At 47.9% G+C, this 116,601-nt stretch overlaps 6 protein-coding genes and 1 long non-coding RNA gene across 20 annotated transcripts; 5 read left to right on the top strand and 2 right to left on the bottom strand.

The window, feature by feature from the left end:
- Window positions 1-6,012: 6,012 nt before the first annotated feature.
- On the top strand, window positions 6,013-11,254 carry LOC115648475 (ecto-ADP-ribosyltransferase 5-like). Of its 3 annotated transcripts, XM_030556166.1 has the most exons (5): window positions 6,013-6,282; window positions 6,795-6,863; window positions 8,474-8,720; window positions 9,063-9,197; window positions 10,713-11,254. In XM_030556166.1, exons 2-5 carry the CDS (start codon window positions 6,801-6,803, stop codon window positions 10,736-10,738), a joined length of 471 nt encoding a protein of 156 aa, XP_030412026.1. In that variant the 5' UTR covers window positions 6,013-6,282; window positions 6,795-6,800; the 3' UTR covers window positions 10,739-11,254. The 3 variants fall into 3 exon arrangements, with proteins under 3 accessions (XP_030412026.1, XP_030412017.1, XP_030412010.1); XM_030556157.1 differs by having other exon boundaries at window positions 8,474-9,197; XM_030556150.1 differs by lacking the exon at window positions 6,013-6,282 and having other exon boundaries at window positions 6,702-6,863; window positions 8,474-9,197.
- A 10,925-nt stretch (window positions 11,255-22,179) lies between these two features.
- LOC115648410 (ecto-ADP-ribosyltransferase 5-like) lies at window positions 22,180-39,941 on the top strand. Of its 2 annotated transcripts, XM_030556008.1 has the most exons (8): window positions 22,181-22,302; window positions 26,469-26,586; window positions 28,199-28,424; window positions 30,993-31,164; window positions 31,872-31,958; window positions 36,803-37,499; window positions 38,201-38,233; window positions 39,548-39,941. In XM_030556008.1, exons 4-8 carry the CDS (start codon window positions 31,159-31,161, stop codon window positions 39,688-39,690), a joined length of 966 nt encoding a protein of 321 aa, XP_030411868.1. In that variant the 5' UTR covers window positions 22,181-22,302; window positions 26,469-26,586; window positions 28,199-28,424; window positions 30,993-31,158; the 3' UTR covers window positions 39,691-39,941. The 2 variants fall into 2 exon arrangements, with proteins under 2 accessions (XP_030411858.1, XP_030411868.1); XM_030555998.1 differs by lacking the exon at window positions 39,548-39,941 and having other exon boundaries at window positions 22,180-22,302; window positions 38,201-39,087.
- On the bottom strand, window positions 31,965-47,921 carry LOC115648470. 2 transcript variants are annotated; one of them, XR_003999565.1, is made up of 3 exons: window positions 47,735-47,921; window positions 41,647-42,250; window positions 31,965-33,352 (listed from the first exon to the last, which is right to left on the bottom strand). It is a non-coding gene; the product is annotated as an uncharacterized LOC115648470 (long non-coding RNA). The 2 variants fall into 2 exon arrangements; XR_003999563.1 differs by lacking the exon at window positions 47,735-47,921 and adding an exon at window positions 45,637-45,827.
- LOC115648395 (ecto-ADP-ribosyltransferase 5-like) lies at window positions 39,739-59,282 on the top strand. 4 transcript variants are annotated; one of them, XM_030555961.1, is made up of 8 exons: window positions 39,739-39,821; window positions 42,010-42,090; window positions 44,311-44,375; window positions 47,928-48,015; window positions 49,059-49,261; window positions 49,738-50,452; window positions 52,997-53,029; window positions 57,466-59,282. In XM_030555961.1, the coding sequence occupies exons 2-8, from the start codon at window positions 42,039-42,041 to the stop codon at window positions 57,660-57,662; spliced, it is 1,353 nt and encodes a 450-aa protein (XP_030411821.1). In that variant the 5' UTR covers window positions 39,739-39,821; window positions 42,010-42,038; the 3' UTR covers window positions 57,663-59,282. The 4 variants fall into 4 exon arrangements, with proteins under 4 accessions (XP_030411821.1, XP_030411839.1, XP_030411848.1 ...); XM_030555979.1 differs by lacking the exons at window positions 42,010-42,090; window positions 44,311-44,375; window positions 49,059-49,261 and having other exon boundaries at window positions 39,750-39,821; XM_030555988.1 differs by lacking the exons at window positions 39,739-39,821; window positions 44,311-44,375; window positions 49,059-49,261 and having other exon boundaries at window positions 42,021-42,090.
- LOC115648454 (ecto-ADP-ribosyltransferase 5-like) lies at window positions 52,413-94,562 on the bottom strand. 2 transcript variants are annotated; one of them, XM_030556107.1, is made up of 5 exons: window positions 94,424-94,562; window positions 84,689-84,776; window positions 81,934-82,630; window positions 79,096-79,128; window positions 52,413-52,990 (listed from the first exon to the last, which is right to left on the bottom strand). In XM_030556107.1, the coding sequence occupies exons 2-5, from the start codon at window positions 84,752-84,754 to the stop codon at window positions 52,866-52,868; spliced, it is 921 nt and encodes a 306-aa protein (XP_030411967.1). In that variant the 5' UTR covers window positions 84,755-84,776; window positions 94,424-94,562; the 3' UTR covers window positions 52,413-52,865. The 2 variants fall into 2 exon arrangements, with proteins under 2 accessions (XP_030411967.1, XP_030411978.1); XM_030556118.1 differs by lacking the exon at window positions 52,413-52,990 and adding an exon at window positions 77,570-78,006 and having other exon boundaries at window positions 94,424-94,553.
- On the top strand, window positions 53,572-54,964 carry LOC115648463 (ecto-ADP-ribosyltransferase 3-like). The gene is given in 1 exon segment (XM_030556129.1): window positions 53,572-54,964. A coding segment is annotated over 1 exon segment (840 nt). The 5' UTR covers window positions 53,572-53,596; the 3' UTR covers window positions 54,437-54,964.
- Window positions 94,563-105,689: 11,127 nt separating the features above from the next.
- On the top strand, window positions 105,690-113,802 carry LOC115648433 (ecto-ADP-ribosyltransferase 5-like). Of its 6 annotated transcripts, none has more exons than XM_030556083.1 (5): window positions 105,690-106,680; window positions 107,928-108,030; window positions 108,575-109,298; window positions 112,712-112,744; window positions 113,627-113,802. In XM_030556083.1, exons 3-5 carry the CDS (start codon window positions 108,605-108,607, stop codon window positions 113,746-113,748), a joined length of 849 nt encoding a protein of 282 aa, XP_030411943.1. In that variant the 5' UTR covers window positions 105,690-106,680; window positions 107,928-108,030; window positions 108,575-108,604; the 3' UTR covers window positions 113,749-113,802. The 6 variants fall into 6 exon arrangements, with proteins under 6 accessions (XP_030411943.1, XP_030411919.1, XP_030411954.1 ...); XM_030556059.1 differs by lacking the exon at window positions 107,928-108,030 and adding an exon at window positions 107,774-107,865; XM_030556067.1 differs by lacking the exons at window positions 105,690-106,680; window positions 107,928-108,030 and adding exons at window positions 106,687-107,266; window positions 107,774-107,865.
- The last annotated feature ends 2,799 nt before the right edge of the window (window positions 113,803-116,601 follow it).

Here is a 116,601-nt window from a genome sequence, read left to right as displayed (position 1 = left end):
GTTTAGCATCCCTGGCACGTAAATACTTGCAACACTAGCTACAACAGTGCCATGCAAATGCCTGTTCTCACTTTCAGGCGCCAGTGTAAATAAGAAGCAGACAGGATTATTTCCTGTAAATATAAACAAATTTGTTGTCTTAGCAACTGGCTGACCAAGGAGTAGGACTGAGTGGACTTGTATGAGGTGAACTGAAAACTACTCTTTCTTTTGTTTATCTTTTTTACAGTGTGATTAATTGTGACTTTGGGGGGAGGGATAGCTCAGTGGTTTGAGCATTGGCCTGCTAAACCCAGGGTTGTGAGCTTAATCCTAGAGGGGGCCGTTTAAGGATCTGGGGCAGAAATCTGGCTGGGGATTGGTCCTGCTTTGAGCAGGGGGTTGAACTAGATGAGGTCCCTTCCAGCTCTGATATTCTATGACTATTCTTTTTAATCTAGTTAATTTGTTTTGCATTAATCGCATGCATTAACTGTGATTAATTTACAGGACTAATAAGAACTAAGTATAACTACAACAACTGGCACAATACTCCAAGCCCATTTGAATAAAGCCCTGAGTTACATAGGAAGAAAGATTAAATCCAATCCAGCTGAACTCTTCATAGAACTGTAGGACTGGAAGGGACCTTGAGAGGTCTTCTAGTCCAGTTGCCTGCACTCAAGGCAGGACCAAGCATTATCTAGACCGGAGTGATTGGAAGCTCCCTAAAAGTGGGGGGAGCACCAGTGCCTGATCCGTGGCCCTGCCCCTGTCCTTCCTCTTCTCCCCAAGACCTCACCCCCTTGCTCCTCTCTGCCCCCTTCCCCTTGTTGCTCGCCCTTACAGCAACCTAAACCACCACTGCTTCTTGTCCTGTCCTCGACCGTTAAGGAGAACAATTCTTCTCCCTCCTCCTTGTAACAACCTTTTATGTACTTGAAAACTGTTATCATGTCCCATCTCAGTCTTCTCTTCTCCACACTAAACAAACTCAGTTTTTTCAATCTTCCCTCATACGTCATATTTTCTAGACCTTGAATCATTTTTGTTGCTCTTCTCTGGACTTTCTCCAGTTTGTTCACATCTTTCCTGAAATGTGGTGCCCAGAACTGGACGCAATACTCCAACTAAGGACTTATCAGTGTGGAGTAAGCGGAAGAATTACTTCTCGTGTCTTGCTTGCAACACTCCTGCTAATACGTCCCAGAATGATGTTTCCTTTTTTGGCAAGTGTGACACTGTTGACTCATGTTTAACTCGTGATCCACTATGACCCCCAGATCCCTTTCCACAGTACTCCTTCCTAGGCAGTCATTTCCCATTTTGTATGTGTGCAACTGATTGTTCCTTCCTAACTTGAGTACTTTCCATTATTCCTTATTGAATTTCATCCTATTTACTTCAGACCATTTCTCCAGTTTGTCCAGGTCATTTTGAATTTTAATCCTATCTTCCAAAGCACTTGCAACCCCTCCCAGCTTGGTATCATCCACAAACTTTATAAGTGTCCTCTCTATGCCATTATCTAAATCAGGTAGGCAACCTATGGCATGAGTGCTGAAGGTGGCACGCGAGCTGATTTTCAGTGGCACTCACACTGGCCACCAGTCCGGGGGGGCTCTGCATTTTCATTCAAGCTTTTTAAACATTTAAAAAACCTCATTTACTTTACATACAATAGTTTAGTTATATATTATAGACTTACAGAAAGAGACCTTCTACAAATGTTAAAATGTATTACTGGCGCGCGGAACCTTAAATTAGCATGAATAAATGAAGATTCGGCACACCACTTCTGAAAAGTTGCTGACCCCCAATCTAAATAATTGATGAAGCCATTGAACAGAACTGGACCCAGAACTGATCCCTTCAGGACCCCACTCATGCTCTTCCAGCATGACTGTGAACCACAGATAACTACTCTCTGGGAACGTTTTTCCAACCAGTTATGCCCCCACCTTATGGTAGCTCCATCTAGGTTGTATTTCCCTAGTTTGATTATGAGAAGGTCACGCGAGATAATATAAAAAGCCTTACTCAAGTCATGGTATACCACATCTACACTTCCCCCCTATCCACAAGGTTTGTTACCCTGTCAAAGAAAGCTGTCAGGTTGGTTTGACATGATTTGTTTTGGACGAATCCATGCTGACTGTTACTTATCGCTTTATTATCTTCTAGGTATTCGCAAATTGGTTGCTTAATTATCCTACTGATCAGGGAAGGCTGAGTGTGCAGAGCAATAGACCAACCCCAGCGTCCATCTCCAGCAACAACTAACAATAAGTTAAGGGCAGAGCATTTAAGTTCCACATGAGAGCCAGGGAGCAGCAGGGGTCTGGTAGAGATTGAGCTCCACATTATTCCTATGTAAAAAAACAAACAAGGGAATTCCCAGAGAAAAAAAACTTTGGCCCAGACCCTCAAAAGTATTTCTAAAGTCTCTTAAATGTTTTAAACTAATGGACCCCAGCTGAGTGTCGGTGTCACTGCCTTGTGAGCAGCAGCTGGCTTCGCAGGTTAGCTCCTCCCGGAGGTCTGAGGCTAACACTGCCTTGTCACCCCACTTTGATCGTTCTTATTTCCACTGCATTGAGAAGGATGTGGCTACTTGGGGGCATGTAGGAGGGTGGGGGCTACTGGTTTCACACCTCCCTGAAGATGAGAGGGGTGGGCAGGAACTGAGTTCACACCTTTGCTGCTGCTGTTGAGTGTAAGATGACTTGCAAAGGGGGACACAAATTGTGTTTGTATTTTGTTTGTCTTTTGCGTCTTTAAGATGGACAAAGGAGACCTGAATCTTTTAAAATTCTGCTTGGTTCTTTTTGTACTTGAGAAATGTGGAGAATATGAAGACTTTTTCTTGTTGTTGTTGCTAGAGAACTCCTTGGAGGAGGGGAGAACTAGAGTAGGAGTATTTTCATCCCTCAGTGAAAGGGCATCAGGATTTTCACACAGAGTTTTTCTCCCAAGTGTCCGTCAGGCATTTGAGTTAAGTTGGTTGTCATAAACATATAGCTAAGGGTTACATAAAATCCCTCCTTTGCTTGTAAAGGGTTAATCCCTCCTTTACCTGTAAAGGATTAAGAAGCTCAGATGACCTAGTTGGCATCTGCCCAAAAGGACCAATTAGGGGAGAAGATACTTTCAAATCTGTGGGGGAAGGTTGTTTGTTTTTGTCCTTTGTGTGTTCTCTCCAGGTCAATGAGGAACTAGAGCAGTGAAAATACATCTCCCTAAGCCATATCTGAACTAAGCATCCAATATTACAGAAATAGTAAGTAATAGCAAGGAAATGCGTTAGGTTATCTTTTGTTTTAGCTTGTGAATTTTCCCTGTGCTAAGAGGGAGGTTTATCCCTGTTTTTGTAACTTTAAAGTTTTGCCTAGAGGGGAAATCCTCTGTGTTTTGAATCTGATTTCCCTGTAAATTACCTTCCATCCTGATTTTACAGAGGTGCTTCTTTTACTTTTTCTTTATAATAAAGTTCTGTTTTTTAAGAATCTGATTGGGTTTTTAGTGTCCTAAAAACCCAAGGGTCTGGTCTGTGCTCACCTTGGTTACTCTTAAGCCTCCCCAGGAAAGGGGGTGAAGGGGCTTGAGGGGATATTTTGGGGAAACAGGAACTCCAAGTGGTTCTTTTCCTGAATCTTTGTCTAACTCACTTGGTGGTGGCAGCAGTACTTATACAAGGACAAGGAAGGATTTGTGCCTTGGGGAAGTTTTTAACCTATGCTGGTAGAAATAAGCATAGGGGGTCTTTCATGTGGGTCCCCACATATGTACCCCAGAGTTCAGAGTGGGGAGGGAACGCTGAAATAGGTGTAGAAAAATCAGGCCTTTGGGCTTTTATATTAAGTCCCCCAATGACTTCAGATGGAGTTGGGGGCACCCAGCTCAAAAATTAGACTAAAGGAGTTTTTAAACCATCTCTATCATATTTCACTTCCTTAGTTCTTGTGTTGTCAGAAATCTCCCAATTCTCCTGTGGCCAAGACCTGAATTTCCAACGTAAAACTAAAATAGGAAAAAACTTTGCCAAGGAGGGGGTGAAGGATAACTCCCTTTTTTCCCTCCATGATAAAGGGTTTCTTCTGCTCCTTATTTTCCTTTTGAGAGTCACTTTCAAAGTTTATTGGAATGGTTTTTTTTCTCCCTTCCACACTCCAAATTTGATCAATGTTTTCATAAAGACAACCCATCAAACTACCAGATTTAATCTAGCAGACAAAGGTGCGATGAGATCCACTGGCTGGAAGCTGAAGTTAGCAAAGGTCCAACAGAAAAGAAGACACATTTTAGTAGGGAGAGCAATTAACCTTTGGACCAGTTTGCCACAGGCCATGGCAGATTCTCCATTTAAATGGAGCCTGGATGTTTCTCTAAAAGACATGTTGTAGCTCAAGGAGAGGTGATTGGCCTCAATGCAGGAATCATCAAGTGAGACTCTGTATGTAGTTTCACAGGTCAGAGTCTGATCAAATGCTCCTTTCTGGCCTTCAAATCTGTGAAGGTATCTGTGAGCTAGAGCAGCAGATGGAGAAGAGACAGAGCCTCCCTGAAAGCCACTAGGGACTTCACTGTTACCTCACTTTTATGAGCAATGCGCTCACGTGATGAGCAGCAGGAGGAGACCTTACAATCGATAGAATCTGGCCCTGTCATTCTGAGTGAGCTCTGTTGCATTGATAACAGGGGGCTGACATGTGTTTCGATACTTGGGCTTAGAAATTTACCTAGATTGTGAGCTCAACTGTGAGAAAGGTCAAGAAGCAAAAGAACAATTGAGAGCAACAAATGTTAATGGGAAAAGGTGCCAAAGGGGCACGCACCGAATTAGTCTAAACAAAAAGGTGTCCTGATATAATTCAGATGCCGTGTGAAGATCGTGCCTGGTAAACAAGAAAAGTGGGACTGGACACGGATGAACCAGCATTGGTGTGTTGTAAATTAGGCTTAGTTCATGGACCAGGCAATGAGGGATGGGCTATTCCACCTGCCAGTTCTCTTTTGGGGCCTGCCACAAGAGACTGTGGGGGCTACTGTGACACTGGCCTACTGAAAGAAAGGGCTGGAACGAACTTCACCATCACAGCTGCCACTCCTATGATATCCTGGGATCCTGTGCGCCTCTTTAAATTTAAACCTTGCAGGCAAGGCACGGCCATCTAGGGGGCAGATGTAGGACTTGTAAATATTGAAACTGTTATACTGAAAGATGTGCATGGCTGCCATCAACTGGGTCTAGGAACACAGACAACCATGGACCTTGTTAAAGCCAATGGGTGCTGAGCTCACCCACGCTGACAGCAAGAGCAGGCAGACCTCTTTAGGGAGGAGAAACAGCTGAGGGTGGCGGGGGAACCGCCCAAGGCATGAAGCTGTGTGGCAGGTGGCAGCAAACCCATATGGACTGAGGGAGTCTCCCTGCCTGCCAATGCAAGGACTAGGAGACCTGGGGTCAGCTGTGTTTTCAGGAGGCAGGAGGGCAAGAAACAGAGCAGACAAGAAGACTGGAGAGAGGGAAAGTCTAAAGGAGCAGCTGAAAGCCCGGTAGCAGACCCTGGTAGAAACCTGAAGAGAGGATTTTGGGTCCTGGGTATGGGCTGCAAGGAGCATTTTTGGTGCTGTGAGCAAAATAAATTATTTCATGCTGTTTGATTCCTTGTGTGTTCGCAGACACAGGACTTGCGACAGTCTTTGTAAATCAACAGACCTGCAGCCACGGAATACCTGACTGCTAGCAGTTGCTGCTCCCAGCTGGAATGCCCTGGGGGCCCCCAAACTTGGACTAGCCCCAAACGTTGTACTGTAGGGGGCTCCCCTGGGGTGGTCTCTGGCGAGAACTGCTCTCAGAACGGCTCAGCTGTGTCCTCCACTGCTGGGAAGGGCAGGAGAGTCCCCTGGGAAATAGTCACTTTAGGGAGGTGGGGGAACCCCCCATCCGTTGAAATGGCTCAGCCTGTGCATTTGGAGCCCCATCCAGGGCCTCTGTTTAAATCAATGGGAAGGCTCCCAGGGGCTGCAAAGGGTGTCTGTATGATCCGCCCCAGACACTGGCATGTCCTGGGCAGCGCTGGCTGGGCTTCCGGGTGTAATCTGGGCAATGTGGTCTCTCGCTCCTGCGACAAACAGAAGACTGTGAAAGGCAGCGAGGTGGTTTCCTGTCTGAGGGTGGGGAAGGAGTTAGTAGACTCACAGGAACAGTCTCTGCAGGTTCAGCACAGTATAAGAGAGTGAGTTCCTTGGTCTGAGTTTCACTCTGAGCTTCCCAGGGCCATCCAGCCTTTGGACCTGCAGGTACAGTCACATCTTTAACTCTTTGGGTCAAGTCCATCCCTGGGGTAAGCCCCCTGGGGGGAAGCATGGCGACAGGTCAACCTTGTCTCTTCACTCAGATCTAGGGTTTTAAGAGTGGCTCGTGATTTGAGGGCCACGATTTTTGGAGACCCGACTGAAAAGAACTGAAAGGGGTCAGCTCTTCAGGGGTGGGAGGCTCTAAAGGTGTCTCAAGTTACACTGCTAAAAATCACTCCTGACTTCTCAAAATTTAGTCCTAAGGAAATGAAACACGTCTGTATTTTAACTTCAAAAAGAAACAAAGAGAAGTTTTTGCCCAACTCTTTCCCCAGCCTGTAAAGGTCTTTGCTTGTTTACAAGAGTTCCTCCTCTCTGGATACCCATCCCTCTCCTGAGGTGGCTCAGGGGAGTCTCCATAAATGACCCCAATCACCTTGGAACAAGGGAGCCAGGGCAGACATTTCTCTTGGTTGGTGTTGAGATTCTTGTGGAATTTTCTTCCTGTCCCCCAGGTGAAGATGACATTTTTGCTGATCACCGTGACTTACCTTTGCGCTCACACATTGATGGACATCCCTCAGGTAACTCAATCTATGCTGTAATGTTGGTGAGACCTAATGCTGTCTAGTTATGTATCTTTGTGCTGACCCTAGTACCTGACAACTTTCCATTTAAAAGGATTTGGCAATTGTGAGGTTCCTTGGGGGACTTCCTGGAGTCTCTGGCTCCTCTCTCTTCTGGGGTTATAGAAAACTCTGTTTGGATCAGGGTTTTCTCTTGGTTTATTTGTGGGAGGAGCACTGGAGGAGGTAGAATGGGCTGGCTGATGCTGGGAATGTTGTCCTGGGTTTGGTGGAGAAGTTCTGTCCAAGAGGAAGGTATGTCTGTGTTTCCTAATGGTGGTCAGACCTGGATTAGTCTAGCCTCCTCTGGAACCTCACTGCAGAGCAGATGCCCTCACCTGGGAAATGCTTTGTACCAGGAATTAAATTTAGCTGGGGCTGTCGGGGCTGGAGCTGTGGTCAATATTTTCAAACCCGTAGGAGCCTTGGCATGCCCCGTGGAGCTGAAACGCTGAGCCCCAGTGTCCCAGCACCCCCACCACCACAGGGCTGAAGCCTCAAACCCCAGTGACCCCCCCACACTGTGGGGCTAAAGTCCCAGAGCCCCACCACCACATGGCTTAAGCCTTGAGTCCTGGCGCCCCCCTGTAGGACCCTGAGACTCCCCACCCCGCAGCTGAAGCCCGGAGTCCCAGATGGGGGTAGGGCATGGGGGGCTCCAGGAAAGTCTCTGAGAATTTAAGCTTTTCTTTGTGCCCGGATCTCATGCACTTTGTATTCTGCTGCGACTAATGAATCTCTCAACAGAAATACTATGTGTGTGGCGGGGGTGGGGAGGTTAAGGGGGACACACTTTCTCTCTCACACTCTTGAGCCTTGTATTTTCAGAATTTCCCAAGTATAAACAAGGCTAATGAGTAGGGCCCTACCAAATTCACAGTCCGTTTTGGTCAATTTCACGGTCCTAGAATTTAAAAAGTCGTAAATTTCATGATATCAGCTATTTAAATCTGAAATTTCATGGTGTTGTAATTGTTGGGGTCCTGACCCATAAAGGAGTTTTGGGGGGTTTGCAAGGTTATTATAGGGGGTGTTGCGGTGCTGCTACCCTTACTTCTGTGCTGCTGCTGGTGGCGGTGCTGCCTTCAGAACTGGGCATTTGGAGAGCAGTGGCTGCTGGCCGGGAGTCCAGCTCTGAAGGCAGCAGAGAAGTAAGGGTGGCAATATTGCGCCCCCCCTAAAATAACCTTGTGACCGCTGGCAACTCCCTTTTGGGTCAGGACCCCCAGTTTGAGAAAACTAGTCTCCCCTGTGAAATCTGTATGGTATAGGGTAAAAGCACAAAAAAGATCAGATTTCATGGGGAGAGACCAGATTTCACAGTCCGTGACCCTTTTTTCATGGCTATGAAGTTGGTAGGGCCCTGCTTATGAGTTTGTTCGATAAGGGTCTCTCTCTCTCTCTCTCTCTCTCTCTCTCTCTCTCTCTCTCTCTCGCCTTGTTTATACCAGGGAAATTCAGAAAAAATGTCTCATGGTGCCTGGCCCAGCCCAGTTCCACTGGTGCTAGCCATGCTGGGAGCCTGGCAGCCATCCACCCCCAGTGTTTGATATGCTGTGTCATTCCAGGTGAATTGCCAGCCGGTGCTGGACATGGCATACGATGCTTTTGATGACCAGTATATCGGCTGCACAGAAGTAATGGAAAATATAATCAAGTCTAAACTGCTGCGGCAAGAGAAATCAACGCACAAGGTGTTTAGCAAAAGCTGGGAAGCTGCGAAAAAACAATGGAATAATAAGAAGAAAAATCTCTCTCTGCCTATAGGATTTAAGGATGAGAATGGAATAGCAGTCCTGGCCTATACCAGCGGAGGTAAGATACCTTTGTACCAGGAATTCAACAAAGCTGTGAGAGAGGCTGGTAAATCCCGAGCTTATTATCTCAAACATTTCCCATTCAAAGCCCTTCATTTTTATTTGACCAGAGCGTTGCAGCTCCTGAAGGGAGACTGTGCTAAGATGTACGAGCTGGAGGTGTACCGGGGAGTCCATTCTCTCCACTACAAACCCAATGACATAGGTGACATGGTCCGATTTGGGACATTTACTTCGTCATCTTCAGACTGGGACGTAGCTCAGAGATTTGGCTCGGCCACATTCTTCACCATCCGGACGTGCTTCGGGGTCCCCATCACAAACATCTCTTATATCCCAGATGAGGAAGAAGTGCTGATTCCAGTCTATGAGAGATTTAGGGTGTCCCACTTCATCCAGGACAAGAACAGCAACATGTTTGTCCTCCACAGCACAAACCGGACCTTCAGCCTTTACAACTGCGCCTACATAGAAGGTCAGTAGGAGACTTTGGGTCCAATTCTCCCCACCCTGGGTTGTCACTTCAGTGGTGTCATCTCTTGGGGTATTTTTATCACAAGTCTCATGCTAGTTGGGTTTCTTCTTAAAGCCCTTGCTCCTGGAATCAGGTTATTCTGGGACAATCTCAGGTGGTGCAAAAGGTGGCGGCCAGCAGAGAATTTCTCTTGCTGGTGTAAGGGCAGTATTAGATGCTCCTGTGTCAGCTACTCCCACCCCACATCTGCTGGGTGGGTGAGGTTTCTGAGGGCAGTGAGGGGGCAGGGCAGAGAAGAACAAGCATGGGGGGGTGATGAATGTCCCTCAGCCATCACTAAGCCATCTCCCATTCTGGTGCTAGGCAAGCTGGGAGACAGGCTGGACATGTTTTAGAATTGACTGGGCAATTCATGAAGAGGCCTTTCTAACTCCTGGAGCCAGGCTGGGAAGAGATTTGTTACTGCCTGGGCAAGAAGAAGAAAGTTATGATCTGTATTCTAGTAGTGCATAGTGTGAGACCAGGCCTGGTTGTGCTATAAAACACAGAGCCTTGCCCTGAACATCTCTGTCTAAATGGACAAAACAGACAACAGGTGGGAGAAAGGAAGGATCCTTGCTCCTCTGTTACCAATGGGAAATGGAAGCACCAGCTAGATGAAGTGACCTAGCCATGATCACCCAGGGAGTCCGCTGCAGGGCCAGGGACTGAACCCAGATCTCCTGAGCACCCACCCATAGTCTTAGCCACACGCCCATTTTTCTGTTCGTCTGCTGGGCTAATGGAGCGTGTCGATGCTGCAGCACGTGGTGACATCTCTCCGACGGGGTTAGACAGGAAACCCCTGTGTGGCTTTTTCTGCTCTCTCAAAGGGCATTGCGGTTCTCCTCATATACACAGCAGCAGTAATCCACTGCTCTCCTACCACACCTTCCTTGCAAGGATTCAGCGCATCCCGGCAGCATCCCAGGGATGTAGGCAGAACCCGCATTGCACAGGTGTGGGAACTGCAGGTCGCTAATCAATGGCAGAGATGGTGACTCCCAGCCTCATGCCTTCACCACAAACAATAACCCTTTCTCAGCGGTTGAGCTGTTCCTTATATCCCTGAAAAAAGACATGGGCACTTCCGGTATCTTCAGCATGCTGCTCTCCAATGTCCGGCTTGTTCTAGCTCTCACTTACCGAGTGAACCTCAGTTACCATTTTACTGTGAATGCAACCCGTCAGGTTGGCAGGGGAGCTGCTGTCTCTGGGGCGTTCTGTCCCAAGGGGTTTCCCAATGAGGTCACTAAGCAGGCTGAGTCTATGGCCACCCAGAGGATTCAGGGGGCGGGGGCAAAGCAATTTCGGGGACCCCTTCCATAAGAAAAAGTTGCAATACTATAGAATACTATATTCTCATGGGGTTCCCTGCAGGGCCCGGGGCCTGGGGCAAATTGTCCCATTTTCCCCCCACGGATGACCCTGGCTGAGTCAGACTGCAATTAACACAGGCCTCTCTTTGCGTTCCAGGAAAGAAAGGGCGACGGTGGGCCTAGTGCTGCGAAGGATTTCAGGCAGAATCTGACATCCGGAGCACTTCGGCCTGGATATGCTGAAGCAGAAACCATGTGAAATGTTGCTTTGCTCTTTTTCGGTCCCTTGTGCAGCCCACTTATGTTCCAATATGCTATTAAACAGCCAGGGCTTGATGGGTAGTAAGCTGACCTTCCCCAGCTTGGGAACTTGCAGCCTGCCAATGATTTGTCAACACATCACCACTAGAGGGCATGGGAAATCTTCCGCTGGATTTGCTTTCTGCATTTACAGACAAAGCCTCCTACTTGGTGGTATTTACTATGCGTCCATCTCATGTTATAGTTCACTCTGAACCCCCGCTTTGTGTCATCTGGGCTGCAGACATGAGCAGCTGCTGTGCTGAGCTGATGTTTGATGCCACTTATTTAATAAATTTGCTGTAATTAATGACACCCTTGTCATTAACAGATAGCTAAGGGTTAATGTCTCTTTCACCTATAAAAGGGTTAACAAGCAGTGACCTAAAACACCTGACCAGAGGACCAATCAGAAAACAAGATTTTTTTCAAATCTGGGTGGAGGGAAGGTTTGGGTGTGAGTTCTTTGTTATTTGTTGTGTGTCTGTTCCCTCTCTCGGCTCTGAGAGTGATCTCTCTCTATCTCCAGCTTTCTAATCTTCTGTTTCCAGGTTGTAAGTACAAGAATAGTAAGACAATAGGTTTATATTGTTTTTTTGTATTTACATGTGTGTAGTTGCTGGAATGTTTAAATTGTATTATTTTTGGATAAGGCTGTTTATTCATTTTTTTCTTTTAAGCAAATGACCCTGTATTTGTCACCTTAATACAGAGAGACCATTTTTATGTCCTTTTCTTTCTTTTTATATAAACCTTTCTTTTTAAGACCTGTTGGAGTTTTTCTTTAGTGGGGACTCCAGGGAATTGAGTCTGCAGCTCACCAGGGAATTGGTGGGAGGAAGAAGTCAGGGGGAAAATCTCTTTGTGTTAGATTTACTAAGCCTGACTTGCATACCCTCTGGGGGAGGGGGGAAGAGAGATTAGCTCTCTCGGTACTTGTGTTTCCAGGACTGGAAACAGGGAGGGTGGAGTCCCTCTGTTTAGATTCACGGAGCTTGCTTCTATATATCTCTCCAGGAACCCAGGGAGGGAACACCTGGAGGGGAGGAAGGGGAAGGGAAATGGTTTATTCCCCTTTGTTGTGAGACTCAAGGAATCTGAGTCTTGGGGTCCCCCAGGGAAGGTTTTGGGGAGACCACAGTGAGCTAGGCACTGTATAAATCCCTGGCTGGTGGCAGTGTTATCAGGTCCAAGCTGGTAACTAAGCTTAGAGGTTTTCATGCTAACACTCATATTTTGGATGCTAAGAACTTGCAGCCTGCCAATGATTTGTCAACACATCACCACTAGAGGGCATGGGAAATCTTCTGCTGGATTTGCTTTCTGCATTTACAGACAAAGCCTCCTACTTGGTGGTATTTACTATGTGTCCATCCCATGTTATAGTTCACTCTGAACCCCCACTTTGTGTCATCTGGGCTGCAGACGTGAGCAGCTGCTGTGCTGAGCTGATGTTTGATGCCACTTATTTAATAAATTTGCTGTAATTAATGACACCCTATTTTTTAACAAGTTCTAACTAGACTGCTATGTAGGTAGCCAGCCTCCCCCCACAGTCTCTTGGGGCAGGCCCACAAAGGGGACCGGTGGGTGAAATAGCCCATCCATCATTGCCTGGTCCATGAACTAAGCCTAATTTACAGCACACCGATTCTGGTTCATCCACGTCCAGTCCTACGCTTTCCTTGTTTACTAGGCACGATCTTCACACGGCCCTTGAATTACATTAGGAGATCTTTTTGTCTGGACTAATTTGGCGCGTGCCCCTTTGACAGCTTTTCCCATTAACATTTGTTGATCTCAATTGTTCTTACATCTCTTGACCTTTCTCACAGTCGAGCTCACAATCTAGGTAAATTTCTAAGCCCAAGTATTGAAACACGTGTCAGCCTCCTGTTATCAATGCAACAGAGCTCACTCAGAATGACAGGGCCAGAATCTATTGATGGTAAGGTCTCCTCCTGCTGCTCATCACGTGAGCGCATCGCTCATAAAAGTGAGGTAACAGTGAAGTCCCCTAGTGGCTTTCATGGAGGCTCTGTCTCTTCTCCATCTACTGCTCTAGCTCACAGATACCTTCACAGATTTGAAGGCCAAAAGGGAGCATTATGATCAGACTCTGACCTGTGACACTACATACAGAGTCTCACTTGGTGATTCCTGCACTGAGGCCAATCACCTCTCTCTGAGCTACAACATGTCTTTTAGAGAAACATCCAGGCTCCATTTAAATGGAGAATCTGCCATGGCCTGTGGCAAACTGGTCCAAAGGTTAATTGCTCTCCCTGTAAAAATGTGTCTTCTTTTCTGTTGGACCTTTGCTAACTTCAGCTTCTAACCAGTGGATCTCATCGCACCTTTGTCTGCTAGATTAAATCCAGTAGTTTGATGGGTAGTGTTTATGAAAACATTGATCAAATTTGGAGCATGGAAGGGAGAAAAAAAACCATCCAGAATAAACTTTGAAGGTGACTTTCAAAAGGAAAATAAGCAGCAGAACAAACCCTTTGTCATGGAGAAAGAAGGGGGGTGTTATCCTTCACCCCTTCATTGGCAAAGGTTTTTTCTGCTTTAGTTTTATGTTGGAAATTCAGGTCCTGGCCACAGGAGAATTGGAAGATCTTTGAGCTGGGTGCCTCCAACTCCATCTGAAGTCATTGGGGGATGTAATAAAAAAGCCCAAAGGCCTGATTTTTTTACACCTATTTAACTCAAATGTCTGACAGACACTTGGGAGAAAAACTCTCTGTGTGAGAACCCTGATGCCCTTTCACTGAGGGATGAAAATACTCCCACTCTAGTTCTCTCCTCCTCCAAGGAGTTCTCTAGCAACAACAAAAACAACAACAAAAAGGCTTGATATTCTCCACATTTCTGAAGTACAAAATGAACCAACCAGAATTTTAAAAGATTCAGGTCCCCTTTGTCTATCTTAAAGATGTGAGAGACAAACAAAATACAAACACAGTTTGTTTCCCCCTTTGCAAGTTACCTTAAACCCAATAGCAGCAGCAAAGGTGTGAACTCAGTTTCTGCCCATCCCTCTCATCTTCAGGGAGGTGTGAAGCCAGTAGCCCTCAGCCCCTAGTAGCCACATCTTTCTCAATTCAGTGGAAATGAAAACTATCAGAGTGGGGTGACAAAGCAGCGTTAGCCACAGACCTCTTGGAAGAGCTATCCTCTGAGGCCAGCAGTGGCAGTGCTGCTGCTCACAAGACAGTGACACAGACACACAGCTGGGGTCTATTACTTTTAAACGTTTAAGAGACGTTAGCTCTGCCATCACTTGGTAACAAAGACCCAGAGCCTCAAACTTATTTAGGCTCCTAACTTCCACTGGAATCTGTGGAAATTAGGAATCGAAATACTTTTGAGGCATAGAAAGTACGCTTATTAAGTTTGCGGATGATACCAAACTGGGAGGGATTGCAACTGCTTTGGAGGACAGGGTCAAAATTCAAAATGATCTGGACAAATTGGAGAAATGGTCTGAGGTAAACAGGATGAAGTTCAATAAAGATAAATGCAAAGTGCTCCACTTAGGAAGGAACAATCAGTTTCACACATACAGAATGGGAGGAGACTGTCTAGGAAGGAGTATGGCAGAAAGAGATCTAGGGGTCATAGTGGACCACAAGCTTAATATGAGTCAACAGTGTGATACTGTTGCAAAAAAAGCAAATGTGATTCTGGGATGCATTAACAGGTGTGTTGTAAACAAGACACGAGAAGTCATTCTTCCGCTTTACTCTGCACTGGTTAGGCCTCAACTGGAGTATTGTGTCCAGTTCTGGGCACCGCATTTCAAGAAAGATGTGGAGAAACTGGAGAGGGTCCAGAGAAGAGCAACGAGAATGATTAAAGGTCTTGAGAACATGACCTATGAAGGAAGGCTGAAGGAATTGGGTTTGTTTAGTTTGGAAAAGAGAAGACTGACAGGGGACATGATAGCAGTTTTCAGGTATCTAAAAGGGTGTCATCAGGAGGAGGGAGAAAACTTGTTCATCTTAGCCTCCAATGATAGAACAAGAAGCAATGGGCTTAAACTGCAGCAAGGGAGATTTAGGTTGGACATTAGGAAAAAGTTCCTAACTGTCAGGGTAGTTAAACACTGGAATAGATTGCCTAGGGAAGTTGTGGAATCTCCATCTCTGGAGATATTTAAGAGTAGGTTAGATAAATGTCTATTAGGGATGGTCTAGACAGTATTTGGTCCTGCCATGAGGGCAGGGGACTGGACTCGATGACCTCTCGAGGTCCCTTCCAGTCCTAGAGTCTATGAGTCTATGAGTCTGGACCAAAGTTTTTTTTTCTTTGGGAATTCCCTTGTTTTTTTTTTTAACACACCCTGGGCCTCCACACAAACAGGAATGGGTATGGAGGGTGGGACAGAAGCCTAAAATGTGTCATGGAAACCTGTCAAAAATACATGGTGATGAATACTATCAAGGTATATACTATTACCCTGCCTCTGAGTTTGTGAGGAACCAGCAGCCTCCTCACATAAGGTACTGTTCAATACATTTACAAGGTATCACCTTAAATAAATAACATATAGAAAAACATCTGCAGTATTATGTGTTAAGTGCTGTTGAATGTCATTGCTGCGGTAACACTGTCTAGGCTGCTAAGTTATTACAGCTGCTCAGTGCTGCTGTCCATGTAGGTAGGGACAAAGTAAAGTCCAAGGCACAAAACAAGTTTAAACTAGCTAGAGACATAAAAGGTAAAAACAAAACTGTCTATGAATATATTAGAAGCCAGGGAAAGAACAATGCCAGCGTAGGCCTGTTACTCAATGAGTGGGGTGAACAATAACAGAAAATGTGGAAATGGAAGATATGTTAAATGACTTTTTTGTTTCAGTTTTCACCAAAAAGGTGAGTAGCAATTGAACATCTAACATAGTGAATGCACATGAAAAAGAAGTGGGATCTGAGGCTAAAATAGGGAAAGAACAACTTAAAATTACTTAGACAAGTTAGATGTCTTCAAGTCACCAGGACCTGATGAAATGCATCCTAGAATACTCAAGGAGCCGACTATGGAGATATCTGAACCACTAGCAATTATTTCCAAAAAGTAATGGAAGGCGAGAGAGATTCCAGAGGACTGGAAAAGGGCAAATATAGTGCCCATCTATAAAAAGGGGAATAAGGACAATCCAGGGAATTACAGACCAGTCGGCTTATCTTCAGTACCCGGAAAGATAATGGAACAGCTAATTAAGCAATTGATTTGCAAACACTTACAAGATAAGAATGTGATAAGTAACAGTCAGCATGGATATGTCAAGAACAAATTGTGTCAAATGAACCTAATCTATTTCCTAGAAAGAGATAAGAACATAAAAATGGCCATACTGGGTCTTATGTAGTAGCAGGAGTGTTGTAAGCAACACACAAGAAATAATTCTTCCTATCCTTTCTGTGCTGATAAAGCTTCAACTGGAGTATTGTGTCCTGTTTTGGGTGCTACATTTCAGGAAAGATGTGGACGAATTCGAGAAAGTCCAGAGAAGAGCAACAAAAACAATTAAAGGTCTAGAAAACATGACCTATGAGGGAAGATCGAAAAAATTGGGTTTGTTTAGTCTGGAGAAGAGAAGACTGAGAGGGGCATGATAACAGTTTTCAAGTACATAAAAGGTTGTTACAAGGAGGAGAGGAAAAATTGTTCTTTTTAACCTCTGAGGATAGGACAAGAGGCAATGGGATTAAATTGCAGAAATGGCAGTTTAGGTTGAACATTAGGAAAAACTTCCTAACTATTATGGTACTTAAACATTGAAATAAATTGCCTAGGGAGATTGTGGAATCTCCATCATTGGAGATTTTTAAGAGCAGGTTAGACAAACACCTGTCAGGGATGGTCTAGATAATACTCAGCCCTGCCATGCAGAGGCCTGGACTAGAAGATCTCTCAAGTACCTTTCCAGTCCTAAAATTCTATGATTCTTGGAGCTTCAGTGTTACATGCATAAGCAAAGAGCACAGCTTGCTGATTCAGCAGGCCTCAATGTAACTCATAAGGAAAGACCAGAGGCTTGGTTTGGTGGCGAAAGTGCTCGGCCAGGTTTATTGTCAACAAAACACGGCCCTAGAGCCCCTTAGGCGCTGCAGGAACACTAACATATATATGCCTGCAACAATGGACCAGCTCAGTCAGTGCACTGGGACACTGCCCCCTCAACTGGACAAAGGTGCCCCTCCTATGGCTTCTCCTTATATACATGAATATAGATGTATTGCACTCCAGATGTGGTTGGTTACTGGCCTTATCCTGGTACCTGCTAGTTCCACCAAAACATCCCCATCCACTCTCCTATCATCCCATCCTTATCTTACTCAGGATCGGCGTGTCCCTGTACCATCTCCTAGGAATGTGTTCACAGCGATACTTGAGAACTCTGGGAGTCCTGTACCATCATCTCCAGTCAGGAAGGTGCTTACTTGGTGTTCGCCAGTACCTGGTGTGTTGCTATATTGGCCAGGCCAGGCCTACTCTGGTTCATGGCCTTTGATTCACACTGTTAGCTAGGCCTAGGACTCCAGCAAGGCCTACATTATGCTTCTATACTGAGAGAAGTCTACATTAGGGAGAAGAAAATCCTGTAATAGAATGAAAATTTATCCACATTTTAGTGATATATCATAGAATTTCTAGGGGCAGGGACTGGGAAAATCGACATTATCCTCCCATCAGCCCTAGAGAAGATGTCTGAAACGTAACACAATCTGGAATTGTATTAAGTATTTTGCAGAACCTTCAACTCTACTGCAAACCCCAGGCAAAGTTGTAGCCAACGGAGTCTTTGGAGAGCAACTCCATTACTGGTGCTACAGCAAGATGGCTGGGACAGAGAGAGGAAATGTGTAAAAAATCAGTCTGAGGTTTGGAAAAGGGTACAGATGTGGGGTTTTACAGTGGGAAGGCGATGTTCTCTCCTTGAGAATCAGGCATTTATTTGTACTTACATTAAAAAAGGAGACCCAGTCCTTAAAAAAGAAAATGTGAACCGCTGAGAATGTGGCTGTATCCCCCAAAATGTATCAAAGTTCAGATATTTTTGGCAATGTCAAACTACTGTGGGAGAGCCATTTCAAACAAAGGAGCATCACCCGGTCCTTTGTTTTTAATAGAAATATGAAATGTATTTAGATTCATTTTCCACCCTGTCAGGGTTCCCTCCCCACTCTGAACTCTGGGGTACAGATGTGGGGACCTGCATGAAAGACCCCTAAGCTTATTTCTACCAGCTTAGGTTAAAAACTCCCCAAAGCACAAATTCTCCCTTGTACCTTGGATTAGGTAACGCTGCCACCACCAAGTGATTAGACAAAACTCAGGGAAAGGACCATTTGGAGTTCCTACTCCCCCATAATATCCCCCCAAGCCCTATACATCCTTTTCTGGGGAGGCTTGAGAATAAACAAGATGAGCACAGACCAACCTTGGGTTTTTTTAGGACACTAAAAAACCCAATCAGATTCTAAAAAACCCCAGAACTTTATTAGAAAGAAAAAAGTCAAAAGAAGCACCTCTGTAAAATTAGAATGGAAGATAATCTCACAGGGCAATCAGATTCAAAACACAGAGGATTTCCCTCTGGGCAAAACTTTAAAGTTACAAAAAGAAAACCAGGAATACACCTCCTTCTCAACACAGAGAAAATCACAAGCCAAAATAAAAGCAAGCTAACGCATTCCCTTGCTAGTACTAACTAATCCTAATGGACATGGATTGCTTGCTTTCTTGATCTGGCTCTGGCAAGCACACAGAACAGACAGACAAAGAACAGACAAAACAAAGCCTCCTCCATCCCCCGATTTGAAAGTATCATGTCCCCTTATTGGTCCTTTGGGTCAGGTGCCAGTCAGGCATTTGGGCTTCTTAACCCTTTAGAAGTAAGAAGATTTGGTGCCTCAGGCCAGGAGGGATTTTATAGTATTGTATACAGGAAGGTTACCCTTCCCTTTATGACACACCCACCCGTTCAGTACACACATCACACCCCTACATTTCATATCCATTCACTCTGTGCGCACATCCATCCCATCACCCCATGTACAGTCACCCACACCAAGCCAACCCCTCAGCTACACCATGGGGGGGAGAGCACCAGCCCCCACCCTCCCCTTTACGGGCAAAGGCCAGGGGAGTGACGGCATTTCCATGTGTGCAGTGGAAGTCTCTGTTACTCCCCATTCCTGACTCTATCCCTGCTTTCCCTGAGCAAGACACTGCCACGCCCTAGTGCCCATGTCACTGGTTCTCCTCCAGGATCCAAATTCCTATGCCTGGCTCCCTTTCCCTGGCCAGAAAAATCTGCCCCCAAAGACCCAACTCCCCAGCAGACCCTCTAAACAAGGGATCAGCTCAGCAAGTGAACAGGAGAGGCAAGCAGGGGAGTTTTGCAGGGTGTAGCTGTGGATCTGGTGCATGGAGGTAAAGGGACTTGGGGAGTTGAGTGTTGTTCCATTTGCTGTTTGTCTCCATGTGGGTCGTGTGGCTGGGGTTTGGGTCCCTGACCGGGCCAGGTGACAGAGGTCTGGGTGTTTGTGTCTCTACGAGGGTTGTATTGCTCTGACCCTTGGGCCTACGATCAGTCCTGGTGTTTGACGTCTTGAGTTGTCGATCACCCCGTTAGCCATGGGGCAGAACTAAGCAGGGAGATGCAGAGTGTATAGGGTAGTTGCTGAGCAAACACTTGACCAGGCACTTGGGTGAGGCACTGAACTGTTCAGTTATATCATTATTTTAGCCCCATTCTCTTGGGGGCTCACCCTGCCGGGTCTGTCGGGTTCTGTGTATTGTGCAGCAGCAGTTTCAAGTAAACACAGCAGCATTAGGTACAGTATTTCCACCCCCTACAATCCTTTAGGAAGTGAAAGCAGGATTTCCTCACAACTACTCCCCACCCCTGCGGCTGAGAACTGTATTTCAGGGTCAAACTCACCTCTGTTATGGCTGGGCTGCCATCCATGAGATTAGCAATTCCTGCCTGGGAAATCCCAGTTACTGAATGTGGAACAATGGATCACAGTGAAACAATCGGGAGAATGTTTGGTTTGATGTGTTCTTTCCCCCCCAAATCTCCACTTATGTTCGTGATGGATTCTCCTGCAGCTGCACCGGGAAAGTTGGAATAATGCTGAGGCCTCTGCTGATCCCCTTGACATACTTCTGTCTTCAAACCTGGCTGGGAATCCCTCAGGTAAACTCTAGAGCTTTGCCAGTGAAGCACTTTGTGTTTTCTTGTGTTTCTGCTCTAGGCTATGCAGGCAGCCATACTGCCTTAGACCGATAGACTTGTAGGACTGGAAGGGACCTCAAGAGGTCATCCGGTGCAGCCTTATGTGCTGAGTCTGGACCAAGAGCACCGAGACCACGTCAGACAGGTGTTTGTCTAATCAGAGCCCCACATCCCCTTCCGCAGACCCCAGCCCTCCCACTAAACGGTTCCAGTCCAGGGATCTTCTGACCGGCAGCAAAGCTCTGCTCCATCAGACTCCTTGCTGGTGCCTCCATGGATATCTTCCTACCACAGCCTCTTTCCAGTCCGCACAGCCTCTCCTGGCTCATGCTTCTTTCAGGGCTAGACTCTCAGGGCTCCCCCATGGAATCACCCAACAGGATCCCAAACAAAAAGAACAAAATTAAACCAATTTCTGCCTTGCTTGGGCTTCCTCCTCACCCTGTAGGAGCCTTCCTGTTCCCCTCAGGTCTCTCCACTCTTTACTGTCAGGAGGGGGACTGCCGAGGTCTTCCCCCTCTACCTGCACCCCCTCAAACTCCAAACGTCCCCTAGGCTTTACTAACACTGCCACTGGCTTCCTCCTCATCTGAGGCAACTCACCTCTGGCCGCAGGCTTCACTGCCCCCAGCCTCTCAGGCCTCCTCCTGACTCTGAGCCCTCCAGTTCTGGCTCTAGGCCTCTCTCTGCCTTTAGCCCTGATTAGCCTTTAGCCTTGGGTTAATTTAATTTTAGCACTCTGTGTCCATTCACATGCATGTGCTATTTTGAGCATTTCAGTTTTCACAATATAGGCTCATCCCAGATTCTGGAACAAGCTCAAATGCTCAGTTCGTGGAATATGTATATAAGCTGTACTAAAGACAAACCCGCAGTAACTGTCTCCAGTTTGTGAGGGACCCCATGGAGCCAGTCTCTAGGAAACAGATACATTCATGGAGGTTAAGTCCACTAATGGCTATTAGCCAAGATGGGTAAGGAATGGTGCCCTTAGCCTCTGTTTGTCCGAGGGTGGAGATGGATGGCAGGAGAGCGATCACTTGATCATTACCTGTTAGGTTCACTCCCTCTGGGGCACTTGGCATTGGCCACTGTCACTAGACAGGATACTAGGCTGGATGGACATTTGGTCTGACCCAGTATGGCCATTCTTTTGTTCTAAGCTAAATGAACCCAAAGTTATGGAGACAGATATGAGTCAAGAAAGCCAGCAGAGTATCAGAAACCTGGAAAAATCTCTGACTGGATGGGCTCAGGCATTTGGTCACAAGCTGAGGTGGTTCAAAAGTTTTGGATTTCTGTTTAAGCAGAATTTTTTTTTATTGTTTCTTTAAACAAACACAGCAAGCAGCAAATATTTGGCCACACACTTCTGAAACCCCAAACCATGTTCAGGTTTTGGCCGACTAATTTCAGCTTTTCAATTAAAAAAAACACAACACATTTTGAAGGAAAGCAGACATTGTCCATGATGCAGAAGGCTTTTAAATGTTTATTTTTCCCAGGGCTTCCCGGGGTGGGGAGGGGCAAGTGGGGCAATTTGTATTTGATAGTATTCTATAGTATTGCAACTTTTTTTTTTTATGGAAGGGGCCCCTGAAATTGCTTTGTCCCAGGCCCTCTGAATCCTCTGGGCAGTCCTGCTTTAGTTGACAATTTGTTATTGTTCCAGGATCCGTCTTGCAAAAGACCAAAGTTCCTGACAGCTTTGCCGATTATACTAGTGAGTTCAGCATCATTATCTACATTGCCATAACAGTAGAGCCAAGGTAGCAAAATTGGTTAGCTTTAACAGCTAGACAGGGAGGTAAAGAACCCTAGAACAGGAAGCACAGAGGATAAAACGGGGGTAGTTTTGTGGATTTGTTTGGAAACAGGTGTTATTGGGAATACTCAGGAGCCCTGGCCCTAGCTCACAGTAACGTTTTTACTCTGAACAGGCCTGATCCAAAGCCCATTGAAATCAATGAGAGTCTTTCCATTGAGGTCAGTGGGATTTAGCTCAGGCCCTTATTTCCTAAAAAAAGCAAACGCTGTCAGTTTCGAAAGTGAAAGTCTGCACGGAGGTTTGTTAGCTAAAGTCAAACCATTTCCTGTGTCATGAACAGTGCAGATTAAGTTCTACAACTGCAGCCAGCTCTTGCTCGGGTCAGCAGCCTGCCAGGGACTCAGACACACTTGGGAAAGTCAGGTATTGTAACATCATTCAATTCTTACTCTTCACTATCCTAATTACAGACACTTCTGCTCAATTCATCTCTAGACAACAGGTTGCACAGTGGTTTAGACAATGATACAAATCTGTCTGCAGTTACATCTGTCCAGTACCTATGGACCTGAAGGGGAGGGTGGGCCCGTGCACAAGGCAGCTGGCTGGGAGTGAGGAGACCAAGGCTTTCATCCCAGCTGTGCCCCTGGCCTGCTGTGTGTGACAATGGGCAAGTCACTCTACCTGTCTTTCTTCTACCAACCTTTGTTTGCCCTAGATTGTAAGCTTTGGGGATTGGCACAGCCCCTAGCACAATAGGACCACATTCTGGCTTGGGAGCTCTAGGCACTTTTGTTATGCAAATTGTAATATCAGAGGCTAGAATCTGGGGGTGCACAGAATGAAAAGTCTAATATTTCCTGTTGATTTGATTTCAGAGCTTTAATTTGTTATAAAATTATAAAAGCTTTTGGGACAGGGAAACTACGGAAATATTTAAAAACCCTATGTAGTGAAAACAAAAAAATTCTGCTTATTTTGCTCACATCTACATCATAAAATACATTGACCACAACTACTTCCATAAGGTACAAACGTCACTATTGTTCATTGTAAAGATCCATCCTTTACTGACACAACTACGCAGACGATTCATTCATAACATCAGGCGAGCCTCCCAGGCAGAAAGCTGTTCATCTCTTCCCAGAGATTGCCAGGACAGATGATATCTATCCATACATACTGTCACTTTAGGCACCTCAATCCCAGAATCAGACCCCAACCCCGGATTCACAGAGCCCCTGTTCAGCAGCCCATGAACGCTGCAGGCCAATAAACTCACTCAGCACCTAAATTTCTGCAGTAACCAATTCCCCAGGCTCCTGTTTCTGCCTTTGAGCATGTGCACTGCAGCCCCATGCCAGCCTCAGAGCACTTCATGAATCGGGGAAACAGGTATTCCTGCACCTAACTCGCCTGTGGGACCCAATCTGACAAGCGTGCTTGGACCTTGCTTACCATATCAACATCTATAGAGAAACTTACACAAAAAGCTGATTGGAGACATAAGAATATAAGAACGGCCGTATTGGGTCAGACCAAAGGTCCATCCAGCACAGTATCCTGTCCACTGAAAGTGACCAATGCCAGGTGCCCCAGAGGGAGTGAACCTAAAAGGTAAAGATGAAGTGATCTCTCTCCTGCCATCCATCTCCACCCTCTGCTCTGCTCTGGATCTCCTTTGGCGGAGTCAGCTCTGGAACTCCTCTGCTTGCTCTGGAGCTCCTTTTTCCTTTGTTCTCCCAATTTTGCAATGGCATTTAGTGTTGTTACATTTGTTACCACTGTGGTTGGAAAGATAGGAAGACTCAATCCTGAAGGTTTTGAATTAGAAATTGATTTTTTTCCTCCTTTACAGTTAGATGTGGGATTTCCTTTGCCTCTTTTTTCAAAGGAACCAGTGTCTCCTGTATTTGGGCAGCTTCTACAGTGAACAATTTAGGTGGGGAGTTTTGCTTTAACCTTTTATACTGTTTTTTGATTGGGACAGGTGCCTGCACCTTCTGATGGTCGGGTATTGGCAGGTTTCTGTAAACAGGGCCGTCCTTAGGCATAGGCAACATAGGCAGCTGCGTAGGGCACCTGAAAATTTGGGGCACCACTGGGTCTTAGTGTCCACCCTCTTGTTTTCCTATCCCTGTTTTGACCCTTCCTGCAGGCTCCCACAGACGGCTGCTTTAGCCTGGTGAGTCTTCCTTGGGAGGGAATCTAGTAGTTAAAAGTGAAAAAACCTCCAGCCTGCCAGACCTATTAGCACAACATTGAAACTGTTAAAGAGACATTCAAGGGGTAATAAAGCCATTTAACAGGCATTTGCCAACCCCAAGGTATATACTGACAGGTTTCAGAGTGGTAGTCCTGTTAGTCTGTATCAGCAAAAACAAGGACGAGTCCTTGTGTCACCTCAAAGACTAACAAATTATTTGGGCATAAGCTTTTGTGGACTAGAACCCATTTCATCAGATGTCCACGAAAGCTTATGCCCAAATAAATTTTTATACTGTCAGTTTCTGACTTTACTGACAAAAACAGTTGTGCATTAATGTAATATTTACACAGAACATGTCAGTCTACAGGACCTTAGTTTAAAATTTGCTTTAAAAATATTTCATTACTGAGCTGATGAAGATTATAAAATCACATTTCTAAAAAATGCTTGCATAGAGTTTTAGATGCACAATCATCTTTAGCCTTAAATGTGTGGATCTTCACACATAGTTTTTTAAATAAATCCTTCAAAAGACCTCCCTTATCTAAAATACACATTTTAATTACTATAGTTAAAAAAAAAGTGCTTCCAAGTCTTCCTGTCCTTTCTGTCCATCCCTTCACCACCTCTCCCCCCACTCCCCACTGAAGAGAGCCCTTAAAGGGACAACAGCCCTTCCCTTCCAGATAGCTGGACAAAGAGTTCCCTTTCTTTACTTCTGACTATCCAACAAACTAGTTTTAAAAGAACCCTCCAGCAAAATCAGTACCTTAGTAAGACAAAATCCTTGTTATACCTAAAATCTTTGGAAACATATTTTTTTAAAGTTGGTGAAATTTCATAACCATGTCTCTTGTTATGGAGATCACACAAAGTAAATTACTGTTCCCTTTTTCTAAAAGCAATGAACATTGTTATGAACACACTAAATCTCTCTGATTAATTTAAAAGAATGTCTTTGTTTCAGTGAGTTAAATATGTAGTAATCTGGAATGCTGGCTTAAGATTTGAGTACATTTAAAATATAAATTCAACTTAGAAATACCGATGAAGAAAATGTAAAACAGAGAAGAGCTGCATCATGTATTCCATTATATGTAATGTTGTATTCAGCAGGACAGCTGACTCACCCTTACTATGAAGTTTTTGCAAATAAATCTCTGACAAACTTCAGGGCATATCAAAAAACCTGTGACTGACATTTTTTAATCCCAAATTTTAGTGCTTTTAATTAGGTACTTTCTTCATGTCCATTCTGCATGAGGGAGAGTGCATGGAAGTCTCTGCAGGGAACTGTGACTCTCTGCCACCACGAGGCAGGCTGGGCATCTCATTATCCTTTGCTGTCAAGTCCCTCTTCCCCCTCCCCCACCAGGCTGTGAGCTTGGGCTGCCATCCGGCATGGGGCACCAGTTTAATAATACTGCCTAGGGCCCCATAAATCCTAAGGACGGCCCTGTCTGTAGAGATTTCTTCTCAAATGCAAAGTGCTCCACTTAGGAAGGAACAATCAGTTTCACACATACAGAATGGGAAGAGACTGTCTAGGAAGGAGTATGGCAGAAAGAGATCTAGGGGTCATAGTGGACCACAAGCTTAATATGAGTCAACAGTGTGATACTGTTGCAAAAAAAGCAAACGTGATTCTGGGATGCATTAACAGGTGTGTTGTAAACAAGACACGAGAAGTCATTCTTCCGCTTTACTCTGCACTGGTCAGGCCTCAGCTGGAGTATTGTGTCCAGTTCTGGGTACCGCATTTCAAGAAAGATGTGGAGAAACTGGAGAGGGTCCAGAGAAGAGCAGCAAGAATGATTAAAGGTCTTGAGAACATGACCTATGAAGGAAGGCTGAAGGAACTGGGTTTGTTTAGTTTGGAAAAGAAAAGACTGAGAGGGACATGATAGCAGTTTTCAGGTATCTAAAAGGGTGTCATCAGGAGGAGGGAGAAAACTTGTTCACCTTAGCCTCCAATGATAGAACAAGAAGCAATGGGCTTAAACTGCAGCAAGGGAGATTTAGGTTGGACATTAGGAAAAAGTTCCTAACTGTCAGGGTAGTTAAACACTGGAATAGATTGCCTAGGGAAGTTGTGGAATCTCCATCTCTGGAGATATTTAAGAGTAGGTTAGATAAATGTCTATTAGGGATGGTCTAGACAATATTTGGTCCTGCCATGAGGGCAGGGGACTGGACTCGATGACCTCTCGAGGTCCCTTCCAGTCCTGGAGTCTATGAGTCTATGAGATTCTGGTTTTGGCTCTAAAGTGGCTTGGGGTATAATGGGCGTATCAGCTTCAAAATTAATTATGCCACTTGTTTATTATTCCTTCTGACTCAATTGACTTAAAGGTATCAAAATTACTTGCTGGTATTTCAGGTTGCAAAGACTTTCACCTTTCCGGAGAGGTCCTGTTCTCTAGAGTTGCCTCCTTACAGCCCTTCACAGCAACAGCTACACTTCCCTGAGTTTCTTGTAATAAGTGGCCCAACTGCGGGTAGGTTTGTGACATGTCTGGTTTACTTACTCTTTGTCTTAACTTCTCACTAATCCCTTTCTCCTGGGATAAGGCTCATTGTGCCTGAGCCAACTGTTCTATTTTCCTTCTCAATTTTCTTTCTAAAGTGTTACCTACAATAGATACATTGTTCCTTTCCTCCACCCTCTGAGGTTTTCTCTTTAATTTTTCTTTCTCAAAAATGGAACTCCTTAAGTTCCATGGATCCGGGTGATCTCTGTGGATCTGATCTCTGCGGGTGATCTCTGCGAGCCACCTGCACCCGGATTCCCACCCCACAAGCCCCAGCCAGCTGCACCTGGATCCCCCCCCACTGAGCCCTCTCACAGCCAGAGTAAGAGCTGGCTCACTATGGAGCAAAATCACTGAGAGCCTCCCCACATCTTTTTACTGGGACAGTTTTGTATCTGTTATTTTCCTCTGTAATGGGTTCTGCAGTTTTTAGGCTGATGTAGCTGGGCAAGGTCACCACTGCGTCCCCTCCCCCACACTCATGGCTGACCGTAACCCCACTGAAATTAGGACTTCAAAACTCCTGTCTAGACACATCCATGTGTGTAAGTGTAAGTGGGGGAATAGTCCTGCTATTGTAGGGAACTTTCCTGGCTTCTGCACTACCCCTGGAATTGGCTAGCAAAAGGATAATCCTCGCCTCCTTATCTTACTCAGGATCAGCCTGTCCCTGCACCCAGGGCCGGTGCAAGGAAGTTTTGCACCCTAGGTGAAACTTCCACCTTGCACCCCCCCAGCTAACCCTGCCCCCCAACGGCAGCTAACTCAGCCCCACACCCGGGAAGCCCCCCCTGCAGCAGCTATCTCCCCCTCCACAGCGACAGCTAACCCCTTTCCCCTCCCATCCCCCCATGGCAGCTAACCCTGCCTGGGGAGATTTCCCCCCTTCCCCCCCCGGCAGCTAACCCTGCCTGGGGAGACCTCCTGCAGAAACTAAGCCTGCCTGAGTAGCCCGCCCCAGCTCACCTCGGCTCCGCCTCCTCCACTGAGCACGCCAGCGCTGCTCTAATTCTCCTCCCCGCCCAGGCTTGCGGCGCTGATTGGAGGAGACTTAGAGCTGGGCTGTGTGCTTGGTGGAGGAGGCAGAGCGGAGGTGAGCTGGGGTGGGGAGCTGTTCCCCTGTGTGCCCCGCCCCTCGTTATTGCAGGCAACCCTCTCCATGCACCCACCCACCCAGCTCACCTCCACCTCCTCACCTGAGGGGGCTTTTAGGCGCCCCCAACCACGAGGCGCCTTAGGCAGCCACCTAGTTTGCCTAAATAGTTGCACCGGCCCTGCCTGCACCATCTTCTAGGAATATGTTCATGCTGTTACTTGAGAACTCTGGGTGTCCTGTACCATTATCTCCAGTCAGGACCATGCTAATTTGGTGTTATCCAGAACCTGGTGTTTTGCTATATTGCCCAGGTCAGGCCTACTCTGGTTCACAGCCTTTGATTCACACTGTTAGCTGGGCCTAGGGCTCCAGCAAGGCCTACATCATGCTTCCATGCTGAGGCAAGACTATATTAGGGGGAAGAAAATCTTGTAACAGAATGAAAATTATCCACATTTTATTGATATTTTACTGAATTTCTAGGGGCTGGGGCTGGTGAAATCCACAGTCTTCCCATCAGCCCTAGAGAAGATGTCTGAAAACGTAACACAGTCTGGGACTGTATTAAGTATTTTGCAGAGCCTTCAACTCTACTACAAACCCCAGGCGAAGTTATAGTCAATGGAGTCTTTGGAGAGCAACTCCATTACTGGTGCTACAGCAAGATGGCTGAGACAGACAGAGGAAGTGTGTAAAAAATCAGTCTGAGGTTTGGAAAAGGACACAAATGTGGGGTTTTACAGTGGGAAGGCGGTGTTCTCTCCTTGAGAATCAGGCATTTATTTGGATTTACATTCAAAAGGGGATCCTGCCTTAAAAAAGAAAAGATGAAGCACTGAGAGTGTGGCTGTATCCCCCAAAATATGTCAAAGCTCAGATATATTCTGGTGTATCCCTTCTGCCAGGCAAAGCCAGCAGCAGCCAGGGCCCAGTTCAGTATCTAGGGGTTCCTTTCCATTGATACAACAGAGAACTGGCTCAAGCCCCCACCCAGTAACATGGGAACATTATACACCACCCCGGGTGCCTCTGAGAGGCAAAACTTCCCCACTCACGAGCACAGAGCCTGAGCATAGAAAAGAAACTTTTTAAAGAGGGAAGTAACTTGGTGTTAATTTGGGAAAATGCTGCAAAGAGAGTTTCTAAAGATAAACCATAAGGAACAGACCCACCCCCAAGTAAGCTTGGCAGTATCTTTTCCCCTCAGCTTCTTAAGTCCAGCAAGTCAAAGGCCCCTATCACATGCCCGACCCTTCTCTGCTCCCCACTCACAGTTACTGTCCTTGGTCAGTGCAGACCCAGAGTTCAGAGGTGCATCTGCAGAGTTCACCTGCCACCCTGGGTGGAGGGGGGATAGAGGCACCTTACTGGCTCCGCTGCTCGGGCACTCACTTGCTAACCCTCTCTGCCAGCCACCCTGCTGGCTGCTTGCTCTGCTCACTGCCTCACCAGCCACTTGGTCACAAGCTGACTGTCAGTCACCTTGTGCTACCACTAGTCTCTCTGCTGTGACCTCTGCACCTCAGTATCTTAGTGATTTTCAGCTGTTTGCAGGCTGGGCAGAGACACTGCCCCATATCAAGTGATTTCAGCTCTTAGTGATGTTTAGCTCCCAGCAGGCTGGGCAGAAACACAGTCCTACTACAACTGCTTTCTGCTCTGATTGAGCATTTAAAATAACAATAGAGGCTCCTAAAGAAGCCTATTTAGCTCTTTTTTTGAACCGTGGGGAGCAACAGGTCAAACCAGTCTGGGGACTTCTAAGGAGAGTCTGCACACCTCCTAGCTGAGACAGCTGTCCCTACCCCTTTTACTTTCCCAAGGCTCTGGCATTTGAGCCCCTGGCTTAAGGAGTTTCTTTCATCTGAAGGTGACTCCCTCATTTGGGACAGGTTAAGCACAGTCCTGCTTCCCTGCATTACAATAATACCACCAATATTAGTAACAGCATTTCACCACCCCTGCATTCAGTTTTAAATTTTTTTATTAAAGCTAATGTTAAAAAATTATATAATTCACAGGTTAAGAAAAGAGTGTCTGTACATTTGGCTTAGATTATCCATAAATACAAAGTTTGTTTTTAAAGTTGTAGGATACATATAGTGCATAATCAGCAATAACCCAAATGTAGGTGAACAAATGTAAGAATACAGTTTAGATATTACTATCCAAGTATCCAGGTACATCACTCATTAAAAGTTATACAGAGAGTTGGTTGTGGAAAGCAAATATACAATGAGAGAACATTGTCCCTCAGTCATTTAGAATTTAGGGTAGGTTGTCCATTTAGAAAATACAATCCATGTATTTCAGTTACTTTCCCCACTGATCTGTAACCCAACCCCAGCCAAAGTTGATAATTTTGAGCAACAGCGTTCTGTCTGCTGGATATCTAAGCAGAGCAGGTGTGTTTATGTAAATAGAGTTTGCTCCGGAAGTCTCTCCCCATCCCAGCTACCTGTCAGGGAAGAATTCAGCAGTCCCTGCTTACACTAGCAATGTCAAACTAACGTGGAAGATCCATTTCAAACAAAGAAGTATTACCCAGCTCATTGTTCTTAAAAGAAATATGAAATGTGTTCAGATTCATTTTCCACCCATCTGTTCAGTACACACATCACACCCCTACATTTCATACTCATTCACTCTGTGCTGACATCCATTCAATCACCCCAGGTACAGCTCAGCAGTCACCTACACCAAGCCAACCCCTAAGCTACACCATGCTAGGGAGAGCACCGCCACACACCTTCTCCTTTACGGGCAAAGGGCAGGGGAGGGATGGCATTTCCAAGTGTTAGGTGAACACAAGAACGGCCGTACTGGGTCAGACCAAAAGTCCATCCAGCCCAGTATCCTGTCTGCCAGCAGTGGCCAATGCCAGGTGCCCCAGAGGGAGTGAACCTAACAGGTAATGATCAAGTGATCTCTCTCCTGCTGTCCATCACCACCCTCTGACAAACAGAGGCTAGGGACACCATTCCTTACCCATCCTGGCTAATAGCCATTAATGGACTTATCCTCCATGAATTTATCCAGTTCTCTTTTAAACCCTGTGATAGTCTTAGCCTTCACAACCTCCTCAGGCAAGGAGTTCCATAGGTTAACTGTGCGCTGCGTGAAGAAGAACTTCCTTTTATTTGTTTTAAATCTGCTGCCCATTAAACTTCCCAGGAAACACTCCAAGCCTGTTGCTTCTCACTCCTGGCCCTAATTCTGCTTTCCCTGAGCAAGACACTGCTACCCCCTAATCTCCATGTCACTGGTTCTCCCCCAGGATCCAGTCTCCAAATTCCAATGCCCATCTCCCTTTCCCTGGCCAGAAAAATCAACCCCCACTGACCCAACTCTACAACGTATCCTCTAAACAAGGGATCAGCTCAGCAGGCGAACAGAAGAGGCAAGCAGGGAAGTGTTGCAGGGTGTAGCTGTGGATCTGGTGCATGGAGGTAAAGGAACTTGGTGAGCTGTGTGCTGGTCTCTTTGCTGTTTGTCTCCATGTGGCTGGGGTTTGGGTCCCTGACCTGGCCAGGTGACTGAGACCTGTTTGTTTGTGTCTCTGACAGGGCCGTGTGGCTCTGACCATTGGACCTAGGATCAGCCTTGGTGTTTGACATCGGAGTCGTTGATCACCCTGTTAGCCACGGGGCAGAACTAAGCAGCGAGGTGCAGAGTGTATAAGGTAGTTAGTTGCCGAACAAACACTTGACCAGGCACTTGGGTGAGGCACTAAAATATTGAGCTATGTCGTTATTTTAGCCCCATTCCCTAGGAGCTGATTGACAGGCTTGCCTGGCCGCTGGTTTCACTGTATTGTGCTGTGTAACGGCACTTTCGAGCCAACACAGCAGCACTATGGATCATATTTCTACCCCCTGACAAAGTCTTTTAGGGAAATGTGATCACCATGAAGTGAAAGCAGGATTTCCCCACAACTATTCTCCACCCCTCCAGCTGAGAACTGTATTTCAGGGTCAAACCCACCTCCATTATGGCTGGGCTGCTGTCCCTGAGAGAGCAATTCCTGCCTGGGAAATCCCAGTTAGTTACTGAATGTGGAACAACGGATCACAGTGAAACAATCGGGAGGATGTTTGGTTTGATGTGTTCTTTCCCCCCAAATCTCCACTTACGTTCCTGATGGATTCTCCTGCAGTTGCACAGGGATGTTGGAACCATGATGAAGCCTCTGCTGATCCCCTTGACATACTTCTGTCTTCAAACCTGGCTGGGAATCCCTCAGGTAAACTCTTGAGCTTTGCCAGTGAAACACTATGTTTTCTTGTGTTTCTGCTCAAGACTATGCAGGCAGCCATAGACCTGTAGGGCTGGAAGGGACATGAGAGGTCATCTTGTACAGCCTTGTGTTGAGGCTGGACCAAGAGCACCGAGACCACCCCAGACAGGTGTTTGTCTAATCAGGCACCTTCTGCAGTGGCTGGTAGGAAACCCAAACCCTCCCCCTAAACTGGGTTCCAGTCCAGGGATCCTCTGAGCAGCAGCCAAGGTCTGTTCCATCAGACTCCTTACTGCCGTCTTCATTGATATCCTCCTATCACAGCCTTTTTCCAGTCCGCACAGCCTCTCCTGGCTCATCCTTCATTCAGGTCCAGGCTCGCAGGGCTCCCCCGTGGAATCCCCCAGCTCAATCCTAAACCAAAAGAACAAAATTAAACCAATTTCCTCTTTACCCTGCAGGAGCCTTCCTGTTCCCCTTAGGTCTCGACACTCTTTACTGCCAGGAGAGGGACTGCCGAGGTCTTCCCCCTCTCCCTGCAGCCCCTCAAACTCCAGTCCAAACACCCCCTAGGCTTTACCAACACTGTCTCTGGCTTCCTCCTGGCCTGAGGCAACTCACCTCTGGCCGCAGGCTTCACTGCCCCCAGTCTCCCAGGCCTCCTCCTGGCTCTGGGCCCTCCAGTGCTGGCTCCAGGCCTCTCTTTGCCTTTGGCCCAAGAGGGGAAGTCCCTAGCTGGGTCTGATCACCAGTGGTGCATAACACCCTCCAGGTGCCACCTCACAGCCTAAAGGGGCTCGGGCTCCTGTTAGCCCCTGGTTATCCAGTGTGGGGTTAATACAACCCATCACAACGGCGTTGTGTTGCCGTTCTCCATGTGCATTTGGGGGTTGGATGGAACCTTCCCATGGGCACCGCCAGCCCTGGAGCATGCAGTGCATGGCTGGCATACGGAGATGGCAACCCACTGACTCCCACTGAGATAAATGGGGGTGGTTTCTAGATATTCCCGTGGGAGTGGATTGGGATCTCAGTCCCTCCTAGCTCCCTCCCTTCTATGTCCCTTGTTCCCCCTGCTTTGTCTTCCCTATTAATGTATCACTTCCTGCCTTTCTTCCTAACCCTCATCTGCGCACAATATATCTGTTACACTAACATAGACCCCAGTAAATTAAAAACACCTCTGTCCCGGGTACGTGGCTCGCTGGTCTCTGAGTGCAGCCTTTCGGGTGTCAGTCCTTGTGCTTTTACCCTCCTCGGCAGGAATCCTGTGAATCTCCCACTCTCAGACAGGGCCCCGGGCTGCGGTACCTGTGTGTCCATCGTGCTTACCCAGCAGCTCTGGCTGAGTTCAGGTCCCTGCTGTTTGTCACTTCAGGAATTGGGACCCAGTGGGGTATCTGCTGACACCAGACAAAGTGTTGTTCAGTTTACTGTAAGAACAAAGTGTTTAGAAAAACTGACTTTTAAAACAACCCACAGTCCACACTCACATCGGTCTTACCTAAAGGGCTACCATCCCCTGGGGATGATGTAGGCAGGTTCTCAGGACCTGCACCCAGGGGTGAAAGTAACTTACAGGACTTAGCGGTACTACCGGAGTCCTGAGGGGCGCGTGGCCTCATCTAGAAGAGGCGTGGCCTCTCAAGATTTAAAGGCCCTGGGGCACCAGCTGTGGCTGGGAGACCCAGAGCCTTTAAATCAACCAGGGGCTCCCAGCTGCAGAGGTGGCTGGGAGCCCTCCGGGGCTCAGGGGCAAATTAAAGGGCCCGGTGCTCTGGCCGCCAGGGGGAACCCTGAGCTTTGAGGGACTGGAGCAGGGATTTAAAGGGCCCAGAGCTCCTGCCACTGAGGAAAGCCCAAAGCCCTTTAAATCCTGGCCCCACCCGGCTGCCAGAGCTGTGGCCGGAATTCAAAGGGCTCTTGGCTGCCCACAGCTGCGGGGAGCTCTGAGCCCTTTAAATCCTGGCCCCAGCCTGGCTGCCGGAGCCACAGCCGGGATTTAAAGGGCTCTGGGCTGCCCGCAGCCGCGGGCAGCCCAGATCTCTTTCAATCCCTGCCGTGGAAGTTGATGTGGTCCAGCACGGCATACTGGCTCTTGCCGGTACGCCGTACCGGACTGCACCGGCTTACTTTCACCTCTGGAGCAGTAGAAATACTGTCTCCCGTGTCCCCCCACCCCTCAAAAGGGCACTGGCGCCCTCCCCATGGGATAGAAATACACACTGTATGTATGTGTATGTGTATGAATGTGTCACAAACAATGCAGCTGCAGCCTGCCACCAACCAGCAGCAACCCCAGCAACCGACCCCTGTGGGCTGCTGCCTGCAGAGAGCCAGCAGGTGCCGCTGGGCTGGGTCTGCCAACGAGTAAGTAACCAAGGCAAAAACCACAGCCAGCCAGCCAGGGAGGGAGCCAGGGGGGAGGGGAAGTCAGGGGTGAATGAAGGACAACTGGAATAGCCTTCATGAAATATACAAGATATTTAGAGAAAGTTTTGTCAATTTCAGCCTCTGCACTCTGCAGGCAGGACAAAACAAAAAGAGATCTGAGATTGCACCCAATGTCCTAAGGACATTTCAGGTGTTTAAATCAATGTATCAAGAGGGTGGATTGGTATGAAAACTACTATTTTTTTCAAAGGAGGTTCAACAATTTCCCTGAATATTCAGTTTTCCCCTCCAGTCCCTTTGTGGTTTTGTCTATGGAGGCTATTTGCTTTCCCTGTGAATCTTTAGTTGCTTTAACAAAATTGCTTTGCCCAAAATAAATCCTAACCATCATGACACATCTTTCCACCATGTTCTTTGTGTTGTTTTTTTTAAACAGTAACATTTCCAAGAGGATCTGCAAGCAGTTTGGACATCGCAACCATGATCCTCTGCTGGGGAGGGAATGGGATAGATTTGAACTTGGAAATGGTTCCTGATTTTGATTTTGTTTAGGAGATCCCCTCATCCCGGGGGCAGAAAAGAACTGCCCCTGCCATGGTCACACACACCCAACAACTGGGAGTGAAATTAACAAGGATGCCAGAAATGGCTCCTAACTCTGGGCACTGAACTGCACAGGGAACAGCTGAGTTTAAACTGTTCTTTTGCAGGCAGCAGCAGCAGGCATCTCAGCCAGTGTCCCTACTGCAAGCTAGAGCCTAGAGGAGAACCCCTGCGGCGGGGAGGGGGGAGGAATGCAGAGCCTTGTCTGCAGCCTGACTGGAGGAGGGGGAGGGAAGAGCCGAGAAACCAATGTGACAGTGAGTTTTCCCCTTCCACCTGCTTTTATTAGCTCTGGATTTAAACTATGCAGTCAAATGCTTGTATTTGTTGTGTATATTAGTTTTGGAGAGATCCTCTCATCCCGGGGGCAGAAAAGGACTGCCCCTGCCATGGTCAAACACACCCTCCCCTCGACCCCCTCCCCCCAGCTACTGTGAGTGAAATTAACAAGGGTGCCAGAAACCTAGCCCTGGGGGCTGAACCATCAGGGAACAGCTGAGTTTAAACTATTCTTATGCAGGGAGCAGGCTTCTCTCTCTCTCCCTCAGTCAGTCTCCTTTTCTCACCGGTCCTCCGTACCGGCCCGTACTGGCTTACTTTCACCTCTGCCTGCACCTCAGCCTGGCTCCCCTGAACAACGTCCTCTCCCCTCTTCACAAAGGCCTTGGCTACACTTGAGAGTTACAGCGCAATAAAGCTGCCCACAGCGCTGTAACTCACTCCCCGTCCACACTGGCAAGGCTCATACAGCGCTGTATCTCTGTGGCGACAGCGCTGCAGATACTCTGCCTCCCCGAGAGGAATAACAGCTGCTGCAGAGTGGCTGAGAACTGGTGCTCCAGTGTAAACGGGGTGATTGACCTCCAGAAACTCCCCATAATCCTTTTAAGTGAAGGTTCCTCTCCTTGTTTTATTGTGAACTCTGGGCTCCGGGAGCTGCTTATCAAAAAAACAAACCCAGCTACTGTTTGCTGTGAATGAGCAGCGGCAGGGGGGGCGCTCCATTTGGAACGCCCACAACTAATGTTTGCTTGAAGAGAGAGGCGGGGTGGGGAAGGAACGGGCGGGGGGGATCCTTTTTGGCGAGCGGCTGCTTATCTGGTCTGTGAGAAAAAACCAAACAGTTCCTGTTTGCTTTCTGTGAGTGAGAGGGGGTGGAGGAGGGAGGGGGGTTGGAACTTGCAAGGCAGGGTGCTGATACAGTGTTGGCTCCAAAAACCCACTCTCTCTCCCCCCATGCTCCCTGTCACACTCCACTCCCCATTTTTGAAAAGCATGTTGCAGCACTTGAATGCTGGGATGGCTACCTATCATGCACCGCTCCCAATGCCACTGCAAATGTGGCCACGCCCGTGCGCTGGCAGCTGTCACTGTGGCCAGACTCCAGTGCTTTCCCTACTCAGCTGTACAGTGCTGGACAGCTGCAAGTGTAGCTGTACCCTGAGTGTTCCTTGTTAAATCTGACACAGATCTTCTGATCACCTGCATTCCCAGACCTCTTTTATCCACCCCTGCTTCTTTTCCCCAGGAACCAGGGCAACAGACAGTATTAATCAATTATTACAGGGCAGCTACAAATCCATAACACTCATCCTACTCCTCCCTCCCAAAACTGAGGGGCCAATGTTACATTTGCCAAGCAACACCCTGAGGATTCTGCTTGTGTGTTCCATCCCTTTCTCCCACCTTTCCTCTGTCTTGTCTGTTTAGCGGTAAGCTTCTAGGGGCAGAGGCCATCTCCTAGTGTGTTTGTACAGGGCCGAGCACAATGGGGTCCTGATCCTGGGTGTGACCTCTAGATGCTATTGTAACACAAATGCTAATGTGACCGAATGTTTCCTTTATTCTCTCAGGCAAAATGCCAGGTGGAGCTGAGCATGATGGATGATGCTTTTGATGACCAGTATATAGGATGTGCTGAAGAAATGGATGGAATTGCACCTGAACTGCTAGAGAAAGAAAAGTCCATGTCCTCACTGTTTAGCAGGGTGTGGGAAAACTCAGGAAAAAAATGGGAACTTGTAAAGAAAAAGATTTCTCTGCCCAGAGGCTTTAAAGATGAGCATGGAAGAGCCATAATAGCCTATACCGATAATGACTTTCACAGTGAGTTGAATGCAGCAGTGAGAGGGGCTGGGACATCTCGAGCTCATTACATGGCCAGTTTCCAGTTCAAAGCCTTTCATTATTACTTGACAAGAGCTTCACAGCTCTTACGACGGAGATGTGATGTGATGTACAAAAGGACAGTGTACCGGGGGGTTTCTGTCAGTTTTCAGTACATGGGATCAGGTCACATCAGGTTTGGATACTTTGCCTCTTCATCTTTTGATATAGGAGTAGCTAAGAGATTTGGCATGGACACATTGTTCACCATCCACACATGCTTTGGTGTTGAGATCAGGGCCTTCTCATGCATTCAGGAGGAGGAAGAAGTGTTAATCCCAGTCCATGAGATATTCAACATGTCCCGAGGACAAAGGAGTAACCGCTTTGTCCTCCGGAGCACAAACCGGACCTGCAGCCATTTTAACTGCGCGTACCTGGGTGGTGAGTACTGGGCTGAACACAAGAAATATTCGGGTGGGACTATTTGCTGTGGTGACTTTGAAAACCCCACTTCAGGGAGAGCTGATGAGAGGGATGCTGACATGGGGACTTGCCACCAGGGCTGGGGGAGACAGCCTGCCACGACTCTTGCTGCTAGAGAGGGCTTGGGCTGGGGTGGGTGGACACTGGGTCCTACTCGCTCACTGAGGAAAGAGAAGGTGCGTAGACACCCACGACAGCAGGTGTCCTGCTTTGTGCAGGGGGCTGGACTAGATGACCTCCTGAGGTCTCTTCCGACCCTGATATTCTATGATTCTATGACACCCTGGCGATGGGAGCACTAGAAAGATAGGTGAAGGCCCCAAATCACTGTGAGTCTTCAACACACACATGCGCCGTACAGAGCCCTGGTAGAGCAGCTGTGGCTCCTCAAACACAGCATAGCAAATCCATAGGCTGTGGGAAAGGGAGCAGTCAGTGGCCTAGTGTGCAGATGTGTAGGTAATTCCACTCCGGGGTTTCTTGCAGCTTCTCCTAATGCAGCTGGGCCTGACCTCAGTCAGGGACAGGACACTAGGCTAAGTGGAGTCTGTTGGTGGGATCCGGTCTGACAATTACTATGTTTCTTTGGAAATAGTAGAATGGAGTTGAAAATTCCACCTAAGGTCACATTTCATTGACTCTCTCTGTTTCTACCGTAGGAGAGAAGAACCAAATATGTGTTGACAACTCTGGTAAGAAAGAAACATTTTGTTTTCATTGTTTTGACAATAACTTGCCCTCTGTATTAAAATGCAGAGCAGAGAGCAACCCCACCAGGCAAACATGTCATATGCAGGGAAACAACTTGAGAAAAAAGTGGGATGAACTGCACGTTCTGTCTATTTATCCATGTTCTCGTAGGGAGCTCATGACTAGTATCTGAGAACCTTCACGTCTGACTCAATGCCAGGCACAGTTGATTTCAGAAAAGAAAATTTAAGGAGAATAACCCCTTAGAGCACTAAAGGTTCATATTCAGTGTTCTGAACTATAACTGAACACACATCCCCTATCCTAGCACCACAAGTGTGTCTCCATCTCCCTCCTCTCATAACTAGACCCATTCTATTCGCAGTGGACAATATCCTCTCAAAGGACTAAACAGGACTATTTTACCAGAGCAGGTCGGAAAAATCTCAACAAAACATTTTCTCCTTGAAATTTGACAATTTGTCAAACTCTAAACCTTTTGCAGAGGTGATTTGATTTTGACACTGTTCTGTCAGAACGCTGCCTGAGTTCTGGCCAGCTCACTTGCCTGGCTGCTTGGCAGCTTGACTGGTGGTCTGCCTAGGAGTCATAGATCCAGGACTTCCAGTGCCCCTGACCCTGGGACAGCCTGCTTGATGGAGTGCCCCAGAACCGACACTCTGTTCCGTTGTGTGGAAAAATTCAAAAGTTGGGTTTTTTTTAAATTCCAAGTCAGAACAAAACCGAATTTTGAAATATCAAAATCCTCCACAAAATAGAATGGGCCTTCTCTGCCCTGCTCCACATTTCCCCTAAAGCCAATAACCCCCCACCCAAAAAAAACCCCCAAAAACAAAAAAACAGAAATAGTGTTACTGGTGTCAGTGTTCCACGGACTCATGTCTTTATTATTCATAACTGGTCTGGAAAACACTTATGTGGCATCAACAAGTGTCCAAATCAGAGTCTCTGGGACTGGGTTGGTGAAACGTGCTCACTAATGATTGATACCAAAGGAACAAGCAGGCTGAGGAGGGAGGAAGCAAGTGAAATCTCACCAGTGAGATGAATGTCCCAGGCTGGAGTGTCCTGCTGAGGGGAAATGGATTAATGAATCTCTGCAATAAGCAGGTATCAGAGGGGTAGCCGTGTTAGTCTGGATCTGTAAAAGCAGCAAAGAATCCTGTGGCACCTTATAGACTAACAGACGCAGGTTCCAGTAGCTGTTGGGAAGGAAACCAGTATCCAGCTTTAAGGATCTCTCAGTGTGAAATAATTTCCTATGAATTGTTTGATCTACATCTTCCTATTAACAGCTACCAGAGGCGGCCTGGCCTTCCCCGGTGTTTTGAGCCATTTACTGTTTGGAGGATCCATCATCCTGGTCCATGTTGCTGCTATGAAGCTGTTTGCTGGTTTCTCAATTGTCCTATTCGTGTTACTCACTTTTTCTCTCTAACACAAATCACGGTGTCACGGTGCCAGCGTTCCAAAGAGAAACCAGGAACATGAAGGGAGTGTCGCTGGGCAAGCTTTGATTATACATTATCGATGAGTAGATCGAATTGAAAGCTCATACTTCTATTCCAGGTGGGATTTGTTAAATTGGTGTCTGTTATATAAATAATTACTTGTATTCCTGTCATGCTAGCTCTTTTGTACCAACTTTTGATGACTTCAGTATAAGACTTTTCAGAAATGAACTAAGTCGGAGTATTTTCATGAATACATGTGACGGATTTAATCGGCCAGGTGAATCTGTAACAGGACAGTTTGTGGGGTCCCATATCTATATCGCTCAGTCACTTTCATATCAAATTTGCTCAGAAGATGATATTTCTAACCAGTGAGCTCAAAGGCCCAGTTCTGGGCTAGTTTACCCACCTGCATGCCCACTGACTGTCCTGGGATTGCATGCTCAGAATTTCCATGCATGTGCAAGCAGAGTCAGAATGACCTCTACCCTGACATCTGGTGGTGAGTTATGGCGAGTGTGGAAAAGTATTTCAGGGGCTGATCTTGTTTGCATAGGCACACCCACCCTGGCTAGCATGAGTCCATGGCAGCCCCAAATGGTCACTTTGACAGTTGTGGGATCCCCAATTTCTCTGTTATTGGTGCAGGAGGAATAAAGTGTTGTTACCCTGATTATGTGAATGAAGGACTATGAAACTGTTTTATGACAGAGGGTCTCACCATCAACTAAATAGCACTTGCTAGACAAGGGCCATGTATTCCAAAACCAAGTGACTTGAGAGAGGTTGTGGGACTAGTATGTGTATCTGATGGTCTAGACCCTTTTTGAGGCCTGGAACACTAGTTGCTGCTCCTTCTTCTCTCTCTCTCTCTCTCTCTCTCTCTCCCCACAGTTGAAAAGTAGAGCTAATTTTGATTCTATTAGGAGTCTAGCTTGAGGCTGCTGAGCTGAATTCACTTTGGGCCAATGGTGCATCATCACTGGTGCTCCCCTACAACAAGCTGAAATCACTAAAAGAGCTAAGCTTACTGAGCTGAGTGCTGTGTTAACTAATGGGGGAGCCTGAAGATCTATTGCTAAGCGGCTGGCAGAGGAGAGGAGTTTGCAGAGCAGTTGGAGTGGCCCGCAGAGCTGAGCAATTTGTGGGATGGTTGGAGTGGCTCACAGAACAGTGAGCAGAGTGGTTTGTGGGATCGTTGGAGCGTCCCACAGAACAGTGGAGTGGAGCTGAATGGTTTGTGGGATGGTTGGAGCGGCCCACGGAACAGCGAGAGGAGCGGAGCAGTTTGCGTGGACAGCTGGAGCGGCTCACGGGTTGGCTGGAGGAGCGGAGTGGTTGGTGGAGTGGAGCTGTTTGTGGTGTAGGCTGCAGCAGAACTCCACGGAGAGGCGGGGCGGTCAGCCTCAGACCACGTAAGGTGCCCCTTAACACCCCATCTGCCCCCCCATTTCCACCCAGGCTGGTGGGGTAAAACTCTGCAGATAAACTTTTGAACTCTGAGGCGGCACTGACCAGGGACAGAGACTTTTGGGTTGTTGGAATTTGGGGTGATTGGACTTAGGACCCTCAGGGGAAAAGGACACTGCCAAAACTTACTGGGTGGGTCTTTTGATCATGGTTTATGTTATGAATCCTGTTTGTGGTGTTTCCCCAATATGATGCCACATTGTTTCCCTTCTTTATTAAAAGGATTTTGCTACACTCAGACTCTGTGCTTGTGAGAGGGGAAATATTGCCTCCTAGAGGTGCCTGGGGGGTGGTATATAATTGTCCCTGGTCACTGGGTGGGGGCTCGAGCTGGTTTTGCATTGCATTATTGAAACAGAACCCCTGGATACTGAACCCGGCCCTTGTTGCTGCCAAGTCAGAGGGGCAGAAGGGTTACACATGAGAACGATGCTTCACAAATCAATTAACTCCAACAAATAGGTTCTTACCAGACCCTACAGCGATCTTGTTGGGTCCTCTTGGCTGAAACACAAGCACAATGTTTCAGGTAACTGCAATTGGGTGAGATGTTCAGCCTCATTCTGAGCTCTCCAGGGACAAACTCTGGTGAGCCTGGCCATGGCAGCTCACCCTGTCTAGACACGGCACTGCAAGTTAATGGGTTTATAATCAAGGAATATTAGAATTAGCACAATCTAGTTGATGGGCCAGACTTTAAAAAAAGAGCCAGATTCTTGGAGAGAAATGCCAAGTGCTTCCAGCCAATGAATGACGAACTGCATTGGATGCTGACATTGCACTTAAAGGTCTCTTGGCGTTTTCATGATAAACCGTTGGCTTCTCTCCCGCAGGAATTCTCAGCAGTGTGCCACCTGATGGAATGTTCCATTCTCTGAGGGCAGGGGTGGGAATCACTGACCTCCAAGAAAAAGGTTAAAGACAAGTGCTTAGGGCAACATTTCCAAAAGCAGCTTCTGCTTTCGTGTCACTTGATGGTGTGCTCCCAGCTCCCACTGACTTCAGCTGGGGTTGTGGGCTCCAGCCCTCTGACAGTCAGACCCCAGGTGTCTCAGGTCTGGCACCAGAAAGGTCCTAAAGGAACATTTTAAAAGCTGGGTTAATTGACAATCAGTTAACAACTCCAGTTACAGTAGGACGTCAAAACTCTATGCAAGGGGACTGTTGGCCCCTTACTAAAACTCAGTGGGGGGGTTTGGTTGCTAGCTCCCAGTACTAAAAGAAAGGGGAGGGGTTGATGGGAAATCAGGACCATGAGACTGACAGTCCCCAGGAACAATGGGGAGAGGCCAAGGCTCCAGGTCAGCCTGATTGACAGGGCGGGCAGGCTAATCAGAGAGTCAGCAGGCCAGGGGGGGTCCCGTCCTTTGGTGTGAGCTGGAATTGCCTGGGTCAGATAGAGTGCAGCTGAGCTAAGGGAGAGGAGGGACCCAAGCTGAGCTGGGGAGTGGAGCTGTGCCAGCCAGAGAGGTCAGAGAAGCAGCCCAGGAAGCAGGTCAGTGCTGGGAGCAGAGTCACAGCAGCAGCCCAGAGTGCAGACCTGTGCTGGGAGCAGAGCTGTAGCAACCAGAGCCAGAGAGGCCAGAGAAGCAGTCCAGGGAGCTGGAGGCAGAGCAGCAGTTGTGCTGAGGCAGCAGAGTGGAGCAGGAGCTGAGGCTTGGGGCTGGAATAGGAGCTTTGGCTGAAGCAGTCCGGGGCCAGGTGCGGTGAGCAGCTGGGGAAAGCTAGGGGGACCTTGGGCAGTGGGCCCAGTGCAGGGAGATGCCCCCAGCCAAGAGGCTTTGCAGGCCAGACTTGGAGGGGGATCGTAACCCCGACGGGGCAGGGGCTGATGCTGGGAAGCAGGGTCCTGCCACCTAGAGCTTGAGGGCGTGTGGCCACCGCCAGAGCAAGTGTCCAACCTGCAGCATCCCTGCAGCATAGCCAGGGCCCGGGACTTTTGAGGAACAGACTGAACTGCCCTGACATCCCAGAGACACTGATTGTGATGTCCCCGTGCCACAGAGCAGGGTGATGGGTTTTACTTTCACCTTTCTCATTTTTTCTTAATTTTTTTCAATTGATTACTGTTTAATAAATTTTATTTGCTTTGAGCTGCATGTAATGATCAGTGAGTCAGGGAAGTGTCCAGTGTGGAGAGAGCACCCCGGAGTGGGGACAACCTAGCCCTGGTCCTAAGTGACCGTGCCAAGACTGGTGTTTGAGCCTCCCAGGAATCCTGGGCCCAGCCTTGTCAGGGTTATGAGGACTCTGCCCCACAGGAAGGGTGGAAGGGGCGTCCTCAAGGTCAGGGAGGCCTCTGGGTAAAGGGAGTGGGAGTGAAGACTCAGATCCTTTCTCTAGCCCACTTCACCAGGGCAGTGTATAAGCCAGGAAAGTTCCCCACAATAGCAGAACCATTCCCCCACTTAAATGTTGTTTTCCTTGGTTTTTAAGTAACCTGTTGCCCCTAAAATACCAGAGTGTTTGGAGTCTTTACTTGGCTTTAACATCTGGCTCAGGGAGATAAAGAATCCTTGAACAGGATTCACAGGATAAAGGGGATAGTTTTGTGGATACGTTTGGAAACAGGTGATATTGGGAATACTCAGGAGCCCTTGCCCTAGCTCAGGGGTCAGCAACCTTTCAGAAGTGCTGTGCCGAGTCTTCATTTATTCACTCTAATTTAAGGTTTCGTGTGCCAGTCATGCATTTTAATGTTTTTAGAAGGTCTTTTTCTCTAAGTCTATAATATATAACTAAACTATTGTTGTATGTAAAGTAAATAAGGTTTTTAAAATGTTTAAGAAGCTTCATTTAAGATTAAATTAAAATGCAGAGCCGACTGGACCAGTAGCCAGGACCCGGGCAGTGTGAGTGCCACTGAAAATCAGCTTGCGCGCTGCCTTTGGCACACATGCCATAGGTTGCCTACCTCTGGTCTAGCTCATAGTAACCTTTCGAGTCTGTGTAGGCCTGATCCAAAGCCCATTGAAATCAATGAGAGTCTTTCCACTGGCTTCAGTGGGATTTAGCTCAACCCCTTATTGCTAAAACAATTCCATTAATTCTGAAAGTGAAAGGCAACAGGGAGCTTTCTTAGCTAAAGGCAGGCGGTTTCCTGTGGTATAAACATTTGCAGCTGTAGTATTTAGTTTGCAGCCATCTCTTGCTTGGGTCAGCAGCCTGCCAGGGAATCGCAGCCACTCGGGGAAGTCAGGTATAGTAACAGCTTTAAATTCTTACTCCTCAGTAACCTCATTGCAGACGCTTGTGCTGCATTCATCTCTAGACAGCAGGTTGGACTGTGGTTTAGCCAGTGTTACAAATCTGCTTTGGTCGCTGCAGGGCTGGATTAACTTTTTATGGGCCCGGTGCCAAGCATATTTGTGGGCCCCCATTGGGGAAATAGGGCATGTGATGGGAGGCGGTCAGCAGAGTGAGAGGCCGGTTGGGAGCAATGAGATGCAGCGCAGCAGGAGTGGCCCCACTCAGCCCAGCACAAGGGCACTGTTTACAAACCCCACACTGGTAGACGCACACTGGTCCGCCCAGCCCTGTGCTGCCAGCATGCCCCTTCCACACTGCCCCCAGGCCCAGTGCCCTGCCCTTATACCAGTGTCCCCTCACCCAGAGACTTCCCCCACAGATCCCTATATCCAGACCCCCCTGCCTAGAGACCCCTCCTGCTGACATAACACAGCACCCTGCACACCATACCCCCTGCCCAGCTCCCCCATCCACAGATCTCCTACAGTCCAGCACCCCCTTCACAGTCCCACCATCACAGCTGTACAGTGCCCCATATTCCTGAGGGAATTCTGCAACAAATTCTGTGCATAATATTTTAGAATTCTGATTTTCTTTAAATAATAAATAAATGTGGAAGCTCCACCATGGCAGTGGGGAGCACAGGCCACTGAGATGGGAGAATACCCTGCAGCTTCCCCCACCCCCCTGGGACGGGGACTTGCCAGTGAAACTGAACCTGACCCCGCAACAGAAACACCCTGGGGCTCTGTCCCTTTTGCTCCAGGCACACCAGATGTGGACAGGGAGGCTTAGCCCGGCAGCAGGATCCAAGTGCAGAGGGACTTAGTGTCGGGGTATCCAGATGGGAGTAAAAGGGTTCTGTGTGTGGGGTAAGAGGGTTCTGTGGGGGGAAGTCTGGGTGCAGGCAGCTCAGTGGGGGATCTGGATGCACAGGGAGGTGTCAGGTGCAGGGGCAATGGGAGTCTGAAGGGGGGACCAAGTGAAAGTGGTTGGAGCTCAGCGGGGGGTGGGGAAGAGTCTAGGTGCAGGGGAGGTGGGGTTCTTGTACTTAAAGTACTGCACAGCATCTTTTCAGGGGGAATAAGGCAAACGCCACATTCATTGGTAATACATGCATCAATCAACACTGTATCATATGCATATGATCTATATTTCACTCCTGCACTCACATACACACGCACAAAAACACTCTGTCTTGTTGTTGTTACCAACTAGTTGCTCCCTTTAACTTCACTGGCCAGATGAGTTAGATAGGGGAGAGGTGGAGCTGGGCTTCTGCCTGTCTGGATCAATGCTCCGATGCTGACAAGACCCAGGGTCCTCTGCAAGACACTTCACATTTATAGCAGCTTCCCTCTCATGCAAATCTATACCAGATTCAAAATCTGTGTCTGTTGGGCCTTTGTGCTCAGGGCCGGCTCTAACATTTTTGCCGCCCCAAGCGAAAACAAAGAGCGCCGCCCCCCCAAGAGTCGCGTCGCCCAAGTCCCCACCCCACGAGCGTTGCTTCGCGCCGCCCAAGTCCCCCGCCCTTCCCGAGCACCACACTGCGCCACCCAAGTCCCCGCCTCCCCGAGCGCTGTGCCGCTGAAGCCCGCCCCAGCTGAGTGCCGTGCCGCCCAAGTCCCTGCCCCCCCAGCATGGTACCACGCCTCCCAAGCCCCGCCTCCCCCCAGCGCCGCCCGGCCGAACCAAAAAAAAACAAAAACAAACCCCAAGTGCCGCCCCGTCCCAAGATGCCGTCCCAAGCATGTGCTTGATAGGCTGGTATCTGGATCCAGCCCTGTTTGTGCCGCTTCCTTCTGGGTGTTGTCTGAATACTATTCAAAGAGATTGTTTCCAAAAGAAGGTTCTGTTCAAAGAGGGCGTTTCCAAAAGAAGGTGCTTGAATCTAACCCCCCCATCCCTCCCCGAGGCCGTCAATATGTCTGCTCTTCTTTAGTGAGCCCACTTAACAAGTTTGATTGTCCTTGGGTCTGGCTTCCATCCCCTCCCCAACTAGCTGTCTGGAGGTGCTTGCCTTCCACACCTTGCTCATGCATACCTCATTCATTCAACAGGGCAACTGATTAAGGGGCAGGGGGAAGAGATCTTATTCTACTCCAAGCAAAAAGATATTTTTCTTCTACTTTAACTATCCTTAGGGGCTATAACATTATACCAGTTCTTAACACAAAGTTTTCTACATAGGGATCTGATACAAAGTTCCTATATCAAAGGACTTGATACAAAGTTGTATCAAAATAGCTTAATACAGGGTTATATGAAGAGGCATAATACAAAGTCATATGAAAGTTAGAGGTTATATATGGATAGGCTTAATACAAGGTTAAATAGAGAGGTATAATAGAAAATCATATGAAAGTTATGTGAAGATGCTTAATACAGAGATTTATCTACAGGGTTCATTTGGGTGGGGATCTAGGTGTAGGCGGTTGGGGATCAGTGGGAAGGGTGTCTGGGGGGGCTCATCAGAGTGGTACAGATGCAGGGGGGGTGGGGCTTGTCAGGGTGAGGGTCTGATGGGCCTGCTTAACAGGGAAGCCCCAGCTGCTGCCAAGGGGATCCAAATGCTGGGCCCCCATTTCCCCTAACCCAGGGATCGGTAACTTTTGGCACATGGCCCACCAGGGTAAGCCCCCTGGCAGGCCGGGCCAGTTTGTTTACTTGCCGCGTCCACAGATTAGGCCGATTGTGGCTTCCACTGGCTGTGGTTTGACACTCCAGGCCAATGGGGGCTGCGAGAAGCCGCGGCCAGCACATCCCTCGTCCTGCAGCCCCCCATTTGCCTGGAGCCACAATCAGCTGAATCTGCAGGTGCAGCAGGTAAACAAACTGGCCCAGCCCACCAGGGAGCTTACCCTGGCGGGCCGTGTGCCAAAGGTTGCCGATCCCTGCCCTAACCCCTTCTCTTCCCCATTCCATGCCCCTTCCCCACCACTCCATCTCCTCCCCATCCCACCCCCTTCCTTCCCTTGGGGTCTACGATCAGCCTGGTGGTTGATGTCTGAGTCGTGGATCACCCTGTCAGCCCTGGGGCAGAACTGAGCAGTGAGGCGCAGAGTGTATAAGGTAGTTAGTTGCTGAGCAAATACTTGACCAGGCACTTGGGTGAGGCACTGAACTGTTCAGTTATATCATTATTTTAGCCCCATTCTCTTGGGGGCTCACCCTGCCAGGTCTGTCGGGTTCTGTGTATTGTGCAGCAGCAGTTTCAAGTAAACACAGCAGCACTAGGTACAGTATTTCCACCCCCCAGAATCCTTTAGAAAGTGAAAGCAGGATTTCCCCACAACTACTCCCCACCTCTCCAGCTGACAACTGTATTCCACATCTGTTATGGCTGGGCTGCACTCCGTGAGATAGCAATTCCTGCCTGGGAAGTCCCAGTTACTAAATGTGGAACAACGGATCACAGTGAAACAATGGGGAGGATGTTTGATTTGATGTGTTCTTTCCCCTCAAATCTCCCTGATGTTCCTGATGGATTCTCCTACAGCTGCACCGGGGAAGTTGGAATAATGCTGAGGCCTCTGCTGATCCCCTGGACATACTTCTGTCTTCAAACCTGGCTGGGAATCCCTCAGGTAAACTCTTGAGCTTTGCCAGTGAAGCACTTTGTGTTTTCTTGTGTTTCTGCTCAAGGCTATGCAGGCAGCCGTACTGCCTTAGACCCATAGACGTGTAGGGCTGGAAGGGACCTCGAGAGGTCATCTGATACAGCCCCCCTGCTGAGAGAAGACCAAGAGCACTGAGACCACCCTGGACAGGTGTTTGTCTCATCAGGGCCCCATGCCACATTTGGCAGTGGCTGGTAGGGGAACCCAGGCCCTCCCACTAAACTGGTTCCAGTCTAGGGACCCTCTGACCAGCAGCAAAGCTCTGCTCCATCAGACTCCTTGCTTCTGCCTCCCTGGATATCTTCCTACCCCCAAGCGGCAAAACAAAAAAAAACAACCCAAAAGCCGTGGCAGCGCGATCGTGGCATTCCACTCTTCCACAGCAATTTGGCGACAGGTCCTTTGCTCTGAGAGGGACTGAGGGACCCGTCGCCAAAGACCTGGACATGCCCCCCCAATAGCGGCCGGAGTGCCGCCTCTTCGTATTGGCCGCCCCAAGCACCTGCTTCTTTAGCTGGTGCCTGGAGCTGGCCCTGCCTACCACAGTCATTTTCCCGCCCGCACAGCCTCTCCCAGCTCACCCTTCTTCAGGGCTGGGCTCACAGGGCTCCCCCATGGAATCCCCCAATAGGATCCAAAACCAAAAGAACAAAATTAAACCAATTTATGCCTTGCTTGGGCTTCTTCCTCACACTGCAGGAGCCTCCCTGTTCCCCTCAGGTCTCTCCGCTCTCTACTGCCAGGAGAGGGACTGCCGAGGTCTTCCACCTCTCCCTGCAGCCCCTCAAACTCCAGTCCAAATGCCCCCTAGACTTTACCAACACTGCCCCCGGCTTCCTCCTGGTCTGAGGCAACTCACCTCTGGTCACAGGCTTCACTGCCCCCAGCCTCCCAGGCCTCCTCCTGGCTCTGGGCCCTCCAGTGCTGGCTGCAGGCCTCTCTCTGCATTTAGCCCAAGAGGGGACATCTCCAGCTGGGTTTGATCACCACCTTTGCGTAACACCCTCCAGGTGCCACCCCACAGCCTAAAGGGGCTCAGACTCCTGTCAACCCCTGGTTAACCAGTGTGAGGTTTGTACTGTCCGGGGTTGCTGTCCTCCATGTGCGTTTGGGGGTTGTATCCTGGATGAACCTTCCCATGGGCACCGCCAGCCCTGGAGCATGCAGTGCATGGATGGCATACAGAGATGGCAACCTGCTGATTCCCACTGAGGTAAACAGGGGTGGTTTCTAGATAGTCCCGTGGGATTGGATTGGAATTTTAGTCCCTCCTAGCCCCCTCCCATGTCTCTTGTTCCCCAGGCTTTGTCTTCCCTATTAATGTATCCTGTCCTGCCTTTCTTCCTAAGCTCCCCCTTCCCACCTGCACACAATATATCTGTTACACTAACAAAGTCCCCAGTAAACTAAACATGCATCTGCAATGATTACAGGGCTCGCTGGTCCTCGGGTATGTCCCCTCCTCCCGAACATAACATTTGCCATGCAGCACACTGAGGATTCAGCCTATATGTTCCTCCCCCTTTCCTCTGTCTTGTCTATTTAGAGATAAGCCCCTAAGGGCAGAGGCCATCTCTCAGTTTGTTTGTACAGGGCCGAGCACAATGGGGCCCTGATCCTGGGTGTGACCTCTGGGTGCTATTGTAACATAAATGCTAACATGACCGACTGTTTCCTTTATTGTCCCAGGCAAAATGTCAGGAGGAGCTGAGCATGATGTCTGATGCTTTTGATGACCAGTATATAGGATGTGCTGAAGAAATGGATGGAATTGCACCTGAACTGCTAAAGAAAGAAAAGTCAAAGTCCTCTCTGTTTAGAACAGTGTGGGAAAATGCAGAAAAAGAATGGGAATGTGTAAAAAAAGAAATTTCTCTCCCCAAAGGCTTTAAAGATGAGCATGGAAGAGCCATAGTAGCCTATACTGACAATGACTTTCACAGTGAGTTGAATGCGGCAGTGAGAGGGGCTGGGACATCTCGAGCTCATTACATGGCCAGTTTCCAGTTCAAAGCCTTTCATTATTACTTGGCCAGAGCTTTACAGCTCTTACGAGGGAGGTGTGATGTGATGTACAATATGACAGTGTACCGGGGGGTTTCTGCCGGTTTTCAGCACACAGGATCAGGTCACATCAGGTTTGGACACTTTGCCTCTTCATCTATTAAAGAAGAAGTGGCTGAGAGATATAGCACTAAAAACCTAAGCGCCACGCCCACACTCTTCACCATCCAAACGTGCTTTGGTGTGAAGATCTGGAACTTCTCATACAGTCCTCCCGATGAAGAAGTGTTAATCCCAGTCCATGAGATATTCAGCATGCCCCAAGGACAAAGGAGTAACTGCTTTGTCCTCCGGAGCACAAACCGGACCTGCAGCCATTTTAACTGCGCGTACCTGGGCGGTGAGTACTGGGCTGAACACGAGAAATATTTGTGTGGGGTTATTTGCTGTGGTGAATTTAAAAACCCCACTTCAGGGAGAGCTGATGAGAGGGACACTGACATGGGGCTTGCCACCAGGATTGGGGGAGACAGACTGCCACGACTCTTGCTGTTAGAGAGGCCTCGAGCTGGGGTGGGTGGACACTGAGTCCCAAGCACTCACTGAGGAAAGAGAAGGTGCCTAGACATCATGGTGATGGGAACACTAGGAAGACAGGTGAAGGTCCCAAATCACTGTGAGTCTTCAACACACACATGCTCCGTACAGAGTCCATAGGAGCCCTGGCTGAGCAGCTGTGGCTCCTCAGACACGGCACAGCAAATGCGTAGGCTGTGGAAAAGGGAGCAGTGGAGTGGCCTAGTGTGCAGATGACACATTATTTGGGGCAGTCATGGCTAGGGATGATGGTGAGGAACTTCAGCAAGAAGGAGGGAGGGATAGCTCAGTGGTCTGAGCACTGGCCTGCTAAACCCACGGTTATGAATTCAGCCCTTGAGGTGGCCACTTAGGGATATGGGGCAAAATAAGTATGTGGTCCTGCCAGTAAAGGCAGGGGGCTGGACTTGATGACCTTTTGGGGTCCCTTCCAGTTCTATGAGATCGGTATATCTCCATATATTATATTATTATCTAACCAAGTTGGGTGAATGGGCAATGCAACTTCAGGTGAAAATCACTGACACACATTCAAGGTAACGTACATTGTGAGAGATAATTTCACTGGATTGTTAATGAGCTGTATCAAATCAGAAAGAGACCTGGCCATCATTGTGGCAACTTCAGTGCAAATCTCAATGTAAACCCCTGTTCAACGTGCTGCAAAGTCTATAAAGCAAACAAAACATTACCATGCACCTGGAATGATGGGCTGGAAAATAATGTGAAGATATTAATAACTAGTCATGTTTTTTTTTAAGTAAAAGTCATGGATAAGTCACAGGCTAGAAACAAAATTTCAAGATTTAAAATTGGCGGATTAATGATTTTGCCACCCTAGGCCCTGAAATAATTGCCACTCCCAGCCCCATACGAACTTGTTTTAGTTTTTTTACAAATTCATTTGAACTAAAATGAATCTAAATATCATTAGAATAATTGAACATTTACAAGTTGTTATTATAAATAAAATGACAAGTACAGCGGACCCTCGCTAGAACACACATCTGTATAGTGCAATTTTGCTTACAGCGTGGGACTGCGCATGGATCCAAAACTGAGAACCACTTAATTTCTTCCTTCCGGTCATATTATTAACGTTTAGGATTCTTGCGAGTATGTTTACTAAATGGCATCGCACCGTCATTGGTGGTTTCAATACGCGCTATGATTGGTAGAATCACGGTGTCACTGATTCAGCGATTACAAAAATGCTGCTATTATAAATTTGCCACCCTAGGTGATAATACGCTGCTGGACCTGTCCATGACTTGTACCATATACCCCAGACTAAATGTTGGGTGTTCTCAGGGGCTCTGTGGCACCTGCTGGGGGAAGGGCCTCTGGGCCTCCCACTGGTGCTGGGGGAGCGGGGAAGAGAGGAGGGGGCAGCCCGGAACAGTCACTGCTGCTGCTGGCGGGGGGTGGCCCCACTGCCCCAGGACCAGTGCCGCGGGGGAAGGGCAGTGTGGCTGGCACCGGAGCCTCCCGAACTGCTCAGGTGGCCCTGGGGTCAGTCGCACCTACCAGGTGCAGAAGTCACAGAATCCGTGACTTCCATGACCTCCGGGACAGACTCGCAGCATTAATTAGAACATGAATCAAGGGTCACTCTTCCCTGGGATACTAGGTTTGGGTCTGATCACCGAGCTCTAAAAGATTTATTGGGGCAGGTGGGGGTGGAGAAAGAGTTCAGAGACAAGGAGTGAAAATGACCAGAGGTCTGGAGAGGTTTCTATGGGAGAGATTGGGATGATTGAGCTAAGAGAAAAGCCATAAAAGGAAACACGATGGAGATATACAAAACAATAAATGAGATGGGGAAATGGCAGCGTATAATTTACCACTTTCTCAAAACAAGAATAAACCAAAGGCAATGTATTTCAACTAGTAAAAGGGTATGTGCCCTGTTGTACAAAATGCAGGGTTAACTTGTGGAACTCATTGCACAACATTTCCATGACTCCAAGAGCTCAGTAGACTTAAAAAAAATAAAAATTAAAAAAAAAAGAATTAGCCATTGATATAGACAGTTAGAATCTCCACAGTTATGTTACATAGGATAAACTAATTGTTTTTAAAAGGGCAATAAATCTTTAGACCTGGGGACAAAAGACAGTCACTAACTGCCAGGATTGGGGGAAGTAATTTCCTCTGTGTGTATGTTTTTCCCCACTGGGGTTTCTTGCACCTTTCTGATACAGATGGGTCTGACCTCAATCAGGGACAGGATACCAGGCTAGATCCAGTCTGATGGTTCCTACGTTTCTTTGGAAATAGTAGAATGGAGTTGAAAGTTCTGACTGGACAGATCTCATTTCATTGACTCTCTCTGTTTGTACTGTAGGAGAGAAGACCCAAACATGTGTTTACCACTCTGGTAAGAAAGAGAATTTTTGTTTTCATTGTTTTGAAAATGTCTTGCCCTCTGTATTGAAGTGCAGGGCAGAGAGTAACCCCACCAGGCAAACATGTCACATGAAACCAGTTGAGAAATAAGTGGGGTTAACTGCACGTTCTGTCTATTTATAGACTCATAGACTCATAGACTCTAGGACTGGAAGGGACCTCGAGAGGTCATCGAGTCCAGTCCCCTGCCCTCATGGTAGGACCAAATACTGTCTAGACCATCCCTAATAGACATTTATCTAACTTACTCTTAAATATCTCCAGCGATGGAGATTCCACAACTTCCCTAGGCAATCTATTCCAGTGTTTAACTACCCTGACAGTTAGGAACTTTTTCCTAATGTCCAACCTAAATCTCCCTTGCTGCAGTTTAAGCCCATTGCTTCTTGTTCTATCATTGGAGGCTAAGCTGAACAAGTTTTCTCCCTCCTCCTGATGACACCCTTTTAGATATCTGAAAACTGCTATCATGTCCCCTCTCAGTCTTCTCTTTTCCAAACTAAACAAACCCAATTCCTTCAGCCTTCCTTCATAGGTCATGTTCTCAAGACCTTTAATCAGAATATCCTCATCATTTAGCAGAGTGTGGAAAAATGCAGCCAAAAAATGGACAGATGTGAAAAAGTATTCTCGCCGCAGCGACATTAAGGATGAGTATGGAATAGCCATAGTAGCCTATACAGACAAACCCGAAGACAACCGTGATGCTTTTTCAACTACATTTAATAAGGCAGTGAGAGAGACTGGGACATCTCTACATGATTACATGGCCAATTTCCAGTTCAAAGCCTTTCATTATTATTTGACAAGAGCTTTGCAGGTCTTAAGAAACGGGTGTAATGTGATGTATAACATGACGCTGTACCGGGGCACTAAATCTCAGTACATGGGATCGGGTCTCATCAGGTTTGGATACTTTAGCTCTTCATCTATTCGGAAAGATGTGGCTGAAAGTTTTGGCAAGACCACGTTCTTCACCATCCACTCATGCTTTGGTGTTGAGATCAGGAACTTATCACAGCATTCTTACCAAGAAGAAGTATTAATCCCAGTCCATGAAATATTCAATGTGGCATAAGGACAAGGGAATAACCACTTTATCCTCCGGAGCACAAACCGGACCTGCAGCCATTTTAACTGCGCATACCTGGGTGGTGAGTACTGGGCTGAACACGAGAAATATTTGTGTGGGGCTATTTGCTGTGGTGAATTTGAAAACCCCACTTCGGGGAGAGCTGAGGAGAGGGACACTGACATGGGGACTTGCCACCAGGGCTGGGGGAGACAGGCTGCCATGACTCTTGCTGCTAGAGAGGGTTCGGGCTGGGGTGGGTGGACATCAGGTCCCAAGCACTTACTGAGGAAAGTAGGTGCCTAGACATCATGGCAATGGGAGCACTAGAAAGGCAGGTGAAGGTCCCAAACGACTGCGAGTCTTCAACACACACACACCCCGTACAGAGTCCACAGGAGCCCTGGCAGAGCAGCTGTGGCTCCTCAGAGACAGCACAGCAAATCCATAGACTTGGAAAAGGGAGCAGTCGAGTGGCCTAGTGTGCAGATGGCACATTATTTGGGACAGTCAGGACTAGGGACAATGGTGAGGAACTTCAGAGAGATCTAATCAAGTTGGGTGAATGGGCAACACACATCAGGTGAAATTCACTGACACACATTCAAGGTAACGCACATTGTGAGAAACAGTGTGACTGGATTGTTAATGAGCTGTATCAACTCAGACAGAGCTGGCCATCACTGTGGAGAGTTTGGTGCAAATCTCAGTGAAAACCTCTGTTCAATGTGCTGCTAGGTTTATAAGGCAACAAAATGTTACCATGCATCTGGAATGATGGGATGGAGAATAGTGTGGAGATATTAGAACTAAGGCTAAGATTTAGTCTTTTTTTTTTTTTTTTTTAGTAAAAGTCATAGGCAAGTCACAGGCAATAAACAAAAATCCACAGCCCCTTGACCTGTCCATGACTTGTACTATATACCCCAGACTAAATCGCTGGTGTTCTTGGGGGCTCTGCTGGTGCTGGGGGGTGGGGGGGTGGGGGAGGGGAAGAAGGTTCAGAAACAAGGGGTGAAAATGATCAGAGGTCTGGAGAGCTTTCTATGGGAAAGATTGGGATGACTGAGCTAAAAGAAAAGAAATATGGAGATATACAAAATAAATGAGACAGGGAAAATGGCAGTGTATAATTTATCATTCCTCATAAAACAAGAATAAACTGAAGGTAACATATTTTAAGTAGTAAAAGGGTATGCCCTGTTATAGAAAATGCAGGGTTAACTTGTGGGACTCACTGCCACAACCTGTTCACGACTCCAGAGCTAAAAAATTAGCCACTGATATAGACAATTAGAATCTCTACAGTTAAAATACATAGTTTATCCTATGTAACATAAAAGGACAATAAACCCTTAGGCCTGAGGACAAAAGGCAGTCACTAACTGCCAGGGTTGGGGAAGTAATTTCCTGTATGTGTAGGTTATTCTCCCCTGGGGAATCTTGCAGCCTCCCAATACAGCTGGACCTCAGCTAGGGTGACCAGATGTCCCGATCCTATAGGAACAGTCCCGATTTTTGGGTCTTCCCTATATAGACTCCTATTACCCCCCATCCCCTTTCCCCTAGCCTCACCTCAATCAGGGACACGATACCAGGCTAGATCCAGTCCGACAGTTCCTATGTTTCTTTGCAAATGTGCTGAGGTTTGCAAAGGCTGGTGTCTGTCCACTCACCATTGAAGAAGTGGTGAACCAATTAATAAATCTGCACTGCTTGTTGCTTGTCTTGAGCAGGGCAAGACAGTATATTCCTGGGTACAGTGCTGAGAGCTGGGGGGATTCAGGAGTGACTCTGGGAGCATTCATGCAATCTAGCTGGGTGTGGGGCTCTACAGGCTGTTGTGCTGAATGATCACAGCACCAGACAGAAGAGCGGGAACATGACTGTCTAGATGTAATAGATGCCCAATACTCCAGCTGTCCAGACTTAAAGGACCAACCACTTCCGAATGCAGAGTGTGAGTGGTACACTGATGGCAGTAGTGCTGTTGTAGATGGACAAAGGAGGGCGGGCTATGCTGTTGTGACCCTCCACGATACCGTGGAAGTCGAGGGTTTACCTGCTGAGACATCTGCTCAGCTTGCTGAACTAGTAGCCCTGACCCGTGCACTTGAACTGTCAAAAGGAAAACGAGTCAACATCTTTACTGACTCTAAATATGCTTTTGGAGTATTACATGCTCATGCTGGTTTGTGGAAGCAAAGAGGACTGCTAACAGCCTAAGGCTCCCTGGTTAAGCATGGGTCTCAGATCCTCCGGCTTCTAGAAGCTGTACAGCTCCCCTTAGAGGTAGCAGTGGTGCACTGTAAGGCCCATCAAAGGGAAAATCAAGATGTGGCCCGGGGTAATGCTAGGGCAGACAGGGAAGCCAAGCTTACTGCTACCTTGCAGCCACTGGAGGCAGAGACTGCCCATATGCATGCCCCTATCCCATCGGTAGGGGAGCTCCCAGCCCCGCAGTACTCTCCGGAAGAAAGAAACCTGACCGACAGGCTTGGTCTGCAGGAAAAGGAGGGATGGCTCTACTTCACAGAGGGAAAAATTCTATTACCTAAGAGCCTAATCCGACCAGTGTTACAGCAATTACATCAAACTACTCATGCAGGGAGGGAGGCTCTTACCCAGCTTATGAGTAAATATTTTCTAACCTCTGGACTTAAACCCCTAGCATCCCAGGTACAAGCTGAATGTTTGGTCTGCCAAAAGAATAACCCACGACCAGGACTGTCAGTGACGCCAGCCACTCTGGAACCCACCCCAGGTCCGGGACTGGTGTGGCAAATAGATTTTATTGAGTTCCCCCGGACTCAAGGGTACAAATACCTTCTCGTCTCAGTGGATCGATTCAGCGGATGGCCCGAAGCCTTCCCATGTCGAAACAATACGGCCAGAACAGTGGACTTAAAATTTGTCAAGGAGATTATTCCTCGATTTGGACTCCCCCAGCGGATGGAATCTGACAATGGAATCCACTTCACATCAAAACTTGTTCAGAACATATCGGATGTCTTACAGATCCCCTGGAAGCTCCACACTCCATGGCGACCGCAGGCCAGTGGAGTAGTGGAACGCATGAATCAGACACTCAAGCGACATCTCTCAAAGGTTTACCAGGAGGCCTCTCTTCGGTGGCCTGATGCTTTGCCCCTTGTTTTACTCCGTGTCCGTGCTCTCCCTAAGGGCAGATTAGGGTTCAGTCCCTTTGAGATTATGTTTGGAAGGGCATGGCCTATGAACGGTACACCGGTTCTGGCAGGGGAGTGGGAAATGGGGTGTGGTTTCTTGTCTCAGTACATGTGCTCTTTATCTGCTGCTCTCTGTTCTCTTCACAGGTACACCAAAGATTTCCAGCCTCTTCCGCTGGATGTCCCAATCCACTCCTTGCAGCCCGGCGACTCCATGCTTGTTCGTGCCTGGAAGGACGAGCCTCTCCAAGAGAAGTGGAAAGAACCACACACCATCCTGCTGGTTTCCCATACAGCAGCAAAGGTTGAGGGACACAAAAACTGGATTCATTACTCTCGTCTGAAAGTAGTGCCAGCTCCTGAACAGTGGACCATCCAGCCTGCTGAGAAAACTTCCAGTGACGATTTGGGAACTTAAGCTGTTATTGAAGCCACAATAAGGAGTGCTGGGGAATGCCCTGCAATCCCTTTGAACCGCCACAGCGCACTCCCTGTGAACACACTGAACATTGGCTGTGTTCATTTTCAGAGGGCCGGCCTAACCTGTCGGCCTGGATCCTTTGGTTTTTAATTTGCGTGTTGTTGTACTTCTTAATCTTTCTTATTTTGTGGGCATTTGAGGCCTTAAGATTTTGAGGGCCTAAAGTAATCCGCCCAATATGGGTTCAGGTTCAGGGTTTGCCCTCCTGTTACTGTTTGCCATAATATTGCTGCTATTAATTCCTATGTTCCCCCAAAAGCATGCAAAGTGGGAAGATAATAGTTTTTTGCATTTAACTCATGCAGTTGCTCAAGGTGTAAATCAATCCTCATATTGGGTCTGCATACACACTCCCACCCATACTGATCAGGGCATTCCACTATGGAGGTTTCCCTTTCACTCAATGGCACACTTATAGATCAGCTGTTTCCTGATTGCAACTACAGCCCGGACCCCCCAGTTCAGACATGGTCCATCCATATGGTACCTCAGGATCCCTATGCTGCATGCCACTGACGAGATAAGGGAGACAATACCATCTTTGCGGGCAATGCCATGGTGGAGTGCAATTACTCAGAACATGTTTACCTGAGCCCTTCCTCCACCTGTGGTCGAGCCCCATGGCCGGTCCCTACGGGATCTGGCTGGTATTGGCTTTGTAATCAGACGGCTTATAAAGCGCTCCCAGCTGACTGGTGGGGCTCTTGTGCCCTGGGAGCTATGGTCCCTGCTGTCACAATACATCCAACATTAAACCAAGGCGAGGTTCGTAATCATGTTTGGAGGAGCCGACGGAATGTTCCTGTTAATCCCCTGGCCAGTCGGCCTACAGGTTTTCATTCTTTTGTCCGCTGGTTTTTGCCTTCGTTGGGAGTAAATGAGTTAGAAAAAGCTATTGTAAATATTTCTGCTGCCTTGGAAATAATGGCAAACTCCACAGCAGATGCCTTATCGGCTCTCCAAGGTGAAGTATTTCAGTTGTCCCAGACAGTTTTACAAAATCGTTTGGCCCTAGATTACTCCTTGCTAATCAGGGTGGAGTTTGTGCCTTAGTTAACTCCAGCTGTTGTGTGTTTATAAACCAACAGCAGCAGGTGGAAACTGATATACATGCTATTAGAAAGCAGGCTGCCGCCTTTCACCATATTACCCTTGATAACACCGGTACAGGAGTCCAAGAGGTATGGGGTTGGTTAACCTCCTGGATGCCCGATTTAGGTGCATGGGGTCGGCGTATAGTGTTTTTGCTCTTTTGTGTACTCCTTCTCTTTGTTGTTCTTTTTGTGTTCATAGAATGCTGTAAAATGCTCCTGAATTCACTCTGCTCCCCCCGATCCCCTGGTATTTCCCAAATAACTCTAACTAGCGACCCCCACACCTATGAGCTAAATCTGTTCTTATCCTCTGCATATGAGAACACTCAGCCAAAAGTTTGTTGAGTTTTCTCAAAGGAGGGAGTTGTTGGTGTCACTAGACATAAATCTAGGTAACTCGGGAGAGTGGTAGACCACAAGTGTCAATGAAGCCCTCCTGTTGTAGGCCTCAGTGAACCAATGTTCCTCCATGTTAAACACTTTGTGTAACCTAGTGTAACCTAATGTACTAATAGCTGCAAAAATGTAGTGTTAGCAGTTAGTTTTCGGTTGTAACAGCCAGTTCTCATGGATATAAAGGAACAGACTGCTTGTTTTAGACGTGCTTGATTTGAGTCAGTCTCCCTGCACCGCTTTGAGATCTCAGATAAACTTGGTTTGCTTCTCCACCCTGGTGTGTTTATTGGCGGGGCACACCGGGTGAGGGACCTCTCTGCTGTTGCATGGCCTCAGGCAGTTATCTGCCAACAACACCCCCATTTAGAAAAGTTCTACCTTCCCATTGGCTCTTTTGGTCAGGTGCCCACTCCTTTTCTTTTACCCATGGGCTTGTTAACCCTTTACAGGTAAAGCAAGTAGAATACAGCCACCAACAGGGATTTTACAGCTAACTGGCTGGCTGGGTGTCCATCAAAAGGAACTACCCAACCACTTTATATATCATAGGGGCCCATTCTAATAAGCAAGGTCCAAGTACACTTACTAGATCAGGTCCCACAGGGGAGTTTGTTGGAAGAACGCCTGTTTTCCCCTTGTTCATGCACCACTGTGAAGCTGCATGGTACGTGTGCAGAGGCAAAAACATAGGAGCCTCAGGAATTTTTCACTGAAAAATTCAGGTGCCAAACAAGTTTACGCACCTATAGGGTTCAGGAGCAGCTGAGTGGGGAATCCTAATGGGGGCCTGATTATGAGATTTAGGTGCCTAAAGTGACAGTTAGGTAGGGATAGATAGATAGATAATCACCTGTCCTGGCAATCTCTGGGAAGAGATGAACAGCTTTCTGCTTGGGAGGGTCACCTGATGCTATGAACGGATCATCTTGGTGGTTGTACCAGTAGAGGATGGATCTTTCAAAAAAACAAACTGGGATGTTTGCACTCTATGGAAATAGTTGTAGTCAAAATGTGTTAGGATGTAGATGTGGGCACAATAAGTGGATTCTTTGTTTTCACTCCCTAGGGTTTGAAAGATTTCTGTAGCTTCCCCCCAGTCCTGAAACTTTTCTAATCTTGTAACAAATTTGAGATCTAAAATCAACTCACTGGAAAATGTTGGACTTTTAATTCTAAGCAACAAATTCTGCCATCTGATTTGTATTACAGAAACACCTAGCAATCCCACCCTGGAGAGTGGTCACATTGTGCTAGGGGCTGCATATAGGGATTGTCCTGCCCGGCCTTGAGCTCCCGGCCGGGGAGGCTAACCCCCAGCCCCTCCTGTGCTCTCCCCCCCATAGCCATGCTGCCGCACAGGCAGCTCTCTTGGTGGTGGGGTTGCGTGCTCCTGCAGGGCAGCGTGGCTGGCTCCAACCGGGCAGTGCAGCTACCAGACATGCTGTTCTGAGCTGCATGATAAGGAGTCCAGGGCCAGGGGGTTGGATAAGGGGAAGGGGGTACCAGGGAGCAGTCAGGGGATGGGGAACGGGGGGAGTTGGATAGGCCCGGGGAGTCCTAAGGGGTCTGTGAGGAGGTGGTGGTGTGGATAGGGGTTGTTGGGGCAGTCAGGGGACAGGGAGCGGGGAGGTTGGCTATGGGATGGGGAATGGGGGGGGTCCCAGGAGAGGGCGGTCAGGGGACAAGGAGCAGGGGGGTTGGATGGGTCGGGAGTTCTGAGGGGGGCAGAAAGTGGGAGGGGTCAGGGGCCAGGTTGTTTGGGGAGGCAAAGCCTTACCTACCTGGCCCTCCATACAGTTTTGCAACCCCAATGTGGCCCTCGGGCCAAAAGGTTTGCCCACCCCTGCTCGAAGAAGTCAGTGCAAAGACTGCGGAATGCAACAGCTTACTTAGAAACCAAGGGAAACAACATGTAAGCAGGAGAATGGTTATGGGGAACTTTCCTGGCTTCTACACTACCCCGGCGAAGTGGGCCAGCGAAAGGAGCTGAGTCCTCACTCCAACTTCCTTTACCCACTGGCCTGCCTGACCTTGAGGACTCCCCTTCCACTCTCCTGTGTGGCAGAGTCCTCGTAACCCCAACAAGGCTGGGCCCAGGATTCCTGGGGGGCTTGACCCCCAACCTTGTTGTGGTCTCTTAGGACAGGGGATAGGGTGTCCCCACTCTGGGGTACTCTCTCTGCACTGGACACTTCCCTGACCCACTGATCATTACATGCAGCTCACAGTAAATACAGTTTATTAAACAGCAATCAATTGAAAAAAATAATGAAAAATGGGAAAAGCTCTGTGGCACGGGAACACCACAACCAGCGTCTCTGGAATGTCAGGGCAGTTCACAGTCTGTTCCTCACACGTCCCTGGCTGCACTGCAGTGATGCTGCAGGTTGGACACTCTTTCTAGCAGTGGCCACACGCCCTCAGGCGATAGGTTGCAGGATCCTTCTTCCCAGCATCAGCCCCCTCCAAGTCTGACCTGCAGGGCATCTTGGCTGGGGGCATCTCCCCACGCAGGGCCCACTGCCCAGGGCTCTCCTCTCTCTTCCCAGCTGCTCACCGCACCCAGCTCTGGACTGCTCCAGCCCCAGCCCCAGCTCCACCACTCTGCCTCAGCACAGCTGCTGCTTTGCCTCTAGCTTCCTGGGCTGCTCCTCTGGTCTCTCCCGCTCTGGTTGCTGCAGCTCTATTCCCAGCACAGCTCTGCTCTCTGAGCTGCTTCTGCGACTCTGCTCCCAGCACTGACTTGCTTCCTGGGCTGTTTCTCTGGTTCTGGCTGGCACAGCTCCACTCCCCAGCCCAGCTCAGGCTCACACTCTTGCTCCCTCCTTAGTTCGGCCTCACTCTGTCTGACCCAGGCAATTCCAGCTCACCCGGAGGATGGGACCCCCTAGCCTCCTGCCTCCCTGATTAGCCTGCCAGCCCTGCCAATCAGGCTGACCAAGAGCATTGGCCTTTCCCCATTATTCCTGGGGACTGTCACTCTCATAGTCCTGATTTCCCATTGACCCTTCCTCTTTCTTTTAGTACTGGGAACTAGCCAACCAACCCCCCCACACCACTGAGTTTTACTAAAGGGCCAACAGTCTACTCATAAACACATTGATAAAGTTTTAACACTTGGATTAGAAAGTTGGATTTGCTGGTTTGTGGGTAAAAGTGTAAATTAATTAGAATTCCAATAAGAGCAGAGAGAACACTGGAGTGTGCCCATGTAGTGAACTAGATTCTCTTTCTATCACTGCCTGTCAGACCGGCAGAACTTCAAAGGGTAAAACACAGGGTATAAAAGCAATCCGTGATTGCAAAACTGCAAAACTGACCAGAATGCTGGCTATGGGTTAATCTCAGTTTCTTGTTAAATACAGAGTTATCAAAGCGGGCAAAACATATTTTGCACCCAATAAAATGTGTTAACATTCAAGAGTTACTTTGATCACATTTGCTTTAGCAACCACTTTTCTTTAGAAGGGTTATTTACATGTAACCAATCATTTTAGTTTATTATTCATTTATTGTGTCATATTATGATTATTCAATATGTTATATCATATATATATACATTGTATGTTAATTAGAGTTAATTTGTAGGATTATAAAAGGATAAGATTGATCAGTATTTAGAGGAACCAAGTTCTAGACATGAGTAAGACAAGCTGAAATGCAAGGCATGTAGGCTGAGGCCAGCAAGATTTTAGCTTAGCTATTTTAGGCCTTGGAGACAAGAAATTAGGACCATTAGGGTTGCCAGCTTTCTAATCGCACAAAATAGAACACCCCTGCCCTGCCTCTTCCCCGAGGCCCTGCCCTGCCCCTTCTCTGAGGATCTGCCCCTTTCGCTCCATCCCTGCCTCCTTCTGTCGCTCGCTCTCTCCCGCCCTGACTCACATTCACTGGGCTGAGCTGGGAGTTATGGGGGGGGGGGCGGCAGGGAAAGGGGGAATGAGGGCTCCAGCAGGGGTTGCAGGCTCTGGGGTGGGGCTGGGGATGAGGGGTTTGGGGTGTGGGAGAGGGTTCTGGGCAGGGCCAGAAATGAGGGGTTCAGAGTGCGGGACAGGGCTCCAGGCTGGGGAAGAAGGTTGGGGTGTGCAGAGGGAGGTGAGCAGGGCCGCCCAGAGGATTCCAGAGGCCTGGGGTCTTCAGTGGCCGGGGGCCCCGCTTCAGTGGTAATTTGGCAGTCGGGGGTCCTTCTGCTCCAGGACCCGCTGCCGAAGTGCCCTGAAGACCTGCGGCAGGGACCCCTCCCCCCTCCGCCGAATTACCACCGAAGCAAGACCCGCCACCGAAGTGCAGCTGGGTCTTGGGTGATAATTTGGTGGGGGGGATGCCTGCTGCGGGTCTTCGAGGTGCTTTGGCAGCGGGTCCTGGAACGGAAGAACCCCCGCCGCCAAATTACTGCCGAAGACTCGGCTGCACTCTGGCGGCGGGTCCCACTTCAGCAGTAATTCGGCTGCGGGGGGTCCTTCTGCCCCAGAGCAGAAGGCCTCCCCATCAGCAAAGACCGGGAGAGAAGAAGCTCCGGGCCCTGGGCCCTGCGAGAGTTTTCCGGGGGCCCCGGAGTAAGTGAAGGACCCCGCTCCAGGGGCCCAAAAAACTCTTGTGGGGGCCCCTGCTGGGCCCGGGGTCTGGAGCAAATTGCACCACTTGCCAGCCCCTCTGGGCGGCCCTGGAGGTGAGGACTCCAGATGGGGGTGCAGGCTCTGGTGTGGGACCAGGGAGGAGGGGTTTGGTGTGAAGGAGGGGGCTCTGGCCTGGGGCAGAGGGTTGGGGTGCAGGGGGGTGAGGGCTCTGACTGGAGAGTGTGGGCTCTGGGGTGGGGCTGGAGATGAGGGGTTTGGGGTGCAGCAGGGAGCTGGAGCAGGGATTCTTGGGGGGTGAGGGTTCTGGGAGGGAGTTTGGTTGCAGGAGGGGACTCCAATCTGGGGCAGGGGGTTGGGGTGTGGGGTCCCGGAGGGACTTACTGCAGCTCCCAGGAAGCAGCCACCAGGTCCATGCACACCCTAGACACATGGGTGGCCAGGGAGGCTCTGCATGCTACCCTGGTGCCTGCAGGTGCCACCTTTGTAGCTCCCATTGGCCAATGATTCCTGGCCAATGGGAGCTGCAGAGCTGACCCTCGGGGTGGGGACAGTGCATGGAGTCTCCCTGGCCGTCCTTTGTCTAGATGCCACAGGGACCTGGCGACTGCTTCCAGGAGCCAGGCGGAGTGAGGGCAGGCATCCTGCCTTAGCCCTGGGCCCCGCTGCTCTGCCCTCTGGACTTTTAATGGTCTGGTCAGCAGTGCTGACCGGAGCCGCTATGGTCCCTTTTTGACTGGGTGTTCCAGTCGAAAAATGAATACCTGGTAACTCTAACCATAAACCAATGACTGGAAAATAACCTGCTTATGAATGTTTGTGTGGTCGCTACCCTGGGTCTTTATGTGTTCCTTGAGACTCTAAATCTGAAGCAAGTAGCAGAGGTGATGTTCACTCTGTTTAGCATGAAACTGTAAACACCAGAGCTGAGCCACAGTGGTGTAATGTCACATTACAAAACGCACTTTAAATAAAATAAAAGGCTACAGATTGGCACCAACACATGCCTCTAGAGAACACAGCAAAGGCAACAACAACAAAGAAGACCAGCTTAGATAACAAGGGAATGGTTTACGTACTCCTACTTCTGAAAATCAAATGAGAATCATGGAAGTAGGAGAATCCTGTCGTGCTCACAGTCACTAACAGAGGGAACTTGCTGCTTTTGCTTATGTTTGCTATTGCATTCATTGTGTGGTTTTGCTTGTGTCTCTGTGTGATGTAATAGCTGAGCTCAGGAAAAATGTAAAAGGGAAGTAGCCTCATAGTCATACTGCAAGTATTGAAATTAATGAAGATGTCTTATTGAGAGTAATATTTAAGGAGAAGATGATCATAGAGTGGTACCAAATAACTAAATAGCAGTTGTGGGTAAGGGACCCAGCATTCACGTGCGGGTAGAAACCCTATCAGGTGCGGCAGAGTGAGTCAGATGGTTCACCATCATTAATCACCTCTCCAAACTTGTTAATAAGCTCCCCAAACTCTGGACTCCTCTGGACTGCACCACCGACGGATGATCAAGTAAAACTTTGTGGAGTTGCCTTGGTCACCGCCCCTCTTCTTGGTGTTCTCCAGCTGTAAACAGCTGAAGGGGAGGGAAGCACCACAAGCACTTCTCAGCAGGAGTAATACTCTATAGAATGGTTTCAGAGTAGCAGCCGTGTTAGTCTGTATCCGCAAGAAGAACAGGAGTACTTGTGGCATCTTGAGACTAACACATTTATCTGAGCATAAGCTTTTGTGGGCTACAGCCTACTTCACTGGATGCATAGAATGGAACACACAGACAGGAGATATTTATACATACAGAGAACATGAAGAGGTGGAAGCAGCCATGCCAACTGTAAGAGGCCAATCAATTGAGATGAGCTATCATCAGCAGGAGAAAAAAAACTTTTGAAGTGATAATCGAGATGACCCATAGAAGGTGTGAGGAGAACTTAACATGGGGAAATAGATTCAATTAGTGTAATGACCCAACCATTCCCAGTCTCTGTTCAAACCTAAGTTAATTGTATCTAATTTGCATATTAATTCAAGTTCAGCAGTCTCTCTTTGGAGTCTGTTTTTGAAGTTTTTTTGTTGCAAAATTGCCACCTTCAAGTCTGTGACTGAGTGGTTTGCGAAGCTGAAGTGTTCGCCCACTGGATTTTGAATGTTATGATTCCTGATGTCAGATTTGTGTCTATTTGTTCTTTTGCGTAGGGACTGTCCGGTTTGGCCACTGTACATGGCAGAGGGGCATTGCTGGCACATGATGGCATATATCACATTGGTAGATGTGCAGGTGAATGAGCCCCTGATGGTGTGGCTGATGTGATTAGATCCTGTGATGATGTCACTTGAATAGATACGTGGACAGAGTTGGCATCAGGCTTTGTTGCAGGGTTTGGTTCCTGGGTTGGTGGTTTTGTTGTGTGGTGTGTAGTTGCTGGTGAGTATTTGCTTCAGGTTGAGAGGCTGTCTGTAAGCGAGGACTGGCCTGTCTCCCATGGTCTGTGAGAGTGAGGGATATCTTCTTGTTATTGATCCATTCTCCAAATGGGTGGAAGCATTTCCCCTTAAGGTAAATGTTGCTTTAGCCACAACAAAAATCTTGGTGAAACAAGTTTTCTGTCATTGGAAACTCCCCACAAGGTAGCTGCCAAATAGAGAAAAATCCAAATGGAAGGCAATAGCTTATTTCGATAAAGGCCAAGGAGAGAATGCTGGGGAAACTGGAGTTCAAGTTATGCTCCTATCATATGCTGTATAGAACATGGTTTATGTAAGCAATGAATTGGGCCCCACTATATTATGAATAGACTCAGTTTCATCTATATACAGAGTCAGAAACAAACAAACAAAAAGGTAAATAAATTCTATCATAAAGTTGTACCGGAAAAGGAATATTTCTCCACAGGTGGAGGAACCAGAGACATTAACCACAAAAGAGGAAGTAGGATCACAGAGAGCCAGCCACAGTAAAAAGAAAAGAAATGCCTGTCTTACCAACATTGATGGTGTATTATTGCCTTAATACTGGACTTCAAACTGAACAACAGATTGTTCCTGTATAACAAGAGCCAAGACTAGTGAAGGCAAATCAAAATGTTATGTTGGAACTGAACTCAGACTTGCCTATTGAGGCTCAGGATGCAAAGATAACAATGATCTGGGCACAAGAATGAATAAAACCAGACCAAGGATTGAAAGAACAGTTGTTAGAGGGCTTTCCCTTCATCCCATCCCCTGGTTCTTGTCACGCAGACAGAAAGCAGAAGACCAGAAGTGAGAAGTGCAGGCAATGCAATGTTTATTGGGGTTAGTTCCAAGCAAACATGTCCATAGCTCTACACGCTGGCAGAGTCTGTTCCCCAGTGTTCCGCTCCCAGCTCTGACACCGCAGAGCGTTTACTCCATGTCCCCATTCCCAGCTTTGACACCGCAGAATCTTGTCTGTGTCCCTTTTCCCCCTCCTATTTCTTAGCAAGCCTAAATATGGTTCTGTAGCTCAATGGTTAGAGCACTCATCTGACAGATCCCAGTTCAACTCCGTTCTCCTCCTCCATTGTGGAGAGGACTTGAATCCGGGGTCTCTTACATCCCAGGGGCATACCCTGACCACTGGGCTAAAAGTTATGAGAAAAATGCTCATTCTCTCCCCTCCTCCCCAGTCAGCTTTTTTTGTAAGTTTCTCTACAGGAGTTGATCTGGTAAGGAAGGTCCAAGCATGCTTACCAGATGGGGTCCCACAGGGCTGGCATGGGGCTGCAATGCACGTATAAAGAGCCAGAAACATAGGAGCCTGGGGAATTGGTTACTGCAGAAATTTAAGGTGCTGAGTGAATTTATGCACCTACAGCATTCACGGGCTGCTGAGCAGGGGCTTTGTGAATCCAGGGTGGGGGCCTGATTCTGGGACTGAGGTGCCTAAAGTGGCAGCCTATGTAGGATAGATATCAGCTGTCCTGGCAATCTCTGGGAAGTGATGAACAGCTTTCTGCCTGGGAGGCTCGCCTGATGCTATGAATGCATTGTCTGGGTAGTTGTGTCAACAGAGGATGGATCTTTACAATTAATAATCAGGGAACTCTATGGAAATAGTGGTCAATGTATTTCATGATGTAGATCTGAGAAAAATAGCAGATTTTTTTTTTGTTTTCAATACATAGGGTTTTAAATATTTCGGTAGTTTCCTCATCCCAAAAGTACTTATAATTGTATAACAAATTAAAGCTTTAAAATCAACTCAGTAGAAAATATTAGACTTTTCATTCTCTGCACCACCACCACCTCCCCCTCCGATTCTATCCAAAAATGCCTAGAGCTCCCAACCCAGATTGTGGCCCCATTGTACTAGGGGCTGTACATAGGGAGGCTGTGCCAATCCCCAAAGTTTACAATCTAGGGCAGACAAAGGTTGGTAGAAGAAAGAGAGGTAGAGTGACTTGCCCATTGTCACACACAGCAGGCCAGGGGCAGAGCTGGGATGAAAGCCTTGGTCTCCTCACTCCCAGCCAGCTGCCTCATCCACTGTCCCCGCTCTCCCCCTCAGGTCCATAGGTACTGGACAGATGTAACTGCGGACAGATTTGTATCATTGTCTAAGCCACTGTGCAACCTGTTGTCTAGAGATGAATTGAGCAGACATGTCTGTAATTAGGATAGTGAAGAGTAAGAATTGAATGATGTTACAATACCTGACTTTTCCAAGTGTGTCTGAGTCCCTGGCAGGATGCTGACCCAAGCAAGAACTGGCTGCAATTGTAGAACTTAATCTGCACTGTTCAGAACACAGGAAATAGTTTGACTTTATCTAAGAAACCTCCATGGGGACTTTCACTTTCAGAACTAACAGTGTTTGGTTGTTTTTAGGAAATAAGGGCCTGAGCTAAATCCCACTGAAGTCAATGGAAAGACTCTCATCGATTTCAATAGGCTTTGGATCAGGCTTGTACAGAGTCAAAACTTTACTGTGAGCTAGGGCCAGGGCTCCTGAGTATTCCCAATTACACCTGTTCCACAAAACTACCCTCGTTTTACCCTCTGTGCTTCCTGTTCTAGGATTCTTTACCTCCCCGTCCCAGATGTTAAAGCCAAGCAATTTTGCTACCTTGGCTCTACTGTTACCAGCAACGTAGACAATGGTACTGAGCTCACTGGTACAAGTGCCAAAGCTGTCAGGAACTTTGGTCTTTTGCAAGAGGGAGCCTGGAACAATAACAAATTGTCAACTAAAGTGAAAATCTGTATTGGTGAGACATGTGCTTTATCCAGTCTTCTATATGGCACAGACTGATGGACAAATGAGGCCAAAGATACCAAACGACTAGACGGTTTTCATATCAGATGCTTGCGTAAAATTCTTTGAATAAGATGGCAAGACAGGGTGGCAAATGTGGAAGTGTTTAATTGTGCTGGTATGTCATTCATGGGAACATTGATTAGTAAGAAAAAGCTCAGGTGGCCTGGACATGTCAAGTGAACGCCGCATTACAGGATCTCAAAGAGTGTGCTGTTCTCTGAAGCTCGCAAAGGGTCTAGGAAGAGAGTCAGACAGCTGTGCAGAGTTTGGGATGCTTGATCCTATGGAATCTCTGTGGATGATTGGGGAAGCATTGCAGAATATGGCTCTGGTTGGTGAAGTCAGCTTGTCGATGGAGCGAGGATTTGCGAGACAGACTGGATCAAGCTTTGTGATGACTGGCGTCAGAGGAGGAAAGAATCAGCTGCTCAGATTCAGAGTCTTTCTAGTGCGTGGGCTCTAGCCGTGTGGGCTGAAAACATGGTCCCTGTAGGACCCCACTAGAAACACCGCATCTCATTTAGGATTTACCGCTATTAAGAATTACATTTTGAGATCTATCAGTTAGCCAGATTTTAACCCATTTAATATGTGCCACTGATTTTCTACAGTCCTAGTTTTTAAATCAGAATTCACTGCAATACTAAAACAAATACCTTACGGAAGACCACATATATTACACCAACAGTTACCATCAGACTTGTAATCTCATCAAAGAATATTAAATTTGCTTCACATAACCTGTTTTCCAGGAAATCCTATTGACTGACATTAAATATAGTTAGAATCTAGATCATCCCTGACAGGTGTTTGTCCAACCTGCTCTTAAAAAATCTCCAATGATGGAGATTCCAGAAGCTCTCTAGGCAACTTATTCCTGTGCTTAGCCACCCGGACAGTTAGGAAGTTTTCATTTCATGTTTCCATTCTTTACAGAGGCCCATACCTGCTGTTCTGTTTTGCCTGGATTCAGTGTCAAAGCCAGGCCTCTACTGCAATTCCTTGGATCATACCTTTTGCCCTTTTGAAACTAGCAGTCTATAACCAAGTTCCTAAGGGAAGTTATGGAAACCACATCCCTGGGGCCATTTAACAATGGAGGAAGAGAGCACTAGAAAATACAGGGAACAAAATAAAATAGTTCATGAAACAATTCAGCACAGTGCCCTGGGAATGGAATGGGGATGGATTATCCTCGCATGGTTCCAGCTCCTCTAGCAATGACACTAGGAAAACCCCTTGCTACAGCTGGGATATGTAAGGGTTAAGTAGAGACCTGGGAAACCACTGGTGTGCTGACATGGTATTAGGGAGTAGAGGCACGGGCAGGCACCATTTCTGTGCTTGATAGATAATGTGTTACCCCTCTCCCTTCCCTTCTGCTTGTTAAGGATTGATAAGTGTTGCAGCTGCATAAGGACAGTGGTTGTTTAAAGGAGCCCCTTTGTGCCAGTAGCTTAGCTAGCGGGGTGCAGGGGAAGCAGCCGTTTCCCCTCAGCACATTTTCTAAAAGCAGCACCTTAGTTAGGGGTTACCATGGCGCCAGCAAGTGAGGCCCACGCTCTGCTCTGAAGCTTGGTCAACCAGGCAGCGGTGGACTTCTGCAGGCAAGAGAGGGCAACATGCCTGGAGGAGCTGGGGGAGGGGACGGCACGGCCGGAGGAGCGACGGGGGGTGCATCATGGGAGCCCATAACTCCCCCCCCTGCTGCAGACAACTTTGATGTGGACGGTTTGGCAGCCGGGCCCCTTGGAGCACTCCGCGGTGCAGAGGCAGCTAGCCTGCTGCCCAGGAGAGCCCCGCCAATTGCGGCTGCTAAGCAGAGGCAGCGGCAGAGGCCCGTGCATGCTGGAGGAGCGGACAACGCGGCTCTGCGCTGCTCATGGCAAGCTCCATGCACAGCCTGCTGCTGAGGGCAGCTCAGTGCCACCCGGCTTCCTGCACTGACCGGGTCCCGGGCAGGGAGGGTCTCCCCAGCCTCCTCGCGGTAGCCACACCAGGCGGACCCATGGCCGTCATCTCCCGGCAGGAGCCTCGGCGCCGCCTTCGGCTCACCGGAATAAAACTCCCCCGAGGAGGGGAGAGCTCTTCCCCACTCCCGCTGTGGCCTGTCAGCGTGACCCGCCCACAGCCAAGCTCCACCAGCAGTCCCGGACAGTGTAGTGCCACTGTGCCAGGCGGCATCTCACAGCTCCCCCAGCTCCTGGCCGCTGAGCTGCGTGCGATCTCGGCTACCAATTTGCCATGTGATTGGGGCTGCTGGGAGATTCGCCATGGTGGGGTTTGCTCTCTGCTGTTGGCTGGGCTGGGCCTAGCAGCTGGGCCCTGGAAAGAAGCAGTGGAAGGGCAGGCAGCGGACTCCCAGGCTCTCCCGGTCCCAGGGGCAGCTCCAGCCCACTCTGCACAGAGAGCCCCGGGGACCCCAGCCCACTCCCATCCCGGTAACCCCTCCCCAAGCTCCATACTCCGTGCACCCCTCCCATGTACCCCATGCCCCTGCCTTTCCCTCTCCTTCACCTCCCCTCTTACCCCCGTCCTCTGCCACTCTCCCTACATCCTCCCTTCCACCTCCCCTCAAGTCATCCCCCTGTCTCCCTCCATCCACATCTTCCCCTTCACTTCCCCTCAACCCCCCTGTCCTCTGCCAGCCTCCCTGTACAGCCATGGGGGGGCAGCACGGCCGGAGAAGCGAAGGGGAGCACCTTTTTTATGTTTGCTCCTCCTGCTTTAGAACCTGGCTACGCCACTGCTTTGTGCAAAGAAGTGTTATCTCCCCCTTCCCTTCCTTTCCCAGCTATATAAACGAGCTCAGGGTTATGACCCCTTCTTCCCTTCCCTGAGAACTGCTGATCAAGGGAATTTGTGGCTGCAATTACTGGAAAAAATAGGTATCTTCAAGGTAAAATTGTCTGTAGAATATGCTTAATGCTGTAAACACTAAACAGGGGCAGGGATAATTATATTCAGTATATAGCTATAATTCATTGTATGGGTGGTCCTATTACTCAGGAAGGGTTTTGGGGGTGTTGTAGTAAATGTAGGTATTTACATACTAACTCAGATAAAAAGAGAGTGATGTGATTAACTAAGGGCTTACTCCACAACTGAGTTGAGGGGAACAAGTACTGCAAGAAAGAAGCCTGTTTACTCAATCTGCCTCTGGTTCAGCCTGCTCATTGTCTAACAGCTATCGGGCAGCTGAACTCTGCCTAACCCTCTACCTTCAAAAAGGAGATGCTGTCTAGGTTTGTAGGACAGATCTTTGGCTAGCCAAGTGTAGAAATACCTTGTGAATTTATTAGGAGAGACATCTCACCAGCCCAACTGTGCACAGGACAGACACTTCCTGTACCTTAGGGCTCAGATGTAATTGGTTATGCAAGGGTGCAGAGGAAATGCAGATCACACACTTTTTGTCTGTTCCCTTCCTTTGCATTGTGACAAACAAGCTCTGTATCTTGTGGCTGAGATGTAGAGATATGAAAACTTTTAAGCAGTTTCCAGGTTCTCAACTGGACGAATATCACATTTCACCCTTAGCATAGAGGTGGCCCAGTTCTGCAAGCTAGTTCTGTCAGAACCGGTCTTGCTGTCTGTTCACACTTAGCTTTGCAAAGAGAAATGATGCAACAAATTCTGTGAAGTGTCTCTGCAACAGCATCTTCATTCACTGCCGCCTCCCTGAGTCTCAGATTCCTGTCACACAGGTGTGCCTGTAGACTGACATTCAGCCAGCAGAGCAAGTGTTAGGGCAACTGTCCTGGAAAAGGTGCTGCTGAAATGCAGTGATCTTTTGCCTTAATGAGAAATAATCTAAACAGATGATCATAGCACAGAAGAGAGATTTAGCTGTTAGGACAGAGAGGGAATATTGGATCTTTGAAATGTTTTAGAAGAAGAAAAGAACGGTTGCTTACTTACAGTTACTTTGGTTCTTTGAGTCTTTGTCTGTGTCAGGCACTGGTTTCTGGTAGTCTAGCCTAGTGGCTGCAATGGCGGTCATAAGAATGGCCAGACTGGGTCAGACCAAAGGTCCATCTAGCCCAGTATCCCATCTTCTGACAGTGGCCAATGCCAAGTGCCCCAGAGGGAGTGAACAGAACAGGGAATCATCAAGTGATCCATCCTCTGTAGCCCATTCCCAGCTTCTGGCAAACAGTCTTTGTCTTGCGAAAATGGGTTTAGGTTGGACATTACGAAAAACTTCCTAGCTGTCGGGGTGGTTAAGCACTGGAATAAATTGCTTAGGGAGGTTGTGAAATCTCCATAATTGGAGATTTTTAAGAGCAGGTTAGACTAACACCTGTCAGGGATGGTCTAGATAATACTTGGTCCTGCCATGAATGCAGGAGACTGGACCAGATGACCTCTTGAGGTCCCTTCCAGTCATATGATTCTATGAAAATAGCTAATTTATCCATTCAACTCTGGCAAACGATTGGAACCCAATTAATATCAAGCCAATGTAGATATGAATGTTCTCCATAGTGCAGGTATTTGAGCATTTAGCTATGAAGCAATGTGGTAGCGTGCCTCAATTTCCCTTTTCAGGCAGCAAATCAGGGTTGTAGTGGCTTTTCTGCTGTGAAAAGTTCTAAGATTGTTTGTAGGCACCAGCTGTGAACTATCAATATCATACATCCTTTTAACAGAAAGTGTGTTCTCGTGTAATGAAATAACACAACCTCTGCTTTCACATGGAATCAGGTGTACCCGAGTCCGCTAACAGATTACAAGATCTATCCAAAGTGTCCCCTGACTGTCTCCCCTTCCTGAGGGGAGTGCGGGCGATCTCCTGACTGTCTATCCCTATCTCAGTGAAGTGCCAGCGATCTCCTGTCTCCTCCTGCCTGAGGTATTTCCCATTTTACCCTGACAGGGCTTTGCTGATCTACTCTGGAAGAGAGCAACTGGATTTAGATACACCTAGGAGGGCCCTTCCGCCATGGGGAATTTTTCCATGGTGAGTAATGCCTATTGCTGCCACAGAGAATTCAGCTCCTGGGCAGATTTTCACCTTCCTGACCGTGACACCGTCAAGCACCTTCAGGCCTTCACCCCTCATCAGGGTACGTGTTCCGCTGCATTACAGAGCCAATATTTCCCTTGTAAATAAAGTGAACATTGATTGTTGGGTCAGCCATTACAGAGGCATCAGAAGGGTGTATGGACGAGGTATCAGGCTAGTCATAGGGGTAAGTACCAGGTCAGGGATAGTTCAGGCCACATCAGGAGGTACGGTAGGTTCCTGAGTCCCTGAAACAGTCAGGTGGAGGCACCACCAGTTGGTAGCTAAGAGCCCAGGCCCTTGAAACCCACTGCAGACCAAGCAGAGGGACTTTGGGTCAGGACTCCTGTTGATGATGATCTGCCCTTCGGGGTATGGTGACCTGTGAACACCCCTTCCATATGGAAGGGATCTCGCAGCTGCTCTCCCTGCCGAAAGGGGAAGTGGGAGCTGCTCAGACACCAGGCTTTCCAATGTGAGCGCACAACTTTCTGGGATGGGCTCCCAGCCCCTCCTCCATTCTGGAGCAGCTGGCCCCAGAGGAGCTGTCAATGGGTCTGTCCTCAGGGTGCCCCCGGGGCTAGGATCTCCCCCATCCCCTGGGATTCCTCCCTGCAGCACCATGAAATCCCTGGATGGGCCAGAATGAAGATTGGGAGACCCCTCCCCTGGGGCAGTGGTCTGGGGCAAACCGAGGGCAGCAGGGACATGGCAGGGAGCTGCTCCAGCACTGCATGATGGGGCCTGGGACCCGGGCAGACTCAGCGGAGCCCAAGCTCAGCAGCACGTCCCCACTTAGTAGTGGCTGGGCACAAACCAGCAGAGTAAGTGGCTTGTGCAGTCTCCTTCCCCACAGCCAAACAGTGCCCAGCGTGGGCTGGGGCAGAGGGACTGCGATATTCCTGATGGCAGTGCTAAAGTTACTGCAGGACGTGCTGATTGCATCTCTTTCCTTGCAGCTCTGACCTCTCGACAGGATAGACAAAAAGTACAAAATAGCAGAAGGGTCTGTAATTTATAGACTGTCTCTGTTCCCCCCCATCTGGCCATGTGTCCTCCCATCTCTGTCCTCCTCTTCAGGGTTCATCTCCCTGCTCTGCTGTGTGTTTCCTCTCCCCTCTCTTGTGTTTTAAAGAGAGGGGCTGTTCTCCCCATATGATGGGGGTGGGGAGTGTCTTGTCTGGCTCTGTGCATTTGTGTGCGTGTCCCTCTATTTCTTCTCCCCGCACCTGGACGTGATGGGGCTAGAGCTGGACTTGGATCTGAGTTCCCACCACAGGCAGGGGGCTGAGAGTGTTTTTGTAAGCAGGGGCTGAATGAGCTTTCCCCTGATATCTAGTGGTGAGCTGGGGAAGAGGCCTTCAAGAGACGACCTTGTTTCCATGTTGCCTAGGTGCTCAGCATGATGGGACTGCTTTGCTGAAGGAGCACTTTTGGCTGGTGTTGGACCACAAGTCACGTTGTTATTGGGGCAGGAGTACTAAAGGGTTGTTATCCTTGTTGTGTGACTCAACAGCAGCAGAACTGGTTTGGCACAATACAGTTAGGTTTCTGTACGACCTGTGACATAGTGCCACACAATATCCTGATAAAAAATCAGCACTATATAAAACTGGTGTAGCCCATATTTAGTGGCATCAAAACTGATTAACTGATCTATCACAAAAGTAATTGTAAACCAGGAATCATCATCCATTGGGGGTTTGTACTGGGGTCCCGTAGGGATCTCTTCTTGGAAAAGTAGCTTTCAATATGTTTATCAAGGAGCTGGAACAAAATATAAAATCATTGCTGGTAAAAATTTGCATACGATACAAAAATTGGTGGAGTGGTAAATAATGATAGATAGGGACCGATCAGTTATACTGATCAAAGTGATCTACATATTTGGTAAAGAGGGCTAATTTAAGTAACAGATACCTAGATCACTTTGATCAGTATACATCTAAAACAACACAGAGCGAAGATTGTAGCTCACACTTACAAGATAAGGGACTGGAATATAGAATAGGAACAGGGATGTGGTACTACCTCTGTATAAGGCATTGGCGAGACCATTATTGATATGGTGTCCAGTTCTGGTAAACTCCTGATGGCTATTCAGAATATCCACACTCTGCCCCTTGCTGGAATATGTCAGTTGCTATGGTAGCAGTCAGGCCTACCTCCATGCTTTTACTGATTAGCCCCATGCAATCCCAGTACAGTCAGTGGGCATATAAAATTGGACCTTTGATTTCACCAGTTAGAACATATGAACATAAGAACGGCCGTACCAGGTCAGACCAAAGGTCCATCTAGCCCAGTATCTGTCTACCGACAGTGGCCAATGCCAGGTGCCCCAGAGGGAGTGAAGCTAACAGGCAATGATCAAGTGATCTCTCTCCTGCCATCCATCTCCATCCTCTGATGAACAGAGGCTAGGGACACCATTCTTTACCCTTTCTGGCTAATAGCCATTTATGGACTTAGCCGCCATGAATTTATCCAGTTCACTTTTGAGCATTGTTATAGTCCTAGCCTTCACAACCTCCTCAGGCAAGGAGTTCCACAAGTTGACTGTGCACTGTGTGAAGAAGAACTTCCTTTTATTTGTTTTAAACCTGCTACCTATTAATTTCATTTGGTGACCCCTAGTTCTTGTATTATGGGAATAAGTAAATAACTTTTCCTTATCCACTTTCTCCACATCACTCATGATTTTATATACCTCTATCATATCCCCCCTTAGTCTCCTCTTTTCCAAGCTGAAGAGGCCTAGCCTCTTTAATCTTTCCTCACATGGGACCCTCTCCAAACCCCTAATCATTTTTGTTGCCCTTTTCTGAAACTTTTCTAGTGCTAGAATATCTTTTTGGAGGTGAGGAGACCACATCTGTACACAGTATTCGAGCTGTTGGCATACCATGGATTTATATAAGGGCAATAATATATTCTCAGTCTTATTCTCTATCCCCTTTTTAATGATTCCTAACATCCTGTTTGCTTTTTTGACTGCCTCTGCACACTGCGTGGACATCTTCAGAGAGCTATCCACGATGACACCAAGATCTTTTTCCTGACTCATTGTAGTTAAATTAGCCCCTATCATATTGTATGTATAGTAGGGGTTATTTTTTCCAATGTGCATTACATTTATCCACATTAAATTTCATTTGCCACTTTGTTGCCCAATCACTTAGTTTTGTGAGATCTTTTTGAAGTTCTTCACAATCTGCTTTGGTCTTAACTATCTTGAGTAGTTTAGTAGTTTAGAAATATCATCTTCTGAGCAAATTTGATATGAAAGTGACTGAAGATATAGACATGGGACCCCACAAACTGCGCTGTTACAGATTCACCTGTCTGAGACACAGATTTAATCAATCAGGTATATTAATGAAAATACTTCGACTTAGTTCATTTCTCAAAAGTCTTTTACTGAAGTTATCAAAAGTTGATATGAAAGTGCTAGCATGACAGGAATACAAGTAATTATTTATCTAACATGCACCAATTTAAAGCTCTACCATTGTAAGACAAATCACACCTGGAAGAGAACTATGAGCTTCAAGTTTTGATCTACTCATTGGTAACGTATAATCAAAGCTTGCCCAAGCAGGTACCAGCAACACTCCCTCCATGTTCCTGGTTTCCCTTTGGAATGCTAGCAGAATAGCAGGAGAACTTTGGATCTGGCAAGTCCCATCAGACTGATTTGTGTTAGAGAGAAAAAGTGAGTAACACGAATAGGACAATTTAGAAACCAGCAAACAGCTTCAGAGCAGCAGCGTGGATCAAGATGATGAATCCTCCAAACAGTGGAGGGCTCAGCTCACTGGGGAAGGCCAGGCCGCCTGTGGTAGCTGTTAACAGGAAAAAGCAGACCAAAGAAATAATAGGAAATTTTTTCACACTGATAGATCCTTAAACCTGGACACATGTACCCTGCTCACCCGCCATCAATGCCAGACAGAAAATATTAATCCATTTCCCCTCAGCAGGACAACCCAGCCTGGGATTTACCTGGGGCATTTACCTCACTGTAGATATATTTCACCTGCTTCCTCCTTCCTCAGCCTGCTTGTTCCTTTGGTATCAATCATTAGTGAGCACGTTTCACCCGAGCCAGTCCCAGAGGCTCTGGTAAGAGTTTCTTATCTGCCGCATAAGTGTATTCCAGTTGTGAGTAATAAAGACATGAGTCTGTGGAAACTGGCTGCAGACACCAGTAATACCATTTCTGTTGGATTTTTTATTGGCTTTAGGGAAAATGTAGAGCTGGGCAGAGAAGGGTCATTCCATTTTGTGGAGGATTTTGATATTTCAAATTTTGTTTTGCTCTGATTTGAAATGAAAACCCCAAATTTGGAATTCTCCACACAAGGGAATGGAGCGTTGTCTCGGGGGCAGTCCACCAAGCAGGTTGTCCCAGGGCTGGGGGCACTGGAAGTCCTGGGGTCCATGATTCCTAGGCAGTCCTATTGTCAAATTCCAATGAGAAAATGTTTCATTGAGATTTCTCCGATCTGCTCCAGTAAAATAGTCCTGTTTAGTCCTTTGAGAGATTGTAGTTCCATTGGGGATAGAATGGGTCTAGTTATGAGAGGAAACAGATAGACACACTTGTGTTGTAGGGTCATGGATGTGTCTTCAGCTTATAGTTCAGAACACTGAAGATGACTCTTTAGTGCTCAAAGGAGTAATTCCCCCTACATTTTCTTTTCTGAAATCAACTACACTTCGAATTCATTGAGACATGAAGGTGCTCTGATACTAGTCATGAGAGACATATGAGACATTGGATAAATAGACAGAATCTGCAGTTAAACCCACTTATTTATCAACTGGTTTCCTATGACATATTTGCCTAGTGGGATTGCTCTTGGCTCTGAACTTCAATACAGAGGGCAAATCATTTTCAAAACAATGAAAAGGAAAAGATTCTGTCTTACCAGAGTTGTAAACACATATTTGGTTCTTCTCTCCTACGGTACAAACAGAGAGGGTCAATGAAATGGGATTTGCCCAGGTAGAATTTTCAACTTCACTCTGCTGTTTGCAAAGAAACATAGGAACTATCGGACTGCATTCCACCAACGGGCTGCATCTAGCCTGGAATCCTGTCCCTGATGGAGGTGAGGTTCAGCTGCCTCAGGGGAAGCTGCAAGAAATCCCCTAGTGAACAATTCTGGAATTACCGACATACAGGGGAAGTTTCTTCTGCAACCCTGGCAATTAGTGACAGCCTTCTGTCCTCGGACCTAAGGGATTATAGTCCTTTTAAAAACAATTATTTTATTCTATGTAACATAACTGTGGAGAGTCTCACTTTCTGTATAAATAGCTAATTTTTTATTGAATTCTACTGAGCTCTTGGCCTTATGGAAACCTTGTGGCAATGAGTTCCACAAGTTAACCCTGCATTATATAACAGGGCATTCCCTTTTACTAGTTAAAATATGTTGCCTTCAGTTTATTCTTGTTTTATGAGAAAAGGAAAATGGCACTCTCTAATTTGCCACTGTCTCATTTATTATTTTGTATATCTCCATCATGTTTCTTTTTATGTGTCTCTTCTGATAATTAAACCATCCCAGGCTCACCTTTATAAATCTCTCCAGACCTCTCATCATTTTCAACACTTTTAGAAAAAAAATAGGGGGGAGGGATAGCTTTGTGGTTTGAGCATTGGCTTACTAAGCCCAGAGCTGGGAGTTCAATCTTTGAGGGGGCCACCTAGGGATCTGGGGCAAAAATCAGTACTTGGTCCTGCTAGTGAAGGCAGAGGGCTGGACTCAATGACCTTTCAAGGTCCCTTCAAGTTCTCAGAGATAGGTATATCTCCAATTATTATTTTATTTATTTATTTAGAGCCAGGGTGATCAGAACTGAACCTAGTATCCCAGAGAAGGGTGCCCCATTGATCCATATAATAGGGTTATAACATCTTCACATTATTCTCCATCACATCATTCCTAATGTTTGCTCATATTTTGTTTGCTTAATAGACCTAGCAGCACATTGACCAGAGATTTTCATTGAGATTTGCATCGACTCTCTACAATGATGGCCCCGTCTCTTTCTGAGTTGATACAGCTCATTAAGAATCCAGTGACACTATTTCTCACAATGTGCATTACCTTGAATGTGTGTCAGTGAATTTCACCTGATGTTGTGTTGCCCATTCTCCAAACTTGATTAGATCTCTCTGAAGTTCATCACCATCGTTCCTAGTTCTGACTGCCCCAAATATTGTGCCATCTGCACTCTAGGCCACTCAACTGCTCCCTTTTCCACATTGTGACGCTTTGTATCTCAGGGGAACACCTAGCACCCCCATGTTCATCCTTGTAAAATGGTTGTGTGGTATCCAATGCAAAGTTTGTCATGTCGGCTGTCTGCAGAAGGCTCATGATGTACTGAGCATGGTTGTCATAGTGATGTTATAGTAATTGTTGTTAAAGTAAAGTTATGGTAATGTGACAGGTTATAATTTCATGTATATAGTTGTGAGTCTGAAAATGTGTCCTCATGGCTTAAAGCAAGACCAGGGAAAACCTCTCCAGGAGCAGAGGGGCAGTTCACACCTCATGATGGCGTGTATGGGACAAACCCAGCCCAGCCTCACAGGAACGAAGGACACTGGCTTAGGCAGCAACAAAAGACTGTTGGACTCTCGAGTGAGTCACCCCCCCTTTCTTTGGTCAGTTTGGGACTGTGATGATGTGATGCTCACCTAACTGGGGGCGGGAGGGGGGAAAAGCCAAGAAGGAAGAAAGAACATGGTAAAAGGGAGAGACATTTGCCAGGCTCTTCCTCTCTCTTCCACTTCCATCGACAGACACCACCACCAAGCGACTGAAGCACTGATCAAAGGGGAGAGCCTGGTTGAAGAGCAACCAGCCAGCCTGTGGTGAGAAGCATCTAAGTTTGTAAGGACATTGAAAGTGTTAGGATCAGCTTAGAATGTGTTTTTCTTTTTATTTCGTTTGACTAAATCCGACTTCTTATACTTTGAGTTATAATAACTTAAAATTTATCTTTGTAGTTAATAAATCTATCTGTTTATTCTACCTGAAGCAGTGTGTTTGGGTTGAAATATGTCAGGGACTCCCCTTGGGATGACAAGCCCGCTGCATATCAATTTTTTGTTAAATTGACAGGCTCATATAAGCTTGCAGCATCCAGCAGGCATAACTGGACACTGCAAGATGGAAGTTCCTAGGGTTGTGTCTGGGACCGGAGATACTGGCTAGTGTCATTCGGTTGCACAATCCAAGGAGCAGTTTACATGGCAGAGGCTCTGCGTAAACAGCCCAGGAGTGGGGTTCTCACGGCAGAGCAGGGTAAGGCTGGCTCCCAGAGTCAAGGACTGGAGTGACCTAGCAGATCACTGGTCCAAATAGCACCAGGGGAATGTCACACACATCCTATGGATTTGCTGTGCTGTGTCTGAGGAGCCACAGCTGCTCTGCCAGGGCTCTTGTGGACTCTGTATGGGGTGTGTGTGTATTGAAGACTCACAGCGGTTTGGGGCTTTCACCTGTTTTTCTAGTGATCCCATTGCCATGCTGTCTAGGCACCTTCTTCCTCAGTGAGCGATTTGGACCCAGTGTCCACCCACCCCAGCCCGAGGCCTCTCTAGCAGCAAGAGTCATGGCAGCCTGTCTCCCCCAGCCCTGGTGGCAAGTCAGGGTCCCTCTCCTCAGCTCTCCCTGAAGTGAGGTTTTCAAATTCTCCACAGCAAATAGCCCCACACAAATATTTCTTGTGTTCAGTCCAGTACTCACCACCGAGGTACGCGCAGTTAAAATGGCTGCAGGTCCGGTTTGTGCTCCGGAGGACAAAGTGGTTACTCTCTTGTCCTCGGGCCACATTGAATATCTCATGGACTGGGATTAACACTTCTTTCTCCTTCTCATAGTGTGAGAAGGCCCTGATCTCAACACCAATGCACGTGTGGATGGTGAACAATGTGGCTGTGCCAAATCTCTTAGCTACTCCTATCTTAGAAGACGAAGAGGCAAACTGTCCAAACCTGATGTGACCTGATCTCGTGTGCTGAAAACTGACAGAACTCCCCCGGTACACCGTCATTTTGTACATCACGTCACACCTCCCTCGTAAGAGCTGTAAAGCTCTTGTCAAGTAATAATGAAAGGCTTTGAACTGGAAACTGGCCATGTAATGAGCTCGAGATGTCCCAGCCCCTCTCACTGCCACATTCAACTCACTGTGAAAGTCATTGTCAGTATAGGCTATTATGGCTCTTCCATGCTCATCTTTAAAGCCTCTGGGCAGAGAAATCTCTTTCTTTACGAGTTTCCATTTTTTTTCTGAGTTTTCCCACACCCTGCTAAACAGTGAGAACATGGACTTTTCTTTCTTTAGCAGTTCAGGTGCAATTCCATCCATTTCTTCAGCACATCCTATATACTGGTCATCAAAAGCGTCATCCATCATGCTCAGCTCCTCCTGACATTTTGCCTGGGAGAATAAAGGAAACATTCGGTCACATTAGCATTTGTGTTACAATAGCACCTAGAAGTCACACCCAGGATCAGGGCCCTGTTGTGCTTGGCTCTGTACAAACACACTAGGAGATGGCCTCTACCCCTAGAGACGTACCTCTAAAGCGACAAGACAGAGGTGGGAGAAAGGGAGGGAACACACAAGCAGAATCCTCAGTGTGTTGTTTGGCAAATGTCACACTGGAGCCTCGATTTTTGGGAGGGAGGAGCAGGGTGGATGTGATGGATTTGTAGCTGCCCTGTAATAATTGATTAATACTGTCTGTTGCCCTGATTCCTGAGAAAAAGAAGCAGGGGTGGATACAAGAGGTCTGGGAATGCAGGTGATCCGAAGATCTGTGTCAGGTTTAATGAGGAACACTTGGTTAAGAGGGGAGAGGGAGTGTTCAGGGGAGCCAGGCTAAGAGAAAGGTCCTGCTGGGGTGCAGAGAGCCTGCCTACATTAGCCCCAGGGGATGGTAGCCCTTTAGGTAAGACTGATGTGAGTGTGGACTGTGGGTTGTTTTAAAATCTGGTTTCTCTAAATGATTTGTTCCTACAGGAAAATGAACAACACGTTGGTGTCAGCTGATACACCACTAGGCACTGACTCCCAAAGGGATGAACTGCAGGGCCCTGAACTCAGCCGGAGCTGCTGGGTAAGCACGATGGACACACAGGTACCGCAGCCCAGGGCCCCAATTGAGAATGGGAGAATCACAGGATTCCTGCCCAGGAGGGTAAAGGCACAAGGCCTGATACCCGAAGGGCTGCACTCAGAGACCAGCGAGCCACGTACCCGGGACAGAGGTGTTTTTAGTTTACTGGGGTCTATGTTAGTGTCACAGCTATATTGTGTGCAGGTGGGGAGGAGGAGGTTAGGCAGAAAGGCAGGACGGGATACATTAATAGGGAAGACAAAGCAGGGGGAACAAGGGACATAGAAGGGAGGGAGCTAGGAGGGACTGAGATCCCAATCCACTCCCCCAGGAATATCTAGAAACCACCCCCATTTATCTCAGTGGGAGTCAGTGGGTTGCCATCTCCATATGCCAGCCATGCACTGCATGCTCCAGGGCTGGCGGTGCCCATGGGAAGGTTCCATCCAACTTCCAAACACGCATGGAGGACGGCAACACCATTGTGATGGGTTGTATAAACCCCACACTGGTTTACCAGGGTTTAACCGGTGTCTGAGCCCCTTTAGGCTGCGAGGTGGCACCTGGAAGGTGTTACGCAAAGGTGGTGATCATACCCAGCTGAGGATGTCCCCTCTTGGGCTAAAGGCAGAGAGAGGCCTGGAGCTAGCACTGGAGGGCCCAGAGCCAGGAGGAGGCCTAGGAGGCTGGGGGCAGTGAAGCCTGCGGCCAGAGATGAGTTGCCTCAGGTCAGGAGGAAGCCAGAGACAGTGTTGGTAAAGCCTAGGGGGCATTTGGACTGGAGTTTGAGGGGCTGCAGGAAGGGGGGAAGATCTCAATAGTACTTCTCCTGGCAGTAAAGAGTGGAGAGACCTGAGGGGAACAGGGAGGCTTCTGCAAGGTGAGGAGGAAGCCTGAGCCGGGCAGAAATTGGTTGAATTTTGTTCTTTTGGTTTGGGATTGTGTTGGGTGATTCCATGGGGGAGCCCTGTGAACCTGGCCCTGAAAGAAGGGTGATCCAGGAGAGGCTGTGCTGGTTGGAAAAAGGCTGTGGTAGGAAGATATCCATGGAGGCAGCAGCAAGGAGTCTGACAGAACAGACCTTGGCTGCTGGTCAGAAGACCCCTGGCCGGGAACCCAGTTTCGTGGGAGGGCCTGGGTTCCCCTACTAGCCACTGAGGATGGTGGCATGGGGCCCTGATTAGGCAAACACCTGTCCGAGGTGGTCTCAGTACACTTGGTCCAGACTCAGCACATAAGGCTGCACCGGATGACCTCTTGAGGTCCCTTCCAGTCCTACACATCTATGGGTCTAAGGCAGTATGGCTGCCTGCATAGCCTAGAGCAGAAACACAAGAAAACACAGAGTGCTTCACTGGCAAAGCTCAAGAGTTTACCTGAGGGATTCCCAGCCAGGTTTGAAGACAGAAGTATGTCAAGGGGATCAGCAGAGGCCTCAGCATTGTTCCAACTTCCCCGGTGCAGCTGCAGGAGAATCCATCAGGAACGTCAGTGGAGATGTGGGGGGAAAGAACACCTCAAACCAAACATCCTCCCCATTGTTTCACTGTGATCCATTGTTCCACATTCAGTGACTGGGATTTCCCAGGCAGGAATTGCTTTCTCAGGGACAGCAGCCCAGCCACAACAGAGGCGGGTTTGACCCTGAAATACAGTTCTCAGCTGGAGGGGTGGGGAGTAGTTGTGGGGAAATCCTGCTTTCACTACATGGTGATCACATTTCCCTAAAAGACTTGGAGGGGTAGAAATATGATCCATAGTGCTGCTGTGGTTACTTGTACGTGCCATTACACAGCACAGTACACTGAAACCAGCTGCCAGGCAGGTCGGTTGATCATATCCTAGGGAATGGGGCTAAAATAACGACATAGCTCAATATTTCAGTACCTCACCCAAGTGTCTGGTCAAGTTTTTGCTTGGCAACTAACTACCTTATACACTCTGCACCTCGCTGCTTAGTTCTGCCTCATGGCTAACAGGGTGATCGATGACTCAGATGTCAAACACCAGGCCTGATCGTAGGCCCAATGATCAGAAGAGCCACATGGCACTCTCAGAGACACAGACAGACTTCAGACACCTGGCCTGGTCAGGGACCCAAAGCCCAGCCACATGGAGACAACAGCAAACAGACCAGCACACAACTGATGAAGTCCCTTTACTCCATGCACTGGATTGACAGCTACATCCTGCATAACTTCCCTGCTTGTCTCTCCTGTTCACCTGCTGAGCTATCCCTTGTTTAGAGGATACGTAGTGGAGTTGGGTCTTGGGATTTGATTTCTGGCAAGGGAAAGAGAGCAAGGCATTGGAATTTTGAGACTGGACCGTGGGAGAGAACCATTGACATGAGGACTAGAAGATGGCAGTGTTTTGCTCAGGGAAGCAGAGGTAGGGCCAGGAGTGGGAAGCAACAGGCTTGGGGTGTTTACTGCGAAGGATGGGACTTCCATTGCACACATGGAAATGCCATTCCTCCCCTGCCCTTTGCCCTTAAAGGAGAGGGTGTATGGTGGTGCTTTCCCTAGCATGGTGTAGCTTAGGGGTTAGCTTGGTGTAGGCAACTGCTGAGCTGTGCCTGGGGTGATAGGATGGATGTCAGCACAGAGTGAATGGGTACGAAACGTAGGGGTGTGATGTGTGTACAGAAGGAGGTGGGTGGAAAATGAATCTGAACACGTTTTATATTTCTTTTAAGAACAATGGGCAGGGTGATGCTTCTTCATTTGAAATGGCTCTTCCACGGTAGTCTGACATTGCCCATGTAAACAGGATCTGCTGAATTCTTCCTTGACAGCTAGCTGGGAGGGGGAGAGACTTCCGGAGCAAACTCTATTTACATAAACACACCTGCTCTGCTTAGATATCCAGCAGACTGAATGCTGTTGCTCAAAATTATCAACTTTGTCTGGGGTTGGGTTACAGATCAGTGGGGAAAGTAACTGAAATACATTCCCATGGATTGTATTTTCTAAACGGACAACCTACCCTAAATTCTTAATGACTGAGGGACACTCATTGCTATATTTGCTTTCTACAACCAACTCTTTGTATAACTTTTCATGAGCGATGTATCCGGATACTTGGATGCGAATATCTAAGCTGTATTTTTAAATTTATTCACCTACATTTGAGTTATTGCTGATTATGCACTATATGTATCTTACGACTTGAAAACAAACTTGGTATTATGGATAATCTACGCACTATACCTGGATGTACAGACATTCTTTTCTTAACCTGTGAATTATATAATTTTTTAACATTAGCTTTAATAAAAAAATTAAAACTGAATGCAGAGGTAGTGAAATGCTGTTACCAATATTGGTGATATTATTGTAATACAGGGAAGCAGGACTGTGCTTAACTTGTCCCAAATGAGGGAGTCACCCTCAGTTGAAAGAACATCATTGAGCCAGGGGCTCGAATGCAGAACCCTCTGAAAGTAAAGGGCGGGAGGGTTGAATGCAGAACCCTCTGAAAGTAAAGGGGGGTAGGCAGGGGGGCAGGGCTGTTCTGTTCTGTTCTAACTAGGAGGTGCGTAGCAACTTCCTATGAGTCCCTAGACTTGTTTGACCTATCTCTACCCAGCCTGCAAAGAGCGAAAATTGCTAAGATACTGAAGTGTAGAGGTTACACCAGAGAGGCTAATGGCAGCACAAGGTGACCAACAGTCAACTTCTGACCGAGTGGCTGGTGAGGCAGTGAGCAGAGCAAGCAGCCAGGAAGCAGAGAGGCACAGCGAGTGGCCAGCAGGGCAGCTGGAAGAGAGGATCAGTGAGCAAGTGCCCGAGCAGCAGAGCCAGTAAGGTGCCTCTATCCCCCTCCACCCAGGGTGGCAGGTGAACTCTGCAAATGCACCTCTGAACCCTGGGTCTGCACTGACCAAGGACAGCAACTGTGAGTGGGGAGCAGAGAAGGGTCGGGCATGCGCTAGGGACTTTTGGGTTGCTGGACTTAAGAACCTGAGGGGAAAAGGACACTGCCAAGCTTACTTGGGGGCGGGTCTGTTGCTCATGATTATGTTTATGAACCCTGTTTGCAGTGTTTTCCCAAATTAACACCAAGTTACCTTCCCTCCTTTATTAAAAGTTTCTTTCCCACACTCAGACTCTGTGCTTGTGAGTGGGGCAGGATTGCCTCTTGGAGGCGCCCGAGGGTGTGTGTAATTTTCCCAGGTTACTGGGTGGGGTCTCAACCCAGTTCTTTGTTGTATCAATGGAAAGGGAACCCCTAGATACTGAACTGGGCCCTGGTTGCTGCTGGCTTCGCCTGGCAGAAGGGTTACACCAGAATATATCTGAGCTTTGATACATTTGGGGGGATACAGCCACACTCTCAGTGGTTCACGTTTTCTTTTTTAAGGCAGGATCCCCTTTTGAATGTAAATCCAAATAAATGCCTGATTCTCAAGGAGAGAACACCGCCTTCCCGCTGTAAAAGCCCACATTTGTGTCCTTTTCCAAACCTCAGACTGATTTTTTACACACTTCCTCTCTTTGTCCCAGCCATCTTGCTGTAGCACCAGTAATGGAGTTGCTCTCCAAAGGCCCCATTGGCTATAACTTCACTTGGGGTTTGTAGTAGAGTTGAAGGCTCTGCAAAATAATATAGTTCCAGACTCTGTTACTTTTTCAGGCATCTCTAGGGCTGATGGGAAGACTGTGGATTTCACCAGCCCCAGCCCCTCGAAATTCAGTCTTAGGCCTAGCTAACAGTGTGAACCAAAGGCTGTGAGCCAGAGTAGGCCTGGCCTGGGCAATATAGCAATGCACCAGGTACTGGCTGACACCAAGTAAGCACCTTCCTGACTGGAGATGATGGTACAGGACACCCAGAGTTCTCAAATTCAGTGTGAACACATTCCTAGGAGATGGTACAGGGACACGCCGATCCTGAGTAAGATAAGGATGGGATAACAGGATAGTGGATGGGGATGTTTTAGTGGAACTAGCAGGTACCAGGATTAGGCTGGTAACCAGCCACATCTGGAGTGCAATACGTAACTTGTCTGTGTTAATGTATAAAAGGAGAAGCCATAGGAGGGGCACCTTTGTCCAGCTGAGGGGGCAGCATCCCAGGGCATTGACTGAGCTGGTCCATTTTCGCACACATCTATGTTAGTGGCCCTTTAGCTACTAGGGAGAGCTAAGACTGTGCTTTGGTGACAATAAATGTGGCCGAGCGCCTTCAACACTGAACTGAGATGGTCCCTTTCTGGAACTCAGTGGGTCTTTTTGGTTGACCCTCTCCCAATAACCAGAGAAAGGGGAAGGGCAGAGGAGAAATTAGGATCCTGGGGCTGACAGTCCCCAGGGCTGATGGGAGAGGCCAATGCTCCAGGTCAGCCTGATTGACAGGGCAGGCAGGCCAATGAGGGAGTCAGGAGCCCGGGGACCAGACGTGAGCTGGAGCTGCCAGGGACAGAGTAGGGCAGAGCTAAGGAGAGATCTGCAGCCAGAGCTGGGCTGGGGAGAGGGATTCCACCACCTAGATCCTGCGGGCATGTGGCCACAGCCAGAGCAGGTGTCTGACCTGCAGTATCACTGCAGCACAGACAAGGCCTGGGAGGGAGGCCTAGGACTTGTCAGGAACAGACTGTGAACTGCCCTTACGTCCCAGAAACGCTGTTTGGGGTTTCCCGGTGCCCACAGGGCCGGTTCCCTGTTTCCTTTAACCTTTCCCATTTTTCCCTTATTTCTCTTGCTGCTGCTGTTTAATAAATTGTATGTGGTTTGAACTGAATGCAGTGCTCAGGGGTACGAGAAACAGCTGGTGAGGAGACAACACCCTGGAGTGGGACCACCCTAGCTCCTGTCATAAGTGACCACTACGAGATGGGAGGTTAGGTCCCCCAGGAGTCCTGGGACCAGCCTTGTTGGGGATACGAGAACTCTGCCATACAGGAGAGTGGAAGGGGAGTCCCTGAGGTCAGGCAGGCCTCTGGGTAAAGGGAACTGGGGCGATGACTTATCCTTTTGCTAGCCGATTCCAGGGGTAGTGCAGAAACCAGGAAAGTTCCCCACAATAGCAGGACCATTCCCCCGCTTACACTTACACACATGGACGTGTCTAGACAGGAGTTTTGACGTCCTAATTTCAGTGAGGTTAAGGTCAGCCATGAGTTTGGGGTGAGGGGATGCAGTGGTGAACGTGCCCAGCTACATCAGCGTAAAAACTACAGAGACCCCTTATAGGTGAGAATAACAGTAAAAAGAAGTCGGACGGCTCTCATTGATTTTGCTCCATAGTGAGCCAGCTCTTACTCTGGCTGTGAGAAGGCTCAGTCAGGTAGGGATCCAGATGCAGCTGGTTGGGGCTTGGTGGGGTGGGGATCCGGATGCAGATGGCTCATTGAGATAGTCTACACTGAAACCTATGATGGAGGGTCAGCAAAAATGCTGAATTCCCAAATCCGCAGAGATCATGCAGATCCATGGAACTTAAGGAGTTCCATTTTTGAGAAAGAAAAATTAAAGAGAAAATCTCAGGAGGTGGAGGAAAGGAACAACGTATCTATTGTAGGTAACACTTTAGAAAGAAAATTGAGAAGGAAAATAGAACAGTTGGCTCAGGCACAATGAGCCTTATCCCAGGAGGAAGGGATTAGTGAGAAGTTAAGACAAAGAGTAAATAAGCCAGACATGTCACAAACCCACCCACAGTTGGGCCGCTTATTACAAGAAACTCAGGGAAGTGTAGACATTGCTGTGAAGGGCTGTAAGGAGGCAATCCTAGATATCAGGACCTCTTCGGAAAGGTGAAAGTCTTTGTGACCTGAAATTCCAGCAAGTAATTTTGATACTTTTAAGTCAATTGAGTCAGAAGGAATAATGAACAAGTGACATAATTCATTTTGAAGCTGGTATGCCCATTGTACCCCAAGCCACTTTAGAGCCAAAACCAGAATCTCTACAGAAACCTGCCAATACCCGACTGTCAGAAGATGCTGGCACCTGCCCCAATCAAGAAATGGTATAAAAGGTTAAAGCAAAACTCCCCACCTAAATTGTCCACTGTAGAAGCTGCCCAAACACAGGAGACACTGGTTCCTTTGAAAAAAGAGGCAAAGGAAATCCCACATCTAACTGTAAAGGAGGGAAAAAATCAATTTCTAATTCGAAACCTTCAGGATTGAGTTGTGGTCCGATCGCAGTGGTAACAAATGTAACAACACGAAATGCCATTGCAAAATTGGGAGAGCGAATAAAAAAAAGAGCTCCAGTCGCAGCACATACGGCACATTGGGAAACAGCAGTAAAATGATTTCAGTTAGACAAAAAGAACTTGGTTGCGATTTGACAGGTAGCTGTAGACAGAGCTTTGTGAAATGCCACCAGAATTTCAAGCAGGAGAAAGCTCAGTTAAGGACACTGTACATCTGTTCGAACAGCACCTAGGGCAGTCGAGGTCACCCTGGTAGCTAACATGGAACAACAGGAAGGCGAGTCACTGCATAATTTTCACACTAGACTTTCAGCAGCATGGATACCTAATGAAATGCTTGGAAAGGAAACACCCTCAATGTATTGATTCGTTCGTTAACAGTTCTTTGCCAGAGGTTCAGGGTAGGTAATAATGCATGCACACCCCAATATGCAAGCACCTGTGCTGATCGCTCCACATCCCAGCAACCTGTATCACTTAGAGGTCTCTGAGCACAATTGCACTTGCAACAATAGCTTCCAAAAGAAAGGCATGAAAAAATGTAGCCCAGTAGCCTCCGCTCTACAGCAGCCATTCTCAAACTTCAGCAGCCGTTCTCAACCCCCTTCTGACAACAAAAATTGCTACACGACCCCAGGAGGGGGGACCGAAGCCTCAGCCCACCAGAGACCCACTGTCCCACCCCGGGGGGGGGGGGGGTGTCAAAGCCCAAACTCAAGCCCCAATGCCCTGGGCAGGGAGGCCAAAGTCCAAGGGCTTCACCCCCAGGCAGGGGGCCTGTAACGTGAGTCCCACTGCCCAGGGCTGAAGCCCTCCAGCTTCAGCTTTGAGCCCAGGAAGTGAGGCTCAAGCATCAGCTTTGGCCCTGAGCGGTGAGGCTCAGGCTTTGGCCCCGGGCCCCAGCAAGTCTAAGACAGCCCCGGTGACCCCATTAAAATGGGGTTGCAACCCTCTTTGGGGGTCCCAACCCACAGTTTGAGAACCGCTGCACTAGGGGAATGAGCCTGGTGGAACTTAAATATTCCTCTTGTTAAAAATATATTTTTCACAGCTGGACAACCAAGTATTTTGCATTTTTAATTGGTTTAAATCCAATAGCTCTACATTCCACACCCACCCCTCTCCAGTTCTTGCTTTATATTCAAATCGAGGATGGACACGTGTCTAACGCTCAGCTAGTGCACTGGGCTTTGGTATTGCGTGACAGAGATATAACAGTGACCCCAGTATGGACCTTAGCTCCATTGCTGGATGCCCTGTTGTATTCTGGAAACACTCATGTGTGCTCAGATATTGATTAATGAAAACCTTAACCCAGTTTTTCACATTAATACCACCCAAAATAAAAATCTTTGAAGCATTTTGCTCTTTCCTAGATAAAGCCAACCACTATGATCATGAAAAAAACAATATCTTCTTGTTATTGATCCATTCTCCTAATGGGTGAGAGTATTTCACCTTAAGCTTATTTAGATAAAAGCCAAAGAGAGAATGCTGGGGAAACTGGAGTTCAAGTTGATAGGGAAAACCCGACCCTGCCCGAGGCCTCAGGCTATTTGCTGAGAAATAGGCCCAAAAGCCTTCAGCTAACAGCAAGAGTCCTAATTTGTTTTCTCTTGTTTCGACACAAAGGTCGCTAGGGTATGAGGAAACTCAGGGAAAGGGGAACTGGAAACAGGATCACGGGTGACCCATAAGTTTCAGCTCAGCTTGTATCAGTATGGTAATGGCTTTTGCAAAATGTAACTGCAAGTAGGGGGTTATTATAGAACAGTTAGACTGTCAGCATGATTGCAAAAGAACAATAACAGGAAAAACCCAATATGGAATGAAAATAGGATAGCTTGCTGATTTGCAATATTGAAATGTCCAAATAAGGTAAATAACATATGTAACCAGCGTGTTACGTTTTGTGGTTTTAACCTTTATAAGCTTGGTAAAATTTGTAAGGGACAGAGCGGCTTGTCCTCTTGTGTGTATGCATCCTTGTATTTTGTGTGATCAATAAAGGAGCCTCGGGCTTTCTGATCAAAATTCAATCGTGTGGTCGATTTTCCACAACAAAGTTATGCTCCTATCATATGCTTATAGAACATGATTTATGTAAGCAATGAACTGGGCCCCACTATATTATGAATACAGTCAGTTTCCTCTGTATACAGAGTCAGAAAAAACAAACAAGTAAATAAATTCTGTCATATTAATAGAATTAAAGTTGTACTGAAAAAGAAATATGGCTCTGTAGTCCAATGGTTAAAGCACTCACCTGACAGATCCCAGTTCAACTCCTTTCTCCATTGAGGGGAGGACTTGAACCTGGGGTCTTTTACATCCCAGGTGAGTACCCTGACCACTGGGCTAAAAGTTATGAGGAAAATTCTCATTCCTTCCCCTCCTCCCCAGTCAGCTTTTTGTGTACGTTTCTCTACAGGAGCTGATCTGGTAAGCAAGATCCAAGTACACTTACCAGATCAGGTCTCACAGATGAGTTAGGTGCAGGAATGCTTGTTTCTCCTGGGACATGAAATCCTCTGGCCTGGCATGGGCTGCAGTGCACATGCTCAGAGGCAGAAACAGGAGCCTGGGGAATTGGTTACTGCAGAAATTTAGGTGCCGAGTGAGTTTATGTGCCTGCAGCATTCTTGGGCTGCTAAGCAGGGGTTTTGTGAATCCAGGGTGGGGGCCTGATTCTGGGACTGAGATGCCTAAAATGGCAGCTAGGTATGGATAGATATCAGCTGTCCTGGCAATCTCTGGGAAGAGATTAACAGCTTTCTGCTTGGGAGGCTCACCTGATGTTATGAATGAATCGTCTGCTTAGCTGTGTCAGTAAAGGATGGATCTTTATAATGAACAATCAGGGATGTTTGCATCCTATGGAAGTAGTTGTGGTCAGTGCAGGAGCGGCGCCAGGGTTTTTGGCACCCTAGGCTCAGGGCCGGCTCTAGCCATTTCGCGGCCCCAAGCTCTGCCGCTCACCTGTCCCGCGGCTCTGGTGGACCTGCTGCAGGCATGCCTGCAGATGCTCCACCGGAGCCGCGGGACCAGCGGACCCTCCACAGGCACGCCTGCGGGAGGTCCACCGAAGCTGCCTGCCGCCCTCCCACTCTCCTGGTTGGAGCCGGCCCTGCCTAGGCGGGGGTCCTTCCCGTGCTTCCGGTCGGCGGCAATTCTGCTGCAGGCGGGTCCTTCCGTGCTCCCGGTCTTTGGGGCACTTCAGCAGCGGGTCCCGGAGCGAGTGAAGGACCCGCCGCCGCCGAATTGCTGCCAAGGGTGGCAAAATGCTGCCTCCCCCCAAATCCTGGTGCCCTAGGCGACCGCCTAGGTCACCTAAATGGAAGTGCCGGCCCTGGGTCAGTGTATTTTATGATGTAGATGTGAGCAAAATAGGCAGTTTTTTTTGTTTTCACCACATGGGATTTTAAATATTTCTGTAGTTTCCATCCCAAAAGCTTTTATAATTTTGTAACAAATTAGAGTTCTGAAATCAACTCAACAGAAAATATTAGACTTTTCATTCTGTGCACCCCCAGATTCTACGCAATTTGCATAACAAAAGTACCTAGAGCTCCCAACCCAGACTGTGGCCCAGTTGTGCTAGGGGCTGTACATAGGGAGGCTATGCCCATCCCCCAAAGCTTACAATCTAGGGCAGACAAAGGCTGGTAGGAGAAAGAGAGGTAGAGTGACTTGCCCATTGTCACACACAGCAGGCCAGAGGCAGAGCTGGGATGAAAGCCTTGGTCTCCTCACTCCCAGTCAGCTGCCTCATCCACTGGCCCACACCCCTACCCCTCGGTTCCACAGGTACTGGACAGATGTAACTGCGGGCAGATTTGTATCATTGTCTAAACCACTGTGCAACCTGTTGTCTAGAGATAAATGCAGCAGAAGTGTCTGTAATTAGGATAGTGAAGAGTAAGAATTGAATGATGTTACAATACCTGACTTTCCCAAGTGTGTCTGAGTCCCTGGCAGGCTGCTGACCCGAGCAAGAGCTGGCTGCAGGTTAGAACTTAATCTGCACTGTTCAGAACACAGCAAATAGTTTGACTTTATATAAGCAACCTGCAGACTTTCATTTTCAGAATTAATGGTGTTTGGTTTTTTCCAGGAAATGAGGGTCTGATCTAAATCCCACTGATGTCAGTGGAAAGACTCTCATTGAGTTCGATGGACTTTGGATCAGGCCTGTACAGAGTCAATACTTTACTGTGAGCTAGGGTCAGGGCTCCTGAGTATTCCCAATAACACCAGTTTCCAAAAGTATCCACAAAACTACTCCCGTTTTATCCTCTGTGCTTCCTGTTCGAGGGTTCTTTACCTCCCTGTCCCAGATGTTAAAGCCAAGCAATTTTGCTACCTTGGCTCTACTGTTACCAGCAATGTAGATAATGGTGCTGAGCTCACTGGTACAAGCGCCAAAGCTGTCAGGAACTTTGGTCTTTTGCAAGAGGGAGCCTGGAACAATAACAAATTGTCAACTAAAGTGAAAATCTGTATTGATGAGGCATGTGCTTTGTCCAGACTGCTATATGGCTCAGAAACATGGATGACTTACACCAAACATACCAAAAGACTAAACAGTTTTCATATCAGATGCTTGCGTAAAATTATTCAAATGAGATGGCAAGACAGGGAGGCAAATGTGGAATTGTTAAATTGTGCTGGTATGTCATTCAGGGGAATGTTGATTAGTAAGAAAAAACTCAGGTGGCCTGGACATGTCAAGCGAATGCCGCATTACAGGATCCCGAAGAGTGTGCTGTTCTCTGAAGTTCGCGAAGGGTCTAGAAAGAGAGGCAGATGGCTGCGCAGACTGGGGGATGCTTGCAAAAATGACTTAGTATCCTTTGGAATCTCTGTGGATGATTGGGGAAGCGGTGCAGAATACTGCTCTGGTTGGCGGAGTCAGCTTGGAGATGGAGGAAGGAGTTGTGAGACAGACTGGATCAAACTTAGTGATGACTGGTGTCAGAGGAGGAACGAATCAGCTGCTCGGATCCAGAGCCTTGCTAGTGTGTGGGAATGCAACATGCTCTGTAAAGAGTGACTGTGCCATTGACTGAAAGTTCTAAACACTAGTATTAAAAGGTTGGATTAGATTGGGATAAGTAAAAGGGCAAATGAATTAAAATTCCAGAAGCGAGCTGGTTGAGAATGAGGGAAGGGGAAAATAACCACCCCAAAGGTATAAGGAAGCTTTCTCCCTACATTATGGATCCAGATAATCTGTTGCAATGGATAGCAGAACATGCCCCCCAGCTTCAGCAGTTTTTACAAATAATGCCTAGCCAACAGCTGACCCAGGAACAGTCTGTCCAGCAATGACTGGGGGTCTTCTGCTGGGGGCCAATGGACGTAGCTCTGGTGACTTCAGCCATACTGATCCAATGAAGCTGGGTTCCAAAGATGACCCACATGTGTTCCTTGAGGTGTTTGAATGGACAGTGGCTGCCAGAACACTGGAAGGTCCTGGTGGCCCCATATTTGACTGGGGCATCCTAGGTCAACCATGGTAGCCTGGATCCTGAAGTGGAGCAGAATTATCCACAAATCTAAGTTGCCATTTTGGACCATTTAGTGATCTCTGAAAAGACCTTCTGCCAGCACCTCCAGGAACAGACATCTCCCCTCTGAGCCCAGCCCTTTGGTGTAGCGCAGAAACTGCAGGACTCCTGCTAGTGGTGTCTCAAACCAGGAGCCAGGATGGGGTCCAAATGACTGAAAGAGTCCTACCAGAGCACTATGCCCAGATACTCCTGGCCAGGAGTAGGGGCTGCATCTTAAGGCCCTGGCCTGGATGGTGTATAGTTGCTGGGTGTTTGTTATGTAGTGAATCAGGACAGGCCCAGCCTGCCGTGCTGTAAGTACAGTGTGTTTCTTTTGCACTGTGTGGTACCTTTAGAAAGCCAGTCATGGTCTCACTAATTCCATAAACAGGTATATTGAGAACCTCTGGTCTAGACATATACCCTTGTATTTGACTGTGTTAAACTGTGCATTATTAGATCGTGTCAAGCTTACCAAGTGATTCATTAACTCTGTATCACTGTCTCTGCTATTTGTTATCATCCCACCAACGTTTGTGTCATCTGCAAACTTTACCAGTAAAGATTTTGTATTTTCTTCCAGATCCATTGATTATAATAATTTATAGTGTTGAGCTGAAAACGTGGTCCCTGCAGGACCCCACCCTCGTCTCATTTAAGATTTACCAGATTTTAACCCATATTATATGTGCCATTGATTTTGTACAGTGCTAGGCTTTAAATCAGAATTCCTTACAGTACTAGGACAAATACCTTGCAAAAGTCCACATATATTACACCAACAGTTACCATCAGACTTGTAATCTCATCAAAGAATATTAAATTTGCTTCACAGAACCTGTTATCCAGGCAATCATATTGACTGGCATTAAATATAGATAAAAGTTAATATCATAGACTCATAAAACTGGAAGGGACCTCAAGAGGTCGTCTAGTCCAGTCCCGTGAACTCAAGACAGGACTAAGTATTGTCTAGACCATCCTGGACAGGTGTTTGTCTAACTTGCTCTTAAAAATTCCCAATGGTGGGGATTACACAACCTCCCTAGGCAATTTATTTCAGTGCTTAACCACCCGAACAATTAGGAAGTTTTCATTTTGCCTGGAATCAGTGTCAAAGCCAGGCCTACACTGCAATTCCTTGGATCATCCCATTTGCCCTTTTGAAACTAGTAGTCTATAGCCTGAGTTCCTAAGGGAAGTGATGGAAACCACATCCTTGGGGCCATTTAACAATGGAGGAGAAGAGCCTGTAAGTGTGCGCAGACTGACCCGGCGGCACCTCCTGCTGGTCATCCTCAGGAATTAGCATCCAGCCTCCAGAGCACCCTCTTTAGGCCAGTGTCTCACCACCGCTGCTGGCCCCTGTGTCCCTCCCAGGATCCTGGTGCCCCTTTAACTTGGTGCTGTCCCCTGGCAGTACCCCCACAGTTCTGGGTCTCCCCTTTCCTGAAGAACGCCCACCCACTATCCTCATTTTGCCTCAGTCTTGGGTACTGCCCAGTCTCCATCTTGCCTCTGTTCACTGGGCAGACTGGAATATCAGCCACTCATCACATGTAACAGGGAAAATAGTCCCCCTCCTTGTTTCAGAGTTTCAGAATAAGAATAACCTATGCCCCCTGGACCTTTCAGGCCCAAAGCCTTTAGCACAAAACTATGCTAAATAAAAGCAAGAGTTACAAACTTCTGCTAAAATTGTTTATCAGCATACTAAGCACTGGGGCATGAAGAAACTGGGTTGTGAAGAAACTAGATATAAAGAAATGGGGTATGACACTGACAAAAGAGGAACTGGGAGGAGGACAGGAGGTCTCTTGGAGGCCAGCTCAGCTTTAGGCAAGTATAGTGTGGCAAATATTGCTTACTTAGGTAACTGCAAGAAGGGGTCACAGAATGACCAGCGGAATCACTGCCAGAACGCATGAAACATGTTGAAATAGCTTGCTGATTTGCAATATTTTATACTAGATATGGTACACATGATACCAGATACGGTACACATGATACTGATCTGGGACCTGATTGTTCCTCCCGGGGAAATGTCGCTAAAGGTAACGTCATGGTAGCCGGCAGGCCACGGACCGCGGTCCTTTTGGTCTGGAGAATCCTGATCCCCTTCCTACCAGGATTGGTGGGGACCCGGGTTTTGAGTTTTCTTGCCTTGACCACTATGTCAAGAATGTGCCTGTGTGAGTGAGGGCCGAGCGGCCTGTGTGAGTGACAGCTGTGGGAAGATGCCCCAAGCCTCCTGAGAAGCGAAAGCTCGTGACCGGGAGTGTCTCGAAAGCAAGCCCCACAGCTGAGCTTGGAAGGACTGTGAAGCTTCCCAGCTGGCAGGCCTTGGTAAGTGGCTATCCAGCTGAGGTGCATGCATGTTTCCCCGTCCCTTTTCCCTTCCCCTTCCAGGACCTATGACCCTGTGACCGCTCTCTGAGTACTGTCTTTTTAAAGGACCGCAGGGTCCCTTTCTTTGCCCTCCGGACCCATAAGCTCCCTTCCCTTCTCAGAGAGAAGGGGAGTCCCGGGAAACTGCACCGCCGACCCGATAGCTGCAGAGGCACCGTTGGCTTGAAGGCTGGTGGCTCTGGACTGACGAGAGGTGTGCAGGGACCACGGGCTTTCTGTTAGGGTAAAAATCCCTGAGGAGGCCCGCCCCCCCCCATTCACCACTTTCCCTGTAGGTCTCCATCGTCGTGGTGCGTCCCCACGGAAACCTACCCCTTTGCCCCTGCCAAGGGCAGGAAAGAGGCCATTGGTGCTAGAACTGTGGCAAACCAAGTAAGCATTCCCTTGTGTGTGTGGCTTGAGTGAAAGAGGGCTGAAGCAAGAATGGGGACTGACGGATCCAAAGGCATCCCAGTCCCACCAAGAGGCACGCCTGCTGCATATATGTATGTACGTTATAGTCTGTTGACGTGTAAATATTTACAGGAAAAGAATTGGTATACTAGGAATGATCCAAAATTACAGTTTACACTGGAAGGGAGCTTCGACCTTGACAGGATTGTGCGCCTGCGGGGTGCACTTCTTGCCAATGCTGTACCACAGGGGCAGTTCAGTGCGTATCTTAATTGGCATGATGAGACAATAAAACAGCACCAGGAATTCCAAATAAGGGGTCTTAAGGACTCCCAAGAAAAGTTAAAGTTTAAACTTAAAAAAAAAACTCAGAAAAAACTAGTCTGTGCCCAGGAAACTCAGGAAAAGCTAGTCTGTGTCCAGGGACTGTTGGGCCAGTGTGCAGCTGGTCCGGGAGCCCCTCTTTGTGGAGTGATGGCCTCTAAGCTGCCGCCTTTATCCCCACCAGATGATTTAAATAACTTATTTATGAAATATAAACAGTGGCCCCCACCGGTAGCCATTGATGAAGGGGAAGGTCAAGATACCTCTCACCCTCCCATAATTGCAGTCGTTAATCGGAAAGGCAAGAATTTAGAGGGTATTTTAGCTGCGGCACAACACTTTTATAGGCAACTGGAAAGGGAAAAGGACAGCAGGAAGGCCATCATATAAGAAACTGTCCCTCATGACCTCCTAAGCGTTTTCCTCGTCCTGGGGGAGTTTCGAACCAAGCCTTTTTTTTTAAATTTTTTTAATTGTCAGCCAGTCGATCAAACTGGCCCTTCAGTTCTTGTATAATAAACGGAGTGCCCACCTCTTGCTTAATAGATACTGGAGCTTTGCGTTCCGCTCTTAGGGCGCAGGATTTCCCTTCAGCACCCTTTCCTCAGAAGTTATTACAGCCATCGGTGTGGGAAATACTCCCATTCCCCACCCTGTTTCCTCTCCTGTCAGTCTCAATCAGCCCTCTCACTAAGCACCATGCGTTTCTCCTCAGTCCTTGCTCCCCTGCCAATCTGTTGGGAAAGGATTTGCTGTGTAAATCAAATTGCACTATATATTGCTCCCCGAAAGGGGTGTTTCTGGAAGTGCCTGATCCTGTGCAGAACAAAGTTTTGGCCCTGTTGTAGCCAAAGCTCCTGTGGGGGACACCGACTCCAGCCCTTCCTCATTCCAACAGGAACTGCTGGTTAAGGTCTTTCCCTCCCTGTGGGCACTGTGAGCCGATCATGCTAGCCAAGATGGGCACATTGGGTCTGCCCAACTGGCTGAAATTTGTCTGAACTCAGCAAGACCACTTCCCAAAATATAGTGAAACTCTCTCTCATACTATACTGAAGAAGAAATTTTATTTTGCTGTTTATGCTGTTGTTCTCCCTATTTTATTTGTTGTTTGTAGCCCTGTTATTATTTTTCTTATAATGCACCGGTGCTGAGGGGTTGTTATTGCCTCCGGACACAGAGGAAACATTAATTATTAGACAAGATTCATCTAGATGTAATGCATGTATGTAAATAGGTGTGCATAACTAGATAAAAGGGGGTTTAGTCAAAAAAGTCCACCCTCCTTGTTAAATTGGTAGTGAAATAATGCCTGTGCCTATGGGAAAAATAATACAGCACGAAAAAGGATCAGGCCCAAACAAACAGCAACCGCGGTTTGAGGAAGTTGGGAAAAAAAAAAGAAGTTAAAAGTTAACTCTGTAGTTATTGAAGAAAATTAAGCAGTAAAACTAAGTACCAATATACTTTTACCAGAACACAAAACTAAACAAAAAAACCATCCAAAGTTGTGGCTGCAACCGGGCAGTTAAGGCCAGGAAAACGGTAAAAAGACTTAATCTGTTTTGGTAACAAATAGCAGATAGAAAACTGTAGTAAGTATCCCATACTAAGCCTTAAGGTGGCTCTGTGTAATCAACGGTCATGTTGCCAAAGGGAAGCCAAAATGAATTGTGTTTTCCATTTTAAATCAGCATGGCAAAAGTTAAAAAGGTAGAAACCATTAAAACTTGACCTGCCTATAAAATAAATACAGGAAAATATGGGGAGTAATTTGAGCAATTCCTCAGTTTTGCCTACAATCAGCAAAATATTTGTAACAATGATTTTCTTCAAATGTAATTGCAAGACTTGACCTTAGACAAGGTCACAGACCCCATGCCTTGGACATCAGAGGCTAATGAGGCTTTCACTCAGGTTAAGCACGTTCTGGCCCGAGCATTAGCACTGGGCCTCCCTGATTATAAGAAACCCTTACTCTCTAGTGTCATAAAAAGGAAGGGATGGCCCTAGGGGTCCTCACGCCTCTTTGGACCCAGTAGCTGATGGCTTTGATCATGGCTCAGCAATATTGTAATTCCTGCCCTATCTGCCTGGCAAACAATAGTGGAAAACCAGTCCGGACTAGCCAGGCGGCCCACCCTACACCATGGGGGACCTTTTGTAAATATTTAAATTAATTTTATAAGTCTACCAAAATGCTGCTCCTATGAGTATGTATTAGTGTGCGTCTGTATGTATTCTGGGTGGGTTGAAGCCTACCCTTGCGCAAACACTGACTCCATTACAGTTGCCAAGAAACTGTTAAAGGATTTCATTCCCCGGTTCGGATTACCTGTCTCTATCAACAGTGACAGAGGCACCCACTTTACAGGCCAAGTCATGCCGCAAATCTGCAAGGATCTCAACATAGTACAGCACCTACACTGCGCCCACCAACCCCAAAGTGCGGGGGCAGTGGAACGTAAGAACGGGGAGCTGAAAACAAACTTGCCAAGCTTTGTGCTGAGACAGGCCTTAAATGGCCAGATGCTCTGCCTCTGGCTCTAATGCAAATGAGGAATACCTCTATGCAAAAACATGGCTTATCCCCACATGAAATTCTCATGGCACAGCCCATGAGAATGCCTGTTTCCCCACCTTTACTCCCTAGTCAAGTAAACTTGCAGTTAATTGATAAAACTGTTTTAATTATTGCAGATCCCTAATTCGCCATGTTAGATTTGTTCACTCACAGGTCCAAAGTGCCTTGCCCAACCCGGTGGAGACTGTGTGCCATCCTTTATAGCCTGAAGACTGGGTTTATCTCAAGGTCCCCCAGCGTAAGTCTTCCCTGGAACCCAGGTGGAAGGGCTCACCAGTTGGGTCCACGCTTCTCACTGTAAAAAGATTTCACCGCCTTTGGACCCCACCAATACACCCTGCAGCCCCGCGAATCAGGCCCCAGGTGTTAAAGAGACTCTTCATCCATCTGAGCCCTCCTCAACACCTAACACACCAAAAAAGGAACTAAAATATAATCTCAGAAACAGGATAAAAAAGGAACTAAAATATAATCTCAGAACCAGAAAGAAAAACTAAAGGGAAAGAGTTGTAGGACCACTGTTAAACTGTTCTTGCTGTGACTGGTCCAAAATCTGCCATGGCACGAAGGTGGTTAATGCTCTCCCTTTGTTTTATTTGTATAACCGTGTTTCTTTTGTTACTCTTAGACTTGTTTCTTTAGCCACTTTTAAACTTCCACGATTCCTTTAATTATTTCTGGATGCCCGGAAGGACTGGTACTCCTGTAATACCACTCCATCCTACACATGAGAGCCGCCCTAAAGAGCCCCCAGACCTCCCACTACGTGGAACAAGACCATTCTCAGCCTCGAAAGGGAAAAGAACTGTGTGAGCAGCGGCGGAGCAACAGGGGAGGAAGTCCCTGACTGTTAAGGATGTTAAAAGTTGGCCGTGGTATAAAAGACAAAACATTGTTACCTGGCAAGGAGGGACTTGTGGGGTGTACTCTTGGGAATGTGGGACAAACTGGGTTTTGGGTTTCATTCCCCAAGCAGCTACCTGTAAGTATGGCCAGGTACCATATCCGTGTCAAGTGCTCCCCGAGTTATTAGATAAACTTAGCCCCCCTCCTCCGACTACTCCCCTGCCCCCGCCCCATCATTCCCATGCCCCGGTCCTGACCCAAAAGGACATCCCAAACAGCACTCCTGTGCCTCGGCCCCATTCTGATTTTAGCATGGGCATTACCTCTAACATTTTACAATGGCCCAGGCCATCCCCTTCTGGCGATCTGTTTTCCTTTTGCTCGACTAGCTTAGAGGAATTCATGCTGGTACCCCAGCTTTTGGACTCTAAGGTTCAGATTGGGGAAATATAGCATGACAGAGGTCACCCTAAATTGAATATCACCCACTAAGCAGAGATATTGTGTGTCCACTGCCAAATGGAAGTCAGAGGAGGTGGGGGAGAAGTTCCTATGTTGTGGGTGCTGTTTCAGAAACTCCTAGATAGCATTTAAGCCTCTTTCTCTTCCCCAGTGTTTTGTGATAACGGTGACTAACCTTGATGTAGAGTTCTTGTTTCTCTTCAGTGGTTATGAGACTCGCTGCTGTCACTGATAAGCAGGTGTAGGACCTAAACCTGGTTTGGGGACAGTCTTGCAGTGAACAACAGGGGAGAGGCTGCAGCAGCTGTGAGGTTCCTCCCTGCCTGGTGAAATCATTAAGAGCTGAAATCACCAAGCAGGAGAATCTCAGAATGCAGCATCGCAGTAGCAAGTGGTGGCAGAGGTAACCGTGGCAGTGCTGAGCAGCAAGAGAGGCTTGTTTCCTCCCCCACCAGCCTTCAAGGTAGAAGGTGAACCCCTCCCCCTGAATTCTGGGACTTCACTGACTCTGGGTACGTCTACACTACGGGATTATTCCGATTTTACATAAACCGGTTTTATAAAACAGATTGTATAAAGTCGAGTGCACACGGCCCCACTAAGCACATTAATTCGGCAGTGTGCGTCCATGGTCCGAGGCTAGCGTAGATTTCCGGAGCATTGCACTGTGGGTAGCTATTCCGTAGCTATCCCATAGTTCCCGCAGTCTCCCCCGACCCTTAGAATTCTGGGTTGAGAGCCCAGTGGCTGATGGGGCAAAAATCGTTGTCGCGGGTGGTTCTGGGTAAATGTCGTCAGTCATTCCTTCCTCCGGGAAAGCAGCGGCGGACAATCATTTCGTGCCCTTTTTCCCTGGATTGCCCTGGCAGACGCCATAGCACGGCAACCATGGAGCCCGTTCAGCTTTTTTTTTTTTTTTTTACAGTCACCTTATGTGTACTGGATGCCGCGGACAGAGGCGATACTCCAGCGCTACATAGCAGCATTCATTTGCTTTTGCATGATAGCAGAGATGGTTACCAGTTGTTCTGTACCATCTGCTCCTGGTGTAAATTGGCAATGAGATGACAGTTATCTGTCCTTCTGTACTATCTGCTGCTATCATGGGTGCCCCTGGCTGAGATTGGCCGGGGGCGCAAAGGCAAAACTGGGAATGACTCCCAGAGTCAATCCCTCCTTTATGGTTTCTAAAAATAGAGTCAGTCCTGCCTAGAATATGGGGCAAGTGTACTAGAGAACCAGTGTATCAGAGAGCACAGCTGCTCCATGTCAGATTCCTCAGAAATGATGAGCTGCATGCCATTCATGGGGGGTGCCTCTGCAACAACCCCACCCGTTGCTTCCCTCCTTCCCCAACCTTCCTGGGCTACCGTGGCAGTGTCCCCCCCCAATTTATGTCATGAAGTTATAAAGAATGCAGGAATAAGAAACTATGACTTGTTAGTGAGGTAAAATGAGGAGGAGGCAGCCTCCCGGTGCTATGACAGTCCAGGCAGGACATTAATCGGTGGGGGAAGAGGAGCCCAGCATGCCGCTGCTATGATAGTCCAGGCAGGACAGAATCTTTTCTTTAGACAGGAAAGGGAGGGGGCTGATGGAGCTCAGCCCCCAGTTGCTATGATGAGGATGGTTACCAGCCGTTCTGTACCATCTACTGGGAATGACCGAGAATCATATCTATTTTCACCCAGGCGACTCCAGCCAGCTTCACCTGAAGCCAGCCAGGAGCACTCATGGGTTGATAACAAGGACGGTTACCAGTCCTACTGCACCATCTGCCACCGGGGAGGGGAGAGGAGCGGATACTGCTCTTCACTGCTGCAGCATTGCGTCTACCAGCAGCATTCAGTAGACATAGGGTGACATTGAAAGAAGTCAAGAAACGATTTCTTTCCCTTTTCTTTCACGTGGGGGGGGAGTAAATTGACGAGCTATTCCCTGAACCACGCCGGACAATGTGTTTGACCCTACAGGCATTAGGAGCTCAGCCAAGAAAGCAAATACTTTTCGGAGACTGCTGGGGACTGTGGGATAGCTGGAGTCCTCAGGACCCCCTCCCTCCCTCCATGAGCATCCGTTTGAGTCTCTGGCTTCCTGTTACGCTTGTCACGCAGCACTGTGTAGCCTGGAGATTTTTTTTCAAACGCTTTGGCATTTCGTCTTCTGTAACGGAGCTCTGATAGAACAGATTTGTTTCCCCATACAGGGATCAGATCCAGTATCTCCCGTACGGCCCATGCTGGAGCTCTTTTTGGATTTGGGACTGCATTGCCACCCGTGCTGATCAGAGCTCCACGCTGGGCAAACAGGAAATGAAAATCAAAATTTCGCGGGGCTTTTCCTGTTTACCTGGCCACTGCATCCGAGTTCAGACTGCTGTCCAGAGCGGTCACAGTGGTGCACTGTGGGATACCACCTGGAGGCCAATACCGTTGATTTGCAGCCACACTAACCCTAATCCGATATGGTAATACCGATTTTAGCGCTACTCCTCTTGTTGGAGAGGAGTACAGAAACTGATTTAAAGAATCCTTTATATCGATATAAAGGGCCTCGTAGAGTGGACGGGTACAGCGTTAAATCAGTTTAACGCTGCTAAAATTGGTTTAAACACGTAGTGTAGACCAAGCCTCTGAATCACCAGCTGTGAGTGGAGGGCAGCAGAGGGAAAGGGGAGCGGGGTCTTAAAGAGACATTCATCCATTGGATTTTCACACCGCAAGGTGGGAAACTGAGGCAAAGGACACTGCCCAAAGTGCTCTGGGGGTGGGGGTGTACTTATGGTTTACATGCTTTTGACTTGTTGTTGCAGTGGTGTTGCAGGGAGTTCCTTCTCCCTTTTAAGAACAGTTTTCTCTTGTTCCACACAGACTTGGTGCTTGTGAATCTGTGTGTAACTCAAGGGGCAGTATTACCTCTTCAGAGGCCCCCGGGGGCAGTGGTTAGTGTTCCCTGGTTACTGGGTGGGCCATCAGCCAGCCCTGTTTTGTATTGTAATGAGGAACCCCTAGATATTGGACCCAGCCCCTGTCCCTGCCCTCGCCCCCTGGCAGAAGGGTTACACTTACAGGCTATTTCTCCTTGTTGCCCCTAGTTATTCTGGAATGAAGAAAAACTGTGAGCCAGAGGCAGTTCTTGGCCCATGTGCTGGGCAGTTTAGCTGGAGTTTTAGCTTTGTTTATCTCAGTCAGCAAAGGCCATGGCTTAGAACCAAAATCTCTCCACTGTGTAAACAGATCTGGGCAGGGCGAAGGCATCTCCAGCTTGATTCGGCTTACGGGAACTGAATGCAGGTCAGCTGATCCCTTGCTAGATGAGTGGCTACATGTGCAGTGTTTGAACACCTGAGAGCTATATGTAGCCTACACGGCACTGGCTGTGCTCTGCTTTCTGGGATCTCCGGTCAAATATATGGAAATAACGAAGATAAACTGGGCTGAGTGTAGTGTTGTAACTTAGTTTCAGCTGTTTCCTGCAGGGAGGGAAAGGGCTTGGAAAAATGTTTTTCCCCCTAGAGTTCTTTCTTTGAAGAAGCCCCAGTGGGATCAGGGAATCAGCTGGACCCTTCAACATAAGACGTGTGGCTTGGGATTCTGCCTGCCGGGAACAGTGATCTGTTTGGGGAAATCAGGTACAGCCTCCTCTCTGCATGCTTGTGTTTGTTGTGAACAGTGCCCTGAGGCTGTCTCCTACGTAACTCTTGGAAGCTGCTTCCTTCCCTGTGATTTTTGGCCTTGGTACAAATGCCATCTGTTCCTGTCCGTGCACAGGCTCTGCATGCGTCTGGCGGTGGGTTGCTGGGACGCCGTCTGAAATTGAAACCATGCACAGTGTCCCTGGAGTGGAACGCTTCCCTTCTGCATGATTAATTTACATTCCGGGAAACCTCACTAAAATCTCTCACTTCCTGCATGATTCTAGACCTAAAGGCTGTCGGCTGAGAAATCCACGGTCTCTGCTGATGTGTCTGCCCTGTGAGCCCTAGACAGTGTCTCCATGCAAAGCTCCATTCCTTTATTTTCAGCCACGCCCTCTGGACTGTGACTGAGCCCTGCCTTGTCTAGCTGGCTCCTGTAGAAATTAGGGTTACTAAAAATATATCAGATAGTCAACAACCTGTCTTCAGGGCCAGGCTTCCTCTGCTTCAGGAATTCTGTCCTCCGAAACCTTGCCGTGCACACGGGATATCCTCACTGCGGGAGCTGTGTCGAACTGATGTGAGACGGTTGGCAGTTATGGGTGATGGCAGCATAGGTTCGTGGGGTCAGTTGCACCCACAGAAATCGTGGCACCAAAAGGGCAAAGCCAAGCAAACCTACACTTCTCCAAGCCCGCTGTGGAAAAGGAGGAGGCCTAGGGAGGGTGTGGAGAACAAGACTGCCATATTGGCTGAGCCTGGCTCCTTGCTCCATCATGATGGGGGGGTGCCGCACCAACCCCTGGGGGTGCTATGCCCTGAGTTAGGAGCGAGGCCTAGCCCTGCAGGACAGAGCCACCGCTGCAGAGTGAGTTTGGGGGGGGCTGGCTCCCCAAACATCCTTGTGCCCCCACAGGCCTGTCCTCCACACCAGGCTGGCATTAGGGTGCTGGTGCCAGGGTGGACAGTGGTACCCTCCCAGCAGATCAGCACAGTGCACCCATTGACTGGGAAGGCTACATCCCCCTGCGCGTAATGTCGAGATATGCCCAATGTTCACTGATCTGCCCATTGGATTTGCCTTCAGCCTCGCAGGTGAACTGGGAAATGAAGATGTTGAGGTCTGTGGTTCTCTCCTTGGCTTCTCTTTGGGCTCTCGCCTTGCTGGAAACTTCTCAGGTAACTGAATTCCTCCAGCTGAATTCTCTCCGCTGTCTTCCCGTAACCTGTCTCTGTCCCAGCAACTCAGGTACATGGAGTCTCAGAGGGTCACAGCCGGTGGGAGGAGAGAGGAGGGCCCATCTGTAGAGAGCCACCCCGTGACTGTGGCTGTTTGTTCACTGTGTAAGTATTAGTGCTGCTGTGTACAGGTGAGGAATATCCTGTGAGCTGTGGTGGAGTCCCGATGGAGATGAAATTTTGCTTTTAATCAGCCTCCATGATGTGGCTGCCAGTCAGTAGAACACACCCCTCGGATGGGAAGGCACTCTAAGTACTAGAATGCTTTGCTCCAGACTCCAAAACACGAGAAAAATCATTTCCCTCATTTCACACAGGGAAAGTGGGGCAGAGAGAGGGGATGTGACTTTCTAACATGGGATGAACACCCAGCTCTCCTGAGTTCTAGTCCAGTTCTCTAGCCAGTGAGCCATGGTGATGCCTGCAGAACTATTTGGTTGTCCAGTTGGAGCCCAGTGTCACTGAAGAACAGTTCCCTCCATTGGGTAATATTGTGCCCAGGAGCTATGGGGCAGGAGCATTGCTGGCTGCATGGCTCAGCATGAGAACTACTCTGCCACTGCAGGGCAGGATGGCTGAGAGGTGAGCTGCCAGTCAGACCTGGCTACCTCCAACCACCCTCTTAGCAACCTGTTTCGTCTCCCTCCAGGTGAGATGCCAGCAGTCTGTGCAGCTGGGAATGGCACCCGACTCCTTCGATGACCAATACACCGGCTGCACTGAAGAAATGGAAACAGATATTGCACCTCGCCTGCTAGAGGAGGAAAAAGCCAGACACCCGCTGCTGGGCTCGATGTGGGGAAACCTATCGGCTGTTTGGGCAATTAAGAAGAAAAGGCTTTCTGTGCCCGAAGGCTTTAGGGATGAACATGGCATAGCCATCCTGGTCTACACTGATTCCTCCAAGCCACTGTACTGGAAGTTGAACAAGGCAGTGAGAGAGGCTGGGGTCTCCCGAGATAACTACATGAGCAATTTCCACTTCAAAGCTCTTCATTACTATCTGACGAGAGCCCTGCAGCTCTTACGGGCTGACTGTGGCCACCTGTTCAGACACCAGCTGTTCCGGGGAGTCCGATCCATCCGCTTCGAGCCCAGCGGGGCAGGTGTGTTCCGGTTTGGACAGTTCACCTCTTCCTCGCTGGACGTGGCTTTAGCTCGGAGTTATGGCAACGCCACGTTCTTCACCCTGCACTCCTGCTTCGGGGTCCACATCGAGTCATTCTCCGCCATCCCTGCCGAGCGAGAAGTGCTGATCCCCATGAACGAAGTGTTCAACGTCTCCAGCTTCTCCCGGGAGGGGAACCGCAGCGTCTTCCTCCTGCACAGCATGAACCAGACCTGCAGCCATTACAACTGCGCCTACCTTGGGGGTGAGAGCTGGCTTGCGTTGGAACGGGAGCAAGCCAGGCTCAGCCCCCTTGGAACGGGGACAATCCAATTGCAAAGGAAGCCTTTAAATGGGTGGCTCAGATGTGACCCACATCTTAGGTTCATCTAATTTATTTCCTAAGGGTGAAGTTCGGTCCTGTGCGTTGGGCCGGCACCAAGCCCTCAGCACCGCTTCAGTCCCATATAAGCCCATTATTGCTATTCAGTGCTCATCCCTAAAGCCATAGGGCTTACATGGGAATTAAGTCATGTCCTCGGCCTTTTGCTGGATCCTTTGCCCAGGGGGCTTCACCCCAGGTGGGCAAGGGTTGCAGACTTGGGCCCCCAGTAAGGAAGCTGAGAAGCCTACGGAAGCTTGGAAGGGTAATTTTTTACTTCCTTTTAAATCGTTTTTAAGGCTCCCTAACACAAGCGGTAGGCGCCCTGCCCCTTAGCATCACCCCAGCAGCGTTAAACAGTCCTTCAGACAGGAGCCCAGCCCAGCCACCAAGAATATCTCCTTCCCTCCCCCTCGTCATTTGCCCAGTCCATGGACAAACCCAAGTTATTGGCCTGGATGCAGGAGTGGCTGGGTCACATCCGCTGGCCTGTGCTACGTGGGTCAGACTGGTGATCCAACAGTCGCTCCTGGCCGGGGAATCTATGGCTCATGCCAGGGACACTGCCTGAAACCTCTCCAAATAGCTACTGAACAGCTGCCCCCAGTTTGGGTTTATGATGTCCTTGGAACACAAGGATCTCAATGTTCCCCAAAGCCCCAGGCCTAGGCAGCTTGGAGACTCAACAGTGCAGTCCAGCAGCAGCATAATCCCCACGGGCGTAATTTATGGATAATTTTACTTCTTTGGTTTTAGTTTTCCGTGCCTCTCTAGCTCCTGCATGTTAATTTCCAATTCTCTTTTCTTTCCCTTGCTTGGCATGCAATGAAATATAGTTTTTAAATTTGCCCTGAGATTGTCTTAAAGCTGGTGGGTGGATTGTAACGCTGATCTTTAACCACGCCAGTCTTTGCACAGCTGGGCCATTCTCTCCTATGGATCCTTTTGATGCAATGCGTAACCATGCATTTCTGCAGGCCAAGTTGTCTTCCTACTTGAGAGTTAAAGTTGATTGTGGGGGCCTCATTCTGACTTTGTTTACGCTGCTGCAACTCAAGTGACATCAGTTCCCGAAACTGGTGGTAGTGAGATCAGAATTAGCCTCATGAGTCAAAATCTTTTTTTGCTTCTCCTGGTTAGAGACAGTCTCCTCATTGGAAGAGAACTGGGGCATTCTCAGTTTCCTTGCATTCAGCTTAGTGCTAGTTTGGGGGATTGCACTCTGTTCTTCTCTCCCTACAAATGCATAATCAGATATGAGGCCAAGGCCCTAGGAATAAGGGACCAAACCCCAACCACGGTCAAAGCACAGACTCTACACAAGTCAGGGTACGGGTGTGCAAAGCCTACCTGTGTACTCTCTGAGCTTCCTGCAGTCTCTGTACAGGGCCAGCTTCCCTTGGGCCATGTTGGAGCAGCCTGAGGGTTGCTGTCATTTACCCCAAGGGGCTGAAAACACAGCAGAGGAGCAGCAAGATGCAGCTCTGTCCTGGCTGCACCCCCTTTTTCTTGCTACGCCAGCAGTGGGGAGGGGGAGTGACAGAGCAAAGCAGGAGCTCGCATGCTACCAGAGGACCGCCCCCCCTTTGCCCCTCTTGGGGCTGGATATGCTGGCTTTAGGGCCACCTTCTGCAGTGCACAGCAACCGCACCACGCTGGAAAATCTGGGCAAGGAGTCTGAGAGAGCATCTTCCCTCTAGCCTTTGTTCAGATATGCCTGGCCTGATTCTGAGTGCTTATTAGCTGCTGTTCATATTGCCTACCTGTTAGCCCCAGGCATGGCCCAGGGCCTCTGGTGTAGGTGCTGGACAAACACGTTCCCTGCCCCCAGGGAGCTTACAGATGGAAAGAGACAGGCAGAGGAGCCCAAGGAAACAATGAGACAGTGCGGTCAGTGGGATCAAGCAGGGGCTCAGCGCCCCAGCAGCCAAGCAGAGCTCTGGTTCTTTGCAGCCGTCATGGCAAGAGAGAGTTTTAAGGAGGAATTTGAAGCAGGATGATGGGGTCGTTTTCTGGGCGTTGAGGGGAAGCTCCTCTCAGTCGTGAAGGGAGCAGGGGAGAAAGCAGGAAGGGGCTGGTTTGAAAATGTAACGACGGAGGCTGGGTTCATGGGCTAACCAGAGAGGGGAGCTGACACCTCCCTAGTGAATGAGAGGTGATGGGTCGACCATGACAGGCCTTCAAAGCGAAGACAAGCAGCTGGTGTCTGATGGGATGGAGATTCCACTGAGGAGTCACTCCTGATTCACACAGGTGTAAATGAGAGCAGAATGGGGCCCACAGGTACATAACCCACTTCAGTTCTCTGACACAACGTCCCTCTCTCCAGCAGGACTCTTCCCTGAGTCGAATCTTTACAATGCAGTTTCTGGCGACATCTACTGGCAGCCCTGAGCATTGCATTAGAACAATACAATCGTTTGAATCATAGAATATCAGGGTTGGAAGGGACCTCAGGATATCATCTAGTCCCATCCCCTGCTCAAAGCAGGACCAACCCCAACTAAATCATCCCAGCCAGGGCTTTGTCAAACCGGGCCTTAAAAATCTCTAAGGAAGGAGATTCCACCACCTCCCTAGGTAACCCATTCCAGTGCTTCACCAGCCTCCTAGTGAAATAGTGTTTCCTAATATCCAGCCTAAACCTCCCCCACTGCAACTTGAGACCATTGCTCCTTGTTTGCCCACTGTTACATTGTCCCAGCTGAGGCATGGTACCAGCTGGAAAGACAGACCCTTGGCTTTCTTGATTGTTGTGACCCTCTTGCTGTCCCTGTGATCAGGGCTGGAACAAGTAATCCTTCCCTCCCCTTTTTCTAGATCTACTCTGGAGTGCTGGTAGGCCCTTGCCACCTGTCTGTGTTGTGTGGAGAAACTCCTGCTTGTATAGATTTCATGGGAGTTGCTCAGCAGGGCTGTTCTGATACCTTCTCTGAACTAGGGACATGGAATCCCCTAGAGATCTAGCACCTATTATAGGCCAACCTCAGGCATAAGTACCACATTTTTAAATGCATTTGGGTGCTTTAAAATGCAGATAAGCAGCTTGTGGGATTTTCAAATGTGGCTGGCACCTTTGAAAATCCCACGAGGTGCTTAGCTGCATTTTTAGGCATCTCAATACCTTTAAAAATCTAGACCTAAATGCAAACATCTCAGCTGGGTCTAGCTTCCTGTCATGTGAGTTTGAACCAATTCCAACCAAGATGCAAAGCTGACATTTGTCCATGCCGGTCTTGGAAAATTTCCTCCTGGAGGAGACAGCTGTTTAACGGAAGTCTCTATTTGTGTTTTAGGAGAGAAGTCTCCAGAATGTGTTGACAACACAGGTAAGAATTCTCCTTTCCACTCTGATCTCTGGTAGACCCAGGGAGAGGCCAGATGCTTTTAGTTTGATACATTACTTGAAACATCTGACAGTGGACCACAAATTAAATATGAGTCAGCAAGTGATGCAGGTGCAAAAAAAGCTAATATCCTTCTGGCGTCTATTCTCAGGAGTGCCATATGTAATACAAGGCAGGTAATGGTCCTGCTAAGTTGGCAATGGTGAGGCCCCAGCTGGAGTACTGTATCCAATTCTGGACATCACACTTTGGGGAAGATGTGAACCAATTGCAAAGAGTCCAGGGGAGAGCAACAAAAATGATCGAAGGTTTAGAAAACCTGAGCTGGGAGGAAAAGTTAAAAAAACTGGGCACGTTTAGTCTTCAGAAAAGAGGACTGAGGGGGACCTGGTAACAGTCTTCAGATATGTTAAGGGATGTTATAGAGAACGGTGATCCATTGTTCTCCAGGTCCACTTCAGTCAGGACAAGAAGCAATGGGCTTAATCTGCAGCAAGGGAGATTCAGGTTACATATGAGGAAAAACTTTCTAACTCTCAAGGTAGTTAAGCTCTGCAGTAGGCTTCCAAGGGAGGTTGTGGAATCCCCTCACTGGAGGTTTTCAAGAACAGGTTGGACAAACACCTGTTGGGCTGGTTGATTTACTTGGCCCTGAAGGGCTCCCTTCAAGCCTGACATTTCTATGATTTCTTCATACTTGATAAGCTTAGCAGCACCTAGGTAAATAAGCAGCCTGGTTTTTAGAGGTGCTGAGCGTCCTTAGCATCCATTGGGTCACCACTCAGTGTGAATTTAGGTACTTAATATTCTCCTGGCCTCTGGAAGGTTATCCAATGCACTAGCTCACGTATTTTCTTTCCTTAGTTGCAGGAAGGAGTGTCAGGGTGTCCAGCAACATGAGCCCTGTGTTCGTTGGTGGAATTGTCCTGGTCAATATTGCTGCTCCGAAACTCTTTGCCAATTTCAAACTCATCTTGACTTTGTAAACAACAAATTAAAAAAAAAGTCTCATAAAAATAAATGGAGGTGGGGTCCTTTACTGGACGTTGTTCTATGTGCTCCTTGAACACGGTGGGTAGCAGGGCTTCTACTCACAGGTCAGACTTCTGTACCAGGTTTGGACTGGCCCCACAGCTTCCATTACAGAGGAAACCCCTTTAAGTGACTTTACTATGCTGCCAGGTGGGCTGGTCTCATGTGGCGCCATCTAGTGGCTGAACAGTATCGTACAGTTTAGTGTTCCTTTCTGTGTCCTCCTTTAAGTTTGACATTCCTACCATTTACAAAAGGTTATAGAATTTACACTGTTAAAGTTCCATAGGTACCTGTCTGTTGAGTGTCTCTGAATTGTGCTGGGTTTTTTATTATACGGTTCAAACACATCCTAATTGAGACATTGGGCTGTCCATTAGTTGCAACAACTGGCTGTGGTCAGGCTGGAATCTGTGAGTTCTTTTTCTCTTGCCATCTGAAGGAGGATCCAGGACTGTGCAGAGCTTTCTGGGTGAAGTTTACCCCTGTACAGAGGCCCAGAAACCACTCAGGTTCTGCGTGAGTCCTGGGTGTATTTTCTCCTGCAATTATTAATTCTAAAACTAGGGGCAAATCTACAGCATAAAGCTTCAGGAAGATCTCTACAACTTAGCGATGCTGGGAATGTTCACACAGTCCCCTTTAAGGATGTGACGCATAACACCCCCTGATGGATAAATCCATGTGAGATGAGACCAGCAATAAGGAATACACAAGCTCAGATAGCGTGGTCATATGGTTGAGACATGATACTGGGTTCTCGGTTCAGGAGATGACTATTTTATCATGGGGACTTCAGTCTGGAGGACACTCACTGGACATCTACTGCAGCCAGTAACAAAACTTCCTTGGAATTTCTAAACATAATAGATAATGATTTCTTAACACAGAAAGTCTTGCACCCAGCATGGAGTAACTCAGTACTGGATCTCATTCTGACAAAGAAGAGTTAATTGCTGACCTGAAAATTAGCAGTTGCCTAGGTACCAGTAATTATGATCTGGTTGCATTTACCTTGTGCAAACGGAAAGTGACGCTTACGAGCCGTCTGTACATTTGCAACTTTAAAAGGCCAATTTTCCTAAATTTAAATTGATTGCTGGCATAACTGACTAAGAACATAAATTCAAAGTGGGAAATGTTGCTGAAAACTGGGCATTGTTCAAAATATCCTAAAAGATACCCAAAAAATCCACAATTACACACACATGAAAAACTGGGCAAGAAGCCATCCTGGTTTAAAGGAGCTGTAGAAATGGCAATGAACTATATAGATATAAAGGACAGAAAAAAGTGGAAACAAATGGTAAGTTCAAAAATGTAGGTGACTGATAAGGGAAGCTAAAGAAATCAGTGACCTCTCAATGGCCAAGAGTTAAAGATAATATTGAGGTATTTCTTAAATATATTAGGAACAAAAGGAACCTGAGGACAGGCATATGTCCATTGCTAGATACAGATGGTAAACAAGGTTAAAAATACAGAAATGTTCAGTAGGTATTTCTGATCTGTGTTTGGAAAGAAGTAGGTGGATGTATCCATCCCAGATGATGATGTGGCTGGAATAGATCATTTACCATCTGTAACCAAAGTGGATGTGTGGCAGCATCTGCTCATATTAAACACTTTCAAATCAACAGGCCTGCAAAATTTATACCCAAGGTTCATAAAGAAATTGGCTGAGGAGCTCTGTGAACCACTAATGTGGCACCTTCTGGCCTTGGAATCTGTAAGTCCCCTTGTTCATCCTCTTCCTTCCTAGGTTGCGGGGAGAACAGGATGGCCTGCATTAGCCTTAGCATACTGATAACACTAGCAGCTCCGCATTAAGACAATGACTATAATCAAATCTCATGCTTCAGGGCTTCAGCCAACAACCTGCAGGGTCAGGAAGGAATTCCATTTTCCTCCTCCTCCTCACCTCCCTTGCCCAATGTACCAGATGTATTCTGGGCTGGATGTGTTTCACTTTCCTCTGAAGCTTCAGGGATTGGCCACAGCTGGAGCAGGGATACTGGACAGGGCAGACCAGTGCCCTAGGATGATATAGAGAATATTCTTTCTTAAATGCCTGGCTGGTCAGTCTGGCTCGTGTTCAAGGTCTAACTGGTCACCAGATTTGGAATCAGAAAGGAATTTTCCACCAGGTCAGATTGGCGGGGACCTGGGCTGCTTGACACCTGCTGGGATTATTTGGGCATCTCTCATCTGACTGGCAGTGGTGGTCCCTCAGTACCTCCTGTTTGCTGCCTGCAGCTACAATAGTTTAGTCTCTGGAGGACTGAAATGCTTTAGTTTAACCCATGTTGGGGTTACTGGGTGAGGGTCTCTGACCAGTGCTTGGCAGCAGGTCAGACTGGTGGGGCTAATGGTCTAAACGCTCTGCCCCTGCCACCAGGGATGTTCTTGGGCAAGGCCCACAATGTTTTCCAGCTGTATAATGGGGATAACGTTTCCACGGCCTAGTTAGATAATGAGCGCGGTGGGCCAGTGACTGTCGCTTACTGCATGCACCAGATACGGCTTCTGGCACAATGGGGCCCTGATCTCAATTGAGGGCCTCCGAGCGCTACCGTAATATACATAATATACATGGCTGCTGTGACAGGGGATGTGACTGGCGTGTGGGATCCCTATTAGCATTAACACCAAGTCAGGAGACATCGTTGGTTCGAAAAGAAGCCAGTTTGCGGGGGGAGGGATAATTGCTCTCTTCCCCAGCAAAAGGCAGGGCTGCCTTGCCTAATCTCATGGAGATGACTGTGACTGCTGCTCATCTGCTGGCTAAGCCATGCAGCTGGGGATCC

The sequence above is a fragment of the Gopherus evgoodei genome, chromosome 1 (genome assembly GCF_007399415.2).
Source record: "Gopherus evgoodei ecotype Sinaloan lineage chromosome 1, rGopEvg1_v1.p, whole genome shotgun sequence".
NCBI lineage: Eukaryota > Metazoa > Chordata > Testudines > Testudinidae > Gopherus > Gopherus evgoodei.
The sequence above is the reverse complement of the archived record's forward strand: the minus strand, read 5'-3'. Positions and strand labels throughout refer to the sequence as shown.

Bases quoted from the DNA above. Each gene is read 5' to 3' on its own strand.
- LOC115648475 (XM_030556150.1), top strand. From the start codon at position 6,702: ATGACCCCAATCACCTTGGAACAAGGGAGCCAGGGCAGACATTTCTCT. The intron at 6,864-8,473 runs GTAACTCAATCT...GTGTCATTCCAG, and splicing joins CATTGATGGACATCCCTCAG to GTGAATTGCCAGCCGGTGCT. The intron at 9,198-10,712 runs GTCAGTAGGAGA...TTTGCGTTCCAG, and splicing joins CAACTGCGCCTACATAGAAG to GAAAGAAAGGGCGACGGTGG.
- LOC115648410 (XM_030555998.1), top strand. The intron at 31,959-36,802 runs GTAAACTCTTGA...TTATTCTCTCAG, and splicing joins CCTGGCTGGGAATCCCTCAG to GCAAAATGCCAGGTGGAGCT. The intron at 37,500-38,200 runs GTGAGTACTGGG...TTTCTACCGTAG, and splicing joins TAACTGCGCGTACCTGGGTG to GAGAGAAGAACCAAATATGT.
- LOC115648395 (XM_030555961.1), top strand. From the start codon at position 42,039: ATGTTCCATTCTCTGAGGGCAGGGGTGGGAATCACTGACCTCCAAGAA. The intron at 42,091-44,310 runs GTTAAAGACAAG...TGTAGTATTTAG, and splicing joins CACTGACCTCCAAGAAAAAG to TTTGCAGCCATCTCTTGCTT. The intron at 50,453-52,996 runs GTGAGTACTGGG...TTTGTACTGTAG, and splicing joins TAACTGCGCGTACCTGGGCG to GAGAGAAGACCCAAACATGT.
- LOC115648454 (XM_030556107.1), bottom strand. From the start codon at position 84,754: ATGCTGAGGCCTCTGCTGATCCCCTTGACATACTTCTGTCTTCAAACC. The intron at 79,129-81,933 runs GTGAGTACTGGA...TTTGTACCGTAG, and splicing joins TAACTGCGCGTACCTCGGTG to GAGAGAAGAACCAAATATGT. The intron at 52,991-79,095 runs GTAAGACAGAAT...TCTCTCCTACAG, and splicing joins AATATGTGTTTACAACTCTG to TACAAACAGAGAGAGTCAAT.
- LOC115648433 (XM_030556050.1), top strand. The intron at 109,299-112,711 runs GTGAGAGCTGGC...TTTGTGTTTTAG, and splicing joins CAACTGCGCCTACCTTGGGG to GAGAGAAGTCTCCAGAATGT. The intron at 112,745-113,626 runs GTAAGAATTCTC...TTCTTTCCTTAG, and splicing joins AGAATGTGTTGACAACACAG to TTGCAGGAAGGAGTGTCAGG.